General features: G+C 36.0%; 7 protein-coding genes across 12 annotated transcripts in view; 3 read left to right on the top strand and 4 right to left on the bottom strand.

Moving 5' to 3' along the window:
* Positions 1–21,689: 21,689 nt before the first annotated feature.
* Positions 21,690–48,339, bottom strand: LOC110379118 (claspin). The gene is made up of 21 exons (XM_064039875.1): positions 47,595–48,339; positions 47,096–47,245; positions 46,592–46,797; positions 45,716–46,446; positions 45,270–45,480; positions 44,232–44,854; positions 43,750–43,985; positions 43,082–43,664; positions 42,714–42,823; positions 42,193–42,395; positions 41,625–41,740; positions 41,240–41,361; positions 40,778–40,990; positions 40,347–40,520; positions 38,649–38,726; positions 29,404–29,559; positions 27,950–28,092; positions 27,354–27,613; positions 26,920–27,071; positions 24,241–25,923; positions 21,690–23,708 (listed from the first exon to the last, which is right to left on the bottom strand). The coding sequence occupies exons 1-20, from the start codon at positions 48,090–48,092 to the stop codon at positions 24,250–24,252; spliced, it is 6,639 nt and encodes a 2,212-aa protein (XP_063895945.1). The 5' UTR covers positions 48,093–48,339; the 3' UTR covers positions 21,690–23,708; positions 24,241–24,249.
* A 319-nt stretch (positions 48,340–48,658) lies between these two features.
* On the bottom strand, positions 48,659–50,548 carry LOC110379119 (63 kDa chaperonin, mitochondrial). Its single transcript, XM_021338636.3, has one exon. It carries the CDS (start codon positions 50,436–50,438, stop codon positions 48,732–48,734), a length of 1,707 nt encoding a protein of 568 aa, XP_021194311.3. The 5' UTR covers positions 50,439–50,548; the 3' UTR covers positions 48,659–48,731.
* Positions 50,549–51,021: 473 nt separating this feature from the next.
* Positions 51,022–52,439, top strand: LOC110379113 (uncharacterized). The gene is made up of 3 exons (XM_021338632.3): positions 51,022–51,377; positions 51,482–51,660; positions 51,757–52,439. Exons 1-3 carry the CDS (start codon positions 51,114–51,116, stop codon positions 52,175–52,177), a joined length of 864 nt encoding a protein of 287 aa, XP_021194307.3. The 5' UTR covers positions 51,022–51,113; the 3' UTR covers positions 52,178–52,439.
* A 126-nt stretch (positions 52,440–52,565) lies between these two features.
* On the bottom strand, positions 52,566–54,423 carry LOC110379112 (beta-1,3-galactosyltransferase 5). Its single transcript, XM_021338631.3, has 3 exons — positions 54,108–54,423; positions 53,600–53,747; positions 52,566–53,473 (listed from the first exon to the last, which is right to left on the bottom strand). Exons 1-3 carry the CDS (start codon positions 54,271–54,273, stop codon positions 52,717–52,719), a joined length of 1,071 nt encoding a protein of 356 aa, XP_021194306.3. The 5' UTR covers positions 54,274–54,423; the 3' UTR covers positions 52,566–52,716.
* Positions 54,424–57,115: 2,692 nt separating this feature from the next.
* On the top strand, positions 57,116–69,147 carry LOC110379094 (zinc transporter ZIP3). The gene is made up of 5 exons (XM_021338604.3): positions 57,116–57,503; positions 63,113–63,497; positions 66,408–66,615; positions 68,145–68,277; positions 68,626–69,147. The coding sequence occupies exons 1-5, from the start codon at positions 57,227–57,229 to the stop codon at positions 68,631–68,633; spliced, it is 1,011 nt and encodes a 336-aa protein (XP_021194279.2). The 5' UTR covers positions 57,116–57,226; the 3' UTR covers positions 68,634–69,147.
* Positions 69,148–69,194: 47 nt separating this feature from the next.
* On the bottom strand, positions 69,195–94,502 carry LOC110379096 (synaptosomal-associated protein 25). 6 transcript variants are annotated; one of them, XR_007511961.2, is made up of 9 exons: positions 94,277–94,475; positions 84,193–84,283; positions 83,582–83,623; positions 81,313–81,361; positions 78,527–78,644; positions 77,996–78,124; positions 77,456–77,600; positions 72,729–75,033; positions 69,195–72,080 (listed from the first exon to the last, which is right to left on the bottom strand). XR_007511961.2 is itself a non-coding variant. In XM_021338607.3 (8 exons), the coding sequence occupies exons 2-8, from the start codon at positions 84,280–84,282 to the stop codon at positions 72,015–72,017; spliced, it is 639 nt and encodes a 212-aa protein (XP_021194282.1). In that variant the 5' UTR covers position 84,283; positions 94,277–94,502; the 3' UTR covers positions 69,195–72,014. The 6 variants fall into 6 exon arrangements, 4 of the variants coding, with proteins under 4 accessions (XP_021194282.1, XP_021194281.1, XP_021194280.1 ...); XR_007511960.2 differs by lacking the exon at positions 81,313–81,361 and adding an exon at positions 79,524–79,572 and having other exon boundaries at positions 94,277–94,470; XM_021338607.3 differs by lacking the exons at positions 72,729–75,033; positions 81,313–81,361 and adding an exon at positions 80,425–80,473 and having other exon boundaries at positions 94,277–94,502.
* Positions 94,503–122,606: 28,104 nt separating this feature from the next.
* The window catches only part of LOC110379093 (zinc transporter ZIP1), a 23,019-nt gene continuing 6,015 nt past the window's right edge, over positions 122,607–139,610 (top strand). The window contains exon 1 of the mRNA XM_021338603.3: positions 122,607–123,065. Within this exon, the coding sequence (XP_021194278.1) occupies positions 122,771–123,065 (295 nt within the window). The 5' untranslated portion in view covers positions 122,607–122,770. The remainder of the gene's footprint in view (positions 123,066–139,610) is intronic.

Here is a 139,610-nt window from a genome sequence, read left to right as displayed (position 1 = left end):
ATTCCAAACACATTCGGAAATATTGCACGCGGATTTATTAAGAGTTTCAAATGGAGTTTTTCGTTTGTTAGGAGTCGAGCTTGTTGTGCTTATTGCTGTAGTCTGCCGTGTATGAGAATAGATTTATCTATTTCTGTGGGTTTGCTCAGAAGCTTATAGAGCCCGTGGTTGAAACAGGTAATTAGGATAAATTGAAAATTTTAAACAAATAGAAGTGCTACCTATTTTAAGCCTTTCGTTAAGTTTTCAACTAAGACTTGTTTGTAAATAATAATAAAGACTGTCGTAATGGTAAATGAAATTGTTGATAACATTTGTTGATGCAAAGCGATCGAAACTTTGTCCACTATTAACGGAAGCTTCACCATCTCCATCGAACATCCTCCAAAGAGCAACAACAATCTCAGTTTAAGGCAAACCATATCCATAACACAGCTAGTCAAACACTAATAATAATTTAGCTAGCCTCCTTACTTTTTCAACCGAAACACACTAATGTTTTCAAAGAACCAACTAATGGGAGAATAGCTGCTAATACTAAGGAATCGTTGCAGTTACGAATTAAGTGATTTCTAAGTGGTAATTAGAGAAACATTTACGTCAATAACAACATTTATTATGTGAGTCTCCGATAGGTGTATCCCAATATCCTATCTAAGATAGAATTTTGACATTAACCCGCCTACAAGTACTGACAAATTCCTATCTTCAATAAGCAAAGCCACAGATAGATAAAATATGAGAATCGGCTGTTAGCGTTGTTAAAGTCTTGTAAATAACTGAAACATAAATCCTAGAAACTCAACTGTTTACAAAATACAAAATAAAAACAATATTTTCCAACGTAAATACAGATTGCACATAACATTTTCCCTTTGACGTATAATCCAGGACTTTATAAAGAACAAGTGGACATTTTTAGATAGAAATTCTATTCTAGGAAGCCGAGCTGCAGCGTCCAATTAAAAACGTCTAACGGTATTCCTGTGAATTGATAATACAGTCCTAGTGAAAATACATGACTTTGTGTATGGAAAATTACATGTTTTCAGTGAATTTTCAGTAAACATTATTTATTACGATGCATTTAATGCATAAGAAGATTCGTTTTATTTAAAGTTTACGTAGGAGGTTTTACTTTTTTCGGAGAACTCATTATATGGTAGATGAGACTAACGGAAATGAAAAGATATCAAAAAATATATTATTTCCATATATATACATAGACATCCTGTGCTATGTAATGCTAAATACTGTCACTGGAACATATCATCGACCAAAACATATTAACCTTTAATTTGTAGATTGGATTTTTTCTGGCCTTGTTTCTTTTGCCTTCTTAATAGATATATCCACTTTAATTTGAAATCTTAAATAACTTAAATAGCACTTCGAAAAACTTACCCGCATCGCTGGCAGCGGGGCCAGTCGTGGGCAAAAAAGTCGTGGTGGAATAGTGGGTAAGGAGCCAATCCCTCGAGTGTGGGGGCGTGGGTTCGATTCCAGGTCAGGCAAGTACCAATGCAAACTTTTCTACGTTTGTATGCACTTTCTTAGTATAGGTATCTTGGACACCAATGACTGTGTTTCGGATAGCACGTTAAACCGTAGGTCCCGGCTGTATTTGAACATCCTTAGCAGTAGTTACTAAAAGTCAGAAGCCAGTAAGTCTGACGACAGTCTAAACAAGGTGTATCGGGTTGCCCGGGTAACCGGATATCGGGCTGAGGAGGTCAGATAGGCAGTCGCTCCATGTAAAACACTGGTAGCCGACTAAAAGCCAACTCCAACATAGTTGGGAAAAGGCTCGGGAGATGGTGTATCGCTGGCAGCGGGGTGGTAGCCAAAAGGCCGGCCGCATTGCCACGTTGGATGTCAAAGCAAATTCTACGGCCAAAGTATTGGCCAACCCTTTAGTTATGTGTGGACTCCAATTGATTGAGGTATAATTGATATTTGAAGAACTATCCTCTAAGAAAGATATCTACTGGATATTGATTCTCATACCTACTTCTGTTCAAACGATTCCTGGTCGTGAGATGCTCTGTGTGAACGTTGTGAGTTACCTGTTTCTTAGAAATCAATATTTGAGAATATTGTTGATTTTTCTCGGTAATTCTTATAATGATGATCTTCCTGATATACTAACCAATCAAGAATTTTAGTATTTTATTCTTTCTTTGTAGCATTGTAAGGAAATATCAAGAAGTAGCATGTGTCACCCAAAGATGTTGTTGCTATCACATTGCACTGGGTTTACCCGCTACTGACAAACACAATATCAGTGTGACTCATGTACTTTATACGTATGTACATCTTCATTTAGATAAGTTTTATATTTTGATTCATTGCTTTTAGGTAGTGTGTGTATGTCAAGTTTTGGTGATCGTATTGTATTTAATTGTCTGCTAGAAAAAAGTTGTCTACGCAAAGGTCTGCATGCTGTTGGAGCTCAAAGTGGTACCCTCTTTAATTTTGTTCTATTTTGTTACCGAGTTACCGAGGTAGTAAATAAGAAGACTAGAGCTGTAGATGATGTGGGAACCGTTTCAGTCATTAATTGGGATAGAATGCAAAGTAAATACTGTTTGGTGAGACCACTTATAAGCCTGAAAAGGATGCAAATGACTTAATGACTATGTCCTTAATATTGCTATCCTATCTTTCCATCACTTCTTTAAGTTCCCTAGCTACTTACTTCAATCTGGATCTGACCGACCTTATTCACCCGGACCTCAGTGCAAAACTAAATTAGCTTGCAACTTTTATTGAAAACACATTTCCACATAGACTTCCTATTGTACTAAAAATAATTGTAGTCTACTTTAAAATTGCTTCAGCCAAATAATTATTGAGTGGAGTCCAGTCAGAGATTGTAATTTTCGAAAAAGACCTTTATTTACGGGAACGTAGAGTCGAGATTTGTGTGTGTGTATCTAGAGTTACTTAGTGTTCTGTATGACTAAGTGTTTGTGCTACCTACTGAGCATTTTCCTTACTCCGAGCGTGAGTCACCGGCAGACTGGTGGCCCTGAAAGAGAACTCACTACTTATATGGAGAATGAGAGTACTTACCTATAAATTATATAGCTAAATTACATAGCTATATAATATGAGTATTGCGTTTGTTTTACTTTTCAGTGTTTTCCTTAAATTTACTGAATAAAAGAAATTAAAAATAATTTGCAGTAGTATTTTCTTTCATTACTTTTTTCCTAACGAATTTTCACAGGCGGGAGTTAACGATTATGATGATTAATGATGTTATCAATATTATGCAAGCAGCAACAATGATACCACTTGATCTCCACAGGAGTGAGATGACTGGCAACCTACAGCATAAGGGTTGTAAGATCGACCTCCTTAGAATTAGTGATTTTTTTCCGTTACAGACAAAAAAAGAAATGCTTTAATCAACAAAATACGATCGCTAATAATGTGACAGAGAACCCGCTCAACCACGAAAACAAATGACTCGAACTTAACACAACCCTTAGTTATCAAGCATTTACATTCACGTAGTACTATCGAGGCTAAATCATTGGCAGGATGAATAGAGGCTGATCGGTCTGATGACGTCACAAATCTCGGAATGATTGAAACTATAAACTTCACGGTCTTATTGGCTTGCACAATGAGCAGAACTCCAGACCGTGTCAGCATGCATCGGCTTCGACAGTCATACGGCACACTTGGTTGGAAAATTTTTGTTTATGTAGGTCTTTGCTCTTGGTATTCGAAAATAGGAAAAAGTCACATGTAGTCAAAGAATTGTCGTTTACATGGTTCCAGGAGTTGCGTTTTCTAAGCGATTGCAGCCTTTTGGCTATACCTACCTATAGTGAGTAGGTAAGATATAGTAGTAAGTAGTTTTTGATAGCAGGGCAGTCAAATATTTTAATCTCTTATTATATGTTACATATTTTACTTACAGCCTTACTTATAAAAACCTCTAATCATCTTCTAAGCATCATTTTAACTAATGATTAAACTGACGATTAAAAAAATGATTAAATGTCAGTTAAGACATGCTTAAGCAACGTTTATAAGTTAGGCTGCTTCTGGCTATCTGTAGGTAAAGACTAAAAAACACTACTATATAATAAAAATAAAAAAAAATGCTTATTTTATATAGAATTCATTTTATAAACTGTCAAAGCCATGTTACAGGAGTATTTTTCCTCTAAGTAATACTACGGTTCAGGCTTGCGCGAGTTCTGCACTTCCAGGAAGAGCCTTTTACGTTGAGCTCACGGCTCCAAGTAACTTCAAAGAGATGAAGCTTCCATTACCAGCAGAACCTTGTTTATTTTACACTAACTATTTTTAATTAATAAGTAATCAAGTACAACCAAGTGTATTTTGTTTCTGTGATTTATTTGAATGAACTTCTTGAATTTCATTGAATAAAATGGAGACCCTTGCTATCGAAATGTTTGATAAACTTTCATTTTGACGAACAACAAAGAATTCAGCATTATTCTAGTTACTTTAATTAATTTTATTTTCATCATTTCAAGCGCCATTGAATTCTCCAAGATATAATTCCTGAAGACGATTCTCTAAGAATCTCTACCGACTGTGACACACCAGCGTTGGTTCAAAATGCCGAAGCTACGAAACCAGAAACAAGATGAAGAGCTGAAAAGTAAGCTAAGGAACCATCTTTAAAACGTCTTTTTTTATCTTAATTGTAGTTAAAGTTAGGCTTTGAGTCATAACATCTATAATCAGTTACACGCGTGTGTTGTCACTTATCGATAGGCATTGATATCGAAATCTGTGATTAGGTACGATAAGTTTATCCAGATGTCTACTTTTGTTATGATGCATGAATCATAACCTCTTGGAAGAAGGTTGTAAGATACTTCTTTCTCCCCCGCGATTCCTCAGTATCACGAGGGAACTCCTTCCCACACCCGGATAACTCTATGACTGTCCTTTCTCAGGCTCTAAACTGTGTACCTACCATTTAAATCAGTACAGTAGTTTTGCACGTGAAAGCTGGACAGACATTAGAGAGATTAGTTACGTAGTAACTATTTGGTCATCTGTAATATCATTCTCTTAAGTGTTAAGCAGAAGCGTGGTCAAAATCAAAATTATGCATCGTTTTCGGGATATCTCTATAGTCATTCGAATGAACGTCCAATCCTTGCCTGCCAACAAAGGTTCCTTATGTTTTCTTTCAGGTGAAATGTCTCAAAGTTTCCATGGAAACTTTAGGAATGGGAAGACATGGTCACTAATAACTAACTGTGAAGAAAATCAAGACTTGAACTGACTTTGAAGAAAACTGTGGTGTGAAGTAGTGAATCCACCTCTCGATCAATGATCCTGCCTTATCTGTGGGTACCTATAAGAAGAACCCTTTTACCAAACATAGAAACAATTCATAAACCACTGTTGTTATTGGGGAAATCTTAGCCCCTATACTATATATTTCATGTAGGTACGAATATAGGTATGTTTGGCCAACATATATACTTTAATTAAAATCATAACAAATCAATACCATCTTAGCTAATTGCAAATGTTCAATATCTTACCCAATTAGCAGTGTACCTATAGGCTTTAGATATGTAGGCTATATGAATATGTAATATTTAATACATAGAATAACGTATGTATTTACAACCAAGTTTGGTCTAAAGTAGACAAGATACTATATGATAACATATTTTGAACATACTGTGTTCAGACTTGCAAAATCTTTTCAATGAGACTTTTTTTGTTACTACCTCGACTGGGCAGCGTCTTGGGCCTTTCCCGGATAATGCACTGCTTGAATCCAAAAACCCAATTCATGTCACACTTTACTTGATCTATGTATGAAGCTGTATGAAAATTAGTCAGCATTAACAGAATTAAAAAAGTACTTTCAAAATCGTTCGATACAAAAGTCTAGAATGAACGAATAACCAGCTGTACTTTTCACGCAAAATCTGTAAGAGCCTAAGCACTAACACATTTCGGTAATATTTGATTTGGGATTTCATACCTTACGTCTTTGCGCATAAGGTCGAAACCAAATAATCAGATCTAGTTAATAGTAAAGCTTCAGGAGTTATGATATTTTTAGGAAAATCAGAGAGAAAAGTTGGTACCAATGTCAATGAACTGATTATGGTGAGATTCTTCTTTTCATTGCAGGAGTGCGTTTTTGGTTCCTAGCCCAACAAAGTAATATGGTACCAAAAAAAAATAGGTTTATGCAATTGTTACCCTAAAAACATTATGATAGTCAAAATATTTTCATTTACTTTATTTTTTTACAATATAATTTACATTAGACAAAATACTAGGTTCTCTAAAAATCTCTAAAAGTCCGCAATACTATCCAGAAGTCAAGCTCATTCTCAAAAAAATCTACGCGATCTTTACCCATGACATATAAGGGAATCGAACCCACAACCTCACACTCGGACAGCGCCCTTGTAAGAACCAAACCTTAATAATGACATTTGCCAACCCTATAAAATCCATAATTACTGATGTCCATCAGAATATATACAAGTTAGATACCCATAAACAATACTTAAAACCTCGTTACATCACAAAATGCAACTAAATACGTCACCTACCATCCTCGTACCCAATACCCAGAAATCAGTAATGCGTCAACCTCTCAGCGTATTTAATTTAAGATTTGGTCCATCAACGTGGCCTATGACCTTTCAGGGCGCCCCGTGGACCGGAGGCGACGGCTTCCGGTTGCCGGAGAGCCGGACTACAACCGGCCGCCGGCCTACCCGCTTCCGCCCGGCTTCGCTCAGCCTCCAAATCATTTTTGATATAAAATAAATTAACTATCTCACCCATGACATTTTGCTACAGTTTGTTGCTACGGTCAGTTTTACATGGCCGTGTCTGAGTCAGGATATCGGTGCTCCAGGCATTTGTTGGGAAACTAGTTATTTATATTAATTTTACGTACGAGTGTTGCTAGACTTGTGCTACTTTCAAGAATTTAATTTGATTGATTTCGCAAGGTTCAGGGGATCATCCCTAAAGTATTAGATTCACCCGTAACGGATTACTAACAAACCCGATAACTTCAAAAAGTCATTTATTTACTAAATCATCCCGTGAATTTTATTTCCCGCCTTGATATTGCCATATTTTATCACGGGGCAGGCAGAGCAGGAACGTTCAGAATCCAATAACTTTGTCTATGACAATATTCCGGAGTGAGACCAAAATAGATAGGCCGGAGTTGTTCTTTGTAGCAGCCCCTAAATAGAGTGCGTAATAGGAAGGGGAGGCCTGGAGGGCGACCCTCGCTCCGCGCATGCGCGCACACTCCTACCGCACTAATATCGGTTTTATTACAACGGTTTTGTTGTTCTTCTCGCGCTAATTTTATTTTGCGAAATTAATTGCAAACTTAATACTGGTATAGTAATAAGTCGAAATATCCTTAATTATCATTAAAATTCAATGAATGGTGCTCTTCATTCGTTGCTAAGTAGAGATATCAGAAGCTATTGGTGTGTTTTGGTAAGGAACAAAAACAAAGAACTGTAGGTGCGCTGTATGTAGGGTACCTTCGTAGACTTAATAAAGTTCTGATTGAATTTTGAATGGCGGGATTCGAATTTTCTATAAATTAAAGAATGAATGAGATGGTTCAACGAGCAGTGTTTAGAGACGTAGGCAGAAGGGTGGCCGTGTCACCCGCGCGGCAGATGTGCTCTGCACGTGGCGAGTCGACGGCCGAGCGCTGCGCACAATGGAACGCAATTCACATCCAATATGGCCGCCGCTGGGGAACTTTCCCGCTCTTTTCACTGACGTTTATTATGTTGACGTAACAGAACATTATAATTTTAATTAAAAGCAAAGTTGCTACATTTATTTAGCTTGATTTGTGAAAATCTGCACTTTTAAAACGTACTAAATTCGTATAATAATGTAAAATGATGTCTGAAACTTTTATTATTATGCTCATTTAAAATTGATTAATTGTAAAAAGTTAGAATATATGCACATACCTTACGTGAAGCTTCTCCGAACTCAATGATTCCCATTTAACTGAAGAAACACTTGATCTGAAACAAAAAAACAAACAAGCTCTCGAATTGAGAAGGAACCTCCTCCTGTTTTGGAAGTCGGTTAAAAATACTGTAAATAGAGTCTCATTGCTGAAACTCATGGGTAGTAACTGCAGCTCGGGTCAATCGATAACGGTTCAGCTAATCATGGCGCGGTCAGTCAGAGGATGGGTGACTATCTGTCATTCGAAAAGCTATTCCAACCAGATCTCAGGGCTAGGTACATAATATATCTATTTATGCTCTGCTTCATACCCATAACGATTGGAAGCATCTAGTTGATCACACTGAGAAGAGCTTAGACAGAAGAAGAAGAATGTTGGTGAAGTCAACCACACGCACTAAATGAACCTTAAAAAACATTTTTATCGATTACCGAGGATTCTATCAACTGATAGAACAATTAATCACTAACTAACTAACACTAACCACACAACTGATAGGCAATTATCTTTGTATGAAAGAGTTATTCGTACCTATAATAAATAAGGATTTTTGAAGTGGAAATTATTCTTCCGCTATATCAAATCTAGTTTTCATTTAAATTCGTCATCGATATAGTCTTGATACACAGAACATACAAAATGAATACACAGTAACTTAGGAAAATACCAATTTCATTAATTATAAGCAACGATATCAAACTTCAGTAAGTAGTAGGTATATCATTAGATCTAAATTGTAGAGAAATGTCAACTAATAATACATACATGGATGAAATTAGGTAAGTAGGTAACTATTTACATATTCCTTATAACCAGTACCTAGGGATGTGTCGGGTGATGAAATCATAGGTGTTATTAATACAGTCTAATTCTTCTTGTTTTCTGGCTTGAACTCTAATGAATAAGCTTTTAAGAGTCGTCGTCGTCATCACAGCCCAAAAACCTTCACTGCTGGACAAAGGCCTCCACCAAGCTGGACCTGCATGTTTTGCTGACAAACGCTATCTACCATTTCTCCTGGAACCGTAGATAATTTCACTATTAATCAGCATATGAGGTTGTACTCCAACGAAATTCTGGACGACTTTTCAAGATATGATCGAATCACCATCATCAGTTAAGACCAGTTTTCTACAGGTGGTCATACAGGTTCATCTTTTCACCTGAATCAAGTCCTTTTCTAGGCAGATAACCAATCGATAATTTACAATTAATGAGTACCAAAGCCAACCCGAATTTCGATGAATCGACATGTTTCACAATTCAGTGGCCATTTCCTCTGTTGATGGCTGTCCAAAAGCCAGTGATCATCGCAGTAAGTGTTAGGAGTTAGTAGTGGACGATAAAATTTGATAGCAAAGGGTATTCCATAACATATGGGACCCAGGAACACCTTCAACGCCTTGCGGAGACTCTCTGGGCGTGGTAGCCATTACGATTCTAGTCATAATATAATGAGGTACAAGAAACTTCAGAAGATATTTTGAAGAAATATTTCTGCTCTTTACTCATTGATGTTTTGCTCATGTTGTCATTCATCAAAGAGTAGGAAGACACCTTTACTTGATCTTCCATCTTTCTGTAGCGGATCCTGTAGACATGTGATAAATTTGCAGATTTGGGTCATACTACGAACACATACCCAACAAGCAAAACTAGGCACCTAATAGGCACCTGCTGCTGAACCCGGGAAGTCCACACCTCATGGTCAAAACTCCCGCTTGAGACCGGACTACACTACCTCAGCTAAATAATGCTTTCATTAAGATGTAATCTAGACTTTGAACAGCTATGTATAAGGTATGTATTGCGGTTTCTATTGCAGAATGACAGATCCTATCAGAAGCATAACTGAATAACCAGTTCTGTGGCTTTCGGGGACACATAAAAATATCCACCTGACTAGGAACTTGCAAAGTAAAATATGTAAAGAATTAATGAATATTTAATGCAAAACTTACAGAAACAAAGGCTAAAAAAATTACTTTAAAGAATAGTTCATCAATAATTCCAACAACCATTCTATAATTCTAGATATTAAAAAATTGCAACAACGCATTTCAGTACAGATCCTAGAACCAGCGAACCAGTTAATATAAATTTCTTTTGCGTCTATAATAACTATTTCTAATAATGCAAATAGGTAGTCATTCGATATTTACCTACACCGATTCTGTTAGTCGCCCGACCACGGCCGCTCGTCATTACGCCGACGGTCAACCGGTTTGTGATCGCATCAGAAAAACAGCTACCCCGGTACCACGACACTTCTCGAACCAGCTGCGCGACAGACCAGTGAACAGTATCGATAGAAATTAAAAGCATGATAGACCTTTCATGGTACGAGGTGGCCGATATGCGCGATCGTGGAGAGCGCCACAAATTCGGTGTCAAAATTTTATATAACGCTGCGAATTTAAAACGCGCTCGCTCACTACGGTATGGCACAATGAGCTGATTGTAGTTAGCCACGATTATTTGAGTTTCAAAAGCACCGAATGAAATTATAACTGGGATAAACACGATTTTTATCGTTCAGAATACGGTCGATATGGTCGTTATGGGTTTTTCATTTTGGCATCTTACACCTTTTAGCGATTTTACCATCGTAGACATTGATGCGCGGACGGATTTTCCCACTTCTTTAACTTGCATTGTTATATATCAGTAAAAGCAGCTCCATCTTCTTTGAGTCACCCCCTATGTTACAAAAATCTGTTTGTAAAAATCTTTATAAATATCTGCTATTATTTGTTGATAAATATCTGCTTTATATTCTTTAATAATCACGCAGGTTCGCAATCTGACGCAACGGTAGCTCTTATTAAGAACCCAAGGTACTCTGTTCATGACTTTCAGAAGAAGTGAAGAATGTTAAATGATCTCATGTCACCAGGTAAATCAACCACGACAGGATATCTACGAACAAACAACAGCAACCGGATTTTGGGAAAACCATAGAAGTGGCTTCTAAGTTTATTCTGAAGAGTTACTAAATGTATGAAACATCATCCCATTCCCAAATGCCTCTTTCTGTCATCATCATCATTATCAGCCTTTTTGATTCTTCTATTGCAGGGCACAGGCCTCTTCTCATACAGGAAAGGGGATGAGGAATCACCAAGCTTTCTCAATTGATATCAGATGTGAGTCCAGATTTGTCCGACCTTTCTTACAGGACACCATACTTTAAGTTAGGAAGATATTTCGATTTGTAAAGAGAAACATAGTTTGGAAGGTTGCTGCACCATTTTACATGTAACCATGTTGATAGTCTCTACGATTAAGCAAGGTCGAAAGACCCAATGTCGCACAGACTATGCAATTACTTGCTGGGCTGTGTATGGGCTGTGTGTAGCCGATTGGATTTCAGAACTGGACTTCAAAATTGTTCCTAGTTTCACAAAACAAACACTGGAGATTATTGGGGAAGCGGGAAGAGCATTGTTTTGAGCACAATATTAACCTGAAAGTTAACAGCACATAAATGGCACAAAAAAATTGGTGGAGTAGAAAACATGTGTGGTTAATATTAGAGAGACCCTATCATTATGACGTAGAAATAGATGTCTAAACTTTTATTTCAGCCTTATAATCTTTTTCCTGTAGTGATTCATTCCGATAGTTTCGTTTTGGCGGCATGCAACTTAGTGATAGCAGCTTTTATTCTTTGCGGTGGAGAATGTGAAGGCCTTATGATTGGATAATTGGTGTTCTATCCTATTTACACTTGTCTAAACTTAGGTAAGTAGGTAAATATAATATTTGACGTAGCACGTTTACCTGTATTTTTTAACCGACTTCCCAAAAAGGAGGAGGTCCTCAATTCGGCCGATATTTTTTTTTTCTATGTTTGTGTACATCGATTACTCCGAGGTTTATTTTTTAATAACCTTTAGCCCTCCCGAGAAGAATTAAAAAATATTGCATATCCATATAGATAATGAATAGCCCATTTTATATGAGAAGAGGCTTTTGTCCAGCATTTAAACCATTGTTGAGCTAATGACAGTCGAAGTCAGATGTTGTTCTGCTTCTGAGATTTCCCCAGCGGAGAAACCCATCGTTTTCGATGCGGGATGGACTTCATATTGACCAAATCAGGTTTTCCCTATCACACATCCTTCGTACATGAACCTATCCAAAAACCAAAGTTTAAATACTGATGTATCCTGCTATATGTGTATCCTACAGGGCCAAAGAGGAATTGACAATCATAATTTTTTTTGTGTCAGTTTTTCTCATTATTTCTTCAGTGTAACTTATACTAGTTACTTTCAGATAGTGGTTTACAAAACAAAAGACTAGTAGGTCTACCTACACAGGTGAAAGAAATTGTATCCTTTGTCAAATTTCATTCCAAGTTCTCAAGACTTTATTTTTAAATAGGTAAATGAGACTAAACTTAAGCGCTGAAAAAAAATACACAGAAAATTCAGGAAAAGTGTTGTAAATAGTAATATTTTGCGCACTGCGGAGGTATACCAAGAAACTGCCACGCTTTACTTTTATCTAGACTTTTTCCTTTTTCTAATGCTTAGTATTTACTCGTTCTATTGGGTTAACCTAGATAATGTTGAAGTTATGGAGCACATACAAAATAGCACATAGTAAAAGTTCTCAAAAAATAGACGAGGAGATATTATGCTAGACTGATGCCAAACAATTCAATCCGAATTGTTTTTCTTTTATGAATTTTACAACTTCTGAAACACTAAGCAAGGGCGGCAGATAGGTAAAGATTTATCTTGAATACGTCTACTGCTGGAAAAAAGCTTTTTTCACGGTGAGATAATTTGCCCATACTCACCGCTGAGCATGGATGTTGGTGAGCTCTTCTTTATCCATCAAGGTCACCTTTTATAAGATAGAACATAGAAGTTTAGAATGTGTAAAGTAGGTATGTAAGTATCAGCGTAATTTTAATCATTTTGACGCTACTTGATTTTTCTAACAAACTCAAACATACATAAGGGAGGATGGGAAGATTTCGTCCAGACAAATTGAAATAGGGCTCCTTCATCATCTGTCGGGTAGCCGCCTTACATTTTCCCGCGTTTATAATGTTACTAGATTTTTCCCGGAACTGCTTCCACGTCCCGGGTTTACTTCTCCGTCCTTCGACCTGCACTCGGTAAAAAAGACGTCTATCTCCCTCCGGTATCTAGCTATCTCTATGCAGTTTCTTCTCAATGGTTCAGCCATTTCAGCGTGAAAGCGTAGCAGATAAACAAACTCACTTTTGCAATTTGTTTTTAGTAAGGATAATGACATAAGCAGCTAATTAGCATTGAATTATTATCACGAAATAAAGCCTGAAATTCATCCTGGCGAAATAAGAAATTGTGATGAGGATAGGAGGATGATGATTAGAACGACCTATGTAAGTTGATTCCTAGCAATAAATGCCTACATACAATAATGATGACGAAATACCACGTGAAAAAACAACAACATTAAATTCAGGATCAAAAAATCTCATTAGCTTTGCCTTTACCATTAAAAGGGTGCACTTTTTAAACTTATTTCGCCAATCCAATATAAAGGAAAAAGTACGCGAACGTTACTTAATTGCGTTTCGCACCAACATAAACAGACTATAGTTACCTATATCGTCAAAGTAATTATATTAAAGGCATATATTATTAGGTACTAATTAATAATCAAAATTGAAATCGATATTTAGCAGCAATTTTTTAACCAGTAACTTTCAAGTTTAGTAAGTATTATTTTTAACCGGCTTCGACGGAGAAGAGGTTCTTAGTTTGACCTGTATCTATGTAAGTACCTATGTATCTCTCGTATCTCACCTTTGGCTGAACTGATTTTAATGCGGTTTTCAGCACAGTATTTATTAGACTTAGGTTTTAGGAACAAGTAATTTATGTTTTGTTAAATTATGATTACGATAAATAAATAAAATATATTTTCTTTAAAAATGGCCATAGTTTATAATTTAAGTTAAAATAATACCAAGTCATGTAGTTTTTTAATATTAAATATCAAAGAAAACTATGCAACTTTTATTGTTGTGGTCATGTCTCAAAGTGTAGGACGAACAGTGACAGCTAAGCTAAAGCTAAGTAACTTCTATTTACGTCGACCTAAGGCTTTTAAGTGGGTACGACTTAAAGTTAACTTTACCTTTGAATATTCAGGCATAAATCTTACAAGTTTCAGCTTGTTTGTAAACAACAGCGCGTCGAGAATTGCACCGTGAATGAATGAATGAATGTAAGAGTGAACATTACTCATCATTATTTCATTCATTACGTCACTGATAACTGTCAAATAATAACACTAGTTTACAAATTTTTATTTTTTTCATATACCCCTCACAAAATCTATACCAGTACTCTCTGCCACCTTTGTACATTCTAAAAATAACGACATAAAAATTCTATCACGTCACATTTTTTTTCTACCCCCAAATATTTGTTTTTAGGAATCATTCTTAACTCTCGATCTTTGGTGTTGCATTACTTGTTTAGTTTAGGAGATTTTTTTTTGTTTAATTAAAAAAAAATGTCGCGTAGACAGTGTAAACAAAGCTGTCATGGATTTTGTTATGTTTGTGGACAATTTATATTTATAAAGAAGAAAGGACATATGACAGAATCGTTGAAAATTGCATATCTTCATTATTTCGGATTTCCTGTGGCCAATAAAGAAAAAACTGGGCCCACTATGTGTTTTGTAAGAGCTGTAGAATCACTTTACTGTGATGGACATCCGGCGAAAACGTACACCTGTCATTTGGTACACCAATGTTGTGCAGGGAACCAACTAATCACGAAAATGGCTGTTAATTTTGCGTTACTAAGACTTCGGGTTATAAATAGGAAAACTAAGTCGGGTATTGTATATTATGCATATGTCACTTAAAGAGGGGGTGTTTGGCGACCCACAAGTACGCAAAATCATAAGTGATTTTAAGTTTGATACTCTTTTATCTACGACTGAAAGAGTTTCTTGGAATTCATTCAAAACTGTTGTTAGAGACTTTTTAAGCAATACAAAATTATCATAAGATGGGTGTTAACATGTCAAAAGATTCATTTTCTACATTCCCACTTGGATTTTTTTCCGGAAAACTTAGGAAGCATGAGCGACGAACAAGGAGAGCATTTTCAACAGGATTTAAAGGCTTTTGAAGATCGTCATCAAGGCTATTGGGACGAAAATATGTTGGGAGACTACTTCTGGTCTATATTAAAAGAAACCGATTCCGAAACCTACAAAAAGAAGTCCAAAATTAATAATTTTTAGTTGCTTATGGTCCGTTTTCTCGTGTTTTTTAAATTAAGTATAATTCCAAATGGGGACGTGATAGATTTTTTTAAATATTTTTCCTAGAGTACCTATAGATAGATAGATAAAATTCATTAACTTTCATCTGGGGTATAAAAACCGTGTAAACTAGTGTAATTAATTAGGAGCAATTATTGGTTCATCGTGATTTGCAATTTGTCGTATCTAGAGTGAAAATTAATCAGTTTCCAGTCCATATAGAGTTTTATCTCAGGTTGACAAAGCATGACTAACAGTGATTTCTGTCTAGTAATTTCCCATAATTTCAGATATATTACAGAATATAATACAGAATAACTTCAGATAATTTATAAAGTATACCTAGTCTGAATAGGCTGCGTCACAATCTTAATTAAGTATAAATTCGTATATTTATCATTTAACTACAATTCACACAATTTATTTCACGGAAGGTTTTCAATTCCTACTCGTTTTCAGTTTTCGACATGACTTTTAGATAACCATTTATACAATTATGCGAATTACTGCGTAATATTATTCAATTATTTGATACGACGATAAGATAAATGAATGAGGTGTTCCTATACCTACTTACCGAAGTTATTTATGGGATATATAGTAGTACCTATAGATTGTAATTTCAATATTTTTACAAAACAATGTCAAACGAATCAATACTGCATAGGTATCATTCTGTAATTAAGAATTTGGGAAAACACATCATCAATCAAATATGTAATCACAATGAGACGATACTCAAGAGAACTTTGGTCATATCAGACCCGTATTCTAGAACGATAGCCCAATTAGCCCACAACGGCTGAAATCTCATACTACATGTACTAGAATTTAAAAAAAAGTTGTACGTAAAGGAAGATTGAATGATGGATATCAGTACCTGCCTATTTATTTACTTACTGCGTTTTTCTGTAACCGATCTATCCATTATTTTGCGAAAAGAGATTGAATTTTGACATAAGCTCCATATAAGTTATGTCTTTCAATGGATCGGTTATAGAAATCCACCATGACAAAAAAAAACAAAAGAAAGCATCAAAAATATTCAATAACAATATCGATTCATGAACCTTCACGAACTTACACGTGCTGATAAACATGTAATGATAAATTATAACTTCTGTGTAAACCAACACAGCCTAAGTAGCTATAGGTATCTATTTTAAAACAACGTGGGCGGTTGTAGTTATCCAATTATGAGTAATTTGGCTAGACCTACCTTATACCTACTGCATTTCATTAGTAAGTAGGTTTTACTGTGGCAGGCGCGCCTATGATCCCTAAGGTTCTAAGTTCAAACCCAGGTCAAAAAGTGTTATTGTAGCCCAAAATACCTCTTGGTTTAAAATTTTGTATTCACTAATGTTCCTACAACTCTTCGAAAGAGGTATATACTCTATGAGTAGATACAAACTCGTATGTAGCCCAACAGTCCTGAATCAAATTGATCCAAATCCCAATCCAATCTTCCGCATGATGTTACAGTAGCTGAAAACATGACATTGTTTGCATAAAACAAATCCTAACACTAAAAATTTCAAAAACAAATAAAAACAAACCCAAATCACCTTCTGTTTACATTAGATAATTGCTAGTTGACTAAATACAAAAATGTTCGCTTCTGATAAAAGAAAATGTTGAATCTGCAACGTTAAGAGTAATTGTGAGCGATAGTAGCGTCACAATACCTAGTTGAACGCATAGAGGGTGTGCAAGGACGGGAGGGCACCGGAGGGCGCTAGGGTCGCGGCGTCGAGGGCGCCGGGCCACTGACGGCCAAGGGTACCGAGGACACAGGCGCATCGGGCCCTAAGCCGTTAAAAGGCATTGCATTTGTACTGCTTATTATGCTACCCCTGTTATGAGCCTTTAAACTCTTGGCGTTACACTTACATTATCTACATTCTGCCTTCATAACACAAGATTTCGGTACATTTAGCTCAGCTTTGTACGTAAACGTTGAAGTTTATTTGTTGTTACGAATATTATCACGCAATACATTGGGACTTTTTATGAGATATGAAGCGAAAACTTGCTGAAATGTGGGTGAATTGCCGTGTAAAGTGAACGCAGCGTGGGAAAACGTCGCGTAGCCCACCTCGTGCCTACTCTAATTGATTACTTTTTGCTAGTGTTTCAATATTTTATTTATTAGGTATATGTCATAGTAGTGCAGTGCTCTTAGGCACTGTGACGTCATTGTGGGCTTACTGAAATAAATATTGAAGTGTGCCCTGTCTGTTCGTTGTGTTTTGGAAATACAAGCTAGGTATCTTATCTCCTGAACAGATTCATTTGGATGTTTGAATTACCTAATTGTAATGAAGCGCATAAATGAATTAATACGTCTTGTGTAATACAAAACGGCGTATTTAAGCTTTTCATATTTTGTAGCACAATGCAATTCCTTTCAATAAAACTGAAATTTCCTTTTTATTTATATATCTTTAGGTGCTAAATTCGTAAAATATCTATTCATAGGTGGTTCTTCTATATATTTGATGTTTGTACCCAAAATGTTTCGGTGTTACTTGGCGCAGTGACCGTAACTGTGAATGTGAAAGGTCCTAAGTTCAATTAATTATCGGGCTGGTGTTGTAAAAAGTATTATATATTGGATTTTACGCAGTTGCAGCTCTCAACATGATAGAATCTATCTATTACCACATTGTACTGACATGTAGCCTTGTAGTTTTTTTTAGTGTAGGTACTATTAAATGATTTGTACAAAAATATGATATACAAGTAATAAAAAAGACACTTAAAGAAATTTACATATGAAGATATAGATCCGCTATGAAAGTGCAACCCCGGGCAAAGACTAAATATAACATAAACCACAGCAGAATTTATTCACATAAGCACAACAAATTATTTAAAAGTAAATACCAACTAGAAAACTGCACAAACGAACGTTACAAAATACCTACATATATACACACCAACATTCGCATTGCTTTTGGCTCGTTAAATGCAGTAGACAAATATGCATACAAACGAGAATATAAATAGATTATTTCAATAAACGCTCCAGAGGATGTCAAAGAGTGGACTGTGGGCCCATAAACATGTTTACGCGTACTGCGAGCGCTAGCCGAGCGCGGGAATTTGTTTCCCATGGAACCAATCGAAAGCGTTATTATGTTACAACCTCTATTTATTTATTACAGCGCGATTATTGTTTGTTTATTATAAACCTTGTTTTTGTTAAATACTTTCTTTAATTGTACTACATTTGGTGAGTTTTAGCAAAAAGACAAATCTAAAATAATGAAACATTTGGTTTGTTTGATATTGTATTATGAACCTTCCTACTAATCGCAATTAAAATATAAAAAATGCATATGTAATAATAAAACAGATTTGCTGTGGATTACGTAAAAAATACACAAAACTGGCTCCGCTGTAGTTACCCACAAGTTGTTACGTATGTATTGTAAACCTAGGTGCTATTCTAGGCCGCTGAGAACTCACTAGCTTTCAGAACATAACATAAGAACATGCATAGGTAAATAATCAAAAAGATTAAAAATCGAACTTGGAAAAAAAATATCACATGAATACACTACGCAGTTATTTAGGTTCAAACCCGTGGCACGCAGCACCGAAGTCAACCGCTAAACCACTGCGACAACCGAGTCTAGACAGACCCTTTCTGAAACCTGTCTGAACTTAGCTACGTAGGTGCGTGTTTGGGTATTTATAGAATTGTTTTTGTACCCTTAAATACTAATGAATAATATATCATTTTAAAATATAGAATACCTATCATAACAACTATTGTCGTGAAAATATTGAAAAGCACTTGCAAGACAGGTAGCATTAAGCTGAAGGTAGAAGTATTTTGGAGGAGCATGAAGTAGAAAGGCCATTAGATATACTTAGTAGTCATAAATTAATGTATGACATCATTTTATCTATTCATTTTTGTCTAAAATAAAATTTTATCAGCATTTTCTAGTAGTTAAGAATTCGCGTCCGCGTCCTTTCAAACAATTTGGGCGCTTCAACTCTGACTAACTTTATCCGTAATCAGCGAGTGTCGGCAATGCAGCGATCAACGTTCTGTATAACGCAGCCCAGTTTTCCTCAAATTCATTCGCCACAGCAGCACTGGCTTGCGGCACGGATTCGGCCGGCGAGCGGACCGTGGCGCAATCCTACTGCTGGCTACCTAACAACAAGTTACATAAAAATACAAGTCAGCTACAGCCCGCCAGTCCTCAGTACCGGTTGGTCCACACTGACACACTACTTACTGTTCACTCATTTTTATTCACGATGCAAGCCGCTTTATTATTTACAGAACTTTATATTCATAGTAAATTCCATTGTGTTGGATGTGCCTTTACGATTCAAGTTCAAAGTAAATTACTCTTGATATTGCAGTAATAAGAATTGAATGATTAAGCATAAGAAATTGGCTACTACGTATCTGACTATCTTAATTCTAAAGCAAGTCAAACCAGTCAGTTTCCTTGAAGTCAGATTTTTTGTGAGCTCTGCATAGTATCAAAACAAATTGGTAATTTAGAAGGTTGAGGATACACATTCCTCCCAAATAACTAGATATCATCAGTGCTTAGATAAGTACCTACTCAATTAAATTATGTATTTATCCAATGATAGAAAATATAATCGTAGAAAATAACACTTTGACATATCCACCTAGCGGGCAACGAAGCGTATAAAACAATACGGTTAATATCTTTATTAGGCTACCCGCATCCAGTTGACGTTTGATAAGAGGATTGTCCTAGTCCTCGGAGTGAATTACTTGAAGTACATTCATTTATTACTGAGCGGTGGTCATGCGCAGTGGCAGTGTAGAGCGTCGAGCGTCGGCGTCGACGGTGACACATCGGCGCGTGATTCAGAGCCACCGACTGCGCGTGCACAAGAATCCCTGACGTCAGCCAGCGTCCGGCGGCGGCTATTATCAAAACTACGTGGAAAAATATCTCTCAGTACGTACAGCAGTCGTATAAGAAAATGATATACCCCTATGACTTCATTCCCTAAGGCCAAATCAAAATACTTTCAGTCATTATCATTATCAGCCTCTATAATATCTCACAGCAGGGCTCTGCTTATACGTCAATGACAAGCACCACTTTTGGACAAAGCAGATTGGTCTTTAAAAACTTTGAAGTCCAGGTTTCTTATGTTCCCCCATCTTTACTATTTGGTGTCCAAGTTACGCTTATATACGTTGGTACCTACTTTCCTGGCCTGGAATCAAATCCTTGAGGCGCTGGCTGGTGCTAACCGTTGAAGAAAATTTCGTAGACAGGTATTTTTACCCTTATTAGTTCGCAGACTGACTTTGCACTTAATGCACTTCCATTAGTCCTTGTTTTGTATTTTCAAGGAGTAAACAAGCATTGATAGGAAATACCTGTCTACGCTGAATAAACTTTTTTATTGGCACAATGCATTCACAAAATTCTCCTTTTCTAACTAAATTCTATTTGCGTCTCTATCAGATTTCGTGATTATAAGACAGCCTTTTATAATTTTCAATCAGGCAGTTTATGAAGGATCTGTCCACTAACGTCGAATTCAATTTACCCATTAAAGTACATGAGTAATTTATTTATAATTAGCTTCGATTTATTTCCTATTTTATGAGTGACGCAATGAAAGCGTCGAACCGATCGTTTAGATTGCATTCTGGGTATACCGTTAGTTTTCATGGGAAAGGAATATAACGACTTGGTATAGCGAGACTATAAGAATAGGACCCCGGTGTCCGAGCGCGCGGCGGTTTGTCCGTCGCGTTCCGTTCCTCGACCGCAATGCTCGAGCGTTTCTATATCTTTTGTATTCATAACCTCCACATCACCTCGCCTCCACTACTCGCTTGTGCCGAATTTGCTTCACTGATTATGACCTTCCGTTATACTTGCGCTGGTAATTTTCTTTTGTTTCCCAGTAGGTGGGTGGTGGGATAGGAATAAATGGAATGGATTTAATTTTATGGGTCAGGTAGCATGTTTTATACGGGACCTCAGTAAACACCCCTTTTATAGTTGCAGAAAATAAACTACACTTCGTAAGAAAAAAAACGTATTTCAAATCTTCTTTTTAGAACAGTTAAGCAGCGATGTAAGTTATATTTTTAATGTTGCAGTTTGTGCAAGACTTCTAGTTTGGTTTAAAACAAAAATTTCCATTTTATTCGCATGTAATCAGGAAAAGTAAATATTTCTTAGAAAAAATGTACTTTATTGAGGAAATTGTATATGAAGCTATCAAATTCCATGGACAGATGAATGTGTGTAAAAAATAGTGTTCCATATTGTATAAAAATCCTTTATGTAGTTGGGGTTCCGACATCCGTCACAACTGCGGCATTATTTTCCAAAAATGAAAAGCGTAAATGAAAATAAAAAACCAATAAGAAATTCTACATCCATTATATTTTAACGTCATTAGTGGTGACAATTAAAATTAATACATTTCAATTGCGTTTTGAGATTTCTTGTTTAGTTTTTTTACAATAAATGTACGAACTCAAATGTATGTTTCTCTTAATTGTTAAAGACATTCTATGCTCACGCATTATCTAACATTTGAGACAAGTAGCATTACGTTTTCAGCTTTAGCTTATAGATAATGGTTGAACATAGAAGTTTGAGTAGTAAAAAATCAGTCTAAACGAAGATGCCTGAACAATCATTTGCCGTTGGTCCACCAGCCACTTCAATACTGTACTATCATCAGTTTTCGCCTTATATACTAACACAGGAACAAAATATAACTTATAAATAAAGAATAGTACCTACAGTTGTTTATTAAATTCAGTCAATTTGTAAATTTCGCCAAACCTATACCGAGATTCCAAATGAGATAAGACTAGTACTGTATAATTCTCAGTCAATTTTTTTGTTTGGCATTTTCTCTTAAAACTTGCAATTAAAGCTTATTCGAAATGATCATAATCATTGCAATAAAGCAAAGATAAACACAACCTCAAAAATTCGCACCATCGAAACACCACAAATAGTAACCAAACGCGTTCATGCTTTGTTCTAGTCGATCCTTCAAAAGGCATAAAGCGAATAATAAGCGCCTAATATTATAAACTACAATCCCAGAGCACAAATATAAATATTGTGAAGACTTTGTTCATGAATATACCTTTATATACAGCAAGTTTTGCAATACCTAAATAAATAATAGAACCAACTGTACATAAGCGTTCGCTACGCACCCGCGACCCAATAAATACTTAACACAGCCCTTCGAACCATCACCGCAGTCTTCTTGTCACGCTCAATATCACAATAACACCAGTAGCTCATAGACCAACGGCAGATAGCCTGCACAGGTTTGGCAGTGGCTTTACGAAAAATTGAGTAATACATATTATAAGATAATTAAGAATCACAATACAGTTAATACTTATGAATAGAACTTACCTAAGTCAAATATGATAATCGGTGACGGTCAGTGCGCCCTGCTCGGCGGTGACGCCTGCATGGGTGTTACGAGCCGCGAACACTACTATCCACGACATATGTACACAACTGCTCTTATAATTAAAGGCGCTGCGCAGCTTACTAAAGAGTTTACATCTAAAAACCTACGCGCATTACCTGTATCGAAGTTAATGAGTATCGTGTACGCAAGGTAAAAGAGCGCAACATCGACAAAATTAGTTAGTCTATAGACATTATGACCTAAGTCCCTACCAAATCGAATAGATAATACAGAAATAATGGAATAGCATAACGTGCGCGGTCTGGCAACTCGTATAAAGCACCATTATTTGGCCTCATATACCAAAACAAAGAAATTATGCGAGAAATTGAATAAAATACTACCACATTGTTGTACGCTTACAGGAATGTCTAATAATAAAAGTTTCGATCTTACATCTATGTGACTTACATTCAATAACTTTACTTATAGCAAAATTAAACTTACGTAAACACATATCCACTGCACATTGCATCTTATCGTAGCAGGCTACTCTTGGAATGATGATCGCTAATACAATTTTACAAAAAATCCAATACTGTTATTTCGACCTATATGTTACAGACCTGGTACAATGAGACGCAACGACAGTGGTCCGGTAATAAAATCTACACATTAAGACTTGTCATGAACGATAGGGTATTTAGTATGGGAATCTTGGGGCATTTGTTAAAACTATTGATCCTAAGTTACCTAAGTACGTGTAAGGTAAAACATTGAATATGGGGTTATCGTGACAAGTCGCGGTGTACGTATATGTTTATGTTCGCGTCAGCAGTGCACACTGGCCGTCACCGCGCGGTACACAGTGAAATTTCAATACACGTATAAACTAGGAAGTGATGTCAATTAGCGTGGAAGCAACCTCAGTCTTGTCAATCTTCTGATGTGAACCAACAACGCTACGGCGCCCTGCAGTTCCACTCGTCCGACCCTGGAAACAATATTCGAATGCAGTATTTACTGATCAAGTATTCTTATGTACATAAAAACCTAAAAAATAATGTAAATACTACTTCATTAGTACATACATTGGGGTACATACTTTTTTTGAACACCTAACTCACTAAACTAACTTAGGTATCGGTGATATTGTTGTACAGAACACTCACTCAAGAGAGTCCAGAAAAGATTTGAAATAACCGATAGAAACAGCAGGTTATTTAAAAAAACTTCTCTGTTCCCCTTTGCTTAGGTGAAGTCTAGGCCTAAAGCTTTTGAACAACGTAATGCGTAGCATGATCATTATATAAAATCAGAAAACAGTATGCAAAAGAATGTAAGTACATATTTTGATCTCAAAATACAGTGTCCTTATAGAAATTAAAATAAGATGAAATGGTCATGCTACACAGTACATTTAAAGTCAACGAAGTCACAACAACCAATTCGGAAGTTAGATAAAGTACGTAAAATACTGTTATTATAGTTAACCAAAAAATGTGGTATAAGTTAGGGAAACTCACCGTACTATCTTATGCTTCCGTAGGCTGCTCTATCGGATCGTTGCGCGGCTCGTCAACGGCAACTGTCTTCACTTTAATGTCGGCTACATCGACTTCGGTACTCTTTTCAGTTTTGTCCTGGTCCGTCTTAGTTGAGTCACCGTTTGCGCCATTTACAACCTCTTTGCCGTTTTCCATTGACAGTCGGGAACTTAATTCATCCTCTTTGCTGGCATCTCCGTTTTGATTCACGATTGCAGCGTCGCCATTAGTGGCTTTGCCGTTAACTTGCGCTTCTTTTGTTTCTTTTGGCTCACTATCAGGCTTAACTTCTTCAGGAACTTTTTGGCTCTCCTTGGATTCCACGGGAGTTTCGGATTCTACCTTACTTTGTTCAGCAGGCGTGTCTTTCTTTTCTGGCTCTGGTTTATCAGTTTCGGCTTTCTTTTCTTCAGCATCTATTTTTTTGTCTGCCGCTTTCTCTGTGATAGCTTCAGCTACTTTAGTTTTGCTGTCGTCCGTTTCGGGCGTGCTGCTTATTTCTGTTTCTATTTTGTTTTCTACTTTATCAGCTTCTGTTTTTTTGTCTTTCTCGTCCGCTGGTAGTTTCTTTGCCTCATCGTCTGTGATCTTAGGACTACTGCTGTCAATCTTGTCGTTAGCGACATCTGTGGCTTGAACTTCAGCTACTACTTCTGTGGGTTTTTCTACTGGTGTAACCGTTTCATTATTGGCGACTTCTTGTTTTTCAGTTGTCTCACCGTCAGGTGCTGCCTTGCTCTCAGCCGCTGCCTCGGCCGCTTTACGATCTTTCTCGGCAGTCTCCTTCATCTCCATTTCCATTTCTGAATCCAATATTCTCTCGACAATGTCGTTAGAATCCAAATTTTCAGTCTCCATTGTCTCTTCAGCAATTGTGTTTAACAAAGGTTTTAAAGGTATGTTATCCAAATTAGTTACATCCTGGACTTTGGACAATATTTCATCACATTCCTTCTCCAACACTTCACCTACATTCTGAAGTTCCTCCATGTCTTGGGTGGCCGGTGGTTCCTCTACCACTGGTTCAAGATCTTCAATCATTTCTGTGACTTCGCTCAACCCATCCTTATCGTTCGTAATATCCTTGATTTCTGTAATAACAGAAGCAGGAGGGGTTTCTTCTGGAACAGGTGCATCCTTGTCACCATTCTTGAGTTCGGCTTTCGGCTCAGGAACATCTGAAGACTCTGTCTCCATTTTTTCAGTCTCGGGTAATTCAGTCTTGTCACTACTCTCCTCAATAATGGGTTCAATGTCGCAAACTGGGGTATCAGCTATTTCGTTTGAGTCTGTTACTTCTTCCACAACTGTCTCGACTTTTTCAGCGACTACTTCTGTTTTTGCTTCCTCGGGTTTAAGCTCCGGAGCTGCTTCCTCCTCGACGTCCATTTTCTCCGGTTCGTCGGCAGCTTTTGGTGTCACTGCAGGTTCAGCACCATTCGCTTCAGGAGCAGCTTTCTCTGCAGAACTCTCTTTTACTACAGGTGTAGCTTCTGTTTTGGTTGAAGCATCAGTTTCTGCCGGCTTTTTGTCGTCAGCTTTCGCTTCAGAAGCTGTGTTCGCCTCAGCTGGCGCTTGAGCTTCAGAAGTAGCATCTGTTTCAGAAGCTGTTTTAACATCTGCGTCTACGTCAGTTTTCAGGACTTTAGCAGGCTGGTCATCCTGTAATGACATAAGAAATCGATTAAATACATCAGATTGATAAACCTCTAGAAAATAGGATAACCTCTAGATAATATACTCTTTTTGCAAACACCAATTTCAGCGATTTCTGTTATTGTTTCTGCAAACATATATAGGAATTAAGTTTATATACTTACTTTAAGACCTATATTTGTTTATGGTCGCAAAAACTACAAAAGGCATACAGGTATCTTAAGTTGAATATAGTACTGGTCACCATAGTTAGAAAATAGATACGCCATATATCAATTTGTAGTATATTTACACTCAATTTATCCCCCAGAAAATCTACAGGAGTTTCATAGAAAATCATCCAACCTCCACCAAATAACATACAGGATATCAGATGCATAATGCTCATACATACATTACCTATGGTATACTACATCACAAACAAAGTTGTGTTTATATTTTGTAACCATTAGATACTTAATTTTAGTAGATATTGATGACTTCATTCAATTTTGAAAAGAAGAGTATATAATTTGAAACACAAAATTAGTTTTTCTACAATATTTATTTGCTACATAAATGTTTAGGTATCCAACAACAGTAACTATATAACATGTACAATTATCACAGCCTTTGCCTGAAGCATACCAAAGCGCGATGGTTCCTGTCCATAACGAACTTGGAAGAACTATCAGAATTTTATTTAAACAAGATTTTTAAGGCTATAATGACTGATACTTAGTGTGACTATGAAAGATGGGAAGTGAAGGCCCATTCTAGTTCTCCAAAAATTATGCAAAAAAGCTACGAAAGGTAGGTAAAAACTGCCATTTTTTACAGTATCATATGCCTATGCTGTTGTATAAAGCAAGAAATATACACAAAATAGAGTCCATTACAAACAGAAACCACCACTAGAACCAGTACCACTACACACGTACTCACCTGTGTGGGCGAGTCTACACATATAACTACAGAGTGCATGCATTAGGCGTGCTATGGCGTGTATCAGCGGAGGGGCACCTGGGCGTCGGGCTTGCGCTTGTTGGGGTTGGCGAGCGTGGCCAGGCTGTACAGGACCGGGTAGGCGGCTGTTGCCTCGGCCGGCAGCGGCGCGTTGCCCTCGCGGCTGACGAGAGCTGAGTGCACGCCTGATGCACGCGCTGCTTCCGCCTCTGATGATCATATGTTGCTTCAGGTTTAGTTACGTCTTTGAAGAATTTGGTTGAAAATAACTCTTAACAAATGTAATAGAAATGAGCGATAAACAGTGTACAGAAAATAGTTGTTATTTAGGGATTATCCTACTTTAAAGTTTGGGTACTACTACTTGTATTTTTACTATTACTATTCTTGTAAAATAACATAAAATTATTACAATTTCAGAAATGGTAAATTCTAAAAAGTATGTAACTAAACATGAAAATGACAAACATATAACAGTATTAAATCCATACCTTTTACGATGTCAGTCAAAAACAAGATCTCCTCAGGTTTGCATCCGATTTTCTCAGCAATAGCGGCATAGCTGGCCGCCTCCTGCTTGGCCCCGACGGCTGTATCGAAGTGGCCATCAATGAGCTTCAGCATGTCCCCGGCTAAGGACTGGCCGAACAGAAGCTTCTGCGCTTGCACGGAGCCAGAAGAGTAGATGTACACCTTCTGGCCGTCCACCGAGCGCCACAGGTCGAGGGCGGGCGACACGTCGTCATACACACTGAAATATTAAAGATAAATAATGAAAATGTGGAACATTTATTTACAACATTATCGAAGTTGGATTCCTGGGTTTCAAACTGCTGTCATGGAAATAAGTTTTATTTCTGCATACCATAGCATTGCTTTCCAATACCTAGACAATAAACGAGATGCGTGTAACTGTGAAAAAGTTTGCCTATTACAATTTTTACGTAATAACACATACACATAACATAACATAAAAATCCTGAGATTTACAAAATCATCAAACCTACATAACTACACTTCAAATCATTGTTGCTATGCAAAACGTCAAAAACTTGATTGTTGAATAGAAAAAGGACAATGTACTCACTGTCCTTTGATGTCTCCCTTGTCGTACCCCTGCTTCCAGATGAGGCCCTGCAGCTGTTTGAGCGCCCCCACCTTGCGGTCCTGCGACATCTGCCACTTGACGCTCTTCACGAGACCCTCGATTTGATCCTCCTTGGACGCGTCCTGAAATATAACGATGCTAATTTAAAAACTGACCTGAATATTGTGTCGTTAACCAGACAGAAAGAGAGAAGTAGATTGCACTTTCAACATTATTATACATATTACTGAAGGTAGTTCAATGATTTACACATTGATTCATCTATCATTATAAAACCTATTAAACTAAAGTTCTCCAATTGAGCTGGAACACGCATCCTGAACGATTTTCACTCGCTTTTGTAAATCCGCAATGAAACATGTTACATGAATAGTGCGAATTCATTCCGAATCCGCCCCAATTCGAATCAAATAAGGATACAGTTATCGATCAATATCCAAGTTCAACAGTGTTTCGCGGAAAATAAACTAGCAGTGTCCAATTAAGTAGATATTCCCCGAATTGCTACCGTATTGCATCCATCCTCGGCAGGTGTAATGAAAAATTCCGCGGAAAAAGAATCGATTGCTAAAATATTTTTATTTAATTCAATTTATTTCAGAACTGCAGGGTATTGTTACAAGTAAGCCAGACCTCTTAGTTTCGTGTTTCAAATCTTTTGTCTAGAATGGAAACGTGAACGAATCGCGCACCACGCCCTAAATGGCAAAGGCGACTCGGCCGCTAGACTGAATTACATTTTATTAGCATTTCAATTATTCACACATTTTTAAACCTATTTGAAAATACCTTTCAACATGGGTAGGCTATTTAGTATTTGTGTGCTCTGTAGTTTTAAGCGATTTTATTTCCTTTTAAATGATCTGAGGATGCCCTGAACCCTGACCTTTTTGCTATTACCTCTTCTGTGAGATTACAAGCAAGTTATACCCATTCATTCACACCTACGGCAAAATAATGCAAATAAAATAACATCAACAAAACGAACACGAGTTTACGATTCTAATCTCTTTGAAATAAAGTCATCAATTTACAAATATAAGTTCCTTGACCCTAGCTGATAATACGAGGTAAAGTCAATGTCACTACGAAAATACTACCGAAGTGAACGTATGACAAACATTAACGGTTTAATGTACGTAGTCTTATGCTAATGAGGCAATTGAAGAAACGAAAATTTAAATACACGACACGGTCGACCCCCTTGACGCGATTTTCCTTTGTTATTTCATATTTTTTTGATTCTACGCATATAGGTATGTAGAAAAAAAACTTGTCTATCTTACAAGAGAGGAATTATCATGACACCTTGTGACTATCTCTCATGTATTCTCAGTGAGTCACGTAGAATTCTGTTACAGTTATTGTTTGCGAAAAATATTCGCTTCAAGTAATGAACAATATTCTCAAAGATTTTAAACCAAGTAACATACTTCTCCGGGAATAGCAACAACGCCATCGACGCTGTTCTCCTTGTCTTCTAGCGCCAGTTTTCTCAACGCCACAACAGCCTCCTTCACGTCATCGGTCTCCCAGTGGTTCGTCAAAAAATCCTTCACATTTTCCTCGGCATACGGAAACAGCTTGTCCTGAAACAACGAATACTGAACTTAATACCTATCGAGTTAAGGTTGATATCATATCGATGAGCTGTTTATGTAAGAGATTATGTTTCACAATTTGGGACGCGGCACATTAAATACTGCGCAACCTAGTACGTTGTAGGTACATGTTGTCGAGAACATTGTGACATATCAACTTAAATTGGAAGATCTCTCTTATAATAACTGATGGTTACTGATATTTTTCTTTGGATCCTTATTATAAAAATAAATGGTGAAATTGCGAGCGGCTTCGCGCACTAAGGTTCTTTACAATGCGTAAAAAGTAATCCCATAACGAATAGATTTTGCTTGTGTCTTGCCAAATTATATTTTTTTATTACGCACACTTAGGGGCTCCTCAGTTAGGAGCTCCGCAGGAGACCTATTCTTTAGTTAAGAATTCCTTGTATTTTCTTTCCGAGGCCTTAAATGCCAACCATACTGCCAGAAATTGGTACATACGTCTCGTTGCTCATAGGACTATAATGCAGCACCTTTCTAATATACTTTTGATCCTCGGATACACGCACTGTATAATCGTAACCTGCAATTAATCGATGTTCAACCCAACTATTTGTATGAACCATATCCTGTAATTCCATTATCTAGGGACCTTCAAGTGACTTACTCACTGTTTAACGTGTCTCATGCATCTACCTGACATTTAGCGAAGGGTTCATTTACCTGTCCCTTACAACTTACAAGAGATTTAAACAAGAATCACGTACAGTAAACCATCGGCACTAACAATAGCATGCTTTCATGGAAATCTGGGAAGTGCAAAAACAGTTTAGTTTTTTATGAGACACTTTTAAGTAGATCAAAGCAGACTAGATTGAGATTTATTGAAAGACGGAGGATCTGTTTCGGCCAAGTGACAGTGTCTATTTACTAATTGAGTGTGGTATTTTTATTGGCAGTGAGAAGTCGCAGGTATCTTCGTAAGCCCATACTATGCATCATCATCATCATCATCATCATCAGCCTATCGCAGTCCTCTGCTGGGCATAGGCCTCTCCAAGTGCACGCCACTGAGATCGATTTTCGGCTTCGCATACTACGCATAGCGTACAGTAAACTTAACTCAGGGACAGGGACTAATCTTTTTTGCTCAATATTCTTCTACTTTTATTTCTTTTTTAAATACATATTTCTTAAACTGTCCACATTCAACATGAATAACCAGTAAGTACACCTCTATAAAATTGAAAAAAAAAAAGGTCAGTTTACTAGACAGTTTTTATTATATCCTGTTATACAGTACCCCAATGGAGATGGTATGAGAATAGTTACTACTTACTGACATAAACATTTTACTAAGTATCAATACAAATTGGTACCTCCAATTTCTCTTTTACTAACCTGACGCTTACAAGTTTATCGGTATTAACTTGGGTATACAGGTGTACTTATAGTCCTAATGCATGACTGAGCACCAAAGCCAAGTTCGAGGCCCTTGAATTCCGAAGCTTCAGCCAAAACATGTGTACGAACATATGTAGGCTATATGTTAAGAGAGTTTCGTAAGGAAAACTTTATATATTTTTGCAGGCAGACCTTTCCTTGTAAATGTATATGAGGTTTTATGTTGCTAAGGAGATTATTGCGCAAATTCTTTTAGGGTAATTTGGGACCAGGAAGTAGGGAATGTGGGCGCGTCGGGAGGCCAATCAGCACGTGCAAATTAACATGACCTGCCGAACTAAGAAGGTACTTAAAGAACTTTTCGAAATTAAGGTGTTATGATTTGAGTATTTAGGACATAAGATGTTCCTGTTCGAACCCTTCTTAGTCGAGGTAAAGCGACTGTAAAAAAAATTGTGACGGTATGGATGGAGGCGGCAATATAGAACTGTCGGGAAGAAGATGAGAACCCAGCAAGTTTAAGGATCATAAAATATTTGGAATTTAGAAGCAAGTGTAATTTCATCTTTAAGACTGTCTTTTTTGTCGTCATGATCGTGCTATACCAAATATCATCTAAGTGCGTCCTAACTTAGATGATAGACTGAAACCTGGTACGCAAAGGGCACCTATATATCACTTTTAAGCGTACTCTTTCAAGGCAGCCTCATTGTCTACGAATCTATTGTTTCCAAATATCTAGTACCTACGTAAGAAAGATCGTGCTAAATTCGAAACTACGTTCAACGGAATGGCACAATAAAGTATGCAGATGAGATCGCCCAGTTTACGGTAATGGAGCCCACATAAGTAGAGTGTGTAGGGTAAATACGCCAAATGTCGGCCTCCCCCCAAACTTCGGCCGTCTGTACATTTTCAGCTTGCATTCATTCAAAAGGTAATTAAGTGTCAGTTTTGCTCCTCGAATTGCAACCTTGATTTATACTCTATACGTACAAATCGTTACTATCCGATTCTGCCACTTACTCTTCTCACACTGAGCGTCAGTAGCGATTGCGCCGTTCAAACATCAAATTCACATGTAAAGTAGCTTACTCAAAGTGAAAACTCACATTTTGGGGATTGATATTAGAACGATAAAACATTTATTTATTTTTGTTTTAAGCTTGATTATCATTAATGGGTTATTTTTACTATATTTTAAGATAGTTTTTTTCAGCGTTTTGCGTATTTTTTCAAGGAAAAATAGGAGGCCGCCATTAGGACAACAGTTTTGACTTAAAAACCGGATTCTCGGCCGTGGCCGACTTAAAGTAAATGCAGTCTATTTAATAAATTCCTATTGTACTAATTCCGTTGGCTTAACAAGAGAATTTGCAAAACTTATAGGCAAATAGATCTATTTTACGTTTAATAGCCTAATAACGGCCGGGGTGATATTAGTCGAATCTCGAGAAATAAGGTACAAGAAATAGGGGCCGACATTAGAAATATTAAAGATCGTAATGTCGACCAGCCTCAAACTCGAGCGCCACTATACAGGCTGATGAAAAAATACTTTTATATTTTTTTCATTTTCTCAAAAATTTTCTCTCGAAATTATTTATTTATTATAATTTAATATATTGTAAAGAAGTTAAGTTTAAATGTATTGTAGGCATGTTTATGGTATCTTTATGGTTTGGGACTTGCTATCTATTAAACCGATCTTATTAGTTTAAAAAATATAAATGGTTGGTCGTGAATACGACTTTTTTTGTTTAGGGGAAACAAAAAAATATTTTTTTATATTTAAAAATGTATACTTAGTATTATATTCGAATTCTGCCAAAATAAATCATGTTAATAATATTTGTCACTGCCTTAATTTAAAACACCCTATACCCGGCCGACATTTGGCAAAAACGCGACCGACCTTGGGCACTGAATGGCCGACTTTAGGGTTTTTCTGTTCTCGACGCATCTAAGCCTTATTACTTTTTTCTTTTCGTAGAAATATCAATCTTATGCCTTTAAACATGAAATAGATTAATCAAACTATCCAAAACCGCATCAGAAACTATCTTTCGTTGGAAACTGACGGTGCTATAGCGAACCGCAGTCAGAAAATCGCTAAAGGGGCCGACATTTGGCGTATTTACCCTACTAGCAATCTGTAATCTGTGGACTCTGTGGTACTAGTAATAGTAACACGGAGTTCTATTGAAGTACACACAGTACATGCATAGTACAAACTGTTAGTCACTTGTTTCCGAGTTACACATCTTTATCCCCATAGATACGCGTGGAGGAATGCTGGTATAGCAGTTCTAGGACTAATCCAAATTAGTTCCCACGCAGAACATCAAGTTGGATTATTGTTAATTGCTTATTTACCTCAGAAATGCACTTCGCTGTTTATGTTAGAAGGTTCAACTTGTCAGATTATACGATTTCGTTGCAAACGCTTTCTAATCCCCACACAAAAACAAGGAGTTCCCTTCAAAAACGTATTTTACCTTTACACTACTACTGCTCAGTGCTCAAACTTTCCATAGCATTAACTCTGTAAGGTACAGGCACAAACGAACCTTTGAAGTTTAAAGGTCTTTGTTATCCCGTATTTAGCTGTAAGGCAGCACTTCGGAGCAAAATTTAAAGGTTTTGAATGTCGTTTATAATTTTTACCCGACTGCCAAAGAAGGAGGGTAATGTTTTTCGAGTGTATGTAAGTATGTAAGTATGTATGTATGTCTGTTCCTTTGTGACCTCCTGTAGCCTAAACGGCTTGATGGATTTTGAAGTATGAGGTATCGTTAGATTTGTCTTGATTACGGGAGTGTCATAGGATACATTTTATCCTAAAAGTCCCACGGGATATTTTTTCTAAATTTCCCTTTAAAAAAATATGTATGCGGTATCATTAGATTCATTTCAATCACGGGAGTAATTAATATAGGATACGTGTTTTCTCAAAATTCCCACGGGAACATGTTAATTCTGCGTCAACGCAAAGCAACTCATGCGTTAGCAAGCAAAAAGCGATTCTTTTGGCGATACAATCACGTCGTCTTGATCAAATGCATGAACGTCGTCTTGATCGTCTTGAACGTCGCATTGGCGGTAAATTTATGTTGCGGAGTAACATCACTCGTAATCTAAAGCCAAATGTCGTCGAAATAATTTAAAATGGTACTTACATATACATAGTCTTCTACATCTACAACATTTTCGTTAAATAAAAAAGTTATAAATAAAAGAATTATTATTAAAAAAACAAAATACCCGACTGCACACTAAAAAAAGAGTAAAACAAGCCCCACAATAATATTGATCAATACAACTTTACTGAATATAATTTATAAATATTGATGGAAAGCATCGCAGGCGGGGACCACCTTGACCGCCACCAACGAAAATTCTGCTAAATGGTGCACAACCCAAATGACTATAAATGAGCCTCTGTTGGTCCCCGCCTGCGATGCTTTCCATCAATATTTATAAATTATATTCAGTAAAGTTGTATTGATCAATATTATTGTGGGGCTTGTTTTACTCTTTTTTTAGTGTGCAGTCGGGTATTTTGTTTTTTGTTTGTAGGAAAACCTCGCGTGCTACTTTCGTTTCCGAAACCATTGGCAAAAACACTCGCAGGTAAATTGCATTAAGAACCCTGGTTTCCAAAAAAATGGTCCCGTTTACGTATTTGTTCTTTCTTTTACCCTGCAGTGCTATTCAAGGTGGATTTGATCCATTGTCATTAAAAAATACACCTCTACTAAGAGGGTTTTTTTCACGGTTTTGGCTATGAAGCCAAACAAAACTACATTGTATATTCTACGACTTCAGTAAAAAGTATAAATGATGTTTGTCTTTGATTATTTTGGAGTTTCTGTCATGGAGATCAGTTCTCACTCCAAAGAACTTTCGATAAGGCACGCATACGAAAATAAAATTTTGGTACCTAGGTTTCCTGTCTGCTGTTGCCTGCCATTTTTTTTTTTTGGGATTGTACGGCAGAAGGTCAGTGCCAGTTATTGTCAAATCACTTTGCCGAACTGAAACTGCCGTGTAGTTATCGTGTCAAATAAATAAAGCAGTCAGAAGTAAATACTTCAATTCAATTGAAGACAGCTGAATCGTAAATGGGCGAATTGAAGACGCTAATAGTACCTATTTCAAAAATTACCATTTCCAATGTGTATTCTCGTTAGGCATAAAACCTGAAGTTGTAACCATGGCGCCCCATTTAACCCTAGTCATAAAGTTTACAATTACAGACCTTGCAAATACGAATAAGTCCATTTACGAAAGCATTTGCACACCACGGCAATATTTATTTATCTCCGAGCGGACTTAAGCTCTCGCCTCTAAAAAGTAACCACCATGCATTGAATTTAGCATAACATGATGCCCTGGTGAAACTGCATCGTCTACGATGCGGCAAGTCGGTAGGTGAACGAACTGTGAGACTTGCCGCCGGTGTCCAAACCGGATAGCCTACCTAGCCGAGCGACCCAGCCCGCGGCACCCGCGGTAGGGATGCACCAACATAATACACTACTTTGTTATACTCAAACATGCTCCAATTATTCTACACATCCAAAAAATCTGGAGAATAAGAGTGCTAATTTCCGATCAAAACTCTGCGAGCGTATTGTAGCTACCTACTTCCTTGCAGGGTCATTGACTTCACAGTTATACTCGACACCTACAACTAAAATAAATCATTTGAATTGACTAGCAAGCTATTAAGCCCTGACTAATTTGGAATGTTTGAATCGTAAACAGATAAACAATGCTATTGTAGTATGAAGAATTAATGACCTTAGTAAAGTTATTATAGTAATATAATTCGAATGGTTTGACCTTGTAAATCTAAATGAATGAATCAGCTGTTAGTAACAGCTGACGAGCCGAAACGCACAACCGGCGCAAAAAATGCTTAGCGTACGTGACGCTCAAGGATGAAGTGATGAGATATTGTGATAGTAGATATCGGCCAAAATATTATTTTAATTTTTTTAAGTCCTTAGGTAAGATACCTATATCTCAAAAACATTTTGTCCCAACCCTAACTTTAATTAACATCACGACACCGCAAGGGTTTACCTCATATTGTAAGGAGAAAATGGCGAGATAAATATGTAGGTAAAGCATGTAACATCCTATCTACAAGAACCCACTAACCCACCTCCCTAGACTAATCTACATCGCTATTTCATTATGTACCTGTCCTTGTAAAAGTACCTGCCTAATTTAGTAAAGAACTACTAAATTCTTGTCCTCTTTTTGGATTTGTTTTTTTTTTGGTATATGACAACGTAAATGGTTTGTGGTATGTATGCTTAAATGCAATTTGGGATTTTTCTTTTAGTTGCTTTCCCACTCATCTACATAAAATACGAACTGAAATTCGAAATACCAACACGCGGCTATACTGACAAACGAAACGCCAATCTTATTTTTTTTGTCTCTATCATTATTCCATAAACGTGACGTGAGTGCGACAAGGCCAGCACATGTGGGTTCAATGCTATAGAAAGAGGACAGTTAATAATTGTCCCACACTTCGTTTTTTTACTAGCCAGCTGCTCGGAACAGCTGTTCACGCCGGTAGGTGCGAATAGCACGCAAGCTACATACAACTTGCATGCATATTACTGGAATTAAAATGTTAAGTACTTAAATACTATTTTAATCAGCCAGAATTCCAGGATCCATGTCCAATTGTCCGTAATGTATTAGCTGTTCCGGCAAAATAAATCAATAAAATGTGGAGGTAAATTACTGTAAATACATCCCCAATCTAAACCCAAATTGTTCCAAATAATGAGACAAGTCTAGCCGTAATAATTACAGGGAAAACGATAAGTAACACGTGGATAAACCAGACAATGAAAGGAGCATGAAAGGGGTACCATTTTGATTTCGTCCTCCATGTTGCGAATCTGAAAACGCGACCATTTTGCATGTTGAATCAAGTGTTTGGAGTCAGCAGGGTAATGATACAGAAAAACTATATTAAACGTCTTACGGTTAAACAAAAACACATGTTGAGACAAAACACCGGCCGGTCAATCGTTAGACCTACCTTAACAAAGCTGATCGATGTTGTGGTCCCTTCAATATCCAACAAAAGAATTTTGCATTTCTTTACGATGTCGCTGATATCATTATTATCATTCGCCATTTCAAAACGTTATTTATATATTTATTTGGAGCACTTATATTTTTCTGATTTATTTGACTAGAATTCTTCCAAGCTACACTACTACACCACACCGCCACAGAAAAAAAGCATTGATTGAGCCGGCCGTGAGCGAACGAAACGCCACACAGAACATGGAGAAAACGCGACCAGCTGACAGAGATAGCGGCGTATTGAGGTTTCTGATTGGTTGAAGAGTAACAGAGATAAACTCACTAAACAAGAGAGGGAGCGAGATGTCAAACGGAAGGATATGCTTCGTATCAATGCATGCAACATTAAAAAACACTGTTTTATTACCAGATGTCTCAATTTTGCAAGACTTGAAAATTTTTGCAACATTTTCTAAATTCATTGTAAGTTTTTTTTTTTATTTTAGTCATTTAAACAGAAATATATAATTAATTAAAATAAGTTTATTTTTTATAAAAATGAGAAATAGGTATGTATTGTATGTACCTAACCTTTTTAAAGAAAATATAAAGGCTCGTCCACAAAAAATCGACAAGAAAGTTTGCCGTGGGAATTCGTTGTATTAGCATGTTTTTCACAACATGATACTCCAAAAAAGCGATGCAGCTGAAAGCGACCTGCAGTGCAGTGCAGTGCGTACATATTTATTTTTAAAAATATGTTTAACGACTTACTTATTTTATACCTAGGCAACCTAGAATCTTTTTTTAAAAGTGAAATTAACCGCACATTTGGTTCTTGCTGACAAAATATCAACCAAAGTTCCTTTTGGAGCCCTTGATCTTTTCCTCGTACAATCTTGCAGTCAGAATCTAGTATGGAGGAAAATACTATAAACCTGGGCTTGGACAAAGATAGTGTTTAACTTGGATAGGTGCGTGAATCCATGACAAGGACTTCTCTATAGCCTTGCTCTCTATATATGGTCCTGAATGGAGCCCAAAGAGTATTTTTGTTGTTTCAACCGATTCATGAAACGAGCAAACCTAGAGGATTATTATCCTTAAATGGGTGAGAACATTTGTTTACTCTGTCACGCAAAATCTACTGCTTTGGTTTTGGCACGAAGGTAGATAGGGATGGGCCGGTTTTGCGTAATAATTACCTATGTAGTATGTGCAAAGAAATTTTGTTGCAAGAATTAAACACACAATAAAGTTAAATATTTTATTTCACTACTTAATTAACAGTCATTATCATGTCACAAAAGTATAATATTTCTCAGTAAGTGCACTTATGTCCTAGTCTAGTAAATAAGAAAATCTATTTACACTTAATTTTTAGTCTTTACTTTATACAAATTAATACAGTATTTTTTCTAGGATTGAAATATATATTCGAAGTACTTTTATCAATGCATTATAAAAGCACCTTACTGCGGTCTTGGATAAAACATTTTTTTATTTGTCTGTTCAAAATTATGATATACTTTTAGGATCAATCTGAAAATATATCGTAATTTACGGAACATCCTAAGAGTCATTAAATAAAAGATAATTCGAATCTAAAGATTTAAATGATCCAGTAAACTGCTCTTAGGACGAGCTTGCTTTTCTTCCTTTTTCATCTTTTTCATTAGCTTCGGAGTTCCCAAATTGGTGTCGGCTTTTCTTTTCAGGGTTACCTGAAATTATACATTTTTTTTTAGTTTGAGGTCATAAAGATAAGAGCATAGTGGACAGCAGCACTAAAGTTAGCCATAAGAAGTAGTATACATATATACGTAAGGCTGCCTTTTAAGTTCTGTCGTTTGCTAACCTATCGCGATTATTAAAAATATATATATATGCCATTTTCATCTTTTTGAATTTATAATTCTAAAACTAAAGATTTTTTCTAAATTGGTCGAATAGTTTTATTGTGTTGTCTATTCAAAGGTGACAAGTCAGTTGTCAAAATGGAAATGTCTAAGGAAAATTTACGTGTGATAATTTTCTACAACTTTAAAAGGGGATTCTCGCCACTTCAACGCTTTGAGGAGATTAGTTCTGTGTTTAGTGATATAGCACCATGCTTTAAGATTGTAGAACGCTGATATTTAGAATTTCAACGTAAGCATTCTAGCTTCGGTAACAGGCCACGTGAGGGTCGTCCAAAAACCGCCATGACGCAAGTTTATATCGAGGCTGTGCGGCAGCTAATCCTCGCAGACGGACATGTAACATACAGTGAAATAGAGGCATCTGTGGGCATTTCAGGGACCACAGTCAAAAATATCCTACACGAAGAACTTCGCGTAAGATAGATGATCTCTCCTTGGATACCACATTTTCTTAGCGACGACCAAAATACAGCCCGAGTAAGTTGGTGACATCAAACTCTGCAGTAATTCAACCGAGGACAGTCAGAGTAGGGCTATGATATAGTTAGTGGTAACGAGTCCTGGATATACGCTTACGATACGGATTCTAAGCAGCAGTCAGCTGTCTGGGTCTTCCAAGACGAGCCAAAACCGACCAAAGTCGTACGCTCGCAAAGCACTTAAAAAAAAATGGTTGCCTCGTTTTTGGCCAATTGTGATCATATCGCCAATGTTGTACTAAAATATCGCGAGACAGTTACCGCTGACTCGTATACCACTGTTTGTTTGTCAAAAGTCATCACCGAATTTAGAAAAAATAATCCAAGACGTCGAATGATACTGCACCAAGACAATGCAAGTTCGCGCACCGCCCGCCAATCAAAGCTGTTTTTGAGTTCCCAAAATGTTGAAATATTGGATCATCCACCTTACAGCTCTAACTTAAGCACTGATGATTTTATTACAATCCCTAAAATTAAGAAAATTCTTCGTGGACTACCTTTCAGCACACCTGAAGAAGCTGTTGACGTATACAAATCGGCCGTTTTGACTACCCCCACTTTGGAATGGAATAAATATTTAAAATCTGGTTTGAACGCATGCTATAGTGCATTAATCATCGCTGAATATTCTTAAAAAAATAATAAATGGTAATAACCTATTGGATTATCTATACTTATTTCAAACGACAAAACTTAAAAGGCAGCCCTCGTACTTCTGTGTAAGATTGTATGTTGCACGTATGATTATAAAGTTGAAGTGTTTGGTTGAAGGCGCTAATATAGGGAAATATTGGGTTGATTCCAATGTACCTATTTTTCAAGTACTACTTTTTATATGAGTGCGCGAAGTACATCGATTCTTTCTAACGCGAACGAAATCGGGAGAAACATCTGTAATTGATGCAAAAGTAGTTGCTGTAGTTACTGATGTAAACATTACCTTTGGTGCATCATCGTCATCCTGCGTCAACGCAGTAAACACGAAGTTTCGCTTATGTGTGGTCACTGTTCCTATTTTAGGAGCGTCGTCGTCGGCAGCTAAAGGTGTTGCTAAGGCTGCCAATCGCGCGAGAGCCCCTCTTCCTCGTGTTAGCAAAGAACCGTGGTAATTTTGCTGAAATTAGAAAATTATAGGATTCATTTTATGTGTGTATGGGAGAAAGTTTGCCAAGAATTATAAAAGGTATAAGCTCTCATTAAACTTCTCGAGTATCTGAGGGCGGCAGAGGTGTGAGATATCCCATGCGGTACATGCACATACTCGTGTTCGAAAATTATTTGCTAGCCACCATGGAAGAACTTTACAACATTCATTACATAATATGTAACATAGAAAAAGTATAATTCATTAAACCTGAAATATCATATTACCTGGAAGATAGAGAATGCCTTTTTCGGGCTTGGTATATCTTTGGCAGTATTCTTTTCTTTGACAACCGGTGCCGGTGCTTCCGTGGTTTCTTCTTTATTGACTTGATTTACTTCTTGTAGTAAAGTGGACATCGATTTGGATGAAAGGTTCGCCTTTATTATCGTTGTTCTGTTCACAGTAACGTTCAGGCTGCCTTCTTCTTCCTCTTGTTGCTGAAAATAATAATTATACAGTACTTTACAATAACATTCTTATTTCTTCTATAATTTTAAAACAGCTCAGTTAGTAGGTAACTTTAGACCTGGATATTTTGTAAAAGATCCTGAGTTTGGTTCTTCTTAGATATTTTTGTGAAATATGTGATTTATTACATAAGAAATGTTTTTATTTTTATTAGTTCTAAGTTCGTTATAATGTTGTCTCAACATTTTTCGTGAACACTAGAAAATGAGGATGCTCACCATTTGCCTTAAAAATACTTCTCGTTCATGCCTCTGTTTTCTCCACTGCTCTTCTGACTCAAATTCTTCCTCTTGTGTGTCGGCGAATTCGTCGGGGACTGTTCCAACTTCATCATCATCACCTGGAAAGAGATTAAGAGGTAACGGTTATTTACTAGCTTTATAGGTCATCTCTCCTAACGTCATTGTTGTCGTATTTGTGTTTAAACCTAGGAAATGCAACTTTTGTATCGTGTTTCTAGAAAGAAAAAGTGACAAAGAGCACCCTTCTTTTTTATCCTGAAAAGTTAGGTTTTTACACTGACGAGGGAGGCTTACACTCTAGAGACGTAGTAATGTTATTTTCTCGGGAAAGAAAACAATTAAAGTAATAAGAATTATGTACCTGCGTTTCTCCATCGGAACTTTCGCTGCCGATGTCCATCTCCGAGATCACCGTCTTCGAACAGTAACTCCTGTATAATTCTCACTTCGCGCTTATCTTGGTCCAGCACATCACGCCTGCAATTAGAAATAACTGGATTGAGTAACTTCTTTCATGTACATAAACAATTTTAGTACCTAGTTACAGTCCTCGCCAAACTTTATGTCGTCACAGAACATTGCGCGTGTAAACTAATTTAAGGTGTTAGTGGGTGGTGGACACGGGAGAGGAGTGACGTAATTCCAACTGTACTTTGTTGACTGAACAGAAAAGATTGTCACTCTACTCAATTTTATTTATTTATACACAACCTTAAATCTACCCTTACAGGACTTGCCTACTGCGGCAGATGGGTTCTTCAATTTACTCTAGACTAAACTAAAAACACATACATAACAAATCAACACGTCATACAAACTTAACTAAATTCGTAGCTTACCACCCTATAAGCGATTACAGTGAACTCATTTTCGTTACGACTCTAAAAACCAAATCGTCAATATATATTCGTAAATTCTGTTTCACATACATGTGTATCTGTCCCAGCTCCCTCCTAAGTTTCCCCTGGTGGAAGACCTCGTCGTCTCCAGCCTCTCGCTCCATCCTATCCAGGCCCTTCTCGTCTTCGTCTCCTGAGCCAACCCATTCATCCTCGCTGGTAAGTTCCGCTTCTTGTTCGAAGAAATCTGTCACTTTGCGTTTCTTCTTTGGTTTATCGGCCTTTACTTCGATCTGGAAATGTACAATGGGGTAAAGTATTTATACGGGTAAGAAATACATTTGTTTTTTTTATTAATTTTAAAGAAGGCTTACAGACTAATTACAAACTATGAGTAGACAAATTAATATCAAACACTGCTAATAACAAATATGTGAATTGTCTTTTAAAACCAAAGGAAAGTCTGATACGATTTCACAAATACATATATTTTTAACGTTGCACATCAATGTATGGTACATCTCTACCTCTATCTTTACTTCTATCTAGCTAGAACCTTTCTATCAATGTTGGGAACATTATTGGGTGATTTATGTTATGTATGAACTTACCTCATTTTCTTCAGAGTCATACTCCACCAGTCTTTCAGTTTCCTCTTCTAAGTCCGACATATAGTCATCTTCTTCTTGGTCCATTTCCTCTTCCTCCTCCTCCTCATCATCTAGAAATAAGAAAACATCAATAGAATAAACTTCAACTCAAATCTCTACTAATAAGGATGTTTGTTCCTCTTTCATGCAAAAACTACTGAATGGATTTTGATGAAACTTGGCCATAATATTTATAGGTCATATATCAGAAGAAGGTATATTTTTATTCGAGTGCAGAACTGTCCCCCATTAAGTGGGTGATACCACTAGTGAAAACTAGTGCATTATAATTTACTTTAATAAAAAAAGTACCTTTGTGTATTGCATACCTGAGATCTGTAAAGCTCTCTTTTCTGGCTTCTTTTTCTTCAATTTTTTCTTCCTTTTATTACTTTCTAATTCTAAATTCGTTTCCTTCGGCTCATCATCGTCATCAGAGTCTATCGTAAACTTCTTTTTCATTTGAGTACTTTCTACAACTGGTTCATTATCCTTCTTCTGTGTACCTCCAGTAAAGAATTTATTAGGTTTGGGCTTGTCAAACTCTGGATCATCCAATTCATCTAATATAGACTTTAGAAGGTTTCTGTCTTTATTTGGCTTTACACTGCTTTCACTTTGTTCTTTATTTTCTTCAACTTCTTTAAAAGGTATTTCAGGTAAAGGAGTATCCACTTTACTGAAATCGTCAATTGTTTCAGGTTTGTTTGGTTGTGTATCTTCGAAATAAACGTCTGTAGCTAAGTCCTGAGATGTGGGCTCAACATATTGATTTATTTCGCTGGGCGATACAAACTCATTGTCGTAGAACTTGCCAGTGCACAGAGCTAGTATATCTTCTCCTATTGGCTGTGATTGAGATGACTGAGTTATAGGGAGCTGTGATCCATTAACAATGGCGTCTACACTAGGCTAGATAAAAAATAAAGATATCATTAGTAACAGTACAACTTAGTATATTTTTGTCCGAAAATATATAAGTTTTTTTAATACTTACATCTTTATAAGGTTGTGACATACACAAGATATTTATTTCACTAGGAGTTTTAAATTCCAAGTCTGTATTATTACATCCAGTTGTGGAGTCTAATATGGAAAATGTCTGTGTGCCAAGAACTTCATCGCTCGTATTAATACCATCTTTAACCTTTTCAATAACTGCGGAGCTTTCCTGACTTGTGAATAGATCATCTGATGCGGATTGGTGTCTTTGCGCCAATTGTATTACATCATCTGGAAATATTGAAAGGGTCATTTAAAATAAAAATGTTACTATAGAATTTCAACTAGGAAAAATGTCTAAAATATTGCTTACTTACAAATTAATGTGTAGTTCATATATTGATTACTCAACATATTTTTTAACAATATTAAATTCAAAAATAAAAAAAAACATTAAAAAATATAAAAAATAGATGGCTACCGATATCGGGCACAGGGTCCCATGAGTGAATTATCAATATAAATGTTAAAGAATACCTTGTGAAGAACTTTGAACATCATTTGAAACAACAGCTGCATCAACTTCATTTGTTTCATTACTGTCTTTTGCTACAGTTTCAGTTTCTACCGGTTTGGTAGTAACCTCTTCATCGTCAGAGTCCTCAAAAGCTTTCAATATTCTGCCTTTTTTAACTTTAGTTGGTTCTTCTACTTCTGATTCTGAGGACTCATCATCACTAGATTCTTCTTCATCATCATCATCTTGTTCAACAACAGCTTCATCACCCTCAAGTTCTTCATTGTCCCCTTTATCTGATAACTCAGCTTCTTCCTCATTTTCCTCACAATCGGATTCCTCTGCCTCTTCGTCAAGCATAGCATTATGTTTTCTTGGTTTATCTTTAATTTCAATATCATTTTCTTCCGGTTCCTCCTCTCCACTTTCAGAACTACTTTCTTCTTTATCTTCCTTATCATTTTCATCTAACTTTGCTTCAATTTTCTCGAAGCTGTCATCAGCATCGTCTAAAATGGTATCCATTTCCATATGTTGCTGCTTTTCTTCTTCAAGGCGTTTCGCCCACTCCAGAGATCTCTGCTCAGCTATTTTTTCTTCAAGTTCTTGTTTTAATTTTAAATGTTGAGCACCTGGTTTCAGCCTGTAATTTATGGTTATTTCAATTATACTACGCGCCAAATAAGCGTGCAATAAAGTTTGTTCACCTCTTTCTACTAATGTATCCCGATATTTCAAAACGATACGAAAAAAATGTATGGGCAGTGTCGCTAACACGATCAATACAAGTGTATCGTGGTAAGAGGCGTCCTTGTCGCAAAGGATTACAAACCTTTGGTCAAAATTATGATCAGTCGATTTTAGTTCTAATATGGGCAGACAAGCGCATTCCAAATTCGGAATGACGGAAGGACATTGTTACAAAATGGCGGACAGGTGATGCGCCCCTGACGGCAGGGCGGTTAAATGGCCTTTATTACAAGTTTATTTGGCGCGTACTATAGTAAATATAATGCTCTATGAATTGTTTCATTCTGAATATTATAAGTGTTACTTACTTCTTTTCCTTTTCCCTTTCAATTTCTTCAGGTGTTTTCAACCTAGCAAAGTATGTAAACCTTTCTTTTAACAGTTCAACACCACTCTTTTTGGGCATGAAGCCACCTCCATCTAAATCAATGACCATACCTGGAGCACCAGTTAGCTTAGGTTTAGCATTTGGAGGTAAAGGATCTCTTATGAGCATTGGAGAATTCACATTGTCATTGTCTGTAAAAAAGAAAACATGTTCTTAGCTTCATTTATTCATATGGTTAGACTAAGTTAGAACATCTTTTTTTTTGCTTTTTTTTTGTAACTCTGTGTGTGGTACGCAATCACGCTAAACCAAATGGAATTTATCAAAGAGTTTGGTGGTTCCCTGAAGATGTGCATAGGCTACTTTTATCTACTTATAATACTATTTGCACCATATAATAATATCATGACTAAGTTAGAGTTATACCTTTCATAATTTCAGCATTCTCAATAAGTCTATCAATGTCTTCCATATTAACATCGTCATCAGAAAAGAAGTCATCGTTTTTGTCTTCAGCATCCATTTCAATCTCATTTGTAACTTCTTCAACTTTATCAGATTTGTTTGGGTCCTCTTCTGTATTATTTTCAGTGAAATGTAATGCTATTAGTTGACTCTCGGGCTCAGTATTTACCACAGCTACTGCCAGTTCTGAATTATTCAATTCATCCTCATTATTTTCAGTTAAATCATTCTGAAGGTTATTTTCTACACGAACATTTTCGGATTGATCTGCTGGAATGTTTTCTTCTTCTACAGAATCATTATATACTAATTTGAAATCTGTATTTGAATCATTTTTCTCAGTGTCTTCAAGTTGTTCATTTGTCTCAACCTGTTTTTCACTATCTACTACTTCATTATTAATATTATCTGCCTCACTTGAAGTTTTATCAACCTCTTTTTGTATTAATTCATTATAACTTTCATCATTGTTTGCAGCAACCATATTTACATCAGTAGAATCATTTTCTGCACCCTCAATGGGAGTTTCAGCCTTTTCAGGAACATTGTCAAGTTCAGTATTTGTGTTGCTAGATGCTTCTTCTGTGCTCTTGGGTATTTCATCTTTTTTCTCTTCAGTTTCAGCAGTTTCTTCATCTGATTCACTTTTACATAGTTCCATCATCTCCTTTTGTCTTTGTTCTAGTAAAAGCCTGAAATCATCAAAATATAATTTAAGTAAAAGTGATAAGGCAGTCATTTCATTGAATTTTAGTTCTGATCATGAGTATTTTTGGTACATGTATACATCAGGTTCAGAACTCTTTTATATAATTCATCATGGGAAAGTAGACTTACGCATAATGTTTTAATTGTTCCTCATTCATTTTGATGGGCAGGGCTTTGCCATCAGAAGCAACAGCAGGCTTTCTCCTAGACATGATGTCTTTGAGGGACAGAGCCTTAGGCCTGTGATAAGGCAGAGACACTGCTTTCTCCCTCAACATGCGATTTGACTCACTTTTTATCAACTGCATGTTTTCCATTGCTTGTTTAGCTGACATCTGCAAAATTAAACATTACTATTAATTATACTTTTACTTGTGTCTCATTCTTAAAGCAAACAATTTAAAATCATGATCTTTAGTTTTACTTGACTATCGACAGCTATTAATAAATAACAAATTGTTTATTACTTCAATTTGTACATAATTTTACAATAATGTGCTTATTACAATGCTTGTAGCAGCAATTTAACAATAAATATGCATAGTAACTACAAAATCTAGGTCACTGTGACTATAAAATTATGATGACAGACTTTGGCACGCAAATGACTATTCTTATTCTTTGATGACTTACTCTCACTGGCTTAGCCTCAATCAGTTTAGTGGATTTCTGTTGTTTTCTAGGCTTCTGTTTTGGCATTTCACTTTTATTCATCTCGCTTTCTTCATCTGAAGTATCAGGATCACAAATATTGGACATAGTTGCCATACTTTTTCTTATTTTCTGAAAAAGAAAATTATATTACAGATGTATATCTATAACAATCATACTGTCTTATAATACTAAGCTTGTATGCACAGTATCCAAAAGCTTTATGAAAATATTAGCAGTTTTCCCGCAGTTTCACCCACGTCCCGTGTAAGCTCCTGTCCACACCGGGATAAAATATAGCCTATGTTACTCACAGATAATATAGCTTTCTAATAGTGAAAGAATATGTAAAATCAGTCCAGTAGTTTTTGAGTTTATCCATTACAACCGAACAAACAAAGTTTTCCTCTTTATAATATTAGTATAGAAATAGTATAGAAAACAGGTGGCCCTAATTTTAAACACAATAAATGAATGTTACCTGCTTTATTTTGGCAACAGAAGACATTTCATTATCAGAAGGATCAGAAACTTCACTGTGACTGCTTTCTGAAGATGATTTACTGTGTTCATTACTTTCATCTTTTGATGATTTCATCCCTCTAGACTTCAGCAAGCCCTTAAACTTATCTTTCATTTTGTTTCTTTTGTTCTTCATTCTCATTTGTTGCTCTTCATTTTTAGTAGTTTCGATCCTACTAGGGCTATCAGAATCAGAACTATTACCGTTCAACTGTATCCTTGACTTAATAAGGCCGCTTTTGAGAGATGTAACGTTATTTTCAGACTCACTATCACTGCTACCTTCTGACTTATCATCCTGGGTGACCTTATTATCGTCCTTTCGTACATTTTCTTTCTCTGTGTCACTGTCTGAGAACTGTTGAACTCGCCGTCTGATCTTTTTAACAGGAGCACTTTCTTCATCACTAGAATTTAGTTGAAATCCCACATTACTAGAATACTCTACGAGAGCCATGTCGTTGAGGTGAAGCTGGCCTAGCACTGCTGTTTTTTTAGCCTATTGTCGTAAATGTACAACACGACTCATTATATACTTGGATATTAAACGCAAAAGATTCTAGACATTCAGTGATTGTATGCAAACTTAACACCTGTAAAACACTATAGTTATTAAGTCACTTTTAAAATAATTATTCACTTTAAATCCTTTAAAATTGCAAATGAATTGAAGCCTTTTATAGACTTGCACATACACAAACGTCAGACATTCGCGCCAAAATTTATACATGACATTGATGACATGACACTTGACAGCTAAGGATACAGTTTGACAGTTTCGTTGGCACACGTAATAAAACAGAAATAAAAAAGGTCGGAAAGGTGGATCGGAGCCAAATCGGAGCTAATGGGGAAGTAGTATAGCGAGGAAAAGTTGGCCGAAGGTGAAATGCTTCCCATACTTCTCGTATTCGATATGACCTAAGCAACTGACCGAGTTTCCAAAATGTTTCAGAAACTGTATCCGAAAAATTGTCCCTTATAAAATTCGTGGCTTTCAAACAATAAATAAAAACAATAAAGTAAAAACTAAAGTAAATTTTATTAAATTTAAAACAAATGTTGTAGACATTAAATATATTATTATTAAACCATACTAATAGTCACCACCTCCAAGAGCAGAATAGTCTGGTGATGGTGGTTCCTTTTGTTTTGGCATGTCACAAATAACTGCTTCGGCGGTAGTTAGTAATGACGCTACGCCACTAGCATCAGTTAAAGCTCTTCTTACAACTTTAGTAGGATCTATTATACCTTTCTCAAGCATATTCACATATGAATTATTTAACGCGTCATAACCATATTCGGGGCCCATGTCTTCTACTTTCGATACAACCACTGCCCCATCGAAACCAGCGTTAGAAGCAATAGTTATGCAAGGCGTACGCAAAGCTTTCTTAACAATGGAGACACCAATTTCTTGATCTTTATTTGAAGGCTTTAGCTTGTCCAGAGCAGGTATACATCGCAGAAGTGCTGTTCCACCTCCAGGTACAATGCCTTCTTCAACTGCTGCTCTAGTAGCATTTAATGCGTCATTGACACGATCCTTTTTCTCGTTCACTTCGACCTCGCTACAGCCTCCTATTAATAGTACAGCTACGCCAGCCTGTAGTCTGCCCAAACGCTCAATAAGCCTTTCGCGGTCATAACTATTTGTAGCTGTTTCTAATTCTTCTTTTATTTGATCGATGCGTTGTTTTATTTCATTTTGATCACCCCTCCCTTTTAGTAAAAGGGTTGAATCCTTTGTAATGATTACTTCACCAACTTGACCAAAACTCTCAGCCTGGCAATCCTCTAGCCTTATTAAGTTTGCATCATCTTCGAAAAGCACACCACCAGTTGCGGCAGCCATGTCAAGCAAAGAATTTGTTCTATGTTCGCCAAAACCAGGAGCTTTGACTGCTACTACCGGTAAACCAATTTTCAATTTATTCACTACTAATACGGACAATGGTTCACCGTCATAATCTTCCGCAATTATGACTAGCGGTTTCTTATGTGCATTTGCTAACTCTAATGCTGGAACCACCTGTGACGCATTGTATATTTTCTTTTCAGAGTACAGAATTAAGGCGTCATTGTATTCGACTTTTGGACCTTTAGTTGAATTTATGAAATATGGTGAAACGTAACCACGGTCAAACTTCATGCCTTCTATGACTTCTAGTTCATCTTCTAATGTTTTACCATCTTTAACAGTAATGACACCATTTTTGCCTACTCTGTTCATAGCGGCCGCAATTAATTTACCTATGGATTTATCACCGTTTGCGGATATTGTAGCTACTTGTTCTATTTCCTCCGAAGTGTTTACTGCTTTAGACATTTCCTTTAATTTTTGTTTAACGGTTTCAACCGCTAACATAACTCCCTTTCTTATTTCAATAGGATTAGCACCCCTGGATATATTTTCAAATCCTTCTTTCGCAATAGCGCGTGCTAATACTGTAGCTGTGGTCGTTCCATCTCCAGCCTCTTCGTTGGTTTTGTTTGCTACATTCTGGACCAGCTTAGCACCAATATTCTGGAATTTATCTTTTAATTCAATTCCTTTGGCTACAGTCACACCATCTTTTGTTATTTTAGGAGCTCCTAAATTTTGTTCCAAAATTACATTACGTCCTTTTGGGCCCATAGTGACAGCGACGGCATCCGCTAAGATATCAACTCCCTGTAACATGAGAGACCGAACGTCCGGCCCAAACCTTACTTCTTTTGCGTAAAAGCGACATGAATTAATATTTGTTGCTTTAAAATATTTAAAAGTATTTCTCGTTATATGCGATGAACGATACATTTTTAAAATTAGCCCACTTTTCAACTTGACGTGAACGATCTTCTTGAAATAAAATAGTATCGACGATGATAGTGTGCGTAATGTTTGAATGAGGAATACAATTTAAATTAGAACAGTTTTTTTCTTCATAATATTACCAGCGTGCATATTGCCTGTTGGCTATTTCGATCTACATGGTAAATAAAGTAGAGAAGGGATCGTAGGATTCCGTTCTAAAAATCGAGTGGGAAATTATGCAGGGTTAAATTATTATACATAGTGTAGGACGTCCTCAGGCACGGTGGAGTTGCGCAAGACGGCTGGCAGGAGCTGGATGCGAGAAGCCGAAAATCGATCTCAGTGGCGTGCACTTGGAGAGGCCTATGTCCAGCAGTGGACTGCGATAGGCTGATGATGATGATGATGATGATGAAATTATTATTAATGTTTTGCCTTAATATAAAGTGTTAAATAAAAAGTAAGTACATATCTTATTTACCTGTTTAATAGTAATCGTATTTTGTTGTATTGGTCATCTCTATCACCGATTTGATGGTGACAATCAAGTGACTGACAGTGACAATGTCATCAACAGTTGGGTATCTACATGGTATCTATCTGCCGAGTGCCGTCATTGAATTTTAAAAGTAACGGCAACAAGTTGTTTTGTTGAACGTATGAACTCCTAATTTTAAAATGAATTCATCAAACAAACCCATTATTTTAAACTTAGAAATAGGTGACCAATTAACCACAATATCTTGTGGTCATGTTCTGGTGGAGCTAATCAAGTTTATCGCTTATCAAAGACTGCAAATACCTTATTCATATCAGTGGTTAAAACATATTGTTACGAAGAAAAAAATAAGCGAAGACGAGGAAGTAAAGGAAAGTTTTCAATCTGAAAGACACTTTCGGGCAGCGTCAACAGCGTTGGAAAACTTGGATTTCATTCTAAAGGTTACATTTTCTTATATCTTTTTATGTTTTTCCTGTGTGCTATTTCGGATACTATATCCTCGTGTTAAATTCCTTGGTCGTTATTGATGGAATTGATGTTACAGAGTCTTCAAAAAGAGATTGGTGGTCCGTCAATCCCTGAGGAAGTGTGTATCAGTCTTGGTGCTACTCCAGTGACCTGTAAGGAGATGTACAGGGTACTCCTGCCAGTAGCATGCCATAAGCCACAGTGTCACTCTACACTCATAGCCAATGATCAGAAAATACAGAGAAGTGTATTTAGGTAAGAAATCATATTGTTGATCATAAATCAATTCTTTAAAATTATACTCTTATTATAGTGTATGATTTGTAACATAAATTCACATTTGTTTTTCAGGACATTAGTGACATCAGAAAAATTAAGCCAATTTTTCTTCAACCAGCTCTCACCAACCAACCTATATGTTTTTATTAAGAAAAAGCTTGTGAACAATCTAGACACAATACTTGACAATGAAAACTTTGTCTTTACAAGTGGTTGTAGAATACCAAGAAACTCTAAAATAATTGTTCTGGACTTCAGAACTAAAACATTTGACAACCTCACCTGTTGCAATGAGTTTCAGATATTTGGAGATATGGTTTCTGAGAACCCCCAAAACTTAGTAATAGAACCTTCTGATGAGAATGATGATGAATTCAATGAGATTGAATCCACAGATGATGTGAAGTGGTATCAGTCTTCTTATGTTATGAAGGGATTTAAAGACTGTATTGTTAATGGCAGTTCTATTACGAACGCCTGGCTCAATTCTTGACTGAGTGCAAACATAGCTCAATTTAATATTTTTTTATTGATTAAAACTTATATTATTGTTAGTGCAACTTTGCATTATTATCGACTGACATTTAATAACTTGATGTTATGATTATTGTTTTAGTTTTCCTTACAATGTATAAGTTAGGTGTAATAGGCAAATTTTTATATTGATTAGTAGAAATTATCACATTTAAGACTTTACAAATAGACATAATTTCAATGTGTGCCATACTGTTTCATCATGTTTACAATTAATCAAATTCTGTGTTTGAATTTGATATCTGTTTGACATTGTTCACTAATAATAAATCATAATTAATTAAATGTTTAATAAAGAAGTAACAATGTTTTTATATGCATAATCCTTCATATCCTGTGCAATGAAACTTAACAACATGTGCAAAGTATAGTATAGTTGATAAATAAATCAACACTTCAATTGAATACTGGTAAAAGCTTTACTGATAACTTCATGTATATCATCTTTCTGTTAATACTGCACCTTGATACCATTATTCCATGTAAAAAAATTCATGATTATTTTAATTTCACATACTGAATTTCTGCTTTACCACCGTCACCAAATATGGTGCGTTCCTTGTGTGCAATACATTTTTTTTCTAAATCTTGATCCTGACTTCTCACAGTACAGTTCCCCCAACTATTACAATTTCTAATGGCATCATTAAATTCCAGTATTAAGTTATTTCTTCCACCATTTGGTCCTACTACATAATCGCATTTTATTGATTTCTTTATCATATCATTTAGGCAACATTCAAGTAACTCATAATATGCTAGCCAGAATTTGTCTGGTAATTGTTTTAACTTAACCCCAAGTGACTCCCTGAGAAGCCCAGAGACAAAAATGTCATCTATCCAGAAGTATGGGTGATAGATTGCTTCGTCACATAGTACGGCTGCTACTTTAGGGGTTGTTATATAATACCAACCAGAGAGATAAGATGGATACTCTGATCTTGGATACTCGTCATACGTAACATACCATTTGTTTTCTTTATTCCTTCTAGGCTTGGTATTGTTCAACATGTAGCCCATTAATAAGCCAGTAGGATTGTCAATTGTTTTAAGTAAATTGTATGTTTTGTTCAAGTTATACACAGTGTCATCATCCACTTTGAGAATGAATGATGCTTCATGGCATGTTGTGGAGGCCCATTTCAAACCCATCAAATGTTTGTATGTTAAGTTTCGGTAATTTTCTACAAATTTTCCTTGTAGAATGTCACCAAAAGTGTTGTTTTCATCATTTATTGCAGATTGACTTATGTATCTGGAATATAAATTAGATTTTGATAAATTTTTAGTTGCTTACAAACTGAGGTAATATTTTATTCTTTATACTAATATTATGTGGAGCTTTTTGTAACAAATATTTCTGTCAATACTGAATACATACTTTTCTTTCTCAGGGATTTGGGCCAGTAGAAATACTCTGGTTGCATTTATTTTTCTCAGTTCCTCGGCAGGCATAGCTCTCCTGTGAGCACTCCTTAATTCTACATGTCCTACGTACGAGGTCACAATAATTACTAGAAATGTTTGGCCTGAAATCATAGACGAAAAAATTATGAATAAAGTACCTATATCAGGTGCAAAAATAGCAAGTAATTTTGTATCTAGATTTAGTTTATAAAACAGTAGTTTATAACTAAACGTGTCGAATATAAGAAGTACTAGCTGGTGCCCGCGACTTCGTCTGCGCAGGTTTAGTATTTCGAACAATATGTTTACAAATTGTAGCCTATGTGTTATTCTGATGTATAAGCTATATTATTGTAAAGTTTCATTAAAATCCATTCAGTAGTTTTTGCGTGAAAGAGTAACAAACATCCATACATACAAACTTTCGCGTTTATAATATTATATTAGTAGGATAAACTGATACTACTTCAAAAAGTATTTACTTTTGCATGTTGTGCTGTCTGGTTTAAGAGTTACATCTCTTAACGTGTAACTTTTTCTCCTAAGAATAGTAACAGTGTTATGAAATTCTGTTTTAGATTTCCAATAAATCCAAGACGTTAATACTATTCCAAAAAGTAAACTCATGTAAACAAACTTTCTCCGCATTTTTAAACAATATTAGCATACGTATCACGACATTCACAGCCTTATGGTATGAGCACTAATTTAACAACTCGTTATTTTGTCACCATTACATCGTTTTATTTAAATAAAAATAATAAAAAGTGATTTTAAAGCTGTTGGCTGCTGGCTGAAACAGCTGTTTTGTATTTTGACTTTTAAAATTTTGACAGATGCGTACTTGCTGTCAAAGGTCAATTCACTTACTCTTTATTAGAAAATAAATATTACAAATTCACATAATATGAATTGTTAGCAACATATAATGTTATTAACAATATTTTCAATAAATCTGCGAATGTATGGCACACCGGGCTTTTTTAATACCAACAGTAATCATAAGGGGAACAGAATTTATTATTGTAGTGATCCGAGTTGTAGGTACCGACTACATAATTAGGAACCTACCAACATCCTTCAAATAACCATTGATTACGATAAGCGATAACCCCATATTTTACGGCATCTTCTTCAATTAAATTGATCATCACGAAAACAATACACTATACTTTCTTATTAATTATTTTATGATATGGTATTTATTGATAGGGTATGGTTTCATGATATGTTAATCCTCAGCGGCGGCCCTAGCCATTGCGAGGCTACGTGCGGCAGATCTATGCGAGGCCCTTTGTCCTACGTGAAAAGTATGTGTTGCGAGAGTAGGCTGGTGTTTTGATTTAGCTAAACGTCATGTTAGAGGAGAAATGCTCAAGTTAAACAAATTAATAAAATTTTATTTTTACTACAGTTTATATTTAAAGAATCATCAATTATCCTTGGCAGTCGTTACGGGTAGTCAGAAGCCAGTAAGTCTGACACCAGTCTAACCAAGGGGTATCGGATTGCCCGGGTAAGTGGGTTGAGGAGGTCAGATAGGGCAGTCGCTTCTTGAAAAGCACTGGTACTCAGATGAATCCGGTTAGTCCGACCCCAACCAGTGGCGGCGTAGCATCGGGTAGCACCCGGGGCGAACTACCTATTGAGCACCCAAAAAAAAACGATAAAATATCGTCACAGAGTAAAAAAAATCGTGTAGAAATTTGGGACACGAATTAACCCAAACATATCTTCAAAAACCGGTTAATTAGGCCGCGAGCGTAGCGAGCGTGAAATTTTTGAGTTTTGGAACACAACAGTACTCAGACAAGTTTGAAAAAAAATGACCGTAAAGTGAAGGAGCCGCGAGTGTAGCGAGCGTGAAATTTTAATTTTTTGGGACGCAAAGATTAAAAAAAATAATTAAAAAAACAATGCAAAGTGAAAGGCGCGAGCGCAGCGAGCGCGATATTTTTGAGTTTTTCACCACAACAGTACTCAAACAAGTTCGAAAAAAAAACTACTATAAAGTGAACCAGCTGCGAGCGCAGCGAGCGCGAAATTTTTTGAGTTTTGGGACACAAGAGTCCAACGCTTACAAATAGCGCCTAAACAGCTTAGAAATATCCACCGTAAAGTGAATTTTCTAATTATTTGTTTGAGGACTCTCAAAAACTCAGAATTAAGCACAAATAAAAAGAAACCGTGACTGAAGCGAGCGTCAGTTGTTTTTGCTACTTCGGTGCTCTAGCTTTTTGTTAGATTGAGGACTCGAAAAGTAAGCGCAGAATAAATTAGAAATGAATAAAAAACCGCGAGCGAAGCGAGCGAATTTCTTTCTAACTTTGAGGAATTAAGTAATCAGGTAAAAACAAAAATACAAGAGAGGGGTGACACCCCTCTCAGTCCCGCTTCAAGGACTTAAAAGCGGCGCTACCTAGGTTCGGCTAAAAAAGGATGAAAAAAATAAAACAAGTGGAAAGTAAAGCACCCACGAGCGCAGCGAGCGCAAAAATTTTTGACCGTTGGGTCACACCTAAAGTTGTATAACAAATAATAGCGCAAGGTGAACCCGCGAGCGTAGCGAGCTCGAAAATTTTTGAGTTTTGGGACATAAAAGTACTCTAATCAAGTTAGAAGGAAAGGTAATATCAAGTAAACAGCCGCGAGCGTAGCGAGCGCGAATTTTTTTAAATTGTTTGTATAAGTAAATGCAGAATGAATTAGAAATAAAGACTTTCTTGAACCAGATATATATTTTTTTTATATCAGTGTGAGCGCGAGGCCCCCCCAAGCGCGAGGCCCTGTGCGAAGGCACAGTTCGCACACCCCTAGGGCCGCCACTGTTAATCCTTAATTAACACGGGTTATCACGGGTACCTTACCTACCTGCCTTTGGTACCGTAGCGTACCTATTTAACCAAACACAGGTAGTATAGGCGGTAGACCCAGCCTACACGTTGTGAGAAGAAAGTTTCTAATACATATGATAAAAGACGATCGCTTTCCTCTGTATCAAATATTTTTTATTAGGTAGAGGTAAAGAGCGTAACGGGAGGGTTCATTAATTTAAATTTAAACACACGCACAGATTTGCCAAGGCTTCTCGCTTCAAGGCTGTTCCGAGTGTGTACATATTTATATTGATTGCCGTAAAACAACTGTGAACAATCTTACAATTTTGTTATACAAGTTACCTAAACCTTAATTTTACTCTTATGAGGCTAGGTACCTAAATTTTAATATTTTCTAGATATTTCCATTACAAAGTGGCGAATAATTATGACTTATAGGATTTATGACCATTGATTTGTGTAATCGAGTAAGCTTAGCTACTCTTAATAAGTCACGTATATTTGGATAATGATGACTTTAAACCTTTCGATTATATGGCCGGAATGCCCGATTATAGCAAGTAGCAGCTTATTGATGCGACAGCGAACAAACTACTGTCATTTTTATCATTAATAATGAGTTGTTATCAAGAGCCCGCCTACAAGCGCAGGAGCGCAGGAAGCTCAGTCGACTGATCGTTGATCAGACAGCGACGCGTGCGCAGCATACTGTGCGGCTACCGACCGTTCTGCGGAACTAAATTAATTAATTTCCTGACATAAATATGGCATCCAAAATGAGTTTAACTCTGGACGTTGAGGCCGAGGCCTTAACAGCCAAAATAATAACAATGGTGTGCCTTTTCGGGATTTCTATGGTGACGGGCTGTTTGCCAATGGTAATATCCTTAAAATACGACTGGTTCAAGACGAGTGACTCCAACTTGCGTTCCTCCAATCAGCTGGTAATGGGATTACTCGCGTTCGGAGGGGGAATACTGTTCGCGACCACCTTCATGCACCTGCTGCCCGAAGTTGATGAGAATATTGAAGCTTTACAAGGTGAGTAAATTAATTTAATTATGTACCTCAAATTAAGATTTTCTTAAAAAATGTTAGGTGCGATTTTAAATTAAACTACCTTCAGTAAGCGATTTTTAAGTAGCACTTTAGCTTATTAGTCAAATGTCATCGAGGAACCAGATTTTGTTCTATTTCATCAGTGTGCATTGCTGAATGATCTTAAAGATTTTATCGATGCATTATGCAGCAGTGTGCACGTGTCTAGGTACCATATCGGCATTAATGTAATGTGTATTTAACGCAGATGCCATAAAACACTATTGTAAGTGCGATTAAAGACGGTTGCTCCGTTGCATTTTGTAACATTTAATGAAATAAAAATAAACGTCTTTAATTTAATATAGAGCGTTGTTTTTCACAGAGATGGTGTACTTTAGCTTATATTTACATAGCTGTCCTGTTAAGATACATACCTACAAACAATTTAAAGTACTAAATTATAATTCAATGTTATTCTCGCGGCTTAGGTAATTTTCTTACATTAATGTTAGTAAATAAATTCAAAATGCAAAATTAACGTTAGAGAATTATGAGTTGAGTATATACCTATCTACTTCTGTCTTCTGCATTAGCGTGGGCATAGTACCGTCTACGACCACAATGTACGCAGATAGGATATAATTTCACTCTATTGGAATCATTAATGCTCCAAGCTGCAGATTTGACTTAAGAAAACTGAGGCCTTATAACTGTCGCGCTATTACGATAAAGGGCATTAACAAATACTTATAAGTAAGAATTATCGATATTTCTGAATTGTAATAATTCATTCGATTATTTTATAACTGTTGTAATTAATGTGATGGACGTAAAGGGTAATTATTTCCTATGGGCAGTGGCGGCCCTAGGGGTGTGCGAACTGTGCCATCGCACAGGGCCTCGCGCTTAAGGGGGCCTCGCGCTACAACCCACCCTAATATAAAAAATATATAATTAATTCCGAGTTTAATTTGAGAGTCCTTAAACAAACAACTTAAAAAAATTCGCGCTCGCTACGCTCGCGGCTGTTCACTTGACAGTGCTTTTCCTTCTAACTTGATTAAAGTACTTTTATGTCCCAAAACTCAAAAATTTTCGCGCTCGCTACGCTCGCGACTTCACCTTGCACTGTTGTTTATTATACAAGTTTAGGTGCTTTAGGGACCCAAAGCTGAAATTTTTTTGCGCTCGCTACGCTCGCGGGTGCTTTACTTTCCGATTGTTTTCTTCTTTTCATCCATTTTTAGCCGAACCTAGAAGGTAGCGCCGTTTTTAAGTCCTTTTATTAACAAGAAAATAACTCCTAGTTTCCGTATGAACTTTCTTATTTACGACGTTCGAACTACTCAAGTCACAATCTTTCAATACATAGGGGTCACTTGGGCACCCGGGCGCTACATGAGCTAGAGACGGCCCTGAATCAGTTATACGAAGAGCTGAATATTATCTCGGTGCTGAAATATATATATTAGAAAATAATTTAACTGAAATTTATCAAACTACCGAAATAGTCTTGAGAATTCGAATAATAAAATAATAATATCGAAAAAGCAGTTTTTCGAGGCTTAAAATTATTAAAACATGTTTAAGGAATTCGATGGCACAAGATTGACTTTCAGCCCTTGCTATTATTTCGATCGAAAATGATGTTGCTCATTCATTCGATTACTCTGCATTAATTAAAGATTTTAGTATTAAGAAAAGTCGCAAGCATCAGATCATTTCAATATACATATTATGTTAATTTTGTGATTCTTTAAATATTAACTGTAGTAAAAATAAAATGTTATTAATTTGTTTAACTTGAGCATTTCTCCTCAAACATGACGTTAAATCAAAACACCAGCTTACTCTCGCAACACATACTTTTCACTTTGGACAAAGGGCCTCGCATAGACCTGCCGCACGTAGCCTCGCAATGGCTAGGGCCGCCACTGCCTATGGGTCTTTAATTGTAACAGGAGGGTACTTTGTCTACTTATATTTGGCATATGCCTAGGTAGGTAGGAACCGATAATTTGAATACGTAGACTTTTCAAAGTACGTTTAGAAAAGAGTAAGGACATAAAAATATAGGTATTTCCCAGAAGTTCAGCAAATGATGCAAATAAATGGTATCGTGTGTATTTATACACACGTTTCAATTTACCAATTTATCGGATGTTCCGAGTTGTTAATGCGTTAGTGTATTCAAAATTTTCACAGTTAAGTGTTAACAAGTCTACATACTTAGTCAAGTTAGTAATGCGTCTTTCCATGCTAGGAAATATGGGTAGATTCCTAAGTAGGTACTTAGTTGTTTTCCATCATCATGATTACAGATTTACTTATTCTAAGACTTTATAGGTATTTTGCTCTTTTGTAAGAACTTTTATAACGTTTCTTTTTGGCTTTAACTTGGCATAACTCCGTACGCAGCTTCCGTAGATAGTGCTGAGCGCAGTCGTGAGCTTGTAATAGATTTTTAATTGCATTTGTATTAACTTTCTAATATTCGTTACCTAAACAATCTACTTACATAAGTGTACATGCTTTATGTACCTTTTCTATAGTAGGCTTTGGGGGAAATTATTTAATTACTGAATAGTTAAGAATTTAATTGTCAGAGTTGATTAGCTATAATATAGCTGCTATATCATACTCACAGGATTATCATGCCAATGTTAAGGACATTCAATTGTTAAAAACTTAGTCGCAGATTTGATTTAAACGGATTAATGTAATAATGAAATAACGACGAGGTATTTATTTAAAAACATTCACTTCAGGCTTACTTTCACTGATTGCTTGATCTTCAATAGGTAGGTAAGTCTTGATACAGCAAAGTTTTAAACTTTCGAGTTTGTAGGTTGAAAGTTTTGGGTAGGTATGTAGAATCGATCGAATGCAGCGAATCAGGGTCCAAATATCAAAATAAAAAACTAAAATTTGCTCGAGTACCCATAATCCGTACTTTTATTTTGTTTTTATTTTTTTTTCTCTTATCGAACAATGAATTCCAAAAACAAGATTACGAAATATGAACGGACCGACGGCGAGCGATGTAATCGGTCAAACCAATTATCACTAAATCAATTGATTATTTATTAATGTCTAGATTATTTCGTAAAGCTCCCTGCTTTTATCGAATCTGCACATCACTAGACATCATTTTAAGATAAGTTATCATGTTCTCCGGGGGTTTTTTGACCATGCAATTTTTTTTTGTTTTCATTTGTGTGGCCTTGTTCTAATCCTAAAATCCTTAATTCTCGTTTATAACCATCATATAGGGACATATCTATTCTTTAGGCACCTAACTAGGCAGGTTCTTCTACCTTCGCTTTAAAGATTTGGTTCCTATATCTCACGTAATTTTTCTCATTTCGTCAAGAAAATACCTATGTCATGCGAAACTGTTAAGCTCAAGACGGGAAAACTCGCAAATCGCTTTTAAAAATAGATTTTGTGATACTTGTTTTGATAATTCTAAAAATACTTTTCAAATAACGAAAGAAAAAGAACATTATTTTTATTCCGTACCTACGTAGTGTCTATGACTCTACGTTCCTCTTCAAAAAACCGGTCGCTGTCACCGTTCTAAGTTTTATTCGATAAAACCGTAATCGATTCAAATTATTACCGTGTGAACTAGGAGACATGCTTATCTACCATGTAACGCTGTAGGTTCTTACTGTACATGGTTGACCGGTTGTCTTTGATTATTTAGGTAAGTTAGTAAGTACACTGCTCCACAGCTTCTTTAGATTTTCGGTAGGGCCAATAAATCTTTAGAAAAATATAAATCCCAAAGAAAAGTTGAGGTAAAGTTTGTGAATTAGGTACCTACCTACTACAACTAAAATCACGGCCCATTGTAAAATTCATCTATTGCATAATTAACAGATTAATTATCGTGAATGAGTAGGAAGGTAAGTACATGAGAGCAGTGAAGGTTGTCAGACCGACATGAAAGGTCATGGTGGTCACGTAACACCATAGCTGTCACGGTGATGAGAGCACAATGAGGTCTAATCGCATTAAGTATACCGTGAGACTGTATCCCATGCCTACAGTTCGAAAGCGGTGAAGGGCTCTTTGGAAACAACCAGAGACTATAGCACCATTTACTCTCTAGGTTTCATAGTTAGACTTAAAAAGTTTTTCCTATGTTTAAAAGTCTTTGGTTTGAGTCACTCAAATATAGGTAGACTAACAGACAGCAGTTATTAATTGATGGATTTAGATAATAACGTTATCTAGCCTGTCTGTGCCTAAAGATTCTTTGCAGTTTTCCCTGTCTGGAGATTTCCAGATAATTTTGGTTTGATATTGTACTTAAACATTTTATGGTGAATGCGGATGTCAACTTTCAGAGAGCATAAGTTGAAATTGCAATAATTTATATCGTATTTTTTATACGGTTGTTAACTAGATGGGTAAATAAAATTAGTCTCTGATGATTGATAACACAGCCTAAAATCGCAAATGAATTTGTTGAGAAATTCTCAATTTAAAGATAGTTAAGTAGGTACTTATTTATGTTTGAAGAAGGTTATCATAGGCTGCTGAACCTGTAGGTACCTACAACTTAAGGACACCAAGCACTTTTATAGAACCTGTTTCAATTACTGGTTTGAATACTAAGCCCTTACGATTTGATGTTTAGATATCGAAAGTTTAATCATTTCTCATTGAAGTTACAATGTTGATAATCTTTCTGACATGGGTAGGTATAGTTGTTAATTTTGGCTGTACTGATACATGCCCTACAATATCATCAGCCCTGAGACTCGGAATCACGGGATGAGGATAGACGCCGAGAAAAAATGTCCTTTCCTTATCTTCATGATAAGTATCAATGTTGCTGTCACTGTTGAACTAAGGATGCTGTAATTAAGTTGTCCAATGCCTGAAATTATGTAGGAGTTTGCCTTCTTAAAAGCAGGTGACGGCTCTCGGTGTAATGTATTCGAACCGTTTATCCTCAAAAAAAATATGACCTGATTTTTTCACGATTGCCAAACTTAGCTTATATGTCTGGTCATTGTGCAGAGTAATAAAATAAAAATAACTACTCATCGTAAAAAGCATTATTATTGATTATAATCTACTTACGTGTTTGAAATCATGCAGGTAATACTCGTTTAATATTCGGATTAAGGCTGTAAAATATCTCACATTCAGAACTGATAACTAGGTTCTAATGGCTTTAATATAATAATCGTCGAAATATAGCGATAAAATACAATCAAAGCCAATATTGATTACCAACAACGATTGAATCTGAGGAATTCATGCATGCATCACATTTTTGTAATACGCTTACATAAGTGTTAGGTAAACCGCACAATGTAAATATAGAATTAACTAAGATATGAAGGAAAGTATCATAAATATCTAAGAAAATTATCTAGATTTTAACATAGTAAGTAATTTAAAGTAATACATGGTTAGAGTAATGAAGAGTAATGTCGGATTACCTGTATCAATTAATAGGTAATAAACAGATGACTTGATGCAATACATGTCGATTTCTCAAAAGGTTTTTATAATTTAAAATTTATAGGTAAAGCACGACTTCCGATTACAATTCCTTTTACTAACTAATTTTGTATGTCAAATTCCAGAGGCCGGCGATCTCGCAGACTTCCCGCTATTCCTGGCTGGGCTCATAATGTGCGGAGGTTTCTTCATGATCTACTTAATTGAAGAGCTGGTGCACCTGTACATCAACAGCCGACAGAACAAGAAGAAGGATAACACCTTCGCCAAGCCTTTCCGCATGAGGAAGAGTTCTTTGGCAGGAGGATCGGTTGAAGCAGCAGTTGAGCCGAGCGAAGAGAAGGAATTAGAGAATGATGGGAAGCAAGCAGGTCACAGCCACCTGGTGATGAACGATGAAGATTCAGTTGCGTCAGCTCTGAGAGGGTTGCTTATAGTGTTGGCGCTCTCCGTTCATGAACTTTTTGAGGGACTCGCTGTTGGTTTGGAGTCTTCAGTAGGAAATGTATGGTAAGTAGATACCAAACTTGACATACAATTTTGATTTCACATCTCCTAGAGGGAATAATATGAATTTATATAGCCAAGCCCTGGAGGCTCAAGTTCTATAGTCCAGCTTTGGGTAATTGCCCTTTTAATCACAAGCAATTACCTACGCTATGCCTTGTGGCATTCCATTTGCATACAAAGCTTAGCTATATCATATTCTTTTGTACTTAATGGTCATGTTTAAGAAGTTAGTCATACTCCTACACCGCATAAAGGCCCTTGTCTCCCACAATCATTGAAATAATTACAAGTTGAACTGTTATCTAGAGAAACTAATTATGATCTACTGACACGGATATAAAGACCGATAAGGAAGGTTCAAACACAAAATACAAACAAAAATAATAATTTTCCTGTCCATATTAGCCTAAAATACGTGCTATATTTGGTGAGATATGATAGGTAAACAGCGTACACGCGCGTTTGCTGAAAGATTTGTTCGATAAGTGAACCGGTTCTGTGCTGACAAGAAAAGGCTCGTATTCGTCATGGCAATAAATCGATACAAGTGAAGACAATCAGTCGATTGCTTTAGTCTCGGGCTGCCTGAAGTCACGTAAATTTTATCTAAAGATTTTGTAGTACACTTACATATGAAAATTACGACACCTGTCACTTCGACGATACGCTATCGAATATGAGGCGTTTGATTAGACGCATCTTATTTAAATATTAGAACTGTTGGGAAAATCGATAGCTTATCAATACCTACCTGTATGTACGTAACTTGATGGATTAGGTGCAAGTGAGACATCATTCTATGCGCTTGACCACGAGATTAGGCTATTTTAAGGTTTCTTGCCTTAGAAAACATATTTTTAGAGTAGGTACGGGAATACAGCTGATGCACTTTGTGGCCGATTTAAAATTCTATAGTTTGCTTTGTTGCCGAGGAAATGTTGTAAGGAAGTCCTTCAGAATAGGATTATTTTTTCAGTCCAGATAAATACAAATAATGGTATTACAGATAAAAAGTACGTGTCAAGTGGCACAAGCACTTCTGTCGAGCACTTGCCTCCTTTAGTTAAAGCCTATGGACTTGTCACAAGTGTGATTCAAGCTGTAGGCAGGTAATGGATTACAAATACCTACTTACTTACTCAGAATGTATTTTCCCAGACTATTTGGAAGTATGTAGATGTATTTTTTTATTTTAAAGAATGTAGTTAGTTAGGTGCTTAATATCATGAAAAGATCTTGATCTTGATTTACGCATATGTATATTGTGAAAACTGAAAAGAAATGGTTAATACGGTACCTAGTCATTACTGTCAGTCTTTCGGACGAAACTTACCAACTGAATAGTGGCTGAAATTCGGCTAGTCTTTCAGTGACATTAGCTGTGATCGATATTTCAGTTTTTCGGCTGAAACGAAGATATCTAGCTTGAAAAGTTTTATTATTTCTATAAATTGGTACATAGGTATGTATAGATAAAATTGCAGTACTTACCTACCTACTGACTTCATTCCGGTATTTTACGAGGTATTGCTTAATTTAATATTTTTATTACTTAAGTAGTGCGTCAATACCCAATTCAATAATAATCTTGTTCAATCGAAATATACTATAAAGTTTATAATATTACAGGAATCGATAAGATTAGGTACCCCGGATAGGTATTATAAAAAGGATTTAATAAGCTCATATAAGTTAAAGCTATTATTAAAGTATCTGTTATCTAAAGTTTTGCCAATAGGACTTAGATATTTCTTGTTATTATGCGTGATTGCTGGTGTGCTGGTGGCTTTAAGATTTACCTTCATAGGTACTTCTTCATACAAGCTACCTATCTACTATATGTATACCTAGGCACGTAATGGTACGTACTTATAAAATAACAAAATTGTACAAGAATTTTCATATTTGATATTTTTAACATAATTATGCATATCCACACTCGAAGGTGATTGTGATACAGCATTATGCTAAAAAAAATAAGAATAATTTTCCTAATGATATTATGCAGAAAGGCTTTATAAAAGTCTACCTTTCGGTATACCTACTACGTATTTAAAAACAAATAAATGGGCAGGTACATAAATATCTATTTTTGACACAGACACTTGACTTACCAGTGAATGAAAATAGTTAAAATATTGTTATCAACCAAACAATGTTACAATATTGGTTATTTGATAACTAATAATTAGGCTATATTGATTATCGTGAAAGCTACCGTATCATAAAAATATCAAAGATTTATACCTACATATTCGATTGTTGGCGGGAATTACCTGCAGTAAAACAATAAAAATAGCACACTTATTGTTTATTTTACATTCCCAATTTAGTACATAATTACAATAATCGTAATAAAGGTATTAAAATTAAGCTCTTAAGTGTCACGTTCTTGATAAAAAGGATGTTTGAGTATGATCACGTATTGATGGTAAAAGATAAAGCAATATGTACCTACCTACCTAATTATCGTTCATTGAATCTAAAGTATCAACCTTTCGAATGATTAATGAGGTATTCAAAATGTTATTTCGAAAATAAATTCTTCCTATCCTGTCAACAATATTTAACAAGGTATCCACAAACTCAAAATTACTTACCTAGGTGTAAAAATAGTAAAGTCCTGTAAGGTAAATACATACTAAACAATAACGTTTGGTCGTGTCGTAGTACTCTCACGCATACCTATGCACATGCATGCATGCAGCAAAAGTCACATCTTCCCTTGGCTTGTGGGTGTACAAAAGAGACAGAGTTGTCATGCAACCGAACCTATACTCGACACATGTTTCGCTTCCCCACTTTAGGAGAATGTCGAGAGAGAAAAGGTTGAGATCATAGAGGATATACATAATCATATAGTCTTTGGTTGAGATGGTACTAAAGACAGACCTTATTTTAAATCTCCAGGTACATGTTCGGAGCAGTATCAGCGCATAAGTACATAATCTCATTCTGTATCGGCGTGGAGCTGCTGGCGTCAGGCACCAAGAGATGGGTGTCTCTGGTCTACATCTTCACGTTCTCCTTTATGTCAGCTCTTGGCATTGGAATTGGTATCCTGCTGGTGGGAGGAGCCGGGGCTGTTGATGCCGGCGTTTACTCTGTGGTTTTACAGGTGAGTTCGGTTTAATTAGACTTTTAACTTTGTTTTCGCCTGTTAATTAGATTTAGTCAAAGAAGAGTTTGTGCTGAAAAAGATAGTAGAATTACTTGCTTTATACCTAAATCAAGGTTAGAAATCTTGTGCTAGATAACAATACAATTTAAAACAATGCTGTTCTATGGCATTTTCAATGACGCTCCTATTGTTAACACGTGGCCGCAGGACATTACGGATGGGCCATCATTTGCCCACATAGTGTTGATTTATTAGTTTTAAATTATAGGTGAATCAAGTACCTACATTGTACCTACTTTTATGGTCAGTTTTAACTAGGTTGAACCTCAAGGCTGCAATTTAATGAAGTACCTATGGTTTAATTTTATTTAATTAAATACCTTTGTAGATAAACACCCCACTTTATGTTTTTGAATTATTTATCTAGAACTAAGCCGTAGGTTAAATACTTAATTAATACTTACGGCCAGTTTCTTCATCAAAAGTTAAAGTAATGTCTAAAGTAACAGTAACGGTCAAATTCGTTTTTTCAAGGCTAAAGTGACAGCAAAATTCATAGAAAAATTGAATTTAACCGTTACTTTTACTTTAGACATTACTTTGACTTTTACTTTGGCTTTAACTTTTGATGAAGAAACTGGCTGTTAGTCGGCAAAAATAGCGCTGCCTGTAGATGAGTTAATTAGGCAACAACAAACTTGCATTCATAAAATCCGAACAATTAAAAATCAATTATCTACGTCACACTTCATTAGATCATTATCAGGATAAGATGGATGGTGAATTGAGTAGGTACTTATGATAATATCGTTTATGAAGCGCGAGCACGAGGAGGTAGTTGCCAACTCATAAGTAGATATAGTTTACAAACATCATTCTTTTAGGGTCTTAAGTAAGTTTTTCATTTCAAAAAACAAGATAAATGCGACATTTTTCGTTTCTAGTCCAAGGTCTAAACACACGCGCTTGTCTGGTTTTTAAATCACCTTGAAATAATGTATCCTATCTTAACACCTGCAGGTGCATTTTAATTAAACACAGGAGACTAATTAAAATGCAATTAACTAATTAATTAAAAATATTTGTTATTATTGTGCAGGATTTATTATCAGAGCTAATGAAATATATGATGATTTGACAATGACATGAAATAATTAAATGATTGATTAAAATTGATTTAAAAGATATGACGTAGGTACCTACAAAATGATAAAATTCTGCTACTGGTGGTTCTCCATCCACTACTGCAGGCCTAGCATGACTGCCATAGAAACAACTTTTGTTGACCAGAGGATCAACATAATGACAGATTGAAGAAAGATTTCTATCGACCCGAGCATGGCAATGTTTGACACCGAGAAAAGAAATGTTTCTTTTCTTCGATCGACATGAGTCTACAACGTAGAGCATGACGACTATTTACTTTTGACATTTGAGAATATATAGTTATGATTTATACCTACTCTTGGGTATTAGGTAGATCGGTATGTTAACAAGAATTTCACGTTCGACTGTTATGTTTCCAGGGTCTGGCGTGTGGTACCCTGGTATACGTGGTGTTCTTCGAAGTCTGGAAGGGCAGCAGCGGCCTTCTGCAGTTCTCGTGCGCACTGCTCGGCTTCACAGTCATGGTCATCCTCGAGCTCATTGTGGAACTTGGTAAGTTGTTTCATGAAGCTAGTATGTACTAGTATTAAATAGTGGATTTGTGCAATGGAATAAGTAACTGTCTTGTTGCTGGGGAGTTTGTTGCGCCACTTCTTCCCAGCAAAAGCACATAGGAAGAGGTGAAGGGTGGGCATTTTGGTCTTTTGTAAATTTCTGACGTCCAAAAAGTGCTGTTTTGTAGCCAACTTTGAATAAACGAATTTAGATTTTTTCTGTTAGGCGATGATGATATTCGGGAATTGTATCACTATCGACTTTTAGAGCCCTATTATTTCGCTCCAGGAACCTGATACTTTTGTAATCAGAAAAACTAAGTTTCTTATTTACTTATTGTTACAGCGGCGTGAAGATGTTACCACAATTACGGGAACGACATGGCATCACGGAATTTCGCCGATAAATAATAATTATTATGTCTTCTACCAAATTGTCACGTGTAACTTATAAGCTGAATATATTGTGCAGGATGACTCACATTTAGTCTAGACTAAATGTTTTCAGTCTTTCACGCTTATCTCACAGCCGTAGCTAACGTCTAGGACAAACTTAAATAGAGGAAAATGTGTCAGCTTCAAAATAATTATTGTCATCAATGCCATAGTTTGTTATTGAAAATAGTTATCTGTAACTAGTTGTTCGGAAAACGACGAGAATTCAGTGGTTTTGAGTGTAAGCAACATACGTATATTATACGTGATAGTTTTGTGTGAGGAAGTGATACCTAGTCAATTAAAAGTATTTAACGATCAGTCAGCCAGACTGAGATTTGTTAATTGATTATTATACAGTCCAGTTAGTTCCTTGGTTAATGTTTTGTAAGTATTGTATATAAATGTTTTATAATAAAATTTTACGAAAATATTGTTTTCTTATTTTCCTTTGGGAGTGGGTAAAAATAATACAAGTCATTTGTAATTTAACAAATCAATAATGTAATTAGAAATTAACAGTTTATACTATCCTTTATCTATTCTTAAAGAAAATAGATATAATTATTTTTAATCCTAGGTAGTTAATATTTTAGGCTGATTAAAAATCATTATTCAGATTATGCAGGCGGTAAATTTACACATCTATTGGTTAAATTGAATAGCTGTTACAAAACAATCTACGAGGCTGCGCACGCGCCGTCGCCCTGTGTTCTGTCACCGCGGCTGTCAGCGCCGGCTGGCGAGTGGGAAGTGGCGCGCGGGCGTCAGTGGTCAGAACCACAAAGTGACGGCGCGTGTGGACTACAGCTCAAAAGTTAAGAGACAACACTGTTAAAATATTTCATTATTAAAATATGATGTACTTAGATAAATGTCCGCGCACAGTACGCGTATATCCTTAGAAACTAATACGATTGAGAGAAAAAGACATAGAGAAATTTTCGAAAACTCTTAACTAACTTGTTACACGAGTATAATATAATTTGTCAAGCCGCTGCCTTTAACATTCCTACACATTACTCCTAAGGCCGGTACATTTTATTCGTCATACTTACAACAATACACTTTAAGTAATAATAAAGTTTTAAATATTCAACTATACGATATAGTTTTCATAGACTATTGCATTATATTCTGTAATCACATTACACAACGCTTTATATGACCCTCGCACGAAAGCCTTATAACATACAAACTGTCAAATCTGACAAGTGATTTGATTGGTCGTAATTGGACAACCAATCAGAACATCCGAAAATTGACAGTAGACTAACAGTGCTACGCACGCAAGTTATTTGTTAACTCTTGTCAATAGAAAAACTCGACTGATATAGTTATATTGTAGTGTAGCTCCTCTATTACGTATTCGTCATTTGTTTTCGGAAGTGTCAAAGTACGTGTATGCGCCAAAATGACATTGCCTACTTCGTAGAATACATTAATACTTTAGCCGAGTTATAGCTTATGTATCGACAAAAGTTTACTTGAAACTCGCTAAGCACTCAAATGGTTGATCGACATCGTGTCTGTAATCAAGATGAATGTAACTGTACACTGGGTCATTTAATATCTTCCCATTAACAAACTATTACCGCGACACCCACGACATCGTGTACTAAGCGCTTACATAATAACTGGCTTACACAACGTATCTACGCAATTACAATAAATAAATCATAAGGATTCAAACTATTGACTGCTATTATTTATTAAATTAATGAAAAGTCACAATTTAATAGAAATACAAAAAAATCTACGAATTCAGGCACCGTTATCTTAATCTAATAAATTAAAAAAGCAGTACATTGGATTATACAATTCGAAAGTACGATAAGTAAAAGTCAAACTATAGTATCGCTCAGTTACGTGAAACGAGAGATACCTAAAATCTCAACAAATATTATAATACTACATAATATTTAATTTTAAAATCTCACTAATGTTTAATTTAAGACGAAGACTTGCTGATAGGTAAGTATTGTTTGCTTGTCCTTTATAGAGGTCAAGAGTTCTGAAATATATCGTGTAATGAAACGTCACGACGCCATTTTATGGCGGGAAATAGTAGTAATGTATTGAGCGTCAAATTCTACTACGTCGCCTTTATATGTACGTTGCACTTATATTAATGATGAGTGCAAATGAATACGAAAATATATGTATTTCTATAAAACAATTTTTGTGCTTACTCTGTGCTATCATTGTGTTTAAATTCATGAAAAAACGTTTTATTGGCCGATTGGCCGTTCAAAGTCATCTGAAAATATTTTATGTGATTTAGTGCATTTTTTAAGTAAAATTAATTAAGGAAATGTTTATTATTGGTTTTTATTAAATGTCTACAGGCGAGGTGTAGGTTTTGTATCGAAGCCTTTGAAATTAGTGTGAAAACATAAAATTTCGTGTCTTATAATGAGGCATTCCTATAGAAAATAATTTTGGCACATTACTAAAATTATAAATCATACTTTTTGCGGTTGATTTTCAAGAGGTTGTATTTATATAAAGCAATATAGATTTAGTGTATTATTTTAGGAAAAGTGATTTTATAATTGATTTTTAATGTTTGATTTGAAATTTAGTATTGCCATATGTAAATACAAACCCGAGAGTATTTCGTCTTAAACGCAAATAAACTTAAAAATATGGCAAGAATAAATAAATTGTAAAAATGCAATCTCAAAGTTCAAATGAACATAGGTAAGTACAGTTAACAATACAATTACTGATAGTATACGATAACATTTAGGAAAATACTCGACAACTTGACTAGGAACATGATCAGTCAGATTGTCCGCAAGCCTCGTACAATAACGATATAAATCAAATTATTGCAAATATTATTTATTATACGCGAATAATATAACTGTACTTACCACATACATAACGCTTAAGGAACTCTAAAATGATGCTTGCCAAAGTTTTTGTAATGTCTGAAAGCTTTCCATAATATGGTGAAAAAATTGCTTAAGAAAATAAGCTAATCGTACTTTTGCTTGATAAAAATAATTGTGTAGTGTATTGATTTTATACGTAATGGATTTTAAGCGGTCCATAAGCGTACAAGACCAATATTTGATATCTTCAAGTCATTCAGATTCTAGTCCAGTTCCAGTTCGTTTCGACTGATCCCTTAATTTATAGACTTCAATCCCTTTTTACACATTAATCTGCATCACTTAAAGATGTCAAAATAAGGATCTTGCAGTGCATGAACTCAAAAAATCCAGTCTATATAAAATAAGCGTATATGTGTGGCAAGCGTCATTTTAGTGGCTTTAATGAAGTGCGAAGTGCTTAAGACTTGAGGAGCTTGTTCGCGCGTTGGTTGGCCACTGCTATGCGCGTCTCGTTGCTCTCACCCTATAAACAAACCTCATTATACTCTCACATAACATAGATAAAAACGACACACAAAAATAAACCTTATTCAACAGACATAAGGCTATAAAAATAAAAAGGGTGAAATTAATGAAAATAAAAAGGACAATCACAAAAAACAAACAAAATCGAAAAAGGAAGATACTACGAAAATCAATTGAGTCAAAACGGGTGTAGGTTAGAGTAGGTAAGTAAACCAGAGGAAATAAAACAAAAAAAACTAGGGTTATTTTACAAATACATTGTAGAAGACATTTTCTAATTATCGAGCACGAGTCGTGTACACATGTAGCCGCACAATAAACAAATATATGAGACGAGATTATTTTCTTACAAAATCTCTTAACAACAATGACACAGTAGTGGAAACTGGGTTTTATTTACATTCTATATTAACGTCATAAAAGGTTTTTTACAATTATTTGTTCATGAATTAAATATGCTGGTACATGCGGCACGTATATAATCTTGTAAGCCTTTATCTTTCAGCGATTTTGGCTTCAAGCGGCAACGCCATAGCGTTATAATATTTTAAAGTGACACAAAAGCCAATTTGTGGTGCTCAATCGCTTTAAACGCAAGCTGTGCTCCGCTTATAAAAGTGCTGTTTTATTATAAAATTATACTCACGATCTTCAGCGACGTGTTGTGTGTTTAGTTTGTCTGTGTGTGTGCAGTCTCGTGGAGTTATGCATTTCTGACTTATTAAAAAAAATTAAGAGTTCGATAACTTTACCTACCTGGATTCTGAATGCCTAATACAAGATGTCCGATTTGGATGACATCGTGAATTCTAAAATTACTTCATAATAATACAAAGATTAATATTACGCAGGTATATATTAATTTAGGATACGATACATATACTATAATTTAGTTTCATTACTTAAAGTATACTGCGGCAATCTACCTACAATTCTTCAATCCTTAATTTTCATCTTTACTTAATAATTCAAATAATGTAATTGATTACGCCTTATTTGCGTTAATAATAATTCAGTAATCACAATAAGTATAGTTACGAAAATAAATTAAAATATTTGATTCAAAATCTAACTCAAAATGTAAAAGGGAAAATAAATAACTTAAAATCACTTTTTTAAAATGAAATGATTTATTTTTTTCATAAAATAAATAAAAATTACTAAGTAGTTTTAATAAATTATGATAGTTTATCGCTAAGTTAAGAATAGCTACATTGTAATACTAAGTTACATTATTTAGGTAGCGTCTTTTCATACTATTTCATAGAAGCAGATATGTATATTATTGCACAGATATGTAAAAGCTATGTTTTAGTTTTCCATTTACCGTTACAAATATATAAAAAGAAAATGTTAACATATGAGTAGATTGTAACTAAGTTGATTCACTAAATATTTGAGCCTTTAGGAGAGTTTTTTTTTGTTTTAAAATTATAATTTTGCAAATACATAAATGCTCCTATGAAACGTATTAAAAATCAATGTTGAGATCTGATGCACTTCAGATACAAGTTTCATCGAAGACATGTGACTGGCTAACTCTATTCACTTAAATTCAAACTATTATCACATATCAACTCATCCCTGGCATACATTGTAACCATTTATTCATCCCCTCTTACGAGATAGCCTACACTGCTGAACAGCACATGTATCCAACTGTCCATCATGCATTTTTGACTAATATGCAAGGAAGTATAGAGAAATTATGTAAAACTATAGGATATCACCCAACTGTGAGGACAATTATAATTGTGAGGAAGTGTGAAATTTTGAAAGATAAAATAGCCAATGAATAAATTCAGATCTGTGAGAGATTTGATCCCTTATAATAGGAGTATAATATAACAATTTCCTTTAAATATATCTTGTTTCATCGCAAGGTATATGAATCAATTAATATTACAAATATGAATGTTTAAGTTTGCGATAAGCAACATTATACTTCTTCTAGCATTAACAGTAACACTACATATTAACAAGGGGTAAATGCATTTTCTCAAAATAATAAATCTCACGCTTTAACTCCTTAACTGTTTATACTGTGTAGTAGTTTATAATAATATAAGTTACGAGACGATGGCGTAAATACGATTAAGTATAACTTCAACATGTTCTACTGCATGAAATGAGCACCAAAACTATTTAATAATGTTATGTAGTTTTGTAAGGGGTGGGTTCTTAATTCATTCGGGATTTTGGGTACTAAGTTGTGTTAAGGAAACTTTGCTACACATTTTGTATGCACCGTTTTAGATTAGCACCAACAAAAATGTATATAATCTCTTTCCATTAGTAATAGGTACCTACCACTTGCAAAAACTATGTACCCCAAACAAAACTACATGATGTACTTATACTTTTCAAAATGTTTACATAATGTACTTAAAACTTGAGCGTCAAGAAAGCAGTAAACACAAGAGACACAAAAACGAAGTGTTCACTTTATACAGTAGCATGCTAGGATTACATGTAAAGTATTAATTTTATTACACTTGGATATAATATGTATCTCGAGATAGAAGTGAGACACTAAGCAAAAATATTTTGATTTCTAAATTATATTATATCGCCGGTTGCAGATCCATTTCATAACAAATTCACCTAACTTAATATATTATGATCATAATTAATTCTAACTATCGCAACTAAATAAACATCTTAAAAATGATGATAAATAGGTATTGCTAGCGCCATCTTTATTGATCAGCAAAATATTAATGCGCTAAATTGGTTGCGCAGTTTTTGCGCAAATACTGAGTTTATGTCGATCAATTTAGATGGCACGTATTCTATGGGGAGGTTGTTGTATCTGCAACCGGTTTGCAGGGCGTGGCACGAGACCGCGTGTGTGTGTGAGTGGTGGTGTGTGTGCGTGGCGCCGTCCTTTACTTGAGGAGCTCGTGCGCGCGCTGGTTCGCCAGAGTTATCCTCGTTTCGTTCGATTCGCCCTAAGATTAGAACACGCGGTTTGTTTTTGCTGGTTGTTCAATGCACAGCGACTTTTCGTTTGTATGCGTTATGTTTTGGCCAGTTTACACATTGAGATTCGATTAAAGAAGAATGTGAAACTTTTACTGTTCGATTAGGTAGCGGGTGGTACTTGAAATATACACATTTAACATCATCATACTTTTTTCAGGCATCATACACATTCATGCAAAGTTCTATAAGGATACAATTATACTACAGTATTTTTATTTACACAGATTTTATGAGCCTGTATGTTGTGTGTTTATGTTGGCATACATAGATTCTCCATTCTTCTTTACACCGAAAAAATGTTGAAACAATTAGATTGTCAAAACAGTAAAATATCAAGTGTGTGCGATGGCCTTCAGTCGCTGTCTTTTGAAACAAGAACAATGTTTCGTTAGGATTGATTTGATGTGAATGAGTGTTAGTTATGGCGTCTAATTCTGAATGTTAGTCTGGATGGATGTGACAACTAGTTCAACATTAACACAATGGTCGTGTGGGATGTGTTTGGAGTAGTAGCATGTCTTGAACATATCGGAAGACACAGAGAAAAATTTCACAACAACCAATTGCTAATCATATACTCTACGAAGAGACATGCGTCGTGAGGGAAGGAAGTGAAGTTGATTGCCAGATAAGCGAGTGACCGGAACTTTAGGTTGCCAATAAGCCAGAAGATAGATAGTTCATAGACACAGAAGACAACTAGTCGCACTTCCACGGCTAACGTGACAGGCACAAACATTTAGATGGTGAAAATGTTCATGAATAGTACGAGTTGCAGCAAAATTATTCTTGCGTTTAATTTTGCTGCGACTCGGTATACAGTTGTACCCAACTTGAGTGCGGTGATATTTTATGGCCGCAGTTTGTAAGACCGATCTGTTATGTTATATACTTTTAATAATTCTGAAAAATGTAATGTGCTGGGTAAAACTGTATACTATGAATCAATAAAAACGACAACATCAATATATCGTCTGAGAATAAAGAAAATATTTTATCAGTATTTAAGAAGTAAGTACAGATTGCGGAGAAGTCTATCAATGAAGAAAATTTTATTAAATGAGTGCACGCAAATTCGTCCTACTTTTATGGTTCTACAACTTAGAAAGGGCAAGTTCTTATGTAAAATATTTGATATATTTACTACAGAGACAATTAATAAGTATTAATTAATAGGGTTATTAATTTTATGGAAACAGAAATTAATTGTTTCTTTTATGATCACAGGAAAGTTAAGTTTCTGAATCATATCATTCCATTGATGCGTGATTTACTTTCAGAATCCTATTTCATACAATAAGTCTGTTGGACATAGCCTAAAGGACAATGGGCAGATTGGTATACCCCACCAATAGCAATGTCATATATATCATTGGATAGGCCTTTTTATGTAGAACAACATTTACTATGACAGCTTTGCTGAAATGTTTGTCCGATCTGAGATATAGATCAAAAACTGTGCAAAAGTTAGAACCAAGTAATCTATTCATAACTCAAGTTTTTAAAGGAAAATCTAAGTACTACTAAGTGTATGTCTTGTAAGTACTACCTGTTGTGCCCGTTAGGGCCCATAACTGTTATTGTTATTTAACATTTCAACTTTTTACTGTACCAACTGGATATTGGGCGTAATGAGAAACCGCACCAATAGCAAAGTCATATATATCGTTGGACAGGTCTTTTTAACCACCAACCTTCTTTTTAACCCAAAATCCAGTTGATACAATAAAAGGTTAAAATGATACATAATAGTAACAATTATGGACCCTAACGGGCACAGCAGGTAGCACTTACAAGACTTACACTTATTAGTACTTAGATTATCCTTTAAAGACTTGAGTTATCAATAGATTACTTAGTTCTAACTTTTGCACAGTTTTTGATCTATATCTCAGAACGGACAAACATTTCAACAAAGCTGTCGTAGTAAATATTGTTCTACATAAAAAGACCTATCCAATGATATATATGACATTCCTATTGGTGGGGTATACCAGGTCCCATATATTTGTGCCCATTGTCCTTTAACATTTCTGCCAAATACAATATGCAGCCGAGTACCAGTAGAGTGTTTTACATGGATCGATTACCTATCTGACCTCAACCCAGTTACCTGGGCAACTGAATAACCCTTGGTAAAACTAGTAGTCAGGCTTTCTGACTTCTGACTACCCCAATTATTGCCAAAGATCTTCAAATGACAGCCGGGACCCACAATTTTAAAATATATCAAATGGTTCTTCATTCAAAATCGGCAATATTCTACCTTCATCAAATCATCGGCACAACAACACGCACGGTACCTACTCTTTCAAACTCCTACCAAAGACCGGACGAATTCGCGTGCACGTTAGAGACCCTCTCCGCAATTCAGGCAGGACACCTTACCTTGCGGTTGATGCGGTCGATCTGGCGGTTCTGATTCTCCAGCTCGGAGCCCATGTCCAGAGCCATGTTGCGCAGATTGCCGATCATAGTGTTCACCTGTCCCATGTTCTCTTCCATCTCATCCTCGCGAGCGTCGTTTGTTATCCTGGATTGGGAGACGGGGTATGTAAGTGTGCAATTTTCGACTTTATTGCTAGGACTATAAGTTGAATGAGAGGTTACTTGACTAACGAGGGTTTTTACAGCTGGTTGGTTGGTTTTTTAATTTTGGACTTTATTTCAAATACATAGAGTAAAAAGTTGAACGTTAAAGCTGAAAGTTAAAAGTTGAGAATCAGCAGCATTCAAGGCCATACTCCATAAGGTCACGGAATAGTGCCAGCTATGGTAGGTGTAGGAATATGGACGGCGAGTATTGGGTAACTCACCGTCCAGAATCTGATACTCTGATATATAAGTGGGGGGCCCGAAATGAAAATTTCCCACGTCTCAAAATAGCCTTAATTTTCGTGACTGCCATAATAGATGAAAAGTGTTTACCTTCCTATGTATCCGGCTTGTGGTCCTATACCGTTGCGCTCATCCATCACCCTCTGGGGTTGGTTGTTCACCACCTTGCCATCGTCGTTGCCCTTCCACGTACCGTCGTCCTCCTTGAACGATGCACCCCTGGAATTCATGAGGAACAGGGTTTAAGTATTCGTAGAGAATTCTATTATTTACACCCAAAATTCGGAACAACATGAGCTGAAACCAGTTCATGCAACAAATGGAGATGGATACTCTTGGCTGCTCCAAGGCAGTCAAGATTTAAGGAAACACGAACAAAACGACGCAGAACCGGCGAAACAAATGGTAACGCGACGGTGAATGGAAGGCATTTTTGGAGCATCCACATCAAGTGCAGAATTTCCGTAGTGCTCAAAGCATTATGACTTCGAACATATAGGTGGTTATGTATTAAAGTGCTTAGCAAAAAAAGGAAAATTAATGGTTAGTGGTTTTAAACCGTTTGTGTTTAAAATGTGCGAGCGCGGAAGCTTTTGGCAGGTAATCTGTGGTGGTACGCACTTGTTGCACGGCAGCACACAGATGCCGCAACATTTCTCCATGCCGGACAGATTCTTCTCTGCCTCGCGCATGTCCGCGTTGATCTGGTCCATGCCCTCCTCGATTCTGTCCAATTGCTCTGTTTACACACATCAACACACGCTTTAGATACGCCCTTGTCAGTTTACTCGAATTTATGTGTTCAAGCTCCTAGCTCTCCAATTACTTTCGCGACTTTAATATTTTTGAATAATTTTTTGATCTCGATTGTAAATTCTCAACGCTCTCGACAATAACCAGCGCTAAGTGTAAGACATGTTTTCGGTAAATGTAGCTGAGTTTTATTCAACTATTTATGTCCATGCAAGCTGTTAGTTAACCTACAGCAATTCTATGACAGGTCATTTCAACGCTAATGTTTAAGCATCTAATATTTATCGGAACAGTTCTTTGTGGTGCTTGTGTCGTTATGTCTTACACTTGATCTGGTTAAAACTAATTCAAGAAATTATCATTTACCTTTGAATTAAAATGATGTATGTGCTGACACTAAGTGATTACATTACCGTACTCGTAGTGACTAACAATTAGAAAACATTATCTAGATATCACTTATAAAAATCTAAGTCATGCAATAAACAGCAATATTGAAGAAGACGTGCATAGCTGGATGCGTGACAAAGAACTAAAGAAAAGAATTAATACGGTTTAACTGAATCAGATAATCTCATGGTCCCAGTTCACATGGCTGTGATGCAGACACGCACTGCGGGAGCGCAGAGATCGTTTGATGCACTTTATTCACTAGGTTTAGTTATGATCATGACAAACAGGTTTTACCTTCACTTTTTATCCATTATAAATAAACTGTTAGCAGATTTTCAATCGATAACATATTTATTTTCATCAAGTCATTGCCATTCAACGAACTTTTATAAATTATCTGAACTGGCATTTCAGACAAAAGCTTTACTAAATTATGAGTGATGCAAAATAGTATGTTCTACTGGATGCTTACCGCCCTGTTCATCCAGCATGACCAGGGTTTTCATGCCCACCTCGTGACTCTACAACACAATAATGATGTCACTATAGCTCGCCAAACGAATGCGGTGAGGAGTCGGGAGCGGCGCGCGCGCAGGCCGCCGCAGCGCTCTGCAGGCCGCGCGGGCGTCGCAAACTCATACCAACACAAACAAACTGATAACTAAACAAAATAAAACATGGAGATGAGCGCGGCGAGCCACGGGGACCCGCCGCCAGGTGATCATGGGACAAAATAAATCAACTTAGCAAATGAGCGTATCCATTAAGCCATTCCTAAATGAAACGTGAAAATAGCAAAGTATTGATTTATTGAAGAAGAAAAATGAACAAACTAATATGTAGTGCGGCGAGGGGCGGCCTCGCCGACAGACACAGACGCTCGAGCTAACAGTTACAGACCTACAGCTAACATGAACAGTACGCTGCCAGCCATGGAGATGAAGGCGGAAACCAGTTACTCTATACGTCGAACAGACATCGGTCAACGCGCATTCATTTCAGTACCGCAGTATTACGGAAGAGAACAGTAGATTCGGAAAGATAAATAAATATACCTATAAAAAGCGTATCGATCAAATTCAACGGAAGAACTAAACAGATTGCGCAGCTCATTCAAATTAAATCTTCAGCAAAAGATAGAGTAACAGTCTTTTGCGACAATTAGCAACGAACGGCCATCGGGCTTATCTATTTACACTATTATGTCAAGGTCATCCCCATCGAAACATAGATACACACGCAACATCGATCTCAGATAAGTCGTTAGTTAAGAGAAACGTCAAAGAAAAACAAAGAGATTAATTTTATTAACTGCACATTCAAACACAGACGTTCTCACGTTTCGACTACCCATGTGTCAGTTTAACTCTTACCGCCCTGGTGACTCAACATATGAAGCGCTTGCCCCCCGGCGTCCTCGCTCTATACATAAAATACAAATCAAAATAATATATCGTAGGAGAGAGTATCGGGGTGTGTGGGTGGGTGGGTGCGGTGCGCCGGGAGCGGTCGCACGGGACGGCGCGTGCGCGGTGCAGCGGCGGCGTGACGCGTGACGCTACGGGCGTGGCGGAGGCGGCGCGTGCGGCGTGCCGGCGGGACGCAAGCCGCTAACACACACTACTCGATCCACAACGACATGCATGCACTCAAGCTTGCAAGTAAAACCAGATTAAGTTTCATCTGTGCTCAGTTTCATATGATTCATGATTTTTTGTGTGATGTCAAGAGTCGTGCGTTGAGGAGAAGCGTTTCGAATTTACTTTGCTCGTTCATTTAGATTCGTTTTATGTGAATTCAGTAAAGTTGTTAATTTAGAGTCGAGTACAAACAATATCTGAAATGCAGAATGTATAAGGTATCGGTACGCCCGAATATATACGGTTTGTTATGTCGAATCGTTCGGCCTGCCTGACGTCGTAGAAGATAGAGCTCGTTGTTAAGTTGTGCAAAGTGGTGTATATTATCTACATAACGAATAAATATACAAAGATGTGGGTTTTCCGTGATCATCTCCGTGTGTGAGTCTTACAATGTTAACGGTCAGTTCTCAGAGGATGCCCGCACCTTTGCATTGTTATAGCAGTGACGTAATTTTAAATACATATAATCAATGCGATACCCCCTTAAACTCTTCTACTTCGGTGAGCCCATCTTCGGGGCGGCTGAAAACCCTACGATGCTCAACAAAGTTAGCGAAAAAGGATAAAATAGATAAAATTGTAAATAATGTAGTGTTGCAAATTTTGCAGATCACTCACCTCCCTGGTCATCTAGAGCGACCAGAGTACGAATGCCGGCCTCCTTGCTCTACGCCGCAGAAACAAAAAGTCACAGAGCATGTTAGTTGTGAGGGGTACAGTAGAGTGAGTGGACAGTGGAGCCGGCGCGAGCGTGTCGCTTGTACAGTCAGATGTGGTGGTGTGCGCGGGAGGACCTCGTCGCCACCGCGCCTCCTTGCGTATGTACAGTGCGGGCCGGTGGCGCGACGACGTCCTCCCGGTGTTCAACTGTTCCACTGTGTTGTTCAGAGTTATGCTCAGTCTGTACAGTGTCGTATTCCGTGTTCGAGTTGGCGCATACGTTTCGGCATATTAAATTATAACCATATTTGCAAAATATATCGTAAATAATTAGGTAACATCTATAAAGATTTCAAACAAAAATATACTAAATATACTAAGTAAACCAAATGTTGGAAATTATAAATAACAATAATGTGGGTAATACAGATAATTTTGGTTAGGTTCATGTATGTGTGAGAGTCAGCATCAGGTGTAGCTCGATATATTTGTTGGAGTACAGTGGCAGGTACGGGGTGTGTTCACGCCCACATATTGACAGTAATGTGAATGTTCGAGAAGGCATGAAAATCATACAACATAATAGATGTACAGTCAACAACAGAGAGCAGCCACTACAACAGAGACCTAAGATACAGATCAACTAAAACAGGAAGAGCGAACATCAACATACACTGATCACGATATTAAATGCCAAGGTTCGCTAGATCAGTTAGTGTTGGAACGTTTGCTTAGAGAAATCATAAAGAAACACAGAGAACAATAATGTCATCTATGAAGAGTAGTATACAAGTAACGTTACCAGACAGGAAATTAAACAGTAATAGAAAGTGCGTGGAAACAGTGAGTCAGCCTCGGACGCGGATTCCTCCAGTGACAATCCGAGGGACAGACAAGGGTCTCATTAGAAAGCAAGCCCAAGCACAATGGATTGACTAGTTTTTTTTCAGACTCAAAAGCGCACGTATTTTGTTTCAATTACGTACTAAAAGGGGTACTAACATTTGAGAAGTATTTAAACTAAATATGGGACTTGGATTCTATTGTGGACAATGATGGGCTTCATGCTTTGAAACCTAAAACAGCAATCGGGCGAAATTACAGGAGCTGACGGTTAAACTCTCGGCTTTCCTTTAATCATTTGCCTCTGGTAAAAAACTAAAGGAGGCTACGCTCTAAGAATAACAATTTAGTAAATTAACTGTCAGCGCCGAGGGCCAGTTCGCCCGGGGAGGTAAATATAATCACATAAAATGTACAGTTCACTACGAACAACACAAAGGGCTATAGAAGTCTAACATTTTCGGACACAGTAAGGCACGGATCATGCAACACCCATATATGTATGGTTATAATAACATATAATACTGATTACATATTATATATCATACTCAAATGTAGGGTTGAACATAAAATAAATAAGGATTTATGGCCGGAGTACTACAATAGATATACATACACACATTTAGAAAAAGATAAAACAAAATAATAATTAGCGACATCGAAACACAACAGCCAGGGTTAGCAGAGGCTGCGCCCTAGGGGGTGGGACGGGCGTCAGAGACCAAACCGAGCTTGGGGCTATCCAGACACTTCCGCTATACCCCTCACTCCCTCGCATCGAGAACACCTCTCTCACAGATGATCACAAATAATTCACATAATCGACAACAGAACTCAACATAATTAAACTATGAGGGGAAACAAATTTAATTTTAACTCAAACGCGTCTACGGATATACAAGACCGCACAGTTCTTTGTGCTCGACTGTTTCTATTTAGCAATAGATTTGGGAGCTCCCATATTGTCGCACGCTTGGAAAATTAATAGGTCATTCAATATTAATCACACAGGTTAATTGATCACATTTCAAGACAGATTCATGGTGGACGAAATTGATATGAAACCTTTTCCAAATTTCAAAATAGTGACTACAATCAATAACCTTAATAGTTTTCATATCAATTTCATTGTCAATTTAGGGGGAGAAACGGTAAATCATATGGTTAAAAGTAATTTTGGGAGGTATTCTCGAAATGACACACATGTTATCACTCCCAACACATTATAGCTCCAATAAGAGCAGAATAATTACAAAGTCAGGAAATTATATCATCATAAGATTCATTCATATTAATAAAAATTATTATATCATGGGTAATGTTTTCCCTTTAGTTAAATTTAGATCTTAGTTAATACATATAAATAAGCATGGTTTGAACTCACCTCCTCACATAGTTGCATCATACGCCGAGTCGACTCCAACGACTGAAATGTTATAACAAATGCGATTATTCAAAAGTCTGGATAGGACAGAAAACTTCATTCCTTGGTTCTGAATAGTAAAAGTTTTGAAAAAGAAAACTTATTTCCAACAAATAAAACTTTAGAACAACTTTCAGAGTATGTTCTAGAAAGTTTCCATGTTTTCTTTTGTGAAATGCGCTAAGCTCATTTCTGTTGCTGCCATGAAGATATAGTTTAAATATCCACATATAGCAGCAGTTCTGAAAATTCAGAAAAGAAAAGAAAATCGAGAATTTTGGTATTTAAATTGTGCAACAATGGTATTAAATTAGCTTGCTACGCCAACAGAATGTTTTCGCAACAATTCTGTCTCGAGTGCCCAAGAATCTTCAAATTATATTTTGAGCGGTTGCATTATTGCATTTAATATTACGAATTCATGTCACAAAACTTATTGAAGATGCCATTCATTTTAGTGGTACTAAAATATCTTATTTCTCAATCATATCTTACTTATGGTATCGTAAACGACATTTTAATGTCACCCCAAAATATGGGGGGAAAATGAATAATAAGTAAAATATACTGACATCATCGGTGACTTGTCCGGCGCGCAATTGCAGCTGCTCAAGCTCGCTGCGGGGCGCGCCATTTTCGGCGGGTGGCGCTGCTGAAGGCATCCTGAAACAATTTCACCAGATACATTAAAATCTCATACATATCTTATACTAATATTATAAAGCTGAAGAGTTTGTTTGTTTGTTTGAACGCGCTAATCTCAGGAACTACTGGTCCGATTTGAAAAATTATTTCAGTGTTAGATAGCCCATTTATCGAGGAAGGCTATAGGCTACTTTTTATCCGAGTTCGTGCAGAGGTTTCCACGGGATGCGGGTAAATACATTTAAAGGAGCAAACCCTCAGAAATAAAGTTTGGGAAACTCAGGAAACCCTAATTCAGCTTTTTGTGTTAATGTTCAGAATTTCCCTGATCTGCTGTTCTCTGTTTCTGTGCTGAGATTTGCTGTTGGTATCACACTTGTTCTCAGAATTCAGTAATATGCAAAAGTGTAGTAACTGATGCACAACGTGGAAGAAAAATCTGCGGTCAACCCTGGCTAAGCTTGAACTCTATACAAGACTGATTTTCAGAAATAAAAACTCAAAGCTCGTTAAGCCTACTTAGTAGATTTAATTTAAACTTTCTCTGTAGGCTCATAAAGCCACTGAGAGCGCTGTTTAAAGTTTAGCTAGTACGTGACAGAACTTGGTAAGCAAAAGAACTGAAGTCTTATACAAAATTCTAAAACGGATTTGCAAAAAACCTTTGAATAATGTAAAGACGGGTAATTAGGACCACACGACTCTTAAGCTAGAGGAGATTCGTGTGACGCATTGGTCGTCAAAGGTCGATGGGTACCAGAAAATAACTAGTTTCATATGCACATTATTGTAATCTGCAAGTTACATAACTGAAAAAAACCTGAAGATACAAAGGTTGTTTCCATGATGTATGCAATTTACGTAGTTTACAGTGATCTTGACGCAGCAGACAGAAGTGATTAACTTGCCAACAAAAATAGTACGATTAGCAAGAATTAAATCTGGCCTTGCAAGCAAGCGAGTACAAAATAACCTTAACACGTAACCTCATGTATGTAATCAACCATTTACTATGCCCATAATATGAACTATACGTGAAAGTTTCAATGAACGATTATATTTCCAGAGCCAGCTAAAGTAAAAGTAAAGTAAGTATTGTATTTTCTATGGGCCCTAGATGCCTGATGCAAATAAATAAATAAAATAAAGACATAGCATACATTGTAACAAGTTACAGACTATTTCTTTCCTGACTGTCCTAATCAGAAAGGACGGCAATACTGTTACACAATCAGAATCATTAGACCATTCAGGACGAATTATTAGAGAGAAACTAATTGAAAAACTCGAGCGACAATTTTCTCCTTTCTTATTTCCGTTGGCTTTTGCAACAGCATCAACATATAATGTTGCAAGGAGTTATTTATCGAGGTTGAACTTTTATCCTGTTCAAATAAGTAGAAGACACGCGCAGAAATCAAATGTCAATTATGTGACCCCCACTTCATCATCATTCTATATTTACAACGACCTTTCAACCTACGCATCAGTGGCATTTCCTTTAAATTTTTCTATCCCATGTAACACAGAGAGAATTTCATTACGAAAATAAGGTTCACTACTTATCTTCTCAATATCTACAGCAGACGCGATTGTGTTCTTAGGAAATAGCGCCGATTAGAAATTAGGTATAGAAAATCCTTTGTTCTTGCTCACGTTACGCCAAGTTGTGTCCATGACTAATATTGAGAAATACGCAGCTCCGGATTCGGAAAAAAAAACATCAATTAAGATGTAATTTGCGATATGAGAGTCAGCTTTATCGCAAACAAATTAAGAATTTGTCGGTTTTATAGATTACAAATAAATTGGGAACAATAAAGGAGTTTACGACACGTGGCTGTCACTTGCCACCCTCAAACGTTAATTAGCAAAGATTAAAGCGTTTATTCCCCGGCTGTTTTATCGTAACATAAAAACATCGGCGCGACTCTCACCCTCGACCTTTATATGGTAAAATGTTTAATGCCGGCTGCCTCTACGGGATTTCTCATAAAACGCAAGCAAGGTTGCGGTCAAAAAACCTTATAAACAAAATAATTTGAAACTATAATAGTACCTACCTATATTGTGTAGAAAGCATTGGATAAGGGTTTTGTCAAAATTGTTGCGTTAAAAGTTGTTCGATTGTTCATTGCAAAGATTACAAGTTCATTGTCCGGATTCGTCATTTTGTGAAACAAACACACAGGAAAAGCCATTCAAAATCAACGTTACGCAAAGATCCTTATTTGAAGTAAATTATTTGCATACTCAACGCGAGTGAGTCACATACAAGGCCTTTTGGTATTATGTGCCGCTGAAAGTTACAAGTTTAAAGAAGTATTAGACTGCAGAGACGTTATTAAAGCTATTTTTAGCCGGGGTTTAGTGCACGATGTCGCGACAGTTGGCAAATGTCGTATAAAGTGTAAACGCAGGACACCCCCGGCCGGGTGGTGGCTCGGCCTTGGCGCGTCGAACAAAGGGACAGGCAATCTCACACGCGTCGCCACATCTAAGCCAGGATTGTTTGCAGACAGGGATTTGCGACATTCACTCGGAAAAAACAGACCTGTTTTTCAACCTTCTCGAAAAGCATTTATGTTCTACTCAGCTACGTTTCTATTTAAGTTTAATTTCACCTTTAAACTTCCAACTCTGGCTTTGACGTACCTGTTTTAACTTTTTAATGAGCTCTGAGAGTAAAGGTACATACATATTCACTTATACCTATTTATATACCTATTTACTTTGAATATTTTAGGTGAAATGGTCCGTATACGAGAAAATTGCTTGTTTAAAGTTAGTAGCCTGGTAGAGTCAATGTTCTGAAACTGCTGAATGCTGCATTGTTTATGAGCAAGTTGAACAATCAGCTACCCACACTACTCTCGCAGCTCTATTCTTGGCTCTCGTTGCACGAATTCACAAAAGCTCTTTTCAAGTCGGTTTCGGTAAATGAATTCAATAATTCTTCAACAAATGGTTGAACAGGTTGAACTGAAATTTTGCAACAGTTTTCCGAACTTACATTTTGTATTTAGTTAATAAATAACGACACGTTGCAATGGCTGAACTTGGGCCACGTTCAAGTTGCCGTAAGTTGGCAATGTTCCCGAACGAAGCCGTATGACCCACTTCTGTCCTGACAATTAAGACTGTAGGCTTTACTAAGTGATAAATTAATGACTATTGGATTGTAGAATTACTTGTACTCTAACATATTATTGGCTATATAGTTATTAAAAAAAAAACCGATAGTCTTCCTTGGTAAAAAGAGGAAAGAAAACTATGTATGTTTTACCATTTCGCACATGTGAAAAGGTTGAAATAAGTATATTTCCTCAAAGATTGGCCCGAGATAGCAATCTAAAGCGAAAGAGGAAAATAATTCGAGTGAGATTAAATCAAATAAAGGAATAGATTGTAACGGGCTGAAGAAGGTGATGACATTACCAAGGACATGCTATTTATAAAGGAGCGGTCTGATTAGAACCCCTTGTTCCCACCGCAATATTTGATAACCATGATCACCAACACGTAATCGGAAGGCGATATAGCCCCTCGATTACTATGTCTATGATCAATAATTACTATCTTCTCAAAACAGAATCCGCATTGCATAAATTGTAATTTTAAAATGTTTCAATTTAAAGCACACCGTACATAAGAGATAGGTATTGCTATAAATGAAAAAATGATAGCCTCGCTTTCAAAGCCTCGTAGCTTCGCAGTTAAGAGTTGTCGTTATTTATAATTACAGCGTTTACTCGTTAGGGGCGTGTTTGTATACTGAGAATATACATTCAGAATTCGACCGTTAAACTTAATAGCTGGTCATTTTACTCGTATTCAGCTCCACCATATTTAGAACAAAGACAAAGACTTTGTACGAATCGAAGTTACAGACCCTAAAAGGAATGGGATGTCGAAAGTTTCAGATCATGCCGTTCATATTTGTTTCGATCCCAGAAATTATAGCTTTGGAAGTTTTATACAGAATCTTCAGAAAGAATAAACAAGAAAAGGTTGTAATAACCATGCGGCGCGGGGTGTGCTCATGAACAAAACAATAGAATACCGTAGTGAACGTTTACGTGAACATAGCGTGCCGAGCAGTACCGACCTTTGAATTTTAATGATAGCTTGTATTTAACCCTGCACAGGTTGCCTACGGGACCATTGTTGTTGGTTTATTCATTAATCTGTCTCCGCCTGGTACCTAGTCCTCGCCCGCATCATATTCTTTTCTTAATGGTCATTCTCTTGTAACATCGTACTGCGACATATTGCTAAGAGATGGGGCTCCTTAGATTTGGCCTGACAAATAACGCAAATCAAGACCCATCTATGAATGGATGTTGGGTTCATTATGGACCGACAACGATATCATTATATCAGTAACTAGAGTAATGTGTACTAGATGGGACTGACGACATAAACATGATGCGGCAAATGTTAAATCATCTAATCGCAGTAAATACTTTAAGCATAAAATTAAGAATTTAATTGATCTGAATGACGGTTGATTAGCCTCATTAAGATTCGTGATTAAATACTTCAACGTTAGTCTTGCACACTAAAGAAATAAGCTTTACTAAACAAACTATTCATCTTAATAGCGGTCGGACGCGAATCACGATCTGCTACGGACTTAGATGAATCAGTACAATTAGCTTTGAAAACACTGATGATGTGATACCGCAGCTATTTCCGTACTCTAGTACTTGCTAAGTAACACCTTGTGTTTAAGTAATGAGTGATATTATTTATACAACATTGTAGTTTGCGTTGCATTTCGACACGTAGCTATCAGTGCATGCGTAAGAAACGAGTTTCGTCAATGAGTTATGTATATTTGAGTGTAGACATACGCGTATTATTGCGTAAACCACCACATAGCTCTCCTAATATTTTCATAATTTTCCTTGATTTTAAAAATCCCAAAAATGATCAAAAAATCTAAATGCTATTGTAGTTGAAATCGATCTTCACACTGAGGTCAGAGTACTTATGCGTCTCCTCAGTTCATGTCGTTTTCAGTGATCACCCTGTTCAGGCTCCACCCCACCCTCTCTCAAAGTCGTCAAGAACAAATTACTTTCATACGCATGAACTTTACCCGTTTGAATCAAATTAGGTACAACTTCTTTGGAGTTATAAATAGAATTTACGATGTGAATTATGGAATAATTAGTCATGTTGAAGTATTTGCGTTACAATTGTCGGGTCCCAAAAGTGCGGTTAGCCGCAATCTTAGTATTTGCGGAGATACGAGGCGTAGACGGAGCACGTCCGCGGGCTCGCGCGGAAAATCAATAAACGCGCGCAACCCTCGCGCGGAACAACCCCTGCCACTGCCTGCTGCCGCCACGCTTTATTGCAACTTTTCACTTGTTTACGCATCATGATAATTTTAATAAGCAACTATAAAAGTTCATGGATGATCTGCTGAACAAGGTCCATAAAAGATCATTGGTAGATAACTCCCAGGGCGTAGGTTTGGAAGTTGGGGGAGGGGAAAATACATCGAGTATGGGGGAGATTCAAGGGGGATGATCTGACTGCTATGCTTCCAACTACAAAAATTGATCAAAAGAAAAAAGACATAGTGAAATAGCTCAACTAGGACATAAAATATGAAAGAAAAAAAAAATGTACTTGGTTAATTGGGGCTCACTAACTAAAAATATGTTTAAATAAAGTAACCGCAGCAATTAGCAAAATGTTTTCAGGGATCTGCCAAAGGTTTTCAGGGACGATAAATTCTTAATTGGGTGCGTGGTTAACTAGTTAGTCTGGCTAACGAGATTATTACGCATGCATAAAACATGTGTTGTACAATATTAAGTTACGAGATTACCATGGCTTGTTTTAAATAGGAGATAGCGACTGTTTAACTGATAGATAACAAAGTTTCACGATCTTAATTAATATTAAAAGGAAAGTCTGTTATTGTCTTATATCACCTTATTCATTAAATAAATTGACGTGAGATTTCGCACCGTTGTATCTACTCATATTAATAGCTACAAGTGAACCGATGAACGTTCCTATGGGAATATTGTTATAATTATGAAGATCGGATCAATCTCAACATGTTGTTGCTTGCGACGAGATTGCTGCAATTTATTTTCTTGAATACCTATTATCGTTTTAACGACACCCTCAACTGAAAGGGCGCACGCCTACGTCAGAACACACGCAGAGTCAATTGTTTCATGAAACACAAAACAATCATTATTAACAGTTGCATAGAATTCTCGTTATATTAATCTGTTAATTTGTTGAGCACATAGGCCTGACCTTCGACATTTCGCACAACACGTGTATCCCCGAGCATTTACCACGGCCTCGCTCGGGGCGAATCTGGGGATGATTACAAAAATATTAACCCTTGTTATAACGAAGATGGCGCCGGTTACGTCAAACGCAGATTATTCAAGCAGAACATTATTATGAAATTAATTTGGTCTTGGAATTGGCTCAGATGATGACGACGCTTTTCATTCCGATGTGCTGACGCAACCCTTTTTATTTGTGTTCGGTTTCCCGAGTCAAGGGCCTAAGTTTTAAGATGCCAATGTATCGACTTTTGATAGACAATCGAATATGATATTTGATTATAAGGAGCCAGCATTACAACCAGCGTTTGTCGTATCTGTTCTTTAGAGTTAATGAGTTTTCTTTGCCGCATGCAGATCAGCAGAAAAATCGATAAATCTGAAGTAGAAAATGGTAGATCTGTATGGCTTCGGAAAACTATGTCAATTACAGTACTGAATATTTATATGTCTGGCGGCATTCCTAGCCACAATAATGCTTGCTAAGGTCGTTGTGAAAATGGTAGTAGACGCAGTAGGTCATGCTGTCAGTGAGGACATTAGAGTTACAGCCTGCGGCTACCACAGCCAACAGCCAAGCAATAATGTTGTTCTCACGCCAATTAGGTTAATACTTTATACTGAGTCTGAATAATTCAGACTCAACATTTTATTCCTTTTTATTAGCAAATTGTTTCTGTATAACGGTTTTGCCTTTAATTCAATTTCTCTCAAGAATAATTCTAGAAATATGATCGAAATTGCGCGAATATAGATTACACGATTTATTCGGATAATAAGGGTTTCCAAGTATCTTTGTTCGCCGATCCCATTAAGGATCCTCAGATTAACATCCTTACACATAAAAGATAGCGCTAATACAGCGGTTTTGCATCATAAAGGTTTTAATATACGTATAGTTGGTCCGTTTAATTTCCTTTTATTCAGAACACGAAGTGCCCTCGCCAGCATTTATGCTCCGTTCAGACGTGACAGATTTTCATTATGATTTCAAATATCCGCAATTTCAAGCTGAGAACTTGAGATCAATTGCAAGCTTGTGCGCTTAAAACTAGGTCGGCAGCTCCAATGAAAACAAAGGTGCCTACGGAAAGTTTGTGTTACATTAGTTCCATTGTTCTCTGATGTTGAGAGAGGACCGCCTCGCAGCAGTGCCATTTAATTCCAAATTGGGATCGCAGAAATTATTTTAGGACATTTGAGTAAAGCAACCGTAATTGATTACCTACTCTTTATGATGTGAACTAACCATGTGAGCTTTTACATGCCATCTCTCAGGTCTATTTACCGTTAATATCCTATATGGATTGCAGTTAAGATACTGTCTTTATTAAATAAGGCGCACATGACCCGGATTTTCTGCTTCCCAACTGGAGACATCTGAAGCATCTCCAGCTCCTGCTTCTAATGCCAGATCTAATGCCTTTCTCGTACAGCAGGAGAGGATAAGCATTGATGTCCCCGATTCTTATAACCCATGTTTTTAAGGTTTTGTTCACGAGACTCAAGCGATGCTCATATTTGAAGGTTTATTTTACTAACATTTCAAGCTCAGTTTTAGTTAGTTACGGACGAAGCGGAAGCAATGATGGAGAAGTTAATCCTCACACAAATCCATTTAGGTTGCACGGCGCGATCGGTTTCAGTACACAGCCATATATCTACCATAGCTACATATAGCAAGTAGGTCCTACATGACATATTCATGACGATTCCGATAGCCGATAGCGTGCCAGCGTGAAGTGTATTATGGATGAAATGATATACCTTCATTTACGTTATTAAATATCGAATTGTTGGTTTCTAGCAGTAATTTTATGTTGTTTGCCCAACTAGGCGAAGTTTAATGATAAGTTGTTAAATGTAGGTAAGCACTTTACAGCTTCCAAAGGTGTGGCTTTTGAGAATTCTTTTATCATTGATAGAGTTTATCATTATTTGTACAGTGATGTCACAGGAATGATCTAAGACAGTGGTCCCACTAGTCAAATGCTTAGCCTTAAGCTACATTACCCTTATAATCCCATGGATAGACGGCGTTATAAGGGCAGGATCTTACAAGATCCCCTATTATTTCTGTGATTCCTTCCCAGTCAGCAATTGTTTCAGTTGGTCTAATTTAAATATCCTTAGGTTGTGTCTATTACTTAGTTTACTAGCTTCTGCCCTCGATTTCATCCAGAGTAGTTCGAAAATTCGGTTCCAGAGCTTTTGGTATAAAAGTATCAAAGAATAACAAGCTATATTCAGTATTTCATGCGAGAAAAGACAAACTCTCTCCAAGTTACTTTAACATAGTGGATGTAGCATTTTTCATAAAATATCTCCTAGCTCCATGGTTGATTTCTGCATGTAGTGTATTAACTTAAAGTAAAAACATTATATTTTTAAAGATATCAAGTATACCCACTGCATGAGTTTGAGTGTAAGTTTGCAAAGAAAGCTTTATTGAGCAGAAAATATATACTTATGACAGTGTACAATATGTTAAAAATATTTTTTTCTTTACAATTATCACGGTTTTTTATATGCATAGGTGATTTTCTTGTTTTGCTGTAGGGAGTATTGAAATGAAAGGTCAGTTATAATAAATTGTATGCTTAACCACAAATAATTTTAACTTCGGACAAATTATGGGAATCATTAATTTGACTCGTCAGCCTCATTTTCATAAACATTAAATGAAGTATTTTGAGTCATCAGCATATTGGTTTAGATAAGGATATACCAGAGCATCATTATCAGGATCAAGGGGAAGTTATTTACTAATAAAGGTCATTACTCATCATATTTGATCAATTTATAAAAGTGTTTTTGTGAGTCACATTATTAATTTGGTTGGTCATTGCGAATCATTTGAAATGGGTACCGTTCTAACTGTGATTCTATATTTACCTCTTACTTTAATTTATTGTCCTCATTTGTGCTTTGTGACTTACTAAATGATTTTATTTTCATACTTTTTGTCCGACTTCTTGGATGTGTTATTAACACAGTTATTTCTAATTTGTAAATTATTAAAGTGGAGAAGTCAATATGTTTTATTGAATGTAGGTAAACGGTTTTTACTGAAACCAAACAGGTTTGATATGTCTGAGCTTACATGGCTAACACTAACACTTCATGCATTAGAAAGTTATTTTCTCTTTGATGCAATTTGAATTGAATGGAACCGCTAATAATTTTCCCACAGGTGAAAATAATGTACTTTTTACTAGCATATTGTTGTTTTATGGGGCGTCCTGATAGGCAGCATAGATAATCTATTTATATGCTAATCAGTAAGTCATGAGCACCATAGTAAGAATTACAAAAAGTTTTTAGTATATCATTCTATGCCATGAAATACTGTTTTATTTGGCCAGCGCCTTTTTATCTTTTGAAGCATTCAAAAAACACATACAAATTGATAAAATAACAATTGGAAGTATGTTAACGTCAGAGATATCCGCCCATGACATCATCAAACAAATTTACAGTAAAACAAGAACCCTTTTGGACGGCTTTGTCAAAATAATATGACCGGCGTAATATTCTAAATATTCGATAAGATACGAGTTAATTGTCATCTCATATACGGGATATATTGTGTTAAACCAGTAAAATAAAGATCATAAATCTTAGTCGAAAATTTAAAACGTAACACGGGAAAATTGGATTTTAACTTAATATTGTAGGCACTTACCTGCAAGTTTAATGTTTATTAGCACCTTAATAAAACAAAATGCGCTCGTAGACACTTAGCACACCCACTAGGCACCAAAATACAGCACAAGACGAAATGAATAGGTTTTCGCACTGACAGCTCGTTCACTGCTGGTCGATCGACTCGGTGAGGTTAGCCACGAAATGCGCAATGCTTTGACTATGCGCATTGACCCCCACTGAAAAATGTCATGCGCGTTTGATTATAAGGGTGTAAAGTGTTATCATATATATTTTAATTCGTTTCCGGGGGGGTTTAATTTATAAACAACAAAAAAATAAATAAACACTGATGTTATTTCTAATAAGCGCCATCTATTATTGAGTAGCGAATCTGTAAATTTTATTAATATTAGCACCATCTGTCGGGGAATAGACAGAATTATAAATCAATATTTTATAACTAGATGTCGTTATCTGCTGATGCTAATTTGCCAAGTTTAGAAATCTTTATTTCCGTTTGTGAAAAAAGCTTTGCTTAGGTATAGGTATTGCTTTAAAATAATTCTTAGTAGGTAAATACCTAATCACCTAAATAAATAGGTAAATACATAAGGTTGTAATTAGGCTCTGATAGCGAAAGTGCTATGATCAGACAGAAAGTCGCCTGCTGCATAGGACATAGGAAACGGTGATTTATTATTGTTTCGCAAATGTTTGATTTTCGTATAATGCGTTAAATCTGTAATTAACTGATCAATATCTTATGCAAAGCATAACTAAGTGCCTAAATCATTCGTAATCGTAGGCTCACATTGGAGATTAAAATTTAATGCATTTAGTGCAAATAAGAATTCTGATGGATATCATTAAGTAATTAAGATAGTCTTATTTTCTTTTGATATGGTGCAGGTTGCTGCTATAAATTTGGGTATGACTGATAAATTGATAATGCTTATATTTAAAAACATACTTCTCTTTGTACCTGATAATATTCACCTGGTGGTGAATAGCGTATCTGTGATGCACTTATAAGAACTTTAGGTTTTATTTTATTTCAAAAGTGATAACTGTCCATATTTTCACCCATACACACTATACTCACTCACCTATTCACATGCTCACCCATTCATTCTTACACTTATTCATATGCTCAACCATTCACTCACACACAAACTATACTAGGTATAATCACTCATAGATAGGTACACATACCTATTTTTTGTTCAGTTTTTCTCCGTTTTTAATAAGTTCCAATTATACATACTTTTAGTCTTTTACCTGTAACGGATTTATAAAGGCTCATTAGAAATTAAGACTTTGGACCCGTGTCATCCATCATTGATATTATGTTGCTTTCGTCAATCGATGTAGCAACATGTAAATATACATTATAGGTAGTTTATTAAAGAGTTTATTACGCATAAGTCTTAATGATTGATGTCTATCTTAAGGCGAGACTCGAGAGTGTTTTGTTAGAAGCCTTTTCGGTGGCGTAATCTAAGTTGGTACCTACTTACTTGTGTACTGAGAATTATGATATGCAATGGACCGATATCAATCCAATTAGCTTGTCGTTATATTACCTTATCTATATCCTCGTTATAAAATTATATTTGAAAAACAGAATTAAGTAGCATGTTTTAAATAAATTAGTTTAATTTCATGTGGAAACTTTTATACTTAGTTTAAACTGTATTGTGGTGAAAAAGATGTGGGAAAAGGGGAAAACTGCCTACTTACAGTATGGTATTAATAGGTTCATGGGAGCATCGGGAGCTTACGAAAAGCTGTAAAAGTTTCAGTAGGTACCTAATGGCAATAAATATGAAGTTAATAATAAATGTGGAACGGAGAAATGTCACTAGGTATAGTCAATCCTATGGATAAATTATTTCAGTACGTCATTGTCAATAGAGTTCTATTTTTGGCATTACTTCACTTAATTTAAATTAAAAGCCTACCGTTATCTAAAGCAAGCGAAACATCTAAGCGGCTTAGCTTCATTACTTAGATAGCAAATCCAAATCAAAACAAAACCAAAAAAAACACCGAAATTCAACGTGATCACGAGACAAATCCGCGTGGTAACGCTAGCAAGATTTCCTAATATCATGTGCACTGAAGGTGCCACACTCGTGTCTAGATATCCGATGCCCGATAGCACTATCGCATGTTACGCAAGCAAAGTGAAGGTAACGGCCGCTACTCCGCAGTCGTTAGGTGTTAACGACGTTATCGCTATCCGTTAATCGTTATTGATCTCGCAATGTCCCTCTTATCGTCGCCTAAAGCCTGCCTGTATAGATATGATAACATCTTTATAAGTACTGATACCGATATGGCACCTAAATAAAGATTACGACGAATATATGTAAATTCTTTTGTTGCATTTATATTTTTTTCTTTATCAACTAACGTCATTAGGTTTGGAATATGTAATTAAGTTATTAAGTATTATAATTTCAGGTAATAAAAGCTAAACAATCGAGGTTTGGATCATAAAAATTAGGCATGTAGCTACTTGGTATTAAAAATTAGGTATGTACTTGATTTATTTATGTTACGGATGGGGCAAAAGATTAAGTATTAAAATCAAGTTATTTTGCAAACTGTTCATCTAAACTATTCAAAAGGAAATGTTATGATAACGCTACTCTTCCAGTAATTTCAAGCCAGAAATAAGTTTAAGGTGAAAACATGGCGATATGGAAGCTGTAAGGGCGACGTCACACATTTGTGCGTGCATCCATATAATATAAAGTACCAATCAGGAGCTTTGCTAAACTTTGCTTACCGCTAATGTGGGCAAAAAATGAACTAGGAATGATAATTATTGCAAAAACAAACTAATATTGCTAATTATATTTCTTATATAGAAACATGAGAGTTATTTAAACCTAACCAGTATTGTGTTACGAACGTGTGGAGCCGGCTTTAAGAAATCTATTTTGACAGCTCATGGGCGTTTGGCGGGAATATTAAAAATATTCTAGGAGGAAAATATAGAGAGGTTGTTGGAAGGAAGAAACAAATGATATGTCAGTGATGTCACGCACAAAATGAAAGAGATAGATATAGGAATAGAAAGAGAAGGATATTCAAAACAAATGACATGCCAGTGACGTCATGCACAAAATGAAAGAGATAGATATAGAAATAAGAAAGAGAAGGATATTCAAAACAAAAGACATGCCAGTGACGTCACGCGCAAAAGGAAAGAGATAGATATAGGAATAGAAAGAGAAGGATATTCAAAACAAATGACATGCCAGTGACGTCATGCACAAAATGAAAGAGACAGATATAGGAATAGAAAGAGAAGAATATCTAAAACAAAAGACATGTCAGTGACGTCACGCACAAAATGAAAGAGATAGATATAGGAATAGAAAGGGAAGGATATTCAAAACAAAAGACATGCCAGTGACGTCACGCGCAAAATGAAAGAGATAGATATAGGAATAGAAAGAGAAGGATATCTTAAACAAAAGACATGCCAGTGACGTCATGCACAAAATGAAAGAGATAGATATAGGGATAGAAAGAGAAGGATATCTTAAACAAAAGACATGCCAGTGACGTCACGCGCAAAATGAAAGAGATAGATATAGGAACAAGAAAGAGAAGAATATCTAAAACAAATGACATGCCAGTGACGTCATGCACAAAATGAAAGAGACAAAAATAAGAATAGAAAGGGAAGGATAGTAAAAACAAAAGACATGCCAGTGACGTCACGCACAAAATGAAAGAGATAGATATAGAAATAAGAAAGAGAAGTATGTTGTAAATAAAAGACATGCCAGTGATGTCACGCGCACAATAAATAAGTTTTATTTTCTACTATTTCATCCAAAGACTATGATTTCAACCAACATTTTTTTTTAACAGAAGACATGCTTGCATGTTGGCTTCAGTCGCTGGTCTAGCTAGATAGAGTTACGAGAAAGTAGAAAGGATAAAAAGAAGTTTATTTTAGAAGCTTCGTTCAAATAAGTTCTGCTTTTGACAAATCGTTTAAGTTGACGGCCAATTGTTTCAAAATCACACAGTATCATGAATAAATACAATAGGTTGTATTTATGTGTTAACACACGGTCGGAACTTGCGTGCAAACCGACATAAATGTTCCGGCCCGCGTCCCTTTTCAAGGCCTAGGGTGAACGGATGTCATTACTGCGAGTTGCTTCTCTGATTGACCAATTTTGGTTGTCTTTTGTGCTTTGTAACTTTGAAGAGGCATTAAGACCCATGGATTTTGTTATTTAACCTACTTATTTGTAGACCCTTTGAACATTTCAAGTACTTATTGTACCTAATAATAAGTTAACAAAATATTTTTACAGAACCTGAAAACGGAAAATATTATATTTTTTTCCGAAAACATTTAGTTTATGAAAATAATATCGTCGTTACCTTAGAGGAAAATGAGCATATTCTTTTTATCTTGTACCTAATATTATGTTAGTGTTCATAGAACTTGGTTACTTGGCCCTCGGCTATGCTACGAGGTTGTCAATGTATGTAGTACTTATCTTACGAGTACCTACGCAATAGTATCAGTTACCGTTGTATATATTCTATACCTACTTCTAAATATCTATAGGTATTAATGTAATAGGCTAAAGGCTCCGACTCTCCTGAACCGAAATGAAAATTGACTTTCTGTTGAGAAGATAGACTGTGTGTAGCTGTTATGTGTGCTTGGGCTTGTTTACGTTTTCTTTCGGATTGTGTGTTTGGACGTAAAACCTCAGTCATTAATTAATTAGCAAGATATTTTGATAAATTATCCCTTTTTCCTGATTTTCTTGTCTCCTTAGCTTGCATTACTCGATTTAAACCTGTCTGAACAAGTTTGACGTGTCGTATGCTTTCCTGTATTGAAGGGGAAAAACCAGCACCCGAATAGGTTGCAGTAAACTAAAAATAGCAACGTCGTTGAAACATTATATTATGTAAGCACACGAGGAAGTTTTTACTGTGACTAATACAGTCAAAACAGGCAGTATAATCTTTACAATAGGTAATCTAATTTCTAAGTCTAAATAAGATTAAGATACGCATCTTATCGTAATCTAACTGAAATGGAGGAAAACTAACGAGAAAATTCTGTAGCAAAATGGAAATGAAACGCTTACTGCTGATATTATAAACTTTCGTTCCATGTATTTATTTGTAGTTTTCCGTTATTTTGTAATTGCGGACTAAATTGTGCACTTATCGTTGCTCAAACGTCATACAACTCAAAACTGAATATCAATATAATCTTTTTTTTTCGTCTCGCTCGATCCATCCAAAGGCTGTCTGAAAAAGATCGCTCTTAGTCATACGAACGCCCTGTATGTTGCGTACTTTAATTAGTTTTAAGATCAAAACTGTTAACATTGATACCTTTTTAAGTACTAACACCATTTTTTTAACTTTAATACCTAGACTTAATAAAGTTAAAAAAATGGTAATCTATCTCTTACGTATTATTTCGGTACTTCACCTGTGACTCAGATCTTCGCATCCTTATACGTACCTACGTACCTAATACATAATATAATGAATGAGTGAATATACTTTAGGTACTTACCTCTCTGACTTGGCTGAGAGACAAAATCCCTTACGTCAAGGATCGTGACGAATCTTCAAAATACCCTCACAGATGTTTTTTACCTGTAAGCAATCAAGGCCAATGATTTTCCCGTAATTTTCTCTTTGTTCACTATTATGACATTCCACGTGGAGGATAGTGCAGCAGAATCCAGTTTAGACGAGTTTAGGGCTGTTATTTTGAGAAAATAGGTATCGTTTGTCATCGTGATACCTTCGCTTAGATAATACGTATTTTTGACAAGACGGGGAACAATCGTTAGTAGGTAGGTAATACTTTCAGAACGGCAACAGATAAAGTGCATGATATGGGTGCGTGCGTGCATGCGTAGCTCTTTCTGCAGCGGTCGTGCGCTGTCATAAAAAATATGACAGAGATTCCTAGTTCAATTTAAAAACTTAAAATTCTTTCTTCAGAATTACACATTGTCGAGTGGAAGTGGAACTGAAGATCTAAAATGTTACGAATATCCATTATCAGAGGCACTATGTATAAAATACCCGAAAATTGTGTACGCGGAAATCTACAAACAGTAGAAAGATAGAGAGAGCAATCATTGTGTTTTCAAATGATGCGTAGAAAAAATCACAAGGAACATACTACATTACAGTTTTATTATGACTTTTCCTTGAAGGAAGTTAAAAATAATTTCTATCACTTCACATTACAAGTTATAAATAGAGAAAACCGATACTGTTTAGCATACACACTAAACAATGTACCAACGACAAGCAATTTCCCATTCAACTGAATTACCACCTTCTTTTCTCACACATAAAGTTAAAAATGCTTTGACTAAAAATGCTTTGAAAACTACAAGGAGCTACCCAGCAAGTTTCACACGGTCGGATAGGGAATTCCCATTTTGTGTCAGAGGTAGCCAATACCTGTCTGTGACGTACGTCCAAGTGCATCATAATGTGGACACGTACCTCACACCTGTGGACCGATGCACTCAAGTCACGTACTGAGTAACGGAGAAGATCTGTGTTATGACCACTTTGAATATAGTTTTGTTGTTATTTTATTACTGTTTTTGCTGTAGATTTTTTTTTTATTGCCAAAATACTGTTGACATTTTAAAACAGCGCTTGAGTCATATTGTAGACATGCAATTGTTTTCGGATGTCCGAGAAATATCCTCTTTTGCTTTTGGTTGGCAATTGATCCATCGGTGCATAGCCTGTTCTCTTCATTCCTTTGCAGTATTAAGAACTGTCTGACTTTGATTTTAACTTTAGTGCATTTGTTTAGTTCATTTATGTTTTACCTAGTTAGCGTTGAATATTATAATATGTGTTTTAATGATATTCTAAGACACGTACATAAGTAATAATCTTAGTTCAGACATGACTGCTCGCCATCCAGTTAAGTTATTCATGATGGTGTACATCTAAAGATTACATTAATAACTGTAGTAGTTTGCCGACATCAATTAAAATGCTAATTGAGTTCTCTTTATCTTTACAACTGGATGAACAAATTACCTATGTACGTAGTTAGGTTCTTCTCATATCCTAAGAATTTCACATTTTGTGATACGGGGCCAAATGTGTTGATAATGTAGGTTAAATCATAAAGTGGTTAAAGACGTCTAAATATTAAGCTATCCTTCCTTCGAATACTCCATTCTTTTCGTTTACCTTCCCAACTTTCTTTTATTTTTTTAAATCTGTGTTATCTTAACGAATACAGTTATTTCCTCATTACGTTTTGCCCCATGTTTACAAAATATGTGATGTTAAAAAAACATTCAGACAGTTCGATAGAGGACAGAATAAGATTTAATAGTGCTGACTGCTGACCTCAAATACCAATTGAGATAAGTAAAGGCTGAACGGTGATGATACAGATTAGTTCAAATACTATTTTTTTAATTACGAGTAATTCTGAAAAATAATATAAATGTATCGCTGAAACTGTACATGTTCAAACTAGTTCGGAAAAAATGCATGACCTTGAGTCAGACGTTCTAGCTACGTCATAAGCAAAACTTTTCCGCATATTGACACTTTTCCGTGTGTATGTAGATAAAAGAAAATAGATTTAGTAGGTATTCAAAGAATGGAAAGGTTTGTCGATATAAGTGGCCTATAAATATAATCTTAGTACAAAATAATTATTGTTCAAGAGTTGGTTAATAAAATATTCTGATTTTATTTGTTTGTGCGGCGTTAGTAAGTGTTTGTCAGTCAGGACACAGGAAAAATCTCGTACTAGATTTTCATTTAATACCTTTACAATGTTAGTAGGTTTCAATTTCAAAAGAATTCATTCAAGCATAATAAAGTCAATATCACTTATTATAATATTTTTTACCTAATACCATTTGTCATATCAAACAAACGATATGAGATATCACATGATAGGAGGCGGTACAAATTCTACTTACCTACTGTAACGATAACCGTTATCGGCGTTCAACGGCGGCGTTGCAAATAATTTCGTTATTCCAAGCAATTTTCCTACGTTAAAGCCGTAATTTGTATGCAGAATTTAATGATACGGTTTCGACAATAAAGGAGATTATTTGTTCTGAGTTATACATAGAATTTGGACTTAGATACAGAATTTGCAACGTAATTCTTACGCTCTTGAGGTTCCTTACGTCACAATTTTCAGACATCTTTCTTTCTAGAGATTGACGTATCTATTCAGGAATAATGGCCGGGTATTTAAATATAGAAAATGCTGTTTATGTGTTATCCAACGTCTGTTTACAGAGTTGTGCGTATTATTGTTTTTTAGTATTTGTGTGATACTGACTGTAATCGGAGTTGCACGACATACCTATCATACTTAGGAACGGGGAGTAGTATTTACAGCAAAACAACACAAAACATGCTTGAAAAACATTTAAGCAAACTCAACTAGAATAAACACAACGAAAAGGAAGTTTTAAAGCCAGTATACAAAGAAACAATGTTAAGATGGACAAGCAAGTAAGTTGCAGGGTAGATTTAGTGGCATAAGTAGCACAGCGCTAGTTCTAAATCCGGCCATACATCGTCGATACCCAGCTGCGGCAGAAGACAAATGTTTCTACTCCACTTACAGATATTTATTTACCGTTTTAATGAGATTTGTGGAGATTAATGGCCGTATGTCTGTCATGGTCTGTCGTTTGTGGAACGATGTCGCTAACGTATGGAAATTGTCGTCCTGTTGCAACTTATATGGACGATTTATGTATTTAGTTTGATTGAAGACATGCAACCAGCTGGTACTTGTGTAAGTACCTATCTAATGCTGCAACTGCCATCAAAAACAGATTAATCATTATTAATGCAAGTTTGATAATAAGCTTTTGGTCAAAGATTTTATCGACACGAAAGATAGTTTTCAAAAGTTAAGTCGTAATGCTTCCAAAAAATGAAGACCTGTGGGAAATATAGGGAAACCAAAAAAATCAGTGCTGAACCCCTTTCAGTGTAAAGCTCCTTTATTTAAGATTTGTAAGACGTAGAATAGTTTCAGGACATCACCTCTCATTGAAACCAAGTCAGCAAACAGCAATATATTATCGCGAGCTTAATAAAAATGCTACATCGTACAGAAAACCACGTATCTTTGCAATATAACAACGTCATAGAATAATATTTTTCACTCAAGTAATACATCTATCTAGTTGGAAAGGGCCCAAGAAACTGGAAGCTCGCAGCAGTTTGTAAATCTCATTACTGTAACGAGAACCGATGGGCGACAGTTTTACGTTTATGATTGTTTATACGTTATACTTCTCTAGAATGACCAATACTAAAGGTGCTTTTTGAATGCTAGCTGCCGACTGCAACTGCCGACCGCACATGCCGCGACTGGATGAAGTCGTTCTTAGATTGTTATCAATTGTTTTCATGCAGTCGCGACATGTGCAGTCAGCAGCTAGCATTCAAAATGTACCTTTAGTATTTTACTTTTGTCCCCCAGTTCTCTCACAAACATGATTTAACTCCTGTACAACTAAAATAGGGATACAAGAAGTTTCACTGTTTTTGGAGAGCGTTGTCAACTTTTGGAACAGGGAGCGTTCGACATCGGATTTTCTTTGTTGCTCCTCCTTTTTCATGTTACGAAATATTCAAGGCGTAAGGTAAACGCGGGTGAAGTCGTCATGCCCCAATAGTCGTCAATTAATCTTAAAACTTTTATTATTATTTTCTACTGAACTTAAAATGGGCCGATTTATATATCAACATATTCTTGATAATATATTGCACAATTGAAATAACAATACGGGGTTTTAACAGTCACGGCTTCTAAGATATGTTATTTCAAACGTGTGTGCCCTAACAAAATCGTTTTTTCGTGAAGTTCAGCTGTCAAAAGTGAAACTCAGCACGTGGTTTTGTGTTTTGATTTACATAACTCCAGTGGGGTCTGTGGTATGTTTCTTTGTTTAATTAGATAGTTAAGTTTATTTGCTAACGATTTAATATGCAATTTGGACTACTTTTAACATAGAAGATATATTTTTTTAAAGTGACATCTATTGGTACTTCAAAACTCCAATTTGACCCAAAACCCGTCAATTTTACAATTATTATGACGACTACTGGGACATGCTCAAAAGTTGCACCTAAACTCGTCATAATGAAGATATTTTGTGTTTTACAGTACAAAATGCGAATAAATAGCTAATATCGGGACTTTTACAAGTTGATAACTGTCTAGAACAAACATATTTAAGGTTAAGACTACATTTGTTCATAAAACTGCGTTTCTTTTAAGCTTTTTTCTTAGGGGTAAATTTTACTCTGCTGGTTCTAGATGCACGTACACAGTCATGTTATTCGATTCAATTAATATGTTTCTTAATGGTTAAATCCCCTGTTTTCTATAAGTATGCACTTTCTACGAGTGTTTTTTCAGGTATATATTGGCCGCTGTAGGCCTCCGCCATTTGATTAAGATCTACCGCTTTGGGTACAAGTAGATCTAGCACTAGCCTTTGTTTCTACTACGCTTTGATTACAATTTGTGGCAAACAAAAATTGACTGTTCTTCCACTATGCTTTTTGTTCGAAATAACTGCATTTCGTCACGCGTATTGTACCGCGTCTTCCTAACGTGCCTTAATAGCGCCTGTATAAAAATTATGTCATTCAACTAGTTTTGACGCAAAAAAACAATTTTAAAACTAAGATGACATAGCTTCCATCGCTGTCACTTCTTTGCTTGTCGTATTCGATATTGATGGGTAAAGAGTAATCTTAAGTAAGATTTTTTTATTTAAAATTGTCTGTATTTAGTGATTGCATGATCGTAATTTTAATAGCAGATCATGACTGAAAGAAACTACAAGCAAGAGGGCCTTTTAAAAGTCATAAAAGCTGTAAATCAAGGGCCCACAGTCCCACACACAACATCAGATGCAGCAAAAAAATTTAAAACGCCCTTTTAAGACAACTTTAATGAAATGGTGACACAAAACCGACGATTATCCCCGTATATATACTATAGAAATGAAACCAAGGACAATCTCCGGTTCTGTGCTAAAGTATTGCTAACTATGGAGGAAAACTACTTGGGCTATTGCGTTGCGAGGGATGTTAGTGGATTAGGATATAGGAAACTATAGGAACTATGGCACCTGGAAAAAAAGTCGTGGTGGCCTGGTGGGCCATGAATCAACCTCTCAAGTATGAGGGCGCGGGTTCGATTCCAGGTCAGGCAAGTACCAACGCAACTTTTCTGAGTTTGTATGTACTTTCTAATTATATCCTGCAATGACACCAATGACTGTGTTTCGGATGGCACGTTAAACTGTAGGTCCCGGCTATCCTTGAACATCCTTGGCAGTCGTTACGGGTTGTCAAAAGACAGTAAGTCTCACGCCAGTCTAACCAAGGGGTATTGGGTTGCCTGGGTAACTGGGTCGAGGAGGTCAGATAGGCAGTCGCTTCTTGTAAAGTACTGGTACTCGGCTGAATCCGGTTAGACTGGAAGCCGACCCCAACATAGTTGGGAAAAAAGGCTCGGAGGATGATGATGATGAGGAACTATGGCACCTGCCGATGACAATGTATAAATTACATGTTAAAATGGCAGGTGGAGACTCGCCACCTCACTTACTGGGCCCCAGGGAATTAGTTGCTAAATCGAAACAAGAGAGCAACAGGTACATGAGCGGCTGAAGGGTGAGGATACCTCGGCGGACTTTAAACGCAGATCAGGCGCTCCCTGTGGGTCCAGCATCACCGGCCCACTCGCCACTTACCACGAGGCACCTATCCTTCGAGCAGGACTGCTAACCCTGCTCTAGCGACTCCACTCTGGTCGGCCAATGAAGGCAAGCCAAGAGGCGGGAGACCTTCACTCCGGCAGGCCGGAGATGGGGGACAGTATACTCTCCCCGGAGCACTCGGATATATAGCCCCGCGGGGTCGCTACTCCCCGTCATCCACCTCAGATGCCCTGTGGGGTTATTAGATATTATTATTATTGGGTTTGAACGGTTAGTTGTAACTAATCTTATTTTATTTTTTGATTGATACCTTTAAGACAGTAGACAGTTTAAAATGTCTATAGAGATTTTTGCAAATGGTACTTAGCATGCGCTAAGCAGTTCAGAAGTTTTGATGAATGACAACCTTACCTACATATCTATGAATGTTAGTAATTATTTCGCGGAAAGCTATATAAATGAATGTGGCTTTTATTTTTTGTGAATACTAATTATTTTATTTTACAATTTAAATATTTTAAAAGTTATTATCTTACTCGTGCTACATATGCACATGACTGCATCGTTATTATGATTAAAAAATATAACATACTAGCTTCTGCCAGCGGTTTCACTCGCATCCCGTGGGACCTACTTCCCATAACGGGATAAAAAGAAATTTTCAAATCGGACCAGTAGTTCCTGAGATTAGCGCGTTCAAACAAACAAACAAACTCTTCAGCTTTATAATATTAGTATAGATATTTTATAGACTGGTTTTGTGATTCCAAGCGTTTGATAGATAGGAATATAAATTAAAATGCAACCATGTATCTGTTTTATTGAATACCTGCTCTTCTAACAGATTATGACCTGCTAATCTAAATAGGAATTTGGTTTTTTATCTATCTACCTACATAATGTTTCAAAAGCACAAGTATGCTTAACAAATTCAAGAACAAAAAAAATGTACATAACTTGAACCTTATGTTCAAGAGCAGAGAGTTTACATTAGCATTAAAAGTTGACGAGTACTGGGATAATTTGACGAGTATCCGTACAAATCAGACGACTATTGGTACAAATCGCCCTTTTTTTACTTTTGCCTTAATAAGTATATAAACCCATCAAAATGATTAAAAAACATTAGTTACTTAGAATAATGAATAAATACTCTATCACGTCATGCAAAAATTTTCATTTTCTATTGAATATTTAACACACAGTAGCGCTTCAAAGTCAGTGATTTCCGAAATCCGACGACTATTGGTACGTTTACCTTAAGTATTAGAAGTTTTGTTATAACTTGGAGTCTGAAATCAAGTAAGTGATTTCAAGTTTATTTAGTAACTAAATATTAAGTTAATAACTAGACCTTTACATCACATAACATATCCAAACATTACTTATATAGATAAAGTATGTATTGAATTGAATTAAAATAAATGATCACATTTGACTCTTTATTATTTTCATGTACCTAATAGCTATCGAAACTATTTTAGGTAAACTTGTCAGTCTATCTATGATAAACATATTTTTCAGATTGATACTGTTCTTGTTAGATAAATATATTCTACCTAACAACAAGATTTCTCTCAAAGTCAGGTCTGTGTCTATGAATAGAATAGCCATCCATCCATCCTTGCTAGTTCCAACCTTTAAAAGAATCATCAAGAGAGGATGTTGTGTAGAGAGGATGTTGTGTCTCATGCACTGAAATTATTCAAAGAAACCAACTGATTTTCGCTTATATTATATAATTCGCAAATATTATTGAAGAAGTCATATATTATAATAATACCTACGTGTAGTCTATGTACTCTAGGATAGAATGAGGTGTTTCACAAGTTTATGGTAAAACAGTACCTACGTAGTATAAGTACTCATAATAAATGAGTTATTGCGGTCATGTAGTCATACGAGGAAAACAATATACAATATGCTCCTAAACCTACCCGGATGCTGATCAAACTTCAAAGAAAGATATCATCAGATCTCTCTGCTATGCGAAATAAAAATATAAATGCTTTTGCAAGGATTAAAAAAAAAGATTATGATCATAATTTTGGTAATTTTCTTGAAGGATTTGTTATCAGTACTAAGGGGTTGTCGGGCTAACTGTGTTGAGGAGGTAAGATGGGCAGTTTCTCCAGGTAAAACACTGGTACCCAGCTTTATGTTACACTGGAAACCGATCCCAATATAGTTGGGCAAAGGCTTCGAAAGAGTCCGGTCTACGCTACCACAGATTACTAAATATACTAGAAGATGTAACTATGTACTTGACATGACACTTAGTTTCCAAGACAGTTCAAAGATTATAACAATCAATGTAGATTGAATTGTTTGTTTTGATTTTACCCCTTAATTAACTGATTAAACTGCAGATTGCGCGGTGCATATTCCAAACTTTATCATAGACATCTCTTTAACGAATTGATAAGGTATTGAAAAGGATGTTTATCGGCTTTCACTAAATGAATTTATTATCATAATATCTATCAAGAAGTTTCGTTCCCTTAAAAGTTTCACGAAACTGTTGATTGCTTACCTTTTTGCTTTTGTAATGGCAAACAGGTTGGACGAGAATGTTCGAATTTCAAAAAATGGGACGCCATTACGTCGGTTGCTTGAACAAGCTCCTCTCGTGGAAATTGGAATTCTTTTTTTGTTTTTCAACGCTAAACTGGCGCTTTGCATTCTTGAGCCTTACTTGACGACTGTTGTCTGTGGATAATGTAAAATTAAATAATCTTTTTCGTAATGATGATCACTGTCAACAAAAAGTAAAAAAACAAAAGTACCATACATAATCCTTATGTAAAACACAGTACCTTGCCTACTGAAAATATCGAAATATTTTACATTTCCATCCAGACGGATGACGAAATATAGCTAGTGCCCATGAAACCTCATGAAAATCAAATTTGATAACAATTGGTCATAATTAATTCGACAATAGTTATTTGATTCGCTTTCGATCATAATTGGCAATGATATGCGTGCAATGCAGAATATTATTCGTATTCGACAAATTGCTGTAGATTTGAGTCGATGTTTTGTTATAAAAGGTCAAATGTCATAGGGAAAGTCGAGAATGAGTTCAATGCCCTTGAGATTTTAGCTGAACGGCAATTCTTTGAGAAGTGCTTGAATTAGTTTAGTTTAGTTCTTGGGGAGCGGTTCTTGAAGAAAATACGAGTTGTTTTATTATATTTGGTTTGTTAATAAAGAGGTTTGGATATTAGAAATATTTTTTTTATTTCAAAGTGTGTTGGTTTGCATTACATTTTAGATCAGTGCCTAGTTTACTAGCTTTATGTAATGTTGTTGTTATTTTCTCGTTTAGACAAAGCACTACTAAAAAGAATTACATAACATAGGTGATAAATAAATGATTGTGCAACATTTTAGAGGCTTTTGCCTGCAATGTAATGATGCAGCCTGCGAGCATGAGAGATGACGTATAACCGGTTAAAATACAAGATACTATATTTACATTATTTGGGGTCCTTTGGAAAGTTTCTTACTTTACATTATTTGGTTAAATTTCGTAAGATTTTTATAGGTTTACGATTTTATTTTGCTGTGAAGTTACTGTGCTCTTGTAAAGGTAAGTTTCCTTCTTATGTTACCTTCGATAAAATAATAAAAGGATGGGTTTAAAGGTAATTTTAAGTTTTGTAAATATTTAAGTTTGCGTATTTTTTTGCGGTGTATCTTGTTTTTTATGGGTTAACTTGTACTCTACATGATTTTAGTGTTAACTTTAATAGCTTCATTAACAACATATGCGGTCAAGTGTTAATATTATGTTAAAGATTTAATTTGATGTGAATTAAATCACAGACATTTTCATACTTTGCTCACTACAAAATACTTATTCGTGCAATTAAGATGTTTAATTGCATACTAAATGGACTAAATGAAATAGTTTGTTACGTGACATTCTTCGAAAGCTTCAATTATACCAACATCTGGCTAATTTGTATGATTAATTACTTTATTATTCTAAATTGGATATAAATGAAATGCATAAGGAACCTGCCTGAATAACTGTTGTCTAATATGATACCTGCAGTGTTCAGCCTATCTCATCTTTGTAATTGCCATCTCATAGTAAGATATCGGCTTGCTTGCATGCATAACGTCTTACCCCGTGCCTCACTGTCTCACCGTTCTCCACCAATTGTCCATAGTGTATAGACGTACCATCGGCATCTATGCATTCAAGGAGACGACAGATATCGGTGATATACAACAATACAGACCTATATGCTTTTAGAAACGCTCTGTCATCCAAGAGACACAGTACTTAATTGGTTTATGTTTGGTTCTGTTTCATAACACAAAGTATTATAAAGTTGTTACAGTTACTTTTATTTTATGTAAGGCTAAGTAATAGATAGTTTGCCTTACATAATACAGTGACGAATTAGTATATTATTTGAAGATATTTGATATTATCTTTGATTTTCTGAAATATGGTCTTATGTAATTTAACCATAGACCATATTTATGTAATTTAAATACCTATGTATTACAAATAGCATTATGTTTTTTATAGGACTACATACGTCTATCATAATTAAACCGTGGCTATCTCGGTATGTAAGCTGAAATTACAATTTGAATGATTTTTTTAACAACGTTATTAAACCCTGATGGTGGAAGCACTGCTGCCCCATTTACATACACTGTTAACTACACCTACTGCTGCTTTTGCCGAAAAACATACAAAATTAAAAACTCCTTCATATATTAAGTAGTAAATACTAGTCATAATAAGCCCTTTTATGTACCAAGACCGCGGTAACTCCTTCGAACAATCCCGCAGCCCCGACTATTATGTTGTCAAATAAATGTTTAAAAACAGTAATGTAGTAAACAGTAAATAAATAGACTTAACAATTTTATTTCATTTCATAAGAACTCAGAGCTAGCTAGAAATATGCCAAGTTATAATTTTATCAAGTAATGTAATGAAATTCTTATGAATTATATATGACTATTATTTAAGTAGTAGATATGCTGAAATAAAATTTATCAAGAGCGTTTCAGCCTAAATTAAGTAATTAAATAAATACAGCGATAACGGTTTGATAACGGTGATAACAGTAACGGCGTTGCGTCGTTATTTTTACATTTCGCGAGAAAGCCGCACATTTGGTTTTACCCGGAGGAATTAGTGACCAAAAGTAAAAGTTATTAAGTATTTCTCAGTATTTTAATATTGCATAATATTACACCACTGGGTTCCAAAGATATGATGTTACTGCAGCTAATTCCGTTAGTCTGCTGACGTTATAATCCACGTCAGCCTATAGGTAAATTGTTTCAATACTAGGTACTTATATATTCTTATATGATAAGATATTAAAATTATACATTAGGTAGCGGTCTAACGGTGTCGTTAATGTTAAAAATTGAATACGCACTAGACTTTTATTGTACCTTAGGTCCGGTATTTTTTTTTTCTAGATGCAAAAATTAGGTTAACCTATAGTTGGATCCTCTTAGGCCAACCAAAGAGTAGAAAAACCTTAAAATTATGAAACATCAATTCAAATTGCTACGTTGCTGTGAATAAGAATCTCTTTCATTCAAGCATTTACAGAAATGTGTATTCTCTCTCTACACTTTGAACATCCATTGTATCGTATTCCGGGTAGGCAGGTCACATGTATCGAGAAAGTGAAGTCCATACGCAAACGAACTGACTGAGAGGAAGGAAAACTCATTTACTCTCCATCTAAGCATCCGTAAATCCGTAGTTATTAACAAATGACTCACAACCAGCCGAACCAGCAAAGCGGCTAGCCCAGATGACTTAAGTTATTTCTACTTTGAAATGACAGCAGTTTCTCTACAACTGACTAGGTAGATAGCTCAGTGTTGAAAAGGTTATAGTAGCAGAAATTTGACTAAAAAATACGTAGGTACATTAGCATGAATTCATATTTCCTAACATTGGCTCAGGGATGAGAGAAAATTCTTCACTCAACCTCACTAAAACTTTTGCGAAAAGCAAGAATGCATTTTAAACAAGAAGTAGAATGATTAGAAGGAAATAAAATAAACATATCTAAACACATTAACATAAAAGATATCAAAATGCTGATAAACTTCAAGGTTTGTGATATCTTTTTAATTAAAGCGAGGACAAAGAAATCAACAAACAAACAGTAATTAACATTTTTTATGTATCAGTAAGGCTGAACTAAGTATAGCGATAATCTTTCGAATACCTCGATTGTGTTAATTAACTAATGTTGAAGCCTATTTGGGATTCCCAATCAATAAAAAGCCTTATTTTCACGGAATTGCGTTAGTTTTGTAACTGTTATAAGTATCAGGAAAAACCCTTACCGCAAATTAAGAAGGCTTTGGCTGATGTTTGAACTTTTCCTTGTTAACGAACCCAACTATTTGAAAAACAAATGAACACACATCCTCTCAAGGGCGGATCCAGCTTCGGCGCCAGGGGGGGGTCATACAGTCGTGGTCAAGAGTCAAAAATTTTTATAGTGTAGCGTATACTTCTTTTCATATTAAAAGTAGTAGTATAAATACAATAAGCGCGATCGTAGCGAGCTCGAAATTTTCACGAATGTTAAGAAAAGTGTCTTCATGTAGAAAATGGCCTAAGCAGAGTGAGCGCAATTTCTGGTATTTATACTACACATGCTTGCCAACTAAAAAAGCGCGAGCGAAGCGAGCGCGAAAATTTTTGTTCAGGTCGAGGACTAAGGTTAAAAAAGTGTTTTTATGTAAAAAATGGTCCGAGCTGAGCGAACGCGATTTCTTGGACATAACCACAGCTGGGAAATTGAAAAAAGCGCGAGCGAAGCGAGCGCGAAAATTTTTTAGATGAAAACGCTTTCTTGCTGTATAACAAATATACACAAGTACAAGAAAGCGCGAGAATTTTTTCAGGTTGAAGACTAAACGTTTGAAAAGTATTGTGTACACAGAAATGGGCGTACGTTTTTTATTGTAGCAATAGTAAAACATTTTCTGTGAAAACTTCAACTGTCTTACTATTGGTAAGGGTTCATGAGATCAGGGCCGTCTCTAGCTCATGTAGCGCCTGGGTGCAATCATCACCCAAGTAGGTTGGTAAAGCACTTAAAAAATGTTTCCAAATCATTGTAGGCTCAAACTGTTGGCCAGATTTAAGTTATGAAAGTCGAGACAGGACAACGTAACAGTAAAAATTTGCGCGAGCGAAGCGAGCGCGCAAATTTTTTAATTTTGGGACACAAAAAGTTCATAAGTTTTAAAAAGCGCTGTAAAGTAACAAGCAGTCGGAAGCGCAAACTGTTTTGTTTTTGAGGACTCCATTAATATTTTTTTCTGCTATATTTGACTTATGAAGTTATCAAGGCAAGGCAGATATAATATTTTTTTGAGCCTACGACACAAAAGCACCTGATTAAGTAGAGGGACATTGTAAAGCAACAAGAAGGCGCGAGCGCAGCGAGCGCGAACTTTTTTAAATTATTTGTTTTAAGACTCACAAATCAGACTGGGAATTACGTACAAATAAAAAGGAACCGTGATTAGAGCGAGTGCCATTTGTGTTCGTTGTTTCGGTGCGTCAATAACAATAATAAACAATCAGACATACAGTACAGACATAGTCATTTTGTCGCGAACGTAGCGAGCTAGAATTTTTTCACTTAGTTGGAGGATGTTAAAAGTAATCAAAATGATCAATCCAACAAAGCGAAGGCGACTTTTTTGTCAGTATCATGATACAATGTGGAACTTTCTTATCGAACGGGTGTAATTTTTTCAAAATTTCGCGATGGTGGGGCGTCCCGCGACGCCCCTGATATCGAATCGCCCAGGTTATTCGCACACGCTGCACCATAGGTTAAGACGGCCCTGCATGAGATACAGCATGTAATGTAGGGGTGAATTTCCCGGGACCAAAAATTGCGTGGCATCGATGAAATCGGTACTAAAAATCATTGTATAATATTCTTATATTTTTTTCTAAGTAGGTGAAATAGTAATCTATGTGTAGCACTAAATATTTTGTTAATAGGATTAATAGGTTCTCCAAAAAAAAAATTCAAACCTCAAAATCTTTCATTGCCGTGTCTGTCCACACGTCACCTTGATGTGTTTTAGACCTTATTGATAAAAATGTGTTAGTTATTTATATTAAAACTTATTTTTATTTGATTCCTGAATAGTTAAAGTATTGTTACAGGATACATTTGTTCAAATGTTTAAACAATACAACGAATGGTAAATAAAAAATTGTTTGTCCCAGAACTACCATTCATCGCCATGTCCTAAACATATTTGAGAATATTGCTTTTTGTAACGGTTTGCGTCCCTCCCGCTGTGCGCTAAATGTTGCATATTAGTGGACGTCAAGTGTTCGACGTGGAATTACGTGTGCACGTGCCTGCATTTTCGCGCCATAAATGCAAGTATGCAATTTTTTTATCACTGGACATTTTTTCTTTCATCGCCGTGGATAGGTCTTACTTCTGTTTGAATAAGTTTGTCCTCTTAATTGATCATTCGGTACAATGCCATCTATCTTATGTTTATTTGTGACGTGTTAATTACTGTGAATTATTAACAGATTTTTAGTTTTTTGATGTTTTAGCCTTGATACTCATTGCCGTGCTCTCATTGCCGTGGTTTCCGTGGTCAAAATTTGCTATGGAAATGAAAAAAAATACACAGCAATGAAAAAATTTTCATTGCCATGCCTTGTAAAACAATTTCGTTTCATTGCCGTGGCCGCATGTTTCATTACCGTGACTTATGTTTTCATCGCCACTGCATGATTAAGAAAAAAAACAATTTGTACTATATAGTCAACTACAAAAAGATATTTCCACGTTCACCTCACAAAATGATAAACTTACACACACCACTTCAGGTTCAGGTTCACTTAGGTTGTTTTACTAAAGGAGTGTTTAAGAAAAGAAAGAGAAAGATATGTCAAAACGATGGCTGCAGGAATAGTTTTCATTGCCATGGACGCATGTTTCATTGCCGTGCATGCAAGTTTCACCGCCGTGGCATGAAAATTTTAGTCTTGTATATCTCGTTAGTTTTTTAAGCTATCTACTAGATATTAAGTAAGAATACATATCTTATCAAAAACTTTAGTAAACACTATTTTTTCTTGTTCTAAAGTTGAAGTATAAAAAATCCACGGAAATGAAGATTTTATTGGACCTGTTGAAATTCACCCGTAGACAACCCGGACAGCGGATTCTTAGTAACAGGGTCCCGTTTCCTCCTTTTGGGTACGGATAAAGAGTAATATAGAAAAGAGAGCGAGCGTTAAGAGCACGAATTCTTCAGCACAACTACTCTACCTGTGACTATGTAGGTATCTACCTATTCACTCGGAATAAAAATTATCTCATACTTATAACAAAAACATAAAACATCGTGTTTAACCATTTCAATTATTGGTCCTCTTAAGTCCTGAACCTGGCCCAGGGGGGGGTCATGACCTTGTGACCTACCCCCTGGATCCGCCGTTGCAGCCTCTTTCACTGGAAAAACTGCAGAACCGATTGTAGAAAAAGAGTAAGTCAAAATAAATGTTTTATTTCATTTTTGCTACAGTTTCCTTCGTGTCACGAATGCTAATATATGACCTCTCTGATACCTAAAAAAAAGTCCTGGCTGAATTTTCAAGTTATAAGGTACACATTTCCATAGTACAAAATATTTGATACAAGCTTTTCTTACGTGAAGATAAACCGGATACAAATAAAAGCCTCTTAGCTCCAGTTCTTCGCGAAACTCTTGAATTTCGAAAACAACAGACGTTATTTCGATGTCAACTTGAGTCACTAAAATATTCATTGCTCAGCTACGAGTGCTGCCTTTGATCGCATTTTCTAGTGAAATCTTGGGAATAGCTTTTATTAGTGAGTGAAAGCATTTTATAAGGCTTTTCATTACCTGGTTTTATCCATTACATAGACCTCAATCCCATTACTCTAGGGGAATGTTTATTGAGAGTACTGAAACTTCTGTAATTTCTCTCCTTTTTCGATTATCGATGAACTACTTAAAGTGATATTTTTTTAAAAGCTTTTCTCTTAAATATTTAGCCATATTTGTGTCTATCTCTTAAAAAGAAAAATAATTAATGCTCTTTCTCTTTGGGCTCAACTGTTTGATAACTTAGTAAGATCTTGAAATTCGATATTTGGCAAGACAAGACCCGAGTTTATCATAAGTTCCTTGAATAAAAATACGACGACGCGTGTTCCATTTTATTATCATTTTAATCAAGCTTCTAGAAGCCTTTAAAACGCTGCCTACACTGACCTGATTGGAACGTTGCCAAGTGCGTGCTAAAATATTCTTTAAAAAAATATTCTGTACTGTGTTCAGCATGGCCTTGAGCCCAAATGTAAACAACGTAACCCGGCCAAATTACAAGGCATGTCTAGTGTTCTATTTTTTCTGTGTTTATTGGGCTTCTCAATTTTTCTGGAGTTATTTGTACAGAGAGTGTAACGTATGTAAGATTACGGGACAAATTGCTATGTATTCTCCTATCCTATTCGTGATTTATTAGTACTCAACAATTTTAGGTTTCGATTATAGAATCTAAAAAAAACTTAAATCAACCTAAGGACAAAAAAAAAAGGAAACTCAAATAAAAGAGATTTTTCTGAAAGAGAATGAAAACAATCCATCCAGAGAATATATGAAAATGCTTGCAGTGTATTTAGGGAAGCTGTGCTCATTTTTCTACATCGACACAAACAAAGCAGAGCTCATAGACCCGCAGTACATGAAACAACAAAAAGTTTTAAGGCTTTCCACATTTATGCACGTTGGCAACTAATGTTGAAAGTATGTGAGCTTATCTATGGCATCTCATACCTGCATTTAGGGATACTAAGCTTAGTACTAAGATAGTACTTTGCAGTGTTCTTGTACATGTTTCTATTTAAACAGTTCAATATTTCTGTTGCATCAATGAATATTTTTTATTTGACATTGACATTTAAACATTAGGATTGGCCCGGAAGCTTCGGAATGCGATTCTCAAATAACAGGCTATTTCAGAGGTCAGTAGTTAGTTAGTACACGCATCTGACTAATGTTCGGTTCATAAACAAGAAACTACTCGCTTTGCTCTCGGACGATCACCTTTGACGAGTAAGAGCATTCTTACACTAGTGGATTTTCCGATCGATCCGGTAGTTGTATGGACAATAATTGACTGACGTATAGATTTAAGGATGCGTATAACCACGCGTAGTCACGCGTAGCAACGTAACCATGTATGAGACAGGCCACACCGCTTGCGTAACGACGCGCGTGTCTACGTTACGCAAGCGGTGTGGCCTGTCTCATACATTTCCATACATTACAACTCATGGTTACGCCGTAACTACGCGCGTGACTACGCGCGTGGTTACGCATACGCATCCGGTCTGCTCGAGCCTTTATTGGTGTTTTTCCTCTTCCACTTTTCATAGGTTTTTAATGAAACAAACATATCAGTAATAAAGGCTTGCACATTACACACCGATTGAGAGATCTCTTTTCATTTTATAGTAATCCGGTCGCTTCTTGTAAAGCACTGGTACTCAGCTGAATCCGGTTAGACTGGAAGCCGACCCCAAAAAGATTGGGAAAAGGCTCGGAGGATGATGATGTTTATGTTCTACTACGATTTCCAGGGTCAATGATATACTAACTGCTGGCGATGTTACCAGACTTCCAGCTATAGTTTGTGGCTCCGTGGTCACATTAAGTAATTAAGGAGAGATTCCATCAAGACCTGGTCATTAAAGTTAACAGCTCATGTAGGTAATATAAACCTGATCGAACGAACAGGTAATCCTGCTTCCTATTTATGTGGGGATTAATATGAGCTCGTAATTAGTACTTGATTTAGAATCGATCTCTTTAATGATTTTGAGCTACTTACAAGCTTTATAAAGCCAACGGGGCGGGGTCTTGATTAATGTTTAAATATTATTAGCATCTGCCTCATAGTCTGCACTGTAGTAAACATTCAAATTAATAAAGTAAATAGAAGGCTATAAAGTGTTATGAAAACAATTGAAATTCTGCATTTATGTCGGGAATCCATGCATCTGCATGCATGTCCTTCAACTATATTTTATAGTGTCATCTAATTTGAATATTCTGACTCATCCCCTATAGTTCGTGAACGTTGCACTATAATTTAAGGCCGAGTGCACATGGCAGTGACATTACATTCTCCTCGGCAATCTGCCACACTCTCAAATCTCGGAGACCTTGAGTGCGCCCGCGCCTTGAGAAATGCGTCTACTTGAAATAAATTGCCGAATTCTATGCATAAGAAGTTGATCAATTAGTTTTTTCTTTTGTTTTATTGTTCGGTCAAAAGTACTGTTTCTAAAACCTTGGTGGATAGCAGTTGGTATTAAGTTTTCTCTTTTTTCGGTTGTCTCGTTACCGTCAAACACCGGTATTATTTTAATTAAATTATTTTGTGTCCTTCAAGCTCACAGGTATTTTAGCTACATTTATAATAAAAAAATACTTTCTAATCTTATAAAAAAGACATTAGATCTCAGTCTTGTTTATTATTACTTATTTATTTTCTTATGAATGGGTGTGAATTTCTTGGCCGCCTCCGATCGTTCATCATTAAATTTTAAATAGACCACCTATCGATTATCCCGTAGTTTATTTATAGGTGTATCGATAATCGTGACTATGTGTTGACAACTCGAGTGCTGCGTATTACTGACTCATGAATTGTTTATTTTCGGTACTTCTACAAGAAAATATTATACTTCATTTCCGCGAAGGGACAAGATTTGCATCTCTTCTTTGTAAATCATAGACTATTTTCATAAAGTTTTTTTAAATATTCAACTTTTTTTTAATGATTTGCTATTAAGTTGTTATGTAGTAAGTTGCAGATACTTGCGAATGAACACAACAATATCACCTATACAGCTTTCACTTACAAAATAATCACAGGAGTAACCTATACAAGAGTATTATTGCAATAATCCTTAAATGAAATGAAAATGTTATCATTACTCTTCCTCTGTCTCCTAATTAATAAAACCTTAAAATCCGGGCTTTTCCCGGCAGGCAGGGTAGATTCTTATTGTACCTAAGTGCCTAAGCAGAAGATCGAAGCATTAAAATAAGTTAGTATTATTAGCTAGGTAATTTTAAGTTTTCAGAAAACACCTCCAAGGCAGAAGTACTTGCAGACGGACTTGAAACAGGTTTTTGATTACACAATGCTATTAGCGCTTAATGTTCCTCTCATAGGGATTTTAACAGTCAATATAAATTCTTATGGAAATGGTTTTTCGTGTAGTATTAGCAGCTAAACACTCTTTAACTGAAACAAATTACTGAAAAGAAGGAACTTAAACATGTTTCTGATTTATTACTCCATTTCGGGAATATTCAAGTAAGATCTCCATTCAGAAAAGCGAAAATATACACTTTCTCACCAATAAATAGATACTTACTTACAATATCAAAACTTCTAAGATACGAAGATGTTCGTGCCTGATTAACTGTTCCCAAGTGTATATGATGTTGGTCAACAATAAAGCATTTTAGTTAGGGTCAGTGGATGTCAATTGAAGTGTACATAAATTCATATTGCAACATATTGTTGAACGTCGCCGAGTGATCGAGTAGCCGACCCAAACTATACATACCTACATATTATGTGTGTGGGCATGTATGTAGGTATGTGTGTAGGTACTGTAGGTAGGTACCTACCTTCTATATGATATGAGGTTACATTTAGTTCAACATTCTTTGATACAGGTAAATAAGTGTATACATTAGACCGACTTTTTAAGATACGTAGAGGTTATTAATATTACATTAAACGTGGTATGATATGATTCTTGTAAATAATTTTAACTTTAACGAATACCATGTTTGAAATTATGTTTTCTTATAATTATATTATTACGTTGTTCAACATCACAATACCGTGCCCCCAGAGCAACTGAAGGAAAAGTCGTTCGCTACAAACTACGTCAATAACTTAGGAAAAAATGAATTACCTGCTAAGAACGTCATGAACATCAAATAAATGAATAGTTAGTTTAGTACACATATAATATAATGCATTTAGCATTCTAAGTATTGTTATTTAAAGTATGTACATACACACGTGCGCAATGAATGGCAATAAAACTAAGTATTTAATGGATCTTTTTCTTGAAGAAAATATTTATTTTTATTTACTTGCTAAGTAGTATATGTAAGTATAAGAATTCAGTTGTCTAGGAGAATGCTAGCATGATTACAACATTAATTAAATAACTTCTTACACGAGTATTTCAATATTTTATATTATTCATATTTTTCCCACAATTTCACGAATAAATCTGTTACTCGAATCAGAATTGAGTTATCTTATTAAAATCAACATGATAGACTGATAAGTAATTAGAGTACCAAATGCACATCCTGTGCTTAATAAGTATCTCTTCCAACATTAAATATGTGACCAAAAAAAATCAATTTATCAATTTTTTATATATTGTTTTAAAACTTGATATTCAATTTAAAACCAGTTGACAACTATTTGGTATTTCTTAGCGCCTTCATCAACTGCAATAAGACTAATGTACCCATTGTTACTCGGAATGTCTTAGCAATAGTATGTCAAGTATGTGTTTAACTTATTTACTTTGATTACAACACGCGGTAAGCCTGTACGAGTGCATTATGTTTGTGCACTTACCAAGTTCTAAGAACTAAATGTACTGATTACACAACATTACTGACTTTAGGCTACACTTTTTGGCGTGGACATAGGAAACTTATTTGTTTTTGTTTATAAGGAAATTGATTTATAAGTAGATGCAACTTAGTAATAAGAAGCAAATTTTCGACCGTAGCGGAGGATATCAGTCAGTCGCGCAGGACATATTATAGTGCACAAGTTCACGCGCAAGCACAGATGTACTCCCTATTCTCTCAGAGCGGGGGCACACGATGCGTTGCGGCGCCGCACCGCAAGGATTTCACCGTGTTAGGGCCAGGCCACAACAGTGCGTTGCGGCGTCGCATCGCAAAAATCAACGACGCATATCATATTAATCGCATAGCTGTGCAATGTTCTATTCTATGCAAATTTGTGTATTAGTGCGTTGTGCGGCGTCGTTGATTTTTGCGATGCGACGCCGCAACGCACTGTTGTGGCCTGGCCCTTAGTGGGCACACGAGCGGTGCGGCGCCGTAACGTTGTTATGTCGCAGCGGCGCCGTAGCGTTGGACAGTCTGTTGTCCTTCTTCGTGACGCAAAACAACTGAGCGGTGCCGCTCCGACGTCGCAACGCATTCACCCCTCCCCGCCTCGTCTTGGTGGTTGCAAGTCCGTTGCGGCGCCGGAGCGCATCGTGTGACATGCCGTAGGGCCAGGCCACAACAGTCCGTTGCGGCGTCGCATCGCAAAAACAACATTGCACAGCTATGCGATTAATATGATATGCGTCGTTGATTTTGCGATGCGACGCCGCAACGCACTGTTGTGGCCTGGCCCGTAGATATTTCTATGTAAGACGACGCAGCGACACCGCTCCGGCGCCGCACCGCCGCCGCAACGCATCGTGCGCCCCCGTTCTCAGGGCCAGGCCACAACAGTGCGTTGCGGCGTCGCATCGCAATAACAACATTGCAAAGCTATGCGATTAATATGATATGCGTATATAATATATATAATATATTAATATAATATGATATGCATCGGACTACGAGAGTGAACACAACAGTTCACTCTCGTAGTCCGATGCAACGGTAATTCAACTCTGTCGTAGAGAGATCAGGCGCAATATGCGTAGAGATTTCGTTACATGTGCGTAGCAATTTTGCTACGAGATGCTACGAACATTACTTTTATTTACTTAATTGTTGGTACATTTAGACTGGGTGCTAAGTAATAATAACACGATAAAAATAAATCATTCGTAGGCCTTGCTCGGGCCCCATTGCTCCCTAATATCTTTCAAAGAGAAAACATATTATATTTATACGCATTTTTGGTGAAAATATTGTAGAAATGTACTGCATGTTGTTATTGATTTAAAAGAATAAGAATAATTTATTGTTTAGAAATACAAACATACATACAAAGCTTTGATTCCTGAAACTCACACTATAAGATACATATTTTGAATACCTGGACTGATACATCTGATTCTGCTAAAGATGAACTTCAAATATGTATACTGAAATATATACGGCTGTTAGAAAATGAGTTACGTCTAAGTACACCAGTAAGGAAATTTAATTACGTTATGAGTTATAAAAAAACTTTGACATGACATTGTAATATTAAAGGAAAACTAATTTTATTTTCTAAAATTATGTCTTTATTATGTGATTTATGACACTATATACGTAGCACATAATCACCGCCAGCCATTAAATGCGATAATAAAATCGCTAATAGTGTGCAAAAGTGTCACAGTTTAACGAAAAAGCAATAAAACATTACACATGCGTGCAACAACTACGGCTGACTGCGCACGATTTAAGGCTGTGCGGCCAGCGCGGGAGTCTGCGCGGGAGTGGAACGAACTGCGTCGCCGGCCGGCACCGCGCATAGTACCAGCGCGTCGCTCTCCGACGGCGCACGCGCATATCGCTGATACCACGCCGCGCTATAAAAGGGTGCGCGCCCTTTCAGCCACCCACTCTCACGCTACTACTTCTAGTAGAAGGATCTTTGGTGTTAACTCAGTTGGTGCCAACAGTCGTCCAAAATGTCCGCGGATCATGTGGAAAGGCTGCTCCGGCACGCAGCTGACGATACTGAGGGGGTCGTTCTGGCCAAAGGGGTGTCCATGATCGTGCTTTTCTGTGCTTCCATGATCTGTGGTCTGGTCCCTCTACTCCTGGCTAAGAAGTTCAACTGGCTGTCGGCTGAAGATGCATCAAACCTGAAGTCCACCAACAGGGTCGTGATGACCCTGCTCTCATTCGGTGGTGGTGTACTGCTGTCCACAACGTTCATGCATTTGGTGCCTGAAGTCCAGGAGAATGTGGAATACCTTCAGAGTGAGTACTCGTTCTGTTTATTTTCTTGTGCAAATATTATAAAAAGTTATGTCAATATTACGATAAACTGGGTTACATAAAGCACGTCAAATAAATAACAGATGTACGTAAATAAACATATAAATCTAGCCTTTATGAATGAACAAGGTCGTGAAATGAGACGAAAATTATTTCAGGTGTTTCAGTGAATGGGAACATTTTAACATAAATGTGAAAAGTTGCACGTGAAAAATGTAACGCTAAGAAAATACCTATGGAGTAAAAAACTTTTGCTTTTGCGGCTTACATCCGCAATGCTTCTAAGAATAGAATTCTAAATATCTATCGGAATAATTATTACTCATAGTCGTGATGTCAATTATTACATATTTCGTCTTACATTATTGAACAAGCTTTAAAATAATATTTTTGGGCTTTACTTGCATCAACGATTTTTTTTAATACTTCGCTTCGTCGAAAATAATCCTTAAATGCAGAGAATATTTTCTTTTTTACCACATTATATACCTACTTGCAAAAATATATTTTTTTACATTAATATTTTTCCCGAAACTTAATTAGGTATTTTTTGTTTATTTCGAATTGCAAACCAAAATAAAGGTGCTAAATTAGGGACCGTAGATTTTTTATAACAAATATAACGATACGATAAAGCAATTATTTAAAGTTAATATTACAACAAATAGATCGATTTTAACATAAAAAAGTTATTAAAAATTAAAAAAGCAATGCTATTCATATTTTGACGTAAGTTTCAAGGTTCAATCGACCGTACTCTCTTATTAGAATGTGCGAAGTCGAGAGGACATTATCTAATGGTTGCGCAAACGCAGCCAATAATTTGTGCCACTGTGTGTACGTACATATGTATGTAAGATACATTCATACGTCTTGGGATTTTCTATAGTTTAAAATAACTTGATCGTTATTATTGTAGAGCGCGAGCAATGTAAATAATTTATAAATAGTATTGGTATTTAAGTATTTATTTATCGATCAAGGATCTTATCTTGTCAATTGTTTTTTTGTTAACCATTGAGGTTGAGTCCCTTAATAAATGGTTGATATAAGATTCCTAAGGATACATTTGATCGATTTAATTCAAATATTAGACTTAAGATTTCGATAGGGATCATAAATAAACCAAAAGTTAAAGCAAGTAGTCGATAGTTGGTCGCAGTAGATTTACATAATTTATAGATTTCAATGATAGAGTTTAGTTCGCAATACGACAGGCAAACGGCTAAGGCCAGTTTATTACCCCTTGTGCCTAACTTTCACATCTGTTGAGTATTGACCCTTAAAGTACCATTTATTTAGTTGCAATCCTATTCCGGGTAACCATTGTGACTATACTAAGACTTGTCCATGTATTTGAATATTTTAAGTGACTTTGAAACTTAAAATTTTCTAAGAGGACCACAAATAATACATAAAAAGTTGTACTTGAGTAAATATTTTTAGGAATCAAAGTCATTCATCTACTACCTATGACATCTCAATAAAAGTAACCATCTATGTAATACCTACATAGATTCGATAAATAATTGCTATTCTGGAATTCGTGTTTCTTCTTCGAAATTCGGAAAACACTCCATGTAAACACATAATTAAATTCGTTAGTAGGTATTTTGTTTTTGTTTATTTCTTCTCTTTCGAGTTCGCAGTACCTAGGTCTGAGCAGTAGTAACGTCATAAGACTAGCCGCAAGCGATGCACCGGACGTCAGCTAAACAATTAACTTATTACCAATTCAATGAAGGGAAACAGAACCAGAACGGCGCACGCGCGTCGCATCCTAACATAGCGTATTCCCCAGTTTTCTGACATTCATTGTACGTCGCATTTACAAATTGTTTTTGACCTATTGTTAGGGCAACTATTTAAAACATACACATGTAAGAATTTATTTATTAGTCAATAAATATGCAATTACATAGTTGGCTTGAGGTGCATCGCAACTACAATGAATTAAGTTGCAATTTATACATAGAATAAATCAATATACATAACAAATCAAGTTTGCAATTATTTTTATTGGACGTATAATCCTGAATTATTTATTAATTGTTAATGTATGTTTAAATTACACATTTGTAACTGTTACTAAGGATCTGTTTGTTGTTACATAATTCATTCATTTACTTAGTTAATTGCACCGGTTGCTTGTTTACTTGTATGAATAGTTGCTTACCTTGAAAAGTCAGTGCTAGAATAATGTGACTTTCGTTTTCAAATCATGTGATATAAGAAATTAAGTGAAATATTCGAAAGCATTACCCAACTAGGCATGTACCTTTAACGAAAGAGACAACGTAAAAGTTTAAGGCGTATTCATTTAATTACAATACTCAAGTACTCTATCAAAACAATAATATCTCATGCGGAAACGCTTGACGGCCGTGGGAAACACATTTATCGCACGCGTTACGATAAAATATTATTTCTTACAACCGATTCCGCTCAATTGTGCTCGGGGACAGAGAAAGTGTCGTTCCCAACACTGCGATATTAGAATCATTCACAAAAGTCGGTAGCTGTCAGCTGTCACCACATCGTAAACTCTATGGCCATTAAACGTACCATAGACAGTGAAAACAAGGAATTGTTTTAGCTGAATAGCTCTATTACGTATCGCACGTAACTTGTCTAGTGTTAAATGTTGATATTAAGCGGAAACTCGGAAATCGTGTCCGTTGTAATCGTAACGAATGAATCACATAATAGGGGTCTTTTTTATTCCTAATGAGCTTGAGGTCATAAAAAATACCTTGTTAGCAGTTTCCGTGCTGTTTATGTTTCATTGTTTACACAACACGGCATTAATGCACTTCCAGACATACCTATTAAGGAAAATGTCAAGCCATTGATAAATTGTGAGCGTGTGTGAAAATATTTTAGAATGGTCAGCAGGATATAAGTACTTCAACATCAGACATATCCGAGTAGGTACATTTCTTGAAGGTTGTGGGAAAATTATTTAAAGGTGCATCTGAATTGTATGGGGTAAAAGGAAATCAAACTTGTTTTAGTAATTTTACGATAGTTGATTACTGACAAACTGCCTGCCTGGTCTCAGTAGCCTGAATTATAAGCCCCATGCATAACATCAATTTCTATCTATCACCAAACATATAAGTCACAAATAAACAAAAATCTTTCAGTACCTAAAACGAACAAAAAAAAAACTCCGAGTTATTATAAATTAATTAGAAAAAAACCCAAGCCTTACCTTACCTAATGACTGCACAGACTAGGTTTTCCCTGCTACCCATATCCGATATCGTGGCATCATGGTAGTAAGTTCATCAGCTGTCACGGTCAGCTATTACGTGAGGTTACATAGCGATTATATCATTAACATAGAACTGGTCACGCTTCAATAATATTGGCAGAGATTTACTTTGAGTTATGTCAGCTAGTCTTAGCAGGGTGTATCGGGTTGCACGCGTAACTGTTGGTTGAGGAGGTCTGAAAGGCGGACGCTCCTTATAAAACTATGGTACTGACTGAGAGCTGACCCTAACATGGTCAGAAAAAGGCTACGCGATGATGGTGATGATTGATGAGGCTAGTTTTTTTCTAAAATGCCGAGGAAATTTCAGAAAATAACCATGATCGTGAGCAAAAGGCTTTGTACTCTCTTTTTCTTAAAGAAAGATGTTCCAGAAGTTGTTAGTGTGATTTGAAGACAGTAAGAAGTGTTTAATTTTCCTACTTATTCAGAATCTTATAAATAATTCCTATTCAAGGCCAACTGCAATGCGCAAATGATATCTTTAGGGGTCAATGCACTTGCAAGATCAAAATCTTCAGTCCTTATCAATGTCGTAAACATCATTAATCAAGACTTAGCATTTTTCAGCTTTCAAAGGACACTATTTATAGCTGCGTAAACGTGATATTCAAAAAGTTGTATTTTATATTATTTTTTCCGATTGAGGTTACAATTAGATAGGTATAATAATTTCCGTCCATCAAATGATTGACGTCATCAAACACAATTAAAAATGATTTAAGACAAACTAAATAGACAAAGCAAACACCACATCGTGATATTTTTTTCACTATGTTTGCAAACCATTCGATAGAGACAGCAGTGATTTATTTTTGTGTTCCTTTAAACTTACAACTGTTAGTAAATCTTTTTCGTTCTGAACTCCATGGAAAGATGTAAAATAGTCTGAGATTTGCGTGGCTCTTGCCTTAACACTGCTCAAAAACAATCATCACAAATTATATCAATTTAAATTTAGAATGTCGTCTTCATTTGTTTACCGGTCTCGTGAAATATCGAGTGCTACTCTGCCAAGCTACTGGACAAGATAAGTATATAATATGCATATATTCAGTTAAACCTGTTAATAATGCGTAATCGTGCAGTTAACGTTTTATGTCGAAACACGTAAACACCTGAACGGCGACCCTTCCTTAAGGAAAATGCACAAATTTTGCATAATTTGTCAAGAAGATATCGGTATTTCCTGGTACTGCTTAACTGGTGGTGTTTGCAATTGAAATTAGAGGAATGGATTGACGTGTGAACGGTATTCAGGATAAAATTAAAAATCTCTAGATACGAAATACGAATAACTATGTCAAAATAATGAAGAAGAAGTGTCACTTAAAAAATAAGCTTCAATATTTTTCGGAAAAGAGTTGACTATCGTATTCTGCTCCAATAAACTGTTTCTGTCCCCTGAGATCGCGTCCGTTTAGCTAGATCGTGTATTAGTATTACCGGCGTTGCAACTAGATCGAAACATAGTAAACTGGAAGGTTAATAGTGGACAACTTGCACCGGTTATGTGAACTCCATGCAAATGCACGCTAGCGTAGCACATTGGACGACTATCAAATGCTAATACAGCCGCACTATAACCATGTGCTGCCTTCAATTTTATGCGAATCCCGCGCGTCAAACATTTTGCATAAACATACTTCATTTTACACACGAACCCATAAAGCTTCAGATGTACGTCTTGTTTATTTTTGAGATTAAAGGTTCCACGATAAAATGCAAATGAGACATCATATTTTCTTTTATAACCTTTGTACATCTTCAAACAAATCGTGATGTGCGTCGGCTAATCTAAAATGTACTGAGCTTTGTTTGTATTTGTACAACCGCGCCGCCAGAGGAATGATGCTTGTATAATAAATACGCATTAAAAAACCCGTAGCGAATGTCGGTCCTTATGTAAAGAAGAAAAATGTGAATTATTTAATGCTGTCCATTTCCGGATGGACCCGATTTGGAGCACGTACGATACGAATATAACCGGCAACCGATATTTCCCGCTGTTCAAGTATTCACGGTGATAAAAAGGCTTCAACATTTTCCGAATTAAAAACGCCAGCCATTTAAAGAGCTTTTACATTTTTTACGCACTATAAATGGACAAATGGGTGAATTTTGTAAGCAAATTACGCGTCGCAACGCCTTTAAGAGGCGAGTTTGTAATTTGCACTTGCATTGGTGTTTTCCAAAATGCGTGATACTTTTTGCTATGGCATGCCATAAGCCCAATGTGGTTGAGCGTTGATATCCGTCCGTGACTGCAGTGTAAAATATTCGTTGGCAGAATGTCGCCTACATTCGCGGAGGCGACATCGGCACCACCAGCTCGGCTGATTCACTGGATATTTATAATGAATGTCACGTGCATTTATTTTAGCCGATATATGTCGCACGTTAGTACATTTTTAGGACGCTTAACGGCACTGCACTTTCTTGTCGTTGGACGGCAATAGTCGTAAAACAAGCCTGTTGTGATCGCTATGAACATCTTAAGTGGCTGTTTATCATTTAAGTAACTATATTGATTGGAAAAAAGTGTTCTAATTACAATGACATCGTGTTGAGTTAATTGGCGTGGCATCTATTAGCAGATCGAAGGAGATTCAATTAACTTTGTTATGGTGTGGTCACACAGTCTTCACTAATAAGCATAGATAATTTTGCGCCATCTTCATTTATAATCGAATGCTCATAGTTACTTACTTTTTAAAAGATATTGCACAGCCACTAAATACTTCTATTACCAACAGTTCAGCACTTACCATTCATACTTAAGTAATTATTTCTCCGCATAAATTATATGCACCAACGATTCTCTAAACAAATGATGTTGTACAAAACATAACTTTCATATTTACCATGCATTGTTTCATGTGGGAAGTGACAAGTGACAATCTAGCGTGTTTTATCACTGTTCTACCAAGGTGAAATATCTGCAAGTTTTCCTGCTTGATTTATGAATTTTGTGGCTTTATAAATTCTATTGTTTAAGCTATATACCTAGACCATGCCATAAATAGCAGACAGACCCTAGAAAGACTTGCATTGTGAGTTACAAAGTAAAGATCTTTCAGTCATGCTTGACCGTTTGGAGTCACATTGTCTATTTAACACAATATCTCTAAGAACATTTTTATAGCTTTATTAAACCCACGTTTAATTGCTTTATTTGTTGGGTTTCTATAAAATGTTTTAAAAAGAAATGACAATAGGTGATTTTTCTTGTGAATTAGGTAATTGCCTGCAAAAAGGAGATCAATTTTTAACAACGGTATTGATCGGAAAAACCATCGTTATTCCTAATTTGAACTCTCACGTAAAGTCTATCGAGGTAAAGTTTTAATTGATAAGCCTGCAGTTCCTTGTCGATGGATTTATGCAGACTTAAGTACTTATGTTCCGTAAGTAGAAAAGCTCTCTCTAGCGTATGGGAATTCCCTCCGACAGTATCAAGTTATCAACAGTTGCATAAGCCCTGTTTAATTTCCAAGTACTTTCCGATTTCATTTGTTTTTGTACAAGATGTTTTGTTTTATATCCAAGTGCTATCAGTTTTCATTTATTTTTGTCTAGTATTAGAAGTGGCTATTGTGTTTGAATTGTAATTGATAATATTTAAGTACCTACCAATTGATTTAAGTATCCTGGTTTTTCTCTGTAATTCGAGATTATACTAATACTCATACTTACTCATATTACAAGCTGTAAATTAATTTATATTCATTCTAAAGACTATTTGAAAAATATTAGGTAAATAAGATGAGTTAGCTCGTTCATTTATTTAAGCGCCAAGATAAAAAACTTATGAATAATTTAATACAAAACTAAATAGGATATATTTGAATACAACCTTTATTGTTGTTATTGAATTCATTCTTGAAACCGGTTCGGCGAGTTAATTTGCATCCATAGGTATTACCTTTACAATGTCGAATTAAGTTCTCATAAGATGATACTGGTATTTGAACATCACTTTTTGGGAAAAGGTATTTCCCCGTTTCGTACTAGATATGTTGTGAAAATATTCCAAGAATTAGGAATTAGGAGGTTAATATGAGATTCTTCGAAAAATGTTAAAATTAGCACGATTAATAGGTATGTTTATTCTATTTTAATGCTACCGTTGATGATAAATACTTCAAGATATTTTTTATTTTTGTTTTATTATTCATAAATATTCTTGGAATGGATTGCGAATTCTAAGAACTTTGTTTGTAGGTATATCCTGGTAGTTTAATCTAGGATTTTTCTAATGTCGAGGTGGGAATATCCTTAAAATTCTTATTTAATAAAAAATCGAATTACTTTGAACTTAATTTATGGCCACAGCCTTACTTCTGTCCTTTAACCAAATCCGTTGCTATTGTGCATAACCTAAACCTTTAACTTTGTCTATCTAAGCTAGCCTTATACAGAACCAATCTGAATACGTTCCTATATCCTCGTTACCATGTTAGCGGGACAGTCCCTTTATGATACGCGCATACTATGACTACAACCACGATTAACCGTGCTTCATATTAATGTTCTGGCTTAGAGAAACCATTATGCGGCGGAGAAACCTCAGCCAAGCCAAGGCTGGCAACGTGACGACACACTTTAATTATGTCTAGCCAGATAGAAATTGAGACAAAAAGCTTTCGTGCCGAGAGTCACGGTGGGACGAGATAAATCGGCGGTCATGACTCTGGGGTTACGGATGCAGATTGAATTTTAAATTAAATGTAAATTGAAAATTATGAAAATGATCATGGTTTTTACTTCGATTCAGGTGTTCTTGAAATAGTTTGAAGTAGGTATTTTGTAATTTTTTATTTAAATAACGTGGAGTTGATGTCTCAATTTGGATGTTTATTAAATATGGAGAGTTAAAAATTCGTTATTTTTTGTGATTGCAATTTGCCAACAAATAGCACATAAATGATTAGAAATATTATCTTTAAATATAGCCAAAAATATGTTATTTTATTCGTAAAAGTCGTAAAGATTGCGTATTACTTTGTTTATAAACAGACAAGTCGTAAAAGATGAATGAACGAAAGGGACAGTGTCTATGGCAGAGCCGTATATCAATGAGACTACAACTTGTCATTACACAGCAATTTTATAAACATTTCACTTTCATGGTTTCTAACTGCGTAGTGTCAACAGAACTCAACTACTTTGAACCTGGGTTTTTTAAATAAACTCTTTTGCAAAAAAAACGGGCACCTATGCGAAATCTTAGTTTTAAGAACTTTACGTGTATTTCAAAGGGTTTTAATGATTGTAGTATGTTTCTAGAATCAAAAGAGTTAGCCGAGCATGCGTGAGAGTGTATTCCTAATTTGAATTTTGTACAATTGCTAAGAAATTGGTTAAACCTTGTTTTGGACTAATTGCTGGCAGAAAGTTCGTCGGTGATTTGAAAAGTTTTTGAAGTGATTTTCAGGAAAATGATAATGCAGTTTTAATTAATGATTTATGTACTTTTTTGTTAGATCAAAACATTTTTGAAAAACTATGCGTATTTGATAAAATTTTCACCTGCTCTAAATGGGCTATTACTGATGATTGATGGCAATGTTAAGAGTTTCGGTATTTTAGTGTAAAGCGTTCTATTGTTTAGATATTGTACCTACGTGTTTTAAAATATCGCTTTTTCATAAATAAACACTATTTAGAAGAGTATCAGTACTTTGAGCTGCAACAAAACCAATTTAAAGTAAGCAGTGCCCATCACAACCCGTCTTCTATCGGACTTTAACATTTAAAAAATACCAAATTTTGTGATAAATGTTAAAATTAACCACATGAAAAATGATCAAGAGGGTTAAAGCTATCTAAAAAGTCAAATTATTGCCTCATTGAAACTCTCAATAACTCAATAGGTATCGGGTTACTAAACGACGATTTAGCTGAAAGGGAGTCAAGAATTCAAAATTATTGGCCAAACGTATGTTTCTTATGAAATGAGCAGATAGCCAATTATTGTTATGATTTAAGCAGGAAAGTGCTGCAGATGCCAGAAAATCTCGGTGTAGGCAAGTTTATTTAATAAAATGTCCGTGGGATGAAAACACGCTATTTGAACGCTCAGACTCATAGATCTTCGGAGGTCTATGGAGTTTCCCAAGAGACGAGGTTGTTTAAAAATCAATGATTACGAGACCTTAAGACCTCGTGCTCACAGTCTATGCGCTATTTTCTGTATTTTGTAGAATTTCAAGACTTTATAAAATGTCAAAGTCCGATAGGAGACGGGTTGTGATGGGCACTGCTTACTTTAAATTGGTTTTGTTGCAGCTCAAAGTACTGATACTCTTCTAAATAGTGTTTATTTATGAAAAAGCGATATTTTAAAACACGTGGGTACAATATCTAAACAATAGAACGCTTTACACTACAATACCGAAACTCTTAACATTGCCATCAATCATCAGTACCTATAGTCCATTTAGAGCAGGCGAAAATTTTATCAAATACGCATAGTTTTTCAAAAATGTTTTGATCTAACAAAAAAGTACATTAATCATTAATTAAAACTGCATTAATGTAATTCTTGAAAATCACTTCAAAAACTTTTCAAAACACCGACGAACTTTCTGCCAGCAATTAGTCCGAAACAGGGTTTAACCGATTTCTTAGCAATTGTACAAAATTCAAATTTAGAATACACTCTCACGCATGCTCGGCTAACTCTTTTGATGCTAGAAACATACTACAATCATTAAAACCCTTTGAAATACACGTAAAGTCCTTAAAACTAAGATTTCGCATAGGTGCCCGTTTTTTTTGCAAAAGAGTGTAATAGTAAACTATTTTATAATAGTAGCCTCAACGAAGGTAGAGTAACTATAATATAAAGATTTAATCCGCAAAGGGCTGATGATAGACCCCTGGGGAATCCCGACTGTGTATTATCAACAGAGCTAATCAGAACACATAAAGGTAATGCTTATGTTTTTAGCTTCTTCATTTTCAATAATATTACTAAATGTGCAAATAAACAAAGGTGTTTGGTTTTATTAATATCTTTAATAACAAAGGAGGACAACACAATCAAATGCTTTTCACATTTCGACGACCTATCTTATCTATGACAATTGAAATTATGCACCGATAAACATCGTAGTTACTTTCATTTCCCATACCGTACTTCTATTGTGTATTGAAAAAGTAATTAGTTATTTATATAGACAGTTCCATTTGTGATTTTAAAATACTATTTTTCATGTTAACATTGGCACCTTCTATATCTATTTCTATTTGTATAAGTTCAGGTACCTCCTGTGTAACAATATCGATCGTATGAATAAATCTTTGTTCAAAACCACTTGTACTAACATAAATTAGAACAATTAACGTTTATCTTATTTCAAACAAATAGCAATAAAAATGTCGAATACATAATTTATGACACTCTTTTGTTAAAGCTCACGTTATTTGTGATGTCAGAAAGCAAATAAAACCTCGATTTTAAGATCATGAGAGATGATATTTTGTGTGTATTTTAATTTCTTATTTACCTTTATAACAGCAAAAAATGCTAATTACGTCGAGCGACAATGTAGGAAATCATGCCATGAATGTTATGAACAAACATCGATGTAGATTTTCTTATGATAACTACTTTCCACTTTCATAATTACATATTTTTTCGAGATTTACTTTTAAATTTTACCACAAGTGCATCTTCCTTGTGAATTCAGCTCATTTTTATTTTCATGTAAAACACGTCAGCGAAGAGTTTCTATTTAGTGTTATAGCTACAGGAATAGTGAACATAGGGATCCTATTTAATGTTACTCATAGATAGGAGCTATAACTAGTGTATTCCAAGGACATAATGACGGGCGTAAAGTCTTGTACGGTAGTACTGCAACGCCTCAATGGAGACCCTAAATAAGGAAACACGTAGACAAAATAATATAAGCAATGCGGAATTCAATTATACACAGATTCAAATCGCGTCTTTGTGCCAATCTGCCGAAACTCACGTTATTATGCATGAGGTGCAGCTTTATGTACATAAATATTGTTTAATGTATGTCAAATATACATAAACGTGTTGTATGATACGTTGAGCTACAACTTGATCAGTTAGCTATCGTGTTTCCAACTATATTTGGATTACTAGTCGACCTTGAAAGTTACCTATTTGGTGACAATACATGCAAGTAATTAACCATATAATAAAAATGCTTTTAACTAACGTGGAACTTCGGAAATGGAAGCCTAACGCTGATTTATTTTTTAGAGTAAAAAAATAGTATTTATTCTAGGGCAAAATTTTCAAAGACCCTTTTCAAATGTAAATAGAGACCTTGAAATAAATCAATGCGGTTTAAATGACGCGTGCGCAAAGTGACAGTTGTCAAGCCTTTACTGTTTGCCTGTCTTTCCTATTGAAAGCGAAACCGAAATAGGAAACTGACATAACAAGCAAACACACATTTTTTGCGCATACTGGAGTGGAGGACTAGATCGCGTTGCTACGCAAACAACTGGCGTTTTTACTACTTCTATAGTCTGATTTTTAATTCGAGTCAGTAAAATGACATTTCCAGTGTTGCACAGTTTTAAAAAAATAGGGTCCCAAATAAATAGTCATGTGGAAAATCGAGATTTTTAAATCGAGAATTAAAAGTTAGTCTAGCTTACATTCATTTATTTATTTGTACATACATTATTTTTTTTTATTAATATCCAATTGGCTTTATATTAACATAAATATGTAATTTACGGAAATTAAACTGAAAACATGTAATTAAATATTACATAAAATACTGTTGTTATATTTTTTTTTTGTTATTGGCAGGACTAAAATCATGACTAAACTTCTAAGTCGATCGATTGTGGAACATCACTATTGTAGTGGGTCACCCTTTTTTGTGAAAGTGACAGTTGCCCCTGTCATTTTACTGACTCGAATTAAAAATCAGACTATAGTGCACTACTATTCACTTCTCGTATATTTTTCTTTATGTTCAAGAATTTAATATATTTTTTCCTCTGCTTCGGTGTAATTAAACCTAGACTAAGGATAATGAGAAAATGGACCGCATAAAAGAAACTAAGTACACCCAGGTACATTGTTTTTCTTTGTTCTGAAAGAAAATATATTTACGACTAGTTTTTTTAACTTAAATCTTTTACATAATATCTTATCATGTACCTGTGTTGGGAGCTGTAAATATAAATCTTGTTATATTCCGTTAGAAACACTTGTGGCCAGATAAATACGCACTTGTCGCAATCGACTGAAAAGATAAACGTAGGTATTATAATCTCTTCAGGTTAAAAGATAACTTAGTCCACTTTCTATAAATAACAACTGTATTGTATTTACTTTTCTGTAAAGGTGTAATTTATTCGCTAGTGAATCATTCTAGTCAGGACCGAGTCCCTTATAGTTCACACCCTTTTTGCGTCAATGGATAAGTCATGCGTTTGAATAGAGACAATGTGACCAGTAAACTAAGAAAGATTATATCAATGACGTCATACTTTTTCATAACCATTTACACTTAAATATATTTTTTAAATATTGAACAGACAAGTCGCAATATAAATCAAGTGTGACATGATCACTTCACAATGAACAAGCGGTAGATAAAATGTGTGAAATAGATAAATGACGGTGTTATTTATCTACAATTGTCGATAGCATTGACAATGACTTTAGCTAACTCAAGGGTACACACCTTCGTTTACTTTAATCATAATAACAAAAGAAATAAAGCACTTATATCACAATAGCTATAAAACACGAGGATAGGTGTTAAGTAATCTGTTCAATTGTTGAGACCAGGTGTCCCTTGCAGTATAGATCAAATGGAATGAGAGCATAAACACGGTCAGTTGCTAACATTTTAACCTCAGAACTTTTGCCTTAAAGCAGCTGAACACCTGTTTTATTTCATACTCGCGACCTATTACAATTAGGCAGTCCTTGTTTTTTACCAATTCCATTTTAAACAAGAAAAATGTTTGCTACCTATGTAAAATTATTACGAAACGAAAGGTCAACCATTTAATAATACCCTGAAAGAAAAACATCACATAACCATTACTCGTTGCTAACAACGCAATCCGTTAAATGTTTAATTAGAATAATCATAAACATATCCGAAAATGTGCATGTAGCTAATTGTATTAGGTCAATATAGTTAGTACCGTAAAGCTCATAATATGCAATACCTTAAAATACTGTTTCATTTTGATGGCGAAATTATGCAATCATTGTTTTAAAATGGCCAGAAGGCATAGGTACCCGCTCTACACGTGTAAAAGACCTACCTGCCAGGAAGATTAATCGTGGTATTCACGGTTTTTATATAATCCTAAGCGAATACTAAGCGATCGATCGTCAAATGTTTAATTAATTGACAAAAGTGATGTCATCTAATTTGAAGCAATATAGCTATCAAACTATTAAAACTACGTCAATGCTCAGGTTAACATATGCTTGCTTGCAGTTTTTGGCAGAGGTAATTACACTGTTTGCAATACAAATAATTATCATAATATCATCTGACCGCGCGTTGCTTAATGTTTTAGTGCGCTCAACACTTATGACATTGACACAGTTGCATTTCCTCTGCATTGACAAATTCGTCAAAGATACAGACCTCTATACATATGTATTATCTTTCGGTGAGTTCCACCATAATTTTCCAACTTTTCACTTGTCAAATCGCCGATTTGATCTATGGGCGGTCTACGGTAATTATAGTTTAGTTATCGTTATAGTTAAATGGTGCAACTGGTTCTTAGTCCCTTTAAATTTTCAGCGCTTGTTTTGAAATTTATTAAATTTACTATCAATTTCGATAATCATTAAACGTTTAAATATCAATTGAGTAACTTTTCTATTAGATCATTATCAATGAGGGCAGCGCAGATATGTTTCGTTAAACTCATGTCGTAATTTCTTTGAACTGTGGAGTTCAATTTGATGTTTTGCAATGTTTTTCCTTTTACACTCCCTTTTCGTTTAGTTTTTTCTTAATTTTCTAGATTCATACTCAATAACTCAGTCTTTCTTATTGCCATCACTTAGTTACGGATTTGTACTTAATTGATAAACTAAAAGACATTTCAGAACAGTTAAACGGGTTCTATAACAGTCTTAATAGACGGTTAGCAGAGACAGAACCAAAACTTTAATACCTACTGGCGATCAATATTTGGTTATTTCATTTCCGATTAGATAACCGTCCTAGTTCCGTCGCCTCTCACACTGTGAACCAGTTCATTTCAAATGCTTTTAGTATTACGCGACACACTCCCAGACTAAATAAAAATAAACAGTGCTTACAAAAAGTTTTGTTGTTGTTCAGTTGCGGCGCAGTTAGATAAGTTGATGATCTACATTGCACGAGTATACCTATATACAGGTAGGCTTGCACTACCTATTGCTTGGCCTACATTTTTATCCTGCAGTTTATAGTGTCGATATTTTAAATAAACTTCGGCCATCTGTTATGCTGCAACGCTTAAACAGCTGTTTGGACTTGGATGACATTGTTTAAAGGGGTCTCTGATACAGTGCCCGAAATGGTAATGGTATTTCAACAGTGCTAAAGACTACTTTGAATAGCACAATAAGTTATATTTTTAGAAAAACAAAAATAAAAACAAATGCATGCACTGTGTACCAGGTGCAGGTAATTTAGTAAGAAAAACATTCGAATTAAAATGTCGTAATCCTAACAGTAGGTTCGCGTTGACACTAAATTCTCCACATATTTTCCGGGTGACGGATATCTGTGCTAACGCGTACTAGAAGAAAGATGTTACGAAATGGTGATGTGATGCTTAGGTAAATGAAGTGGCGACGTGATCTGCAAGCTGAGCTGTTGATGTCTCATGTGTTACGTATGCTGTGAACATCGATAGGTACCATTCTAGGGAACGGAAAACCTAGTTGTTTTTTTTTTGTTAAAACATCTGGTGCAAAAAGTTTAGGTTCTTCAGACAAGCGCAATGTTGTTCTATCTTTAATATCTCTCATTGTAAACAACTTGTCAGACCCGTTCGAGTCAGAATCTAAGCCAGTCTAAGAACTCAGTGTACCGTGAAAGAAAATGCTCTTTTGTTTTATTTGTTGCGGATGAGATAAGTTCGTACGTACATGTCTTGAAGTTAATCTATCTCGGGTGACTGATTCTAGACAGAGGCTTCCACATCTCTACACCTGAGCCTTGGCTTACAACGACCTATTCATCTAGACATCTAAGTAGGTATCAATCCTGGATTTCTCTACATCCATCCATTGAGACTTGCCTAGGCTCCATTCGTAAATCGAACTTTTCTATTAAAACATTGGAAAACTACATCCATTACAACAATAACAATTGAATATGCAAAGCTTTAAACGGCGATAAATATTACGTGAGCTCTACTAGGTACGCGAATCGCTTCACGGATTTTATTTGATGCGGTCATCAACATACATTTAACAGTCTATAAAAAATTAAAACAACACAAAACGTGTGCGGTTTTTGTGGTAAATAAAAAGTCGGCACGTAAATGTCGTTTGTCTGCGCATCAGTTCGATTCAATTGTTTTAACTAGAAGCGTGTAAGCATTGTTCGATTCGTCTTGGTTCTGTCGCTTCCAATATTTATTAGTTTGTAGTTTTGAGTTCGTGAGCAGAACATTGCTAGTTAGTCGCATAAATTTTTATTCCGTCGTGTTTGTCACACGGCAATAAACAGTCTGCCAGTCAATTGTAAGGTCAATGAGGTTTATAAGGAAATAATTAGGTACTATTTAGATGGCTATGGCAAATTAGTAAAGTACTTACTTTCTTATAACTGTGTAGTTGTAAACCTTTCCGGATTTGGTGCATGTTTTCGAAGCTTTTGTTCGGAATCACCTATAACATCCGAGTACAATTCAAGGGCAATATAAGCTACACGGAATGGAGCATACATTCATGCCTCTCAAGGTCAGCTCCGAGTGGAGGTGGCGCAATTCGTGCACGAATGCGAGAAGTGGTCTGCGAGCGCGCACCGATACTAACGATTTATTTTCCCACTGGTAACGCTTGCGGTTCAACGAAAAGATACTAAAAGAAAGTAGATTATTGGTACCAATTTGTCTGACAAATATTTTTTTTTACTTAGGATATCAGCCGAAAGTTTGGCGCGTAACAAAAATAAACTAATGTCTAATGTGGCCATGAATGCCATGATTCACATTTACAAAACAGGTAGGTACATATTGCATTTATAAGGAATTAAACACATATTATA

This window comes from Helicoverpa armigera, chromosome 20 (assembly GCF_030705265.1).
Source record: "Helicoverpa armigera isolate CAAS_96S chromosome 20, ASM3070526v1, whole genome shotgun sequence".
NCBI classification, from domain to species: Eukaryota; Metazoa; Arthropoda; class Insecta; order Lepidoptera; family Noctuidae; genus Helicoverpa; species Helicoverpa armigera.
This window is presented reverse-complemented; position numbering and strand designations above follow the sequence as displayed.

Bases quoted from the DNA above. Each gene is read 5' to 3' on its own strand.
- LOC110379094 (XM_021338604.3), top strand. From the start codon at position 57,227: ATGGCATCCAAAATGAGTTTAACTCTGGACGTTGAGGCCGAGGCCTTA. The intron at 63,498-66,407 runs GTAAGTAGATAC...TTAAATCTCCAG, and splicing joins TCTTCAGTAGGAAATGTATG to GTACATGTTCGGAGCAGTAT. The intron at 66,616-68,144 runs GTGAGTTCGGTT...TTATGTTTCCAG, and splicing joins TTTACTCTGTGGTTTTACAG to GGTCTGGCGTGTGGTACCCT.
- LOC110379119 (XM_021338636.3), bottom strand. From the start codon at position 50,438: ATGTATCGTTCATCGCATATAACGAGAAATACTTTTAAATATTTTAAA.
- LOC110379112 (XM_021338631.3), bottom strand. From the start codon at position 54,273: ATGCGGAGAAAGTTTGTTTACATGAGTTTACTTTTTGGAATAGTATTA. The intron at 53,748-54,107 runs GTAAATACTTTT...CTATGATTTCAG, and splicing joins AGACAGCACAACATGCAAAA to GCCAAACATTTCTAGTAATT. The intron at 53,474-53,599 runs GTATGTATTCAG...TTTATATTCCAG, and splicing joins CAAATCCCTGAGAAAGAAAA to ATACATAAGTCAATCTGCAA.
- LOC110379113 (XM_021338632.3), top strand. From the start codon at position 51,114: ATGAATTCATCAAACAAACCCATTATTTTAAACTTAGAAATAGGTGAC. The intron at 51,378-51,481 runs GTTACATTTTCT...TTGATGTTACAG, and splicing joins ACTTGGATTTCATTCTAAAG to AGTCTTCAAAAAGAGATTGG. The intron at 51,661-51,756 runs GTAAGAAATCAT...TTTGTTTTTCAG, and splicing joins ATACAGAGAAGTGTATTTAG to GACATTAGTGACATCAGAAA.
- LOC110379118 (XM_064039875.1), bottom strand. From the start codon at position 48,092: ATGGCTCTCGTAGAGTATTCTAGTAATGTGGGATTTCAACTAAATTCT. The intron at 44,855-45,269 runs GTAAGTAACACT...CATAAATTACAG, and splicing joins GAAAGGGAAAAGGAAAAGAA to GCTGAAACCAGGTGCTCAAC. The intron at 29,560-38,648 runs GCTCGTCCTAAG...TCGTTGTTTCAG, and splicing joins TGAAAAAGGAAGAAAAGCAA to GACAAGCTGTTTCCGTATGC.
- LOC110379096 (XM_021338607.3), bottom strand. From the start codon at position 84,282: ATGCCTTCAGCAGCGCCACCCGCCGAAAATGGCGCGCCCCGCAGCGAG. The intron at 78,125-78,526 runs GTGCGTACCACC...CATGAATTCCAG, and splicing joins TGTGTGCTGCCGTGCAACAA to GGGTGCATCGTTCAAGGAGG. The intron at 72,081-77,455 runs GTAAGGTGTCCT...GTTTGTTTATAG, and splicing joins TCGACCGCATCAACCGCAAG to GGTGAGAGCAACGAGACGCG.